At 44.3% G+C, this 107,892-nt stretch overlaps 3 protein-coding genes across 17 annotated transcripts; all 3 read right to left on the minus strand.

The window, feature by feature from the left end:
• Nucleotides 1-10,660: 10,660 nt before the first annotated feature.
• TMEM267 (transmembrane protein 267) lies at nucleotides 10,661-19,997 on the minus strand. Of its 4 annotated transcripts, XM_053295855.1 has the most exons (4): nucleotides 19,159-19,392; nucleotides 17,829-18,000; nucleotides 15,948-16,335; nucleotides 10,661-12,171 (listed from the first exon to the last, which is right to left on the minus strand). In XM_053295855.1, exons 3-4 carry the CDS (start codon nucleotides 16,269-16,271, stop codon nucleotides 11,836-11,838), a joined length of 660 nt encoding a protein of 219 aa, XP_053151830.1. In that variant the 5' UTR covers nucleotides 16,272-16,335; nucleotides 17,829-18,000; nucleotides 19,159-19,392; the 3' UTR covers nucleotides 10,661-11,835. The 4 variants fall into 4 exon arrangements, with proteins under 4 accessions (XP_053151830.1, XP_053151827.1, XP_053151828.1 ...); XM_053295852.1 differs by lacking the exons at nucleotides 17,829-18,000; nucleotides 19,159-19,392 and adding an exon at nucleotides 19,750-19,997; XM_053295853.1 differs by lacking the exons at nucleotides 17,829-18,000; nucleotides 19,159-19,392 and adding an exon at nucleotides 19,417-19,549.
• A 12,420-nt stretch (nucleotides 19,998-32,417) lies between these two features.
• On the minus strand, nucleotides 32,418-58,432 carry C2H5orf34 (chromosome 2 C5orf34 homolog). Of its 5 annotated transcripts, none has more exons than XM_053295835.1 (13): nucleotides 58,321-58,431; nucleotides 53,470-53,688; nucleotides 50,084-50,173; nucleotides 48,006-48,664; nucleotides 45,236-45,337; nucleotides 42,993-43,113; nucleotides 41,330-41,421; nucleotides 40,039-40,108; nucleotides 37,328-37,498; nucleotides 36,013-36,107; nucleotides 34,897-34,989; nucleotides 34,020-34,060; nucleotides 32,420-33,614 (listed from the first exon to the last, which is right to left on the minus strand). In XM_053295835.1, exons 1-13 carry the CDS (start codon nucleotides 58,423-58,425, stop codon nucleotides 33,415-33,417), a joined length of 2,058 nt encoding a protein of 685 aa, XP_053151810.1. In that variant the 5' UTR covers nucleotides 58,426-58,431; the 3' UTR covers nucleotides 32,420-33,414. The 5 variants fall into 5 exon arrangements, with proteins under 5 accessions (XP_053151812.1, XP_053151810.1, XP_053151811.1 ...); XM_053295836.1 differs by lacking the exon at nucleotides 58,321-58,431 and adding an exon at nucleotides 57,917-57,979; XM_053295839.1 differs by lacking the exon at nucleotides 58,321-58,431 and adding an exon at nucleotides 57,401-57,452 and having other exon boundaries at nucleotides 32,421-33,614.
• Nucleotides 58,433-63,830: 5,398 nt separating this feature from the next.
• Nucleotides 63,831-105,370, minus strand: PAIP1 (poly(A) binding protein interacting protein 1). 8 transcript variants are annotated; one of them, XM_053296410.1, is made up of 12 exons: nucleotides 105,321-105,370; nucleotides 104,185-104,412; nucleotides 99,709-99,857; nucleotides 97,200-97,388; nucleotides 91,908-92,020; nucleotides 90,021-90,132; nucleotides 88,115-88,240; nucleotides 86,004-86,110; nucleotides 84,149-84,266; nucleotides 83,976-84,030; nucleotides 67,693-67,786; nucleotides 63,831-65,329 (listed from the first exon to the last, which is right to left on the minus strand). In XM_053296410.1, exons 3-12 carry the CDS (start codon nucleotides 99,805-99,807, stop codon nucleotides 65,221-65,223), a joined length of 1,122 nt encoding a protein of 373 aa, XP_053152385.1. In that variant the 5' UTR covers nucleotides 99,808-99,857; nucleotides 104,185-104,412; nucleotides 105,321-105,370; the 3' UTR covers nucleotides 63,831-65,220. The 8 variants fall into 8 exon arrangements, with proteins under 8 accessions (XP_053152385.1, XP_053152387.1, XP_053152382.1 ...); XM_053296412.1 differs by lacking the exons at nucleotides 104,185-104,412; nucleotides 105,321-105,370 and adding an exon at nucleotides 104,502-104,694; XM_053296407.1 differs by lacking the exons at nucleotides 104,185-104,412; nucleotides 105,321-105,370 and adding an exon at nucleotides 103,349-103,880.
• Nucleotides 105,371-107,892: the final 2,522 nt, after the last annotated feature.

Genomic DNA, 107,892 nt, shown 5'->3' on the forward strand with positions numbered 1-107,892 from the left:
TCCTATTTGTCCTGTCCCCCACCCAATTAACTTCACAACAACTGGACTAATATGAACCAACTCGGGTACAGTTGAAGGGACACATTTGTGATGTCATCCACTCAAACTCAAGATGGTGGACACATGAATGTTTGAGGCGCAACTGGGCTAACTTGTGGCCTGCCTAACCTATTTAGAAAAAATTTACTCCAGTTGTAGGGATAGTGAAAGGAAAATAGGCAGATTAGTTCTTGCTAGAACTTGTTTTATCTTCAAATAATAATTAATTTATAAGAGATTAAGCATATGCATACAGCGATGACAGGTGTTCTTCCCTCTTGCAATATTTGCAATACCCACCCTTTAAGGGGAAAAAAAGGTAATCCTTTTCTTGTGAATCTGGTTTATCCATCAGCTTTTAAGTATCCATTTATTTTCTTCAGCAATAAGGAGTAAGACAACTATCAATCCACTAAATAGAATTACAACTAATCATCTGATTACTATTTCAAAGATAATTAAAGCATAACCAGGTTTTATTTTACAATTCTACTGTCCCCATAATCGTGCATATGTTCAGATTTCCTCTGAAATTTTGATAGTTGGAACTTGGGAGCTGGCAACATCAGGTCAACTTCTTCTTACATTTTAAAGGCCTACAAGCTGCAGTTATTCGGATAGTAAATCTGGTAAAGAATAGCATGCACATTTGTACAGTAATTTTTCTGGTTAGTACAACTGTGCATTTAGCAAGCTACCCAAAAGGAGCAGTCCCTGGATTTTATGATTATGCAAGACTTTTGGCACATGTCAGGGAAGTACAGTCCAAGTAAACAAAAGGCAAACTCTTGGCCAAATACCAACATGCATTCTGCTCATATGCAATTCAGGTAGCACAAGATTCTTTTCCTGTGTCCTAAGGTGATTCAATATCTTAAAAACAACCAACTTTGTCTCACGACAAAGGCCTTTGGGGAAATCTATTGTGTGTGTATGTGTGTATATATATATTAGAATAGAATACACTAAGGCCGTATGTGGCAAGCCCCGCCCCCATCACGACCAATGAGAACACGTACCTGGAGGCGGAAGAAACACAGATAGGAAGCGGCCATGGTGGGCAGGCAGGGAGTTCTGATGTGCCCACGCGAAAACCCGGGCAAGCGGAAAAGGCTTTGCCAGTGGAGGGGGAAACCAGGCGGGGGAAGGCCGAGGGCTCTCCATTGTCCCACCAAGTCTCAGACATTTGGGAGGCAAGAGGAAGGCACAAGTAAGGAGGTGCCTGGATGGCAGGAGGCGGTTTAAGGAGGGAGGGAGTTGGGGAAGGGTCAGAGACAGGGAGAACTAGGGCACAGATGTTCTGCGCCAGGTTCAGCTAGTTTATATGTAAATGTTCACCCTCATCTGTGAGAAGAACTTAAGATAATACTTCAAAAGTCTTTGGTAGAAAAAGGGATTTAGGCTTCGTTTTTTAGTCCTTTTCCCCTTGATACTTTAGTAGGTGCTTTATGTTGGGAATTCTCTCTGGTAGGAGAAACCCTTTCTCATTATAGCAGAGTGCACAGAGGCACAACACAGTGGAATTTAGTTAGGCATGCGTGTATGGTGAGAGTAAAGTAACTTGGAGCTAGTTCATAGTTTCAAATCAATATAAATGGTATTTATTAGAGAACTCCATTCTAGATAGGAAAGTGAGGAGATGGGATCTCTAATCTAGCTAGCTAGCTGGATGCAGATGGGTTCTGCATCTCTGCACACATGGTGCAGGGGAGAGGAGCTTGCATGTTGCAAGGTAGAGGGAAGGGAAGAAAAAGGGAGAGAGGAAGGAAGTGGCTGGAAGTAAGTAAGTCCCGAAGATCAGCAATCTACATATCAAAGGGATCACCCTTGTAAATATTTCTGCAAGCCAGACAAGTTTTTGTTAAACAAAAGCTTACATTTTTTGGCTTTGGGAATACAACAGATCAGACCTGTGCATTAGCAAGGAATTCCATCCCCTAGTGGTTTGAATATTGAACTAGGACAGAGGATACCTGAGTTCAAATCCCAGTTCACAGCCATGAAACTCACTGGGTGACTCTAAACCAGTCACTTATCACAGTCTAGCCTACTTCACAGAGTAGTGAGGATATAGCTAAACATGAACACCACTCCAGGCTCAGTGCAGGAAGAGCAAGATATAAATGTAAAGAAAACAAACAGGGGATCGCTATCTCCATCAGATTTTCCAAGACTTTCCTGTGACTACTAGCTTGTCATTGTTGGAAACAAGTTCTTGACCTGATTGATTATTGGTCTAAATTAGCAAAGTGATTAAATAAGTTCTTAAAAATTATGTTCCACAGCCACTTTAAAAAAATGTTTTGAATTACTGTACACTTCTCGGTCTGATGGACCATCTGGCAGGTTGAACTGAAGAAAGGTGCCAGGTGTCTTCATGAAGTAATATCATTTATCTGATATTGCCAGCTTTGTTGCATGAAACTTTTAACTGATGAAGCAATGAGGAAAAGGCAAAGCTATTTTGATTTAAAAATATGAGTGAATTATAATTGCACAGTGCAAATCATGTTTATCAAACATTTTTAATGCCACTTTAGTGCTAACCAGGAAAACAAGACCATCAGACAGACCAGTATTCACAGTTGTGGTCCAGGAACACCACAAAATATGACGATTTAACAAATATCAGTGTATTAAAAAGAAAACATCTCTTATTTCTTTTCTCTTTAAGACATGAAAACCATCTAGGTAGTAATTCTGTAGATGCCAGAAAACTGAAGAGTGGAGAAGGATGTGTGGTACATTTAAAGAGCAAATTCAACACATTTAAACCAGCTAAAACATCTTAAGATTTGCATTGATTTTAATGCAAATGTTGAGCCAGTTACACAGGGCGGAGATCTAAAGTTCCAGATCTGTCCACTAGAATATTCAGTGTTCATGCAAGGAGTCAACCCATTTTTGGAAATGGAACGTTATGTACTTTGGGGAAGTTCACGCAGCCACTTCACAGGGTGATTACATTACATGCTTATTGTGTGCAATTTGCTTTCTAGCTCTGTTCGATTCCATGTTCATATAATGTGTTGATTATCTGCTTGCAACAAGCCAGGACATAGGATCAAGTCACACGGCAACTTTCAAGTGATACTTAATCTCAAACTTGCCTATCCATCTACTTTTATCCTCAATAGTTAGCTATGGCTATCACATGAGAGATTGGCTGTGATAGGTTACGTGAGAAGCATTATTCTATAAATTGACCCTTCCTCCAGGGACCAGGAGAGATTGCCAAACACATACCCATTGATCCCTAATCTTATATTGCATCCCTGATCCCTCGGAATTAGGTAATTACAGGCCTGCTTCTAATTGTCCATGGTTGGGCAAGGAGCGGGGTGGTGGCCTCTCAGCTCCAGGCAAGTTTTGGATTATGCAGATTATCTAGATCCATTTCAAACTGGCTTTCGTGTGGGCTATGGGATTGAGACTGCTTTGGTTGGCCTGATGGATGATCTCCCACTGGCTATCAACAGAGGAAATGCGACTCTGCTGATCCCTTTGGATCACTCTATGGCTTTAGAAAGAATCAGCCATGGTATCCTTTTGGACTGCCTCAGGGAGGTGGGATTGGGTGGCACCGTTTTACAGGGGTTCCGTTCCTACCTCTCTGGTAGATTCCAGATGGTGTTGTTCAGACTGTTCTGCTAAGTAAGAACTGAAGTGTGGAGTTCTGCAAGCCTCAATACTGTCTCCAATGTTCTTTAACATCTACATGAAACCACTGGTAGAGATCATCAGGAGGTTTGGCGCAGAGTGTTATCAATATGCTGATGACACCCCAGATTTCCATGTTGACCTCATCAGGAAATGGCATATCTTCCCTAAATACTGCATGGAGGCAGTAATGTGCTGGATGAGGGATAACAAACTGAAGTTGAATCCAAATGAGACAGAAGTACTGACTGTTGGGGACAAGGACCTGAGAGATGGTTTAGATCTGCCTGTTCTGGATGGGGTTACACTCCCCTGAAATATCAGGCACATAGCTTGGGGGTGCTCTTGGACCCAAAGCACTCCCTGGTTTCTCAGGTTGAGGCAGTGGCCAAGAGTGCTTTTTATCAGCTTTGGCTGATACGTCAGCTATGTCCATTTCTAGAGGTGAATGACCTTAAAACAGTGGTACATATGTTGGTAACCTCCAGACTTGACTACTGTAATGCACACTATGTGGGACTGCCTTTGTAGTCAGGAAACTACATTTGGTACAGAATGCAGCAGCCAGATTGGTCTCTGCTACAACACAAAAGGACCACATAACACCGGTTTTAAAAGAACTGCACTGGCTGCCAATATGTTTCCAGATGAAATACAAAGTGCTGGTAAGTAATAAATATAATACACATACAATATTAAAAATAGCATGGTTATGCAAACGTATGAGATGGTTATATTAGGTGCTGCACCAGAAAACCAAGGTCAATAATGAATGTTAATTAAGTGCTTTGATGGGTACTCCACACCAATGCACTTGGTTTTTTTTAGCTGTTAACCACAGAACAACATGCCTGAATCCATCCTAAACGTTTGCCAGTTTTTGTTAGGTTGGAAAAAACAAGCAATTTAAAAGATGTGCAACTGAAAATTTCACATTGCTTTATTCATGAACCTCCTTTAATATATTCCATTTCAGAGGAAGAAAGTTCTAGAATGCCAGGTTATTTTATCTGTTCGCAGCTCAACTGTTCAGGCTGGGTCACCAAGGTTGACTTTCCCCCAAGATGCATGTGGGCTTCATTTTCTTATCTACTTCATATGGGCCTTTCATCATTTGTAATGAAAGGCATGTATGTAAGAATTTTTCATACCATAGCTCTTTTTTTTGGTGAGGACATTCTATGCGGTTTTTAAAAATGGATTTTCTCCCCATGGTTGCTCATACATTTGGAATATATTCATTCTTTCTTTCAGCAGAACTGAAATTGTTTGCCCCACTTTATTATAGATGATGGTGGAAGGAACAGGGTGTTTTGCAGGCAAAATCAATATATTCTATAAGGGCTATTGCCTGTGTTGCCATAATACAGCCATTACATAGTGATAGAATACCAAGCACATGGTGGGTGGAATCACACATGTATTCCCATTCAGAAAATAACAGCATCCACAGATGCCCAACCTCAAATCCTAGAAACTAACCACAGATATACAACTATACATCTTGATTGCATAAAAACTCACCCTAAAGCTGCAATAATGCTCTTGACCACAGATAAGTCCTTCTAAAAATGATTTGTCACTGTTGGCATGATTAAGTGCTATCACAATTTTTGTCCTAAGTAAATGAATAAAAAGCTTTGAATAAGCATCAATAAGCAGTGTACTACAAAATGTTAAGGCACCCAAGCGTGAGCACATAATAGGTTTTTAAAAATGAGAACTGCAACAGTCCTCTAAGTATCAACTAGATTTAAACAAAACACAAAAAAATATAAACCACACACAAAAATGTGTTGTATGGTTTTTCCATGGGGCTGATGCTCACAATCTTATTAAGGCCACCAGATAACAGTTTGCACATTGTACTTTATGCTTTGCAGCAAATTTGTCTCTGAAGTTTCAGTCATAAGACTGAACACTGCTCTTTTCAAGATTGCATTCACTAATAAGCCAAACTGGGAAAAGGAGAACATTCCCAAAACATTTTACTTCGGAAAAATATATCCCTCTCTCTATTTAAAAAAAAGAAAAGAAGTATTTTTGGCATTGTATTATGCAAATTCAAAACAAAACTCTTGCTTAACACAGAAAACATGGCTTAAAGTGTAATAGTAAGTCCCCTTCCATCTGCAACCAAGTATTACATTGCATTGGCTGTACTATTATCAATATGATCAACATTCAGATGCAGGGAACTCCGAGTTCCAGTCCAGGTTTGATTGTCTGTGTGCATTAGCTAGCATTACCAGTGACAAATGAGGCAATGACACCCCATAGCAATTGCTTTAACTTTCATCCCATCATACGAACCATCAGAGGACACCTGTACAGAGCTTGCCACAAGCAATGGGGTACTGGAATAGCAGGAAGAAGAGTAGCAAGGAAACAAGACTCCTGAAACACTCACTGCTGTACAATGAATGAAACAGTCTATAAGTTCTTGGGGAAGGAAAGGGCTTCAAATACAAGGCATATGAGAAAAAGCAATCCATTCACAGCACTCTGAAACCAGCTATATCAAAATGGCACATGACAATAGATAAAAACACAAATCTTCCCCCCCCACAAATACACTAGGACAATTAAGTTTAATGAATACAGGTGAAAGGGTCCTTTGTACTATACATCTATTATTTATTTCAACTCTCATTTACTATGCCATTTAAAGTTCAAACTACAAAAGTAGTGGCTTTCATTTATTCTACTTTCAGGGAACCTTCTCCATGTTGTACATTGTAGAAGATGCTGGTACATGTTCTGGAGTGCATAATCAATTCCCATGGAGTACTGGCCAGGCTTATGAGGCCTCATAGCTGCCTTGCAGGAACTGACAGTGAACCCTAGAGCATATGTGCTCCTGTGGCTGCCCCCTGCAGGGAAATCAAGGTTGGTAATCGGTGGGCAAGCTGCCTTTCAGAGTTTGTACACTGTTAATCTTCCCACTGAGGAATCTCTGGATTTCTTGGAACTCAATGTAAACTCTGTGTGGATTAAAAACTAATGCACACAGGTGTAACATGTACTCTTAATGCTGCCTTAAAAAGGCTCTAAGTTTTCCATTTTAATGCAGTACAATCATTCTGGCCTTGAACAAATCATTTGAGACCCTATTCCATTCATGTTTGCTGTAATTTTCCTCAGGAAAAAGAACCCAATTATGACTCATTAACATAAATTACAGAGTACATTTAAAATTAATACCTAGGACCTGTCTTCAACAACTTGCGCAACATAATGAGGTTTCATGAAGAGTTCTGCGGGTTCCCTGGCAGAACTGAACTCTGAAGATAGCTTTCACTGAGAGCCAGAAGCTATAGTTACCAAGATGAGGAAACTTTGATGGTGTCAAGGTCTGGCCGACTGCCAGGGAAGATCTCGAGACAAAGTGAAGCTGCTGAAACTGGATATGGCTCAGGAAGTTTGTCTCAACCGGACTTGGCTGCACACTGTCGGCACAAGGGATGACGAATGTTGTTTTTCAGCAGTGAGTAGAAGACTGGTGACATGATTTATAGTGCAAGCCAAGAGCTTCCAGCTGGCAGGCATTCAAGGCTTATCAGCCCTCTGCAATAGGCTAATAATCAGGATATTTCAAGTGCCTGAATTTAACATGACAGGTGTCATTACCAGGCATGGGAATGTGCTGGCTAGTCCTATTTCACACACTGACACACTCCTGTAGTGACCAGCGACACCTCCCGCTAAAGAGTTAACTGGAAGTGAACCCTGTCTTGACTGACAGGCTGGTGAACTCCAGGGCTTGGCCAATCAGTACACCAGGTGGGTGGAACCTAGAGAGCTGTTGCCAGGAAGAAGGGAGTTCTTTGTTAGAAGAAGCTAAGCTGGAGGTGCTCAGGAGGACATGTGGCCATGGAAGATGGCTGCACAAGAATGACTCTGAAGATCCTTGAAAAGACAGGCAGGCAGGAAGCTTGAATTCTCATCCAGAGTTTGGTGAGTTCAAGGCAAGGAGCATTGGTTTGGCTTCGGAAAGATTAATTTAGGAAAAAGTTTGTTTAGTCAGAATTTGCATTAGTTCTTTGGCGTGTGTGCTTTTGCACATTCCTGATACCGTTCTGTTATTATTTAACATAATCAAAATAAGAAACACTAGCCTATGCCCATCCTACCTAGGGTATTACAAAAGACTCTATAAACATTTAAGCATGCATTAAGGCAACCTATTTTTGTAACCCTACTAAGTATTCTTAACTGTACCTAGAAGCTGAGAAAGCCTCAGAAGGAAGCAGTCTGTAGTAAATGAATAAAACTGTACTTTAGTTCTTTTTTTATAAGCCTCTCTGAATTGGTTTTTAACTCAGGAAAAGGGCAGGCTGAAGGGGGATTCCTCTGGTGCAAACACATCCTCAGATGTTCAGCTGCTATCTGTTTTCTCACCACATGTAGGCTTGCATGTGGAAGATTTTTGTACTTGTACAATAACAAAAAAGATTCTCCTGGGATTCCACCCCAAGCCCAGGGAGGTTCAAGCTCTATTGATAAGAGGGGTGGTGGAAGCCTTTTAAACCTACCGATAATACAGAAGAGTTTTAGGAGAAGCCAAGCCAGGAGGTTTTACAGACAGGGCTCCCCCCCCCCCCATCCAATCCTGATTGGAGTGTGCCAGTCCACATATATGCTGGATTTAATCCGACCTCCCTGTGGGCTATCAGGGAGCAGGACAGACAGGATTTGATTCTCTCCAAATGGAGGCTGCAGATTCTGGCTCAGCCCGAGTTATGTCCGGGGTAAAAAAATCCTCTATTTCCAGCAGCTTTTGAAAAACACTCTGGGGCTTCTGCTTTCTCTGAAGGTGTTGATGGAGGTGCTGATGGCTATGCGAATTTTCCATCTAACTCCTTGAATTAAAGTGCCTCACAGATTCACTCTTCAGATACCCTGAGGCATAGAGCCATGTGTGAAAAACCTCCAGGCAGCTCCACAGGGATGATTCAGCATTGCTTTCTCTTACACAAGCTTGCTCCGAGACAAAGGTTTTAATCCGCTACAACTCCTCAGCCACAGAGGAAATATTCCTGTGCCAGCACTGTCCTCCTCATATAAATGCTGAACCCAGGGAGAGCAGGGGGTATGGCTAAGAAGGGCATGGGGACAGTGCTAACCAGAACATTCTTATTTTCTCTCTACCAGAGTACAGCCTATCCAGCTTAACAGCAACAGAATAGGGCTAACACAAGAAAATATACTATACTGTAGTACTAAACAAGTTAGCAGAAGTGATCATGCACATTTTCAAACAATGAAAAGGATTCAGAAATGATTAAGTGTTGAGAAACCAGCTGAAGTAAATCTTTTTCTGAAGCTTAACGAGGAATAATAGGAACCTAGAGCATTGCACTACACTTCAGGATTTCAACTGGTAACATTTGACACCCTATGTTTTAAAGACAAACATATAGGAATATAAAGTTTAACTCTTCAAACGCACTGCAAGGATATAAAATAAAGGCAAACACCACTCCATTTTTCACTGGACAGCACTAACTAAAGAGAAATTGCCTGAGAGCACCTGCAAAACCATACGGCTCTCTCCAATTTTTATAGCATGCAATTTACATTAAGGCATTAAAAAAACTGTGCTGGCAGATTTGGGGAATCAAGATTTTCCCCCCACAAGCCCATCCGGCCCAGTCAACACTTCTGTTTAAGAGACAATTCAAACGTTACATATTTAGGTGCAACATTTAAAAAGTGTATAGAAAATACTTTTTAAAGCATACTCCTAAAATGTAATATGTGAACAACATACATTTAGAAACACATATTCTCATATAGGTATATTCAACAGAGAGCTAGGATTTTGTGTAGCCGTCAAGTGGGTACACCCCTAAAGCATACCCCTAAAATGTAATATGTGAACAACATACATTTAGAAACACATATTCTCAAATAGGTATATTCAACAAAGAGCCAGAATTTTGTGTTGCCGTAAAGTGGGGATTTGCTGCCACGTCACACATGGAAAGGTCCAGGGGTGGGGGAAGAATTGGATGAGAAGCACCGTATCAGAATACACAGCAGGCTTCATGCCTGTTATGAAGCAGGCTCCGTGCGTTATTTCTGAATGCTTTTTCTTGCAGACCTAAGCCACGGACAAGATGCAACTGAATTCAATGATAGGTGGCTGCTATGTTCTGTAGACCCCAACCACATCTTCTGGACTAGCATTTGTTGTGCACACACACAGCCTGCAAACCACACAAACATTCTGTAACTGTATTTTAAAGTTCTCCCCATCTGAGAATACAGCTACTGCTTTTCGGGCAGCAAAAATATAGGAAGATACTGAAAGGCATCATCTCATATTGCGCAGGAGAAGGCAACGGTAAACCCCTCCTGTATGCTACCAAAGACAACCACAGGGCCCTGTGGTTGCCAGGAGTCGACACTGACTCGATGGCACACTTTACCTTTAATGCTGTTGAAGGCAGCCATGAACTGTGCAAAGTCATCACTTTACTATTATCCTCACTCATTTTTATAAGAGTGTCCACCTCTACAGAAGCTGGTTCATAAAAGCACCAACAACTGCCATTTGTTTGAAAAATCACTTTTAAAAGAAAAAGCAGCAAGATGTTTACAGTAGTTTTTACTCAAAAGTGATCTTGTGGGAAACATAGAGGGACACAAAAATCTCCAATTAATGCCATATTCTTGAATTTACCAATATATTTTTCAAGCTCTTGTTTTCAATCAGTTAAAAAGTAACGTGGAAAACAGGGATGTACAGCAGGAATGTTCAATAGGATCTCTAGCCAGTTCCCTCCCCAATAAAACTGCACACAGATTTTCTTCTGTAAGTCAGAACGAATATGAAATTCACTAAAAACTACTAAATAAAAGTAGCCTTTACAGCAAGCTGAAGATATAGTAGGAAATCTTTTCAAAATGCAGTTACCTTTCTAGCACTGTTTTCATTGTTATATTCCAGTGAAAATCTTTAAAGCAAATGTTTTTATTTTTGTACCACAAACAAGATTCTGACACAACAGGTTCTTATGTTCCATCCCTTTCATTGGGTGCAAGATGAAGTCCCTTAATTTTAAAAATCAGATAACCTTTCACATGTTCTAAATACTAAAAATGTGAGATCTTTAACTGACAAATAAAACACTGATATCATGTTCTATTTTCAAAGATATTTTCTCATCATCTCTTTTGCTTCTAGATTGGCAAATGAGGCACCAAGAATCACTTCTTATGGCAGTAGCTTTGGCTATGGGGCCTCCAGTCGCCAATTCTTAATCTATATAAAGTGCAAGAACAAAGTTGGGTTTCTCACAGCAATATGCAGCATTGTTTTTGTTTTTTTACTGATCTGAAGCCCCAACATGGTACTTCACATCTTCAAAGTGCTGTACACATGACAACAGGAGGAGGACTAGGCTCAGAAGATACACGTATTCATAGCGGAAAGGAACTATGATCAAGGCTCTACTGCAGAGGAGACAGAAGCAAGAAGAAAACTCTGATTCACTAATAAATATCTAGCAGTTTCACTGGCACACAAGGCTGCCTTCCACACTGCACTTTACCCCCAGTGTATATTCATCTTGCAAAGGTGGATAAAATTGCCCATGCCGTTCCTTCTGCTTCCCAGGAGGAGAAATTGTGGCCCTCCCCTCCTGTAGCCCCATCTGTCCCTGATGCTATGATTATTTCTTTGCAGAGATTATGCAGTGGCTGGAAAGGAAACAAAATAAAATATTGTTCTCCCTTCGCAGCCTCAGAATAATGCTGAATCCATAGAAAGGCTCATAGTGCTGGGGAAAGAAGCAGCTGAAGGTCTCCTGAAACCTAAATTGAAGCGCATGGGGTTGATGCAGCCACATGGACTGGCAGAGGGAGGAACATGGATGGAAACAGCAGCTGCTAACAGGTTCTTACAATACATGTAACCAGTATTGGAATGCACCAAAAAACCCTACAGGAGATGCTAAAGATGCCACAAACGATAGCTTGAATATTACCCATTCACATTACTTTGTGCAGCAGTGGCTTCAGAGAATCAATATTGCAGCTATAATAAGCTGTGTGGTTTCACGTTAGACGTAACTCAGAAACCATGAGGGAATTATTTCAGTGATGCAAATACAGCTATCTAAAATACCCTTAGACATCAATATGAATCCCATGTTTTCTAGACATCAGTTCTCTGGTTCCTGTTAAATACATAATAAAGGAACAGAGATGAGGTAAAGATGCTGTGATTGCCACATACAGCCAGTAAGGCAGGGGAGCAGTCTTTCCAAAGGGGCAGATCCACAGGCCATGACGAACCCCATCTCGAATGTGATGTGACGCCCAGGAGATAAACAGCATCCAGGGAAGAAAGCACCAGGAATCCTTCAGCTTGAAAAGGTGCATAATAAACTTTAGTGTCAGGCACACAACAGGGATCACAGTAGAACAGTGAAGAAATGGTCTTCGTGGAAGTGTCAGGGCTGCCTGAAGGGAAAAAAATACAGTATACAATGACTGCACAGCAAGGAAGAACCATGTTTTTGGCATCTTACAGCTAGAACCTAATTTATTTACCTGCATTTTAACATAAATCAGGTAATAGTCCCGAAAGACTGCTTTGGCTATGGTCAGATTTCTGTATATCTCATGTCATGCTGTGTGTGCTATCTTCTTAGGGCTGTCCTTAGAGAGTCCTGGCAGGGTGTGGGGCCTTGGGCAAATCAGCAAGTGCGGGGGCCCCTTCCAATTCATTCTAATGGGGGTTAAAAGAGCGGGGCCCAGGGTGGTTGGCCTGCTTGCCATGCCCCAAGGACAGCCCTGCACCTTCTATTACTCTACACTTTGATATCATATATTCCTCTCTGCTAGTGCCTCGGTTGGGCCACATGCTGTAGGTACTGGGATATTTTCTTTGCTTCTTTGAGATTTCTTCGTCTTACTTGACTGCTAAGATGCAAGGTCTAGAAAAATATCTGCCATCAATTGGGTAAGCACATTTTAACATGGAGTTCAACATGCTATAGGCAAGGTTTCTGCCAGACTTGGGACCTACTAAAGGAAACATGCTAATGAACATTTTCAACCTATGAATGGCTGGAAAATTTATTCAAACATCATGGCTCCTAGATCCAAATTACAAACAAACAAAAAGAGATTGGGGTGTGTGAACTTATAGATCTTCCAAAGCAAAATACTTCTAATTATACACCCACAAACAATTAGTTACACTTAACTAGGCCTAAGAACATGTAAATGAAATAACTGTATATTTTTCCCCAAGTTTATCCCTGCCTCCATTTCCTCCCCATTTCTCAGTTTCCCTTGTGTTAATGTTAGATAGTGAACCCTTTGGCACATGGACTTGTCTTAATTCTTTCATGAAGTACCATGTATACAGATGAACACTAACTTGCCATGCCTGTGAGAGTCTTGTGGTTGCCTGACTGGACAAAGAGTTCTAAACTAGAACTCTTCACCTGACAGCAACCAATAATGTCATGTAGTATACTGTTCCAAATCAGTAGAAAGTTATTTACTTCCAGAGTTTATTTTTCAGTGATTTAATTTATCTATCCAAATGCCACTTAACCTTTTCGATATCACCTTAGAAGTCTTGGGGCTGCTCCATTAAACCATCACTTACAGTTTTGAAAAATGCACTATTACCTCAAAGAAAAATTAAACTCAACAAGACAATAATTGTGGCATGATAGTTCAGGGTTGCACAAGCTATTTATGTTTTCAAAACAATCCTGCCAAGCCGCATTTTACTGCTGAACAGTGCGTAACCTAGAAAGCACCCATGCAAAGTTGTTTGTAATTAAGATTCCTTGTGAAGTGTGCCATCTACTGGAAACAAGCAAGAAGAAACAATTTCAATGTCATTTGTTTTAAAACCAAACAGGATGGATCTTCAAAATATGTCATTCCAATAGTAAGAGAGCTAGCTCATTCTGCTGCTTTATATTTTAAATGTGCTCTAGGGGAATAAGCCATAATGGGGAAACACAAGTCTTTTAAAAATATATAAATTGTTAGAAGAGGGAGAGATCCGCCCTGAAGTTAGTTTTCTTGGTTAGGTAGTTTTCCCACCGGACACCAGAAATCAGTGTTTCAACAAAGCTTTTATTTATGCTAGCAACAAGCTCTGATGGCAGCCACTGACTTCTCTGGCAGCCCAGCAATCTTATATAGTCAGTGGTAAATGGCTTTAGCACGTGAGCATTGTATACAAGTGAACGTGTTACTTTAACCCTACAGGTTCCCATTTGTTTTCAAGTGCTACACTTCACATTTACATCTGGCTTGTGGCCTTGGTTTTCTCCCTCCTCCATTTTGAGGCATTCTTCTGGCCATTGCCATCATAAACATACCTTTGAAGCATAGGAGTATCTATTAACAACAACAATCGCCATTTTATAGGGTGTGTGACCTAATTAGCGAAGTACTATTCAAACTAGGCTTGTGCCCGAAACGTTTCGGAGGCCATTATGAAGGTCTCCGAAACGTTTCGGTGCTGGGGGCGGTTTCGGCGCCGAAACTCCGACGGGGGTGGCACTAAGGGCGGGGGAGGGTGTACTCACCCCTCCCGCCACATTTCCCCCACCGGCGTGCTGTTGTTTTTAAGCCCCTCGGGGCGGCAGCATTCCTCCCTGCCGCCCCGTTTCCCCCATCGGCCGGAAGTCGTGAGCACACATGGCAGAAGGGCACGGGCGCTCGTGACTTCCAGCCACTTCCAGCCGACGGGGAAAACGGGGCGGCAGGGAGGAACGCTGTCGCCCCAAGGGGCTTAAAAACAACAGCACGCCGGCGGGGGAAATGCGGTGGGACGGGTGAGTACACCCTCCCCCGCCCTTAGAGTGCTACCCCTGTCGGCGCCGAAGATTTTCATGCACATCCCTAATTCAAACAATAGTGCTTTTTGGCTGCTAAAGCAAATTGCAAATAATTATTTAGGGATGTGCAAACAGGTTCGACCCTGAACCTGTTTGAGGTTGAATGTGTTTGGTTTGACTGTTCGGGGTCGAACTGAAACACCCCCCACCCCCCGCCGTTCGGTCCAACTTCAGACCGAACCCCCCCCAACGGTTTGCGATTTTTAAAAAATGTCCGTTGCACATGTGCAAATGGCCTCTGCAAGGCCCGGGGCCATGCCAAGCCTCACAGAGGCTATTTGCACATGCGCAGCAGCGGGCAAAATGGCCACCATGCAAACTCACAAAGGCCTGGGCCAAAAAAGGGGCTAAAATTGGCAGCGGTGGTGATGGCCAAGGCTGGTGGCGGAAGGGGAACCTTGGCAGACACCCCCCCCCGCCGTGGGCTAGAGGAAGCCCCACAAAGAAGCTAAAGGTAAAATAAATAAATTTAATTTTTAAAAAACAGTTTGTGGGGGGAAACCCGACTGAACTGGGGGGTGTGTGTGTGTGCGGTTTCTAAGGGGTGCTGGACTGAACTGGTCCAGTCAGGTTTGAGTCCGATTCGGACTTCAACTGAACCAGGCCAGCCAGTTCTGTGCACATCCCTATAATTCTATATCTATATCTATAAATATTTCAAGGGTATGCTGTACTGACTTTATTTTCTTTTTAAATTCCTATCATATATTGATCTATAATAAAACACTGAGAATCAACTACGACGACAATATACCTTTACATATATAAACTACTCTTGGAAGGGCATTCTATATGTTCTCTCAATATTAATTTAGCATATTTTAAAGTTTTATTTATGGTAATTTTAATCTGTTAATATGATTTTTTAGGTTTTGACGTGGCTTGTACAAATATTTCTGTTCACACACCAGGGTGATGGAATTGGAAACTCTCGTATGTTGCAAATCACACATGAAAGCTTTCCATCTCCTCAGCTCATGTGCAAAGGGAAAGAAGGGATGACATGCACAGGCTAGAGCAGGGCTCTATAACTTTGGCCCTCTAGTTGTTTTACTGGAACAAGCCTGAACAAGTCAACATAATAACTGGTGAAACACCAGTGCAAGAGGGGGAAATGGCTGGATGGGGGCCTGGTGGGGAGGGTTGGCCAATGTAGTCAAAAGCACATGCTCTTTCAAGGGTTGCTCCTGCTTCCTCCAACTGATGCAGTTATGCCTGCAACAACAGGCATCAGTAGTTAAAAATAAAAATGCATGCCTCATAGTGGCCACAAATGAGGTTGTACCAGATGTGCCATAATAAAATAAATAAATATGATGCCTGATGATTCAAGAACATGCAGATCACTGTTGTGATTTTGCTTACCTTTAATGAAAATGAGCCAGCTAGAACAAAGTGGTCCACATCAATGACAGATGAGAGGAAACCAGCTAAAATGATTTCGGAAAAGTCACTTTTCTTCTTGAGTCCAATCACTATTGCCCAAGACCACAATCCTATAACACCATGTACAGTGTTATCAGAGAGTACCCGCAGCCAGTCATTTTGTTGAATAAGAGAAAACTGTAGAAGTCTATCTGCCACAAAGCAGAAAATTCCCAATCCTAGGCTTGAAATAATGGAAGCTGTGCTGAAAGATTGGAGAAGAGCATGGGCCTTTTCGGTTTCGGATGCCATAGCAGGCAACATCTCTCCATGGACAAAATGCCATCAGGGTACAAATGGCCCATTGTCTGTTAGATCTTCAGTCATTCTGTAATTATCACAGAGAAAACTTAATAAGAGGGCTTGTCAGGACTAAAAATCTGTCTCTTTAAATGAACCAAGAGATGACAGAACAGCACAGAAGTTTGAGAGCTTTTAAATCAGTTTCCCTGTGAACACATATTTTCTGACGCCATCTCCTGCTGTCCTGTACAAAGCAAAAATCTGTGCATGTTGTGTCAAACTGTGTTCTAGATGCATCCTGAGTTTCTTATAGCACTCAGCATTTTAATCATTTTTTAATTCAGCTTAGTTATTCAAAATTTCACAGCAGCTACTCTTTTCTAGTTATTATTCCATCTCTGATCTGTCATGCCAGCTTTTAGAGGCTTTCTTCTTCCTTGATTTTCTCCCATCCTGTCCTGTCCCTAGAAGAAACACTCAAGACTGTGGCAGTATGTTCTTTTCTGTATATCATAAATACATCTTTATAAAGAGAAAATATGGGTTTGCTGTTCTTGCTGTTCTAAAGATGAGATCAGCAGGTGCTATTCAGTTAATGAAACTGGCCAATTCTACAATACAAGCAACATAATACATCACAGCTCACTAAGATAAACATGTGAGCCATATTTATTCTTGCTTGTTAATTAGTGAGCAACCTCTAATTGGTTTACCCTTTCTCAAGGGTATTTGTCACAAATGGGGAGGATGCTTTGAATATTATGTTCAGAGCTGTACTATAATGCAGAACAGTAGTTCAGAAACTGGGTACAGAAGCTGTTGATGAACCCTGGCTGGAAAAATGGACAAATTCCATAATCACAGCCATGTGGTGGAGAATCTTCTGGCCCAAGATTTTATAGGGTACATTATCTCTTTGATTCACTCAGTCAAATTGGAAGAGTGAAGATGGCAGCAGATAGAAAGAGGTAAAGCTAGAGAATATGAAGGAAGAAGCAGTAAGGAGCTAGCTTTCCATCAGTCCAACAATTATAGTCTTAGTGGGAAGGAAGTTTGAAGGCAGAATCAGGAAAAAGGCACAGGGTGAAGTCTTTTTAGACAAATATATTCGAGATTGGGACATGCTAGCTCAGAAACCCAAGTGCTAGATGAACCCCTGTTCATCTAAAGCAGTTAAATTTGTGAAGAATCTTTGCCGAGAGCAGAAAGAAAGTAGGACTATGTAGGGGCCAGCATCACAGAGCTGCATACATTTTCTACCACTTCCTAGACCCTGGGATGAAATAAGACCCATAAAGAGTGAGTTTTTCTAGGGGCTAAAACCAAGGTTTGCCAAAAAGTACAACTCAATAGTGGGCTACAGCCCAGCATTATGCTGCCAAGTCTATCTTATAATGCATGAATTGTCCAACACATTTTTCATCACATCTTATGTTAGTGCTTCTGAGAACATAATGTGCAAAGTGGTCCTTGATGTACATGTTAACAGAAGTTGATGAGATCTTATTTATCACATACACACAGGTCTAATGATCTGCAGTCCAATACTGAACTATATGTATAAACATGAAAACTTACTACAGCCCATATCTCTAGCTATCTTTACGTTATCACACTTTTTTCAACAGGATGTGCCAGTTGCATGAGTCATCCGATGGCTTGAATTTGAGCCTTGTCATTTAAGATCTCCTTGATCAAGCACCAAATCGCAGTTCTTGTTTCTCACTCAGACTTGTAAATATCTATTTGCCTGAGATGAGTAAGAATAATAATCAGGGAACCAGATAGGGAAGCATTACAAAAGGTGGCCGTTTGTTTTCTTATTAGGTCAGAAATTATTAACTTCAGTGTGTGCAAGAAGATGTCACCAATCGTGTTCCAGAATTATATGCAAGAGTATTCTGGCTCTTACTCCTACTGCCCACCTCTCCATCCCTGGACGGACAGATCCGACTTCTTGTTTTATGGAAATTAATTTTAGGGAAATTAATTAAATATAATTTCTGCCTCATCTTAGTCCTACACAGGGAAACTTAGCCCTGCCACTGCTCCACTTCAACAACCTACTTCAAGACTCACACACCAATTTCCTCCTGCACTTCTATGGTTCAACCCAGCTCATATCAGCACTGCCCTTCATCCAAAACTGAATGTTAAGCCTGAACTTCCCCCTCCTCTAACATGAATGGTATAAACAACACCTCCTCCTACCCAGTGTTCCCTCTAGTTTTTTTCATCTGTGTGTGGAATGAGTTTTGTTCTGGGTGGGAGTATCAAAGCAGTGTGTGTGCACATGCATTGAGAATGGGACCTTCCTGATTCAACCTGAGCGAGATCTAAAATTAACAGAGCAGTCATTAAAAAAAAACAACTTGTGGACAAAGGCATGTGTGCATGCCTTAGAGGGAACACTGCTCCTATCCTTCACCATGATCGTTAAGCCTAACCTCTACACACCATGCTTTCCCCAGATCTCTACTCCCAACCCTCTTCCTCAGCCCGATTTTAACCTTTCTCGGGTCTTCACTCTGGCTGTCAATGCCGTTTTTATCTATTTCATTACTTTATCAACATCCCTCCACAATAAACGAGCACCACTCCTCTAACACAGGGCTCCTGTATCTTCACACAGGCTGAGGTAAAGCACTTTTGAGTGTCTGCTTGCCATTCCGTGCCATGGCTGAACCAGCACATCTTTCCCCCTTCCATGTCACGAAACAGACACTGGAGGAAATGATACTATTCCCCAGTCCATGGGGGGGGGGCACTAGGGATTCAACCTAGAAGCTGCTTCTGCATGCAAAGCGGATGCTCTGCTAGTACTGGGCTGCACAGCCGCCCTCTACAATGCCGAGGAGAAGAATAACAAAAGCTTCCCTGTTGAATTTCTGCCTTACAGCAGACTCACCCCTGCTTAAGAACACAGGAGCAGCCGCGTGCGGGTGGGGAGGAGCCAGCCAACAAGCCGCAGCCGCGTCCAGCCGTCCTTCCTCCCACCTGCAAGGCGAGTCCACTCCTGGCCCCTCCTCCACCCGGCGCCGCTTCTAATTCTGCCCAGTCCCTCCCGCGACTGCACCGCCGCGCGCTCGGTCACCTCCCCCCACCTGCGGGTGCCGCATCCTCCCCTCGCGGGTCGCGCCACCCACCTCCCCTCAACCCCGCTCACCTCCGCGGCGAAGACACCAGGCATAGGAGCCGTCACGCCCCGCCCACCAGCAGTGCGCGCGCAGCATGCTGGGATGGCGGAAAGGTCTCGGGGGCCGCGCGCGAGCTCTGCTCCTGGAACGCGGGCGACTCCTCCTCGCCCTTTCGCCCCGCCCCACCCCCGGTCGCGAGGGGCGCCCGGCAACGCCGTCGCCGTAGCAACGGCCTTCTCCCCCTCCCCCACCTCCGCCCGGCCCTAATAAATAATGTAGAACCATCATAATATGCTTACATCTAAGGATATAAGACCTAAAGTCGTGGGTTCGTATAGTTTTATGTGGATAAAACAACTTACCACTCAAGGCGATGTATAATTTTTTTTAAAAGAGAGTGTAATTCATCGACGACAGTCAAGGCCTCGATAAACCTCCCCCCTCCGCCGCCACCACCACGACGTTTGAAATTACAGTAATATATTCAGCGTCATACTGTGGGTGGGTGGCGGGGAAGACGCAGTAGCGAGCCTTCTAAAATAAAGAGGAGCTAAGAAAAGAAGACGTTCGGTTGAAGAGAAACTGCAGGATAACCTTGCTTGGAGACTCCGCCCCCTGCAAAAAGCAAACCTAAGAACTGCCCTGCCCAGTGCAAGGCCCATCTGGTCCAGCAGCCTGCCCTACACAGTGGCCCACCAGATGCCTCGGGGGAGCCCGCAAGCATGCCTTCTCTCCTGCTGTTGCTGCCCTGCAACTGGCATTGCAGAGTGGTCTGGTCATGCCTCTGAGGCGGGAGATGGCCACCAGACTAGTAGCCACTGATAGACATAAGAACAGCCCTGTTGGATCAGGCCCAAGGCCCATCTAGTCCGGCATCCTGTTTCGCACAGTGGCCCACCAGATGCCGCTGGAAGCCACAGGCAGGAGTTGCGGGTGTGCCCTCCTGCCTTTACTCCCCTGCAACTGGTACTCAGAGGCATCCTGCCTTTGAGGCTGGAGGTGGCCCACAGCCCTCTGACTAGTAGCCGTCCATAGACCTCTCCTCCATGAAGCCATCCAGGTTGTTGGCTGTCACCACATCCTGTGGCAGAGAGTTCCACAAGTGGATCATGCGTTGTGTGAAAAAGTACTTCCGTTTGTTGGTCCTAGACCTCCTGGCAATCAATTTCATGGAGTGACCCCTGGTTCTAGTGTTGTGTGACAGGGAAAAGAATCTATCTCTCTCCACTTTCTCCACACCATGCATGACCTTATAGACCTCTATCATGTCTCCCTGCAGTCATCTTTTTTCTAAACTAAAAAGCCCCAGGTGTTGAGGTCTTGCCTCATAAGAAAGGTGCTCTAGGCCCCTGATCATCTTGGTTGCCCTCTTCTGTACCTTCTCCAGTTTAACAATGTCCTTTTTAAGATGTGGTGACCAGAATTGTACGCAGTACTCCAAGTGTGGTCGCACTATAGTTTCGTATAAGGGCATTATAATGTTAGCCGTTTTATTTTCAATCCCCTTTCTAATGATCCCTAGCATGGAATTGGCCTTTTTCACAGCTGCTGCACATTGGGTCGACACTTTCAACGAGCTGTCCACCACAACCTCAAGATCCCTCTCCTGGTCCGTCACCGACAGCTCGGATCCCAACAGCATATACTTGAAGTTGGGGTTTTTCATCCCAATGTGCATCACTTTACACTTGCTAATATTGAACCGTATTTGCCATTTTGTCGCCCACTCCCCCAGTTTGGAGAGATCCTTTTGGAGCTGCTCACAATGCGTTTTGGATTTCACTACCCGGAAGAGTTTGGTATCATCTGCAAATTTGGCCACATCACTGCTTACCCCTGCTTCTAGATCATTTATGAATAAATTAAAAAGCACCGGTCCCAGTACAGATCCCTGGGGGACCCCACTTCTTACTTCCCTCCATTGTGAAAACTCTCCATTTATACCTACCCTCTGTTTCCTGTCTTTCAACCAGTTAGCAATCCACACATGTACTTGTCCCTTTATCCCATGACAGCTAAGTTTCCTCCTGAATCTTTGATGAGGAACTTTGTCAAAAGCTTTTTGGAAGTCCAGGTAGACTATGTCAACTGGATCACCTTGATCCACACACTCTTTGACACTCTCAAAGAAGTCCAAAAGGTTGGTGAGGCAAGATTTACCTTTGCAGAAGCCATGCTGGCTCACTCCCAGCAGGGCCTGTTCTTCTAGGTGCTTTACAATTTTATCCTTGAGGATGCTTTCCATCAATTTGCCTGGAACAGACCTGTCTTCCATGAATCTAAGCTGCACTTAAAGCCATCCAAGCTGGTGGCCATTACCACATCCCACGGCAAGGAATTCCATAGATTAATTATGCCCTGGGGGAAAAGTACTTCCTCTTGTCCATCCTAAATTTCCCAACCTTCAGTTTCATGGGGTGACCCCTGGTTCTAGTGTTGTGAGAGAGGGAGAAAGATTTCTCTGTCCACCCTCTCCACGCATAATTTTATACACCTTGATCACATCTCCCCTTAGTCGCCTTTTTTCCAAACTAGAGAGTCCCAGATGCTGTAGCCTAGCCTCACATGCTGGATGAATCAAAACAGAACACTCTTTGGTTGTGTGAGTCAGTGGTGGTTAGAGTGTTGGGCTACAACCCAGAAGACCCCCATTCAAATCAGCCATGATACTCATTGTGTGGCTCTGAGCCAGTCGCTTCTCTCCTAGCCTAACCTACTTCACAGGGTTGTTGTGAGGATAAGTAAAACCATCCATGTACACCATTCTGGGGGCTCCTTCGAAGAACAGGATATAAATGTAGCAAGCGAATACATACACGATAACAAGGGATTGCTGCCCGAGCCTCTTCAGTCTCAAGTGCACTCTACAACAGGCACTAATAAAAAAGAAACAAGGATAGCATAGCAGGCAGCTTTAGTCTGTACTCTCAGCTTTGGGAGAGGGCCATTTCTCCTCTGACCCTGGCACAAGTCCATCTTAGGAAAAACATTAGTGTTAAGCATTTTAGTTAGTTTAAAAATACTAAATTAGCCCAATGCACAGTCCCAGCTTCCAAAATTCTCTTGGAAGGAGCAGATTAGACAGAGGACAGGACTGTGTGCTGCCAAGGCAGCCACTCATGCTACATCACTACAAATATTATGAAACCATCATGGGAAACAGCACACATGTCTTGTTGGAGGCCACAGATATTATTCCTCGGAGTGTGCTCTGTACCTGCTGGGATATGCAAGTTAAAATGGGAGACAGAGTGAACTCATCAGTCAGTTGTTACAAGGCAGATCTTTTATTGAGGATGACAGTAGATGATGATAGGGGATATTCAATAATTTAATTTGTCAAGGTTCTGTTGGCAATATTTGGGGGGAGACTTTTACAACTGCAGCAATAAGGTCAAGTGATGAATAAAGATAGACTTCGATTTTTAAGCAGTGATTATTCTATAGGTGCACAGAAACAAAGAAAAAAATAAAATTTCATTGCAAGGATAGCTTAAATAAAAATGACAGTGGAACTTTACTGTAAGCTTATTTTACATATAAATAGAAAACAGAAAGTTTAGTAAAATATTAGGACCTAGTCAGCAATCTATGTTTAGCCTTCTTTTGTGAAGGAAAGTAAGCTTATGAGATCACTTGGCTTTGCGTGTGTGTCCATATGTGTCCCCTTATCAAATTCACAATGCCTGGACCAATTTGGACCAAATCTAATACAGTTGTAGGGACACCTCAATGGCATAGTTTGTGATGATGTCTTCTACCCCAGTTCAAGATGGCAGACACGTGAACTTTTGAGGTGTAAGTGAGCTAACTTGTGAACCACCTAACCAATTTGAACCAAATTTGGTACAGTTGTAGACACACATAGGAACTCTTGTATGGCATAGTTTGTGATGCCATTCACCCCAATTCAAGATGGTGGATGCATGAACATTTGAGCTGGAAGTCAGTGGGCTAACTTGTGGACTGCCTAACTGATTTGAACCAATTGTAGTTTTAGGGACAGATAAGGACACCTCAGCAGTATAGTTTGTCATGGCGCCATCCACCCCAATTCAAGATGGCAGACGCATGAATGTTTGAGGATGCAGATTAATTCTGGTCAGAACTCTTTTCCTTCTCTCTCTTCCTTTCCATCTTCTTTATCCCTCTTCTTCTAAGCAACTGTGGGTCTCTCAACTGCTGTTTGCTTACCCGCCCCTCTCTTGCTCTCTTAAGCACACAAAATATTTATTTGTTCAGTTATAGTCTTCCTTCTGCCCACTCCCTTGTTTTAAAAACCAGGTGCACTGGCTAAAGCCAAACACCATGGTTACATAAATATGATACAGTAATGGTGGAATATGTTTGAAAAAATCTAAGCCAGGGCAATTTGTTTCATATTTGAGTAGACATCCAGAATGAAAGTATTCAAATATTTCAAATGAAATTCTTTCAGTATTAAAGGGGCAAAATTCTGACAAATACTATACAATCATCAGGGACTGTACACCAGACATTAGTGACACAAAAAAGCTTAGTATTCTGCCAAGAGCTGTAGACATATCTTCCAATGAAACTAAAGTTGGAGAGTATTTTCTTAGATTTCCCCCCCACCATTTCAGACCCTACAGGCAAAGGCCTGACAAAATTATTACTTGAATATTGGCTAACCTTGACATAACCTTGATTGCCATGGGCAATCATATGACAATAATAGCAACATGAAAGGAAAAAAATAGAACACAAATTCAAATTATACAAGTCCATCTGCACAATATATTCCTTGCTATGCTCACAGCCTTAACTTAGTTGTCAGTGATTGTGCTAAATCATCACCTATTGCATTGATTTTTTTACTGTTTACAAAGGATCTATGCTCTTTTTGCTGCTTCAGTGAAGAGTTGAGAGGTGCTAACAAACAATGTCAGCATATCTTTAAACCCTGAGTGAGACCCATTGGGAAGCTAGACTTGAAAGTGTTAACACTGTATGATTTCAAGCAGCCACCCCTCAGTGGGCTGGTGGGCACTGTGGGGGCAGGGTGGGGAGGAGAGCCCAGTTGCTAAAGTTGAAGCCTCACCCACCATGCTTTCCTTAACATTGGTGGGCATGGGTACTTATTACCCAAGGCTGCCAACACAGAGAAAAGCAGGGGCAAAGGCAGAAAGTGGTTGAGAAGGTGGGGGCAGAAGGGGGGAGAAAGAATGCAAGGGCAAAAGGCAGAAAGCAGAGGCAGGAGGGGGGAAACAGCAGAAAAAGAGGGGCGGGGAGAAAAGGAGGCAGAAAGAAGAATCCAAAGGGGGGCATCCCACCCCAAAAAAGCTGGTCAAGGGAATTAAAAATGGGTTAAAAATACTTCAGCTGTATTTTCTACCTATTTTTAGCCAACTTTCCAGTAGACTTATGAGAGCAACCAGCATTCTGTCCATATGTGTGTGTTTCCCCCATTCAACTTTGCAACTAGGGTTGCCAACTGTTCCTCATTATGCGTGATGTCCCTCATTTCAGTGATGAAATGTTGGTCCCTTTAGGGACAGCATCTGTCCCTCATTTTGGTAGAGGAGAGCAGCTTATTTTGAAAGTTTTTGGTTGAAAAGTGGCATAACTTGCATATGTTCTAAATAATAACAATGCTGGCATTATTCAATAGCATATAATTCAGTTACATATACATAAATGATATTCAGGCTCTTGATTACCACTGCATACATCTCCCACCCTCTCCAGTCTTTTGTCCCTCATTCTGGCAATGAAATGTTGGTAACCCTATTCACAACACCTGGACCAATACAAACCAAATCAGGTACCATTGTAGGGACATCTCCGTGGCATAGTTTGTGATGTCATGCACCACAATTCAAGATGGCAGATATGTAAACTTTTGAGGCACAAGTGGGTTAACTTATGAACCGCCTGATTTGAACCAAATTTACTACAGCTGTAGGGACACTACAATGGCATCGTTTGTGATGTCATCTACCCCAATCCAAGATGGCAGACATGTGAACTTTTGAGGCACAAGTGGGCTAACTTGAGGACTAACTGATATGGACCAAATTTGATATAGCTGTAGTGAGTGACCTCAGTGGTGTAGTTTGTAATGATGTCATCCACCCCCATCCAAGATGGAGGGTGTGTGAACGTTTGAGGTACAAGAAGTCTAACTTGTGGACCACCTAACCAATTTGAACCAAACGTAGTACAGTTGTAGGGATAGTGAAAAGAAAGAGGCAGATTAGTTCTTACTAGAACAACATGTTTAATTCCTGGAATAGTCAATGCCAGGCTTGCGCCCTCTAAGAATTAGATTGGCTGGAACGGCTTGATTAGCAGACTGTTCCAGTCAATAAAACCAAGGAGGAGGGGCAGGAGGATGCTCTGTGGTTTAGAAGATTTGCTGGCTGCTTGTAAGTTTGAGTTTCTCTAGTAGCTTGTTTGTTTTTATTGTTTGGTATGGGTGGGGGCACAGCTTGTCCTACTGATAAGCAACCTCCGCCTGCCCTTGAAGAACTTCAAGAAAACAGAATTAGAGATCCAGTATGTACCGTATTTACCCAAATCAAAGATGCCTCTGAATTTAAGATGACCCCCTTAAAAAGTAGAGGCTGAATACAGGTTATACTTGCATTTACTTAAAAGGAACAGGATTCTGAATTTAAAACGACCTCCTGATTTCTAATATCAAAAAACCTAGTCTTGGATTCAGATAAATACAGTAGCAGCGAGGACTCGACTTTAAATAAGGAACTGAGTCAGTACAGATTTCTGTTGTGTTGTATAATCTGGCATGACTTGCTGAAAGAAATAAACAAAGTCAGTGAAGCAGTACAGCAGGAAGTGATAAAACAGGTTGCTTACCTGTAACAGGTGATCTGGTAGTGATCCGTTGAGTCCATAAGTGAATGGGTTCTGCGCCTGCGCAGGCACCTCTCGGGCCGACTAGGTAGCTCCTCGCGACGCCCAACCGCCTTTCTGCACGTGCTCCTGCATTCCATCTATATAGTGCGGTTGGGCGTCTTCCGTTAGTTTTCTGTGCAGACCGCCTTGTATGCGCAATCTGCCAATTGATGAATCTACTTCTGCAGTGGGGATGGCTTCTGGGCGGGTCTTATGGACTCAACGGATCACTACCAGATCACCTGTTACAGGTAAGCAACCTGTTTATCTGGATCGTGATCCGTTGAGCCCATAAGTGAATGGGTGATTAGTTAGCTGACCCTCCGTGGTGGTGGGTGCAGAAGAATGCCCTCTAAGGCAACACCCTTTTTAACACACTTCGCCCATATTCCGCCTGTCGCGCCATGCGCAGGTCCACTGCATAATGTTTTATAAACGGCTGTTGCGATGACCATGTTGCAGCAATACAGATGTCATCCATCTTAATCCCTGACAGATGAGCTGCCGAGGTTGAGTAGGCTCTAGTAGAATGAGCCCTTATAGTTTTTGGCGGCGTTACATTCTGCAGTCTATAAGCCAACAAGATTAGCTCCACTAGCCAATGGGCAATACGTTGCCGAGACACCGGCCTCCCCTTGTTCCTGCCTTTATAGGCCACAAACAGTTTATTTGACTTTCTGTGCTCCTTAGTCCCCTTCAAATAATATAGCAGTGTACGACGCACGTCCAGAGCATGCAGTGCCTTCTCCAAAGGAGACTGAGGATCTTTAAAAAAGGTTGGCAAGACTATTTCTTGATTCAGATGGAACCCTGTTATCACCTTTGGACGAAAGTTAGGGTCCAGCCTCATCACCACCTTATGTGGGTAGAATTGTGTGTAAGGTTTGTCCGCCCTTAGCGCTGACAATTCCCCCACTCTTTTCGCTGTAGTTATTGCGATCAAAAATGCAGTTTTTAGCGTTAATAACCGCAAACTAGCCTCATGTAATGGTTCAAAGGGTTTCTCCGTTAATGCAGAAAGCACCAAAGACAGACTCCATTGCTCCAAAGGTCTCTTAAGTGGAGGATAGAGATTATTCAGCCCTTTCATGAACCTTTTACACTCGGGGTGAGTAAATACTGTCTTTCCATCCCACCCCGGAAGTCTCGAGGATAGAGCAGCCAGATGCAGTTTCAATGATACATTTGCTAGGCCCTTCACTTTCAGGCTAGTTAAATAAAGCAGCACCTGGCGCACAGACGCCGTCCGTGCTTTGAATCCACTCGCCTTAGCATATGCTTTAAATCGTTTCCACTTACAGAAGTAGCTACGCCTAGTAGACCTGCGTCTGCTATTTAACAGAATTTTGTTTAAAAGTTTATTCTCCACACTGTTAGTTTTAGGGTCTCTATCTCTGGGTGCAGTACCCTGCCCCCTGCCATCTGCAGGAGATCTGACATTGGTGGTAGACGGTAATGCTGCCCTCTGCACAGGCGAAGCAGCAGGGCAAACCACGGCTGACGTGGCCACCACGGGGCCACCAGTATGCAGTCTGCCTTGTCCCTTAGGATCTGTGCCAACACCCGATTTAGGAGAGGCAACGGCGGGAACAGGTAAAGGAGCCCTTTGCTCCACTCGTACTGAAATGCATCTCCCAGAGACCCCACACCTATTCCCGCACGAGAACAGTATCTCTTGCACTTTTTGTTCCCCTCCGTGGCAAATACATCCACCGCAGGGGTGCCCCAACGATCGAAAATCTGTCTGATACAATCTCCCTTGACCTCCCACTCGTGTCTCTGGTTGTTCAGAGTGCTCCGACTGAGAGCATCCGCCAGGTGGTTGTCCACCCCTCTGATGTGAATCGCCACTGGATATATGGCATGGGCGATGCACCAGTCCCACAACTTCATCGACAAGGTGCAGAGTCTTGGAGAAACTGTCCCTCCCTGTCTGTTTAGATAAGCTATAGCTGTAGTATTGTCCATCTGGATCTGTACCACAGATCCCCTTAGTTGTGGTTCGAAAGCTCTTAACGCCAAAAATGCAGCCATTAGCTCCAGATAATTGATATGGTATTCTGCCTGATGAGGCGTCCATTGACCCTGAATGCAATCTCGGGCGCAATGCGCACCCCACCCTTGTAGGGATGCGTCCGTTGTGATCCACACTTTCGGAAGCAGAGGTCTGAACGGTACTCCTTGTAAGAGATTTACTCCCTTCATCCACCACTGCAAGGAAGCTTGTACACCCCTGGGAAGGTGCAACAGCATGTTCTGGCTGTCCACATTGAGACGGAAGTGGTTCAAGAACCACCGTTGAAGGGGTCTCATCCGTAGTCTCGTGTAACGAACCGTTGTGTTGCACGAAGCCATCATGCCTAAAAGCCTCTGGATCACCCTTGCTCTCTGGTCCGGTTGGTTGTGGAATCGAGTTGCCAACGCGATGATCTGAATGCATCTCTCCATCGGCAAGAATGCCCTTCGTTGCTCTAAATCGAGGATGGCACCTATGAAACTGAGTTTCTTTCTTGGGGTCAAGTTGGACTTTTTCCAGTTCACATTTACCCCCAATTCCTGGAGAAGATGTAGCATCGTTTGAATTTGAGTCTCCAACAGTTTTCTGTCCTTGCTCACCAGGAGCCAGTCGTCCAAATACGGGTAGACCACTAGGCCCTGAGTGCGAAGGAATGCAACTATCACTGCCACCACCTTGGTAAAGACTCTTGGAGCTGTTGATAGTCCGAAAGGGAGGACAGTATATTGGTAAATCGTAGTCCCCACCGTAAAGCGTAGATACTTTCGGTGATTTTCCTGGATGCCCACATGGAAGTAAGCGTCTTTCAGGTCTAACGTTGCCGCCCACTCTTCCTGCTCCAGAAAGGGTAGAATCTCCTGCAACGTCGTCATTCTGAACTTCCGGGCCCAGACAAAATCGTTGAGGTCTCTCAAATCCATGATTGCCCGTATCCCCCCATCCCGCTTGGGTATCTGAAAATAGCGGGAGTAGAATCCGGACAACCTCTTCGCCCACTGCACTGTCACAATTGCCCTCTTTTCCAATAACACCTTTATCTCTTCTTCCAACACTAGTGTTGATCTCGTGAAACGGAGCCCTGAGAACGGGGGTAGAGCTGTGAACTCTATTGCATAACCCGTCTCCACAATCCTCAGAACCCACTGATCTGATGTTATGTTGTGCCATGCCATAGCATGGCTTGCCAGTCTGATGTCTGAGCTGACAACTACAGGGCCGATGGTAGTGGTCCTGGCAATTGTGTCTAAGTGTAGTGGGCTGACATTGCAATCAAAACGACTGCTTTGCAGCCTCCTTGTTGTTATGACGATTATTTTGGCTTTTGTTTCTATTGCTGCCGTTGTTGTTGTTGTTCCGGAAGCCTCTAGATCTCTGGTAGGGCTTGTTCTGTCTCCTGAAGCCTCCCCTATCTGGGTAACGATATGGCCTTTGTCTATTGGGATTGTATGCTCTGGAGCCAGTTGTTGAAGTGGATACCATGAAAGTTTTTGCTGTAAATTTAGATTTTTTTAGTGTTTCCATGGTAGCGTCTGTACTCTCATGGAAAAGACCCTTTCCATCAAAAGCCAGATTCTCAACCCTGTCTTTCATGTCTGGCTGGAGAGATGTTGCCCGTAGCCAGGCATAGCGACGCATGGTGACTGCTGTCACCATGGCTCTGGATTCAGTTTCAGCTAAGTGTTTGAAAGTACTAAGCTGCTGTTTTGTTACTGCGGTCGTCCTTTCGTATACCTCATGGAGTCTAGTTTGCAGCTCCTCCGCGGACATGGAGGTCGAATCATGGAGTAAATTGTCCCATAGGAGGTGAGTGTACCTCGCCATACACGCTGCGTAATTTGCAATTCTGATAGCTAGACTTGAAGTAGCATACAGCCTGCGGCCTAACACATCAATTTTCCTGCCCTCTTTATCCCCAGGAGTCGTGTGTCGACGGCCGCCCTTGGATGAAGATGCACAATCCACCACAATGGAGTTAGGATCCGGGTGTTCCAGCAGGTAAGTGTCCTCTCCACCACATATCCGATACAAATTTTCAATGCGCTTCGAAGTTGGATTCACTGAATGCACTGTCTCCCACGCTGATTTTGCTGCCTTTGATATAGTCGGTATCATAGGTAAAGATACTGGATGCGAAGCCTTTGACTGGAAAATCATGTTGTAAACAGGGTCGGTAGACTCAGTATCTGGCAGCTGCAGATTTAACCCCAAAGCCTCTGCCATCTCTCTAATCATTACATGGTACGCTTTGAGTTCTTCAGTTGGGGATTTCGAAAGGCGAGGTGGCACTTCAGGTGGAAGCTCTGTCTGTCCACTGCCTCGATCAGAATCCGTATCCTCAGTACCATAGTCCTGATGCACTGACCCAGGAGAAGATTCTCTGGACGATGGGCTCTGTGGTGGCGGAGTGCTCTTTCTCTTCCGCTTCCCACTTGGTTTCTCCCTGTGGGCAGTGGCTGCAGGTGGATGACTCTCTACCCGAGGTTGTGGGTCGGGTTGTTGCGCCTTCCACCTTAAATATTCCGCGTAATCATGCGGGAGTGTGTGTCTGAACCCACACGTATGCGAGGGTTGAGTTGTTGGATGGCGTATGCTGTCATCCAAATACCCAGGCAACGGTGGTACCACAGCCAAGGGTGACTGGATCAAAGGTTCTGCTGCCACTCTTGGGGAAAGCGATGGAGTCCTTGGATGGGGGAGCGCCGGCTCCAACTCCACTTCCTCTTCCCCTTCCTCCTCCTCCTCATCCAACCCTGCACTCACAAACCCTTGGAATGTGGATTCTGCAGGGGTGTTTGGATCCGATGCCATCAGGCTCCTGAGTGCCGAAGTCGCACTTCTATCAGAGCGGTGGCTTCCCTGGTTCCGTGGAGTCGAGGGAGACTGTTGAGGAGTGTGTGCAGGGGAGAGGGAGACGCGGTGTACAGTCTCTCTCGGCACCGAAGAGTCACGGTTGCTCTTCGCCTTCGATGTCGATGTCGAGCTCGATGTCGAAATGACCCCGGTGTGCTCACTCCTCGATGTCGAGGGCTTCGGCGCCGAGGGTGATGGTACCGATGATTTGTCTTTTCGTTCCTTTCTCGATGTCGAGGTCGACGTCGAGGCTCTCGGTGTCGAGACCGGGCTTGAAGTTCGATGCTCTGTATTCCACTCGCCCTCCGATCCCTGCACCGAGGAAGGTGATGGGGTTTTCAGCCTACGTCCAGTCTTCTCACCTTCATGCCCGACGCTTTCCTCTCGTCGATGCCTTTTTTCCTTCCGCTTGTGCTCCTTCGAGGAGACTTCTAAAGGTCTCTTGAAAGCTTTATCAGACACGGTTTTAGACTGTACTGCGACAGCTCCGTGACTCCCCGCACCCGATACCGCAGCCGATGTCGATGCCATAGTCGATGTCGACGGATCCACAGGGCGCGGGGTCGGCGGGCGGAGTGCGTCTTCATAAAGCGCGGCTCTAAGGCGCAACGCCCGATTTGTTCTCGTTTGTTTCGAGAATGCACAGCAAATTTTACAAGCTGCCGTGTTGTGCTCCTCACCGAGACACAACAAGCAGGCATCATGATGGTCGGTGGATGGCAACTTTGCCCGACACCTCCCACAACGCTTAAACGTTGTTTTATTCTCCATTTTTTGTAAGCAGTTCGTCTGTAAGCAATCCGAACGGTAGTTCGTCAACACCGTCCGTGAAGCAATTTGCAAAATTCAACAACAATCCAAGTAAAGCCAAAGAATCAGTCCGATCTGTCGTCTAAATTAGTCCGTTAAACAAGTTTCCAATTCCGTTTAGCAGTCCAGGTAAAGCCAGATAAATCAGTCCAATCTGTCTTCTAACTTAGTCCGACAAGCCAAATATCCAATTCCGTTTATCCTGTCCAATATTCAAAACCAATTTTCAAGCCGTATAAGTAAAGTTTGTTATTTCTGTCTACCGAGAAGCCCACACGAGGTCTGAACGCTGTGGCGGTCAAACAGAAACTAACGGAAGACGCCCAACCGCACTATATAGATGGAATGCAGGAGCACGTGCAGAAAGGCGGTTGGGCGTCGCGAGGAGCTACCTAGTCGGCCCGAGAGGTGCCTGCGCAGGCGCAGAACCCATTCACTTATGGGCTCAACGGATCACGATCCAGATCAGTTGGATGTGATGGTAGTGCTTATAAAAATTGCAGCAGCTATCATAAAAATATATCAAGTTGATGGCTTTGTGAAAGCAGATAAATTAATAACCAATTTGGGCAGTGAAGTGAATTTTGGTGAACAAAGCTGGCAGCAGCTAGTTTTCTTATGAGTGCAAGGATGAACCCACACTTATCTCAGGGGAACATTTCAGGATCAATTTTTTTCAAGAAAATTGTGGATGCAGCCCTAGTTTCACTGCATGAAAGATCCAAACAATTGTATGAATGTTCTAATTATTTCAGTGACATCAGGAATGTGAAAGAATATATTGTAAAACATTAGGCAAGCAGAAACTGAATGGCTGCAAAAAGCTTGCATGTGTACTTACAAACACAAATGCAACCCCTTCTCTGATGTGGATGCCACAGAACTGGCAGAAGAATTCAAATTTTTGTCAGGCATGGTACCTGAAGATGTGACTAATTGTTGGTGTTGAAGTCTATTTCTGCAGGAGCATGTCATTTTCTTTTACATACCACAGACTTCTGACGATCAAGGACTGACTGTACATGGGAGCCCCCAAGCCTGATTTTGCAGTAGGCCTCCAAATTTCTAGAATTAAAAATTTTCTGCACATGGCTGATTCAGACTTTGACGACTTAACATTTTCTGTTCTAGAACAGTTTTATGGATCTCTTTTCTTCTCCACTAAAATCAGAAAACCATGTTATCAAATAGCCCTAAAATTCAAGATGAGTGAAATAATCTTTTCATGCATGTTGCAGCCCTAAATTCTATACAGAGACATTTAGTGACTCTTAACATAAGAATAGAAACAATTTCATCTTCTATCCTTTATATAAACTATGGCTTGTTATAATTATTCCTTTGATTATCTATAACTTAGAGTCAGTGACTCAGAACAGACAGCTACCTCTTTGACTTGGATCTCCTCCTCCAAAAACAAACCAAAGAATTCTGTTACTGAGGGGCAACATTTGAAAATTTTCAGACTGTTTCAGTTTGCAGAGAGAGCTAAAATTGAATCAATATCATTGATAATTTTAGATGTTTTTTCCAAAGTCTCAGCTATGTTCTTTTTACTAATATCTCCAGCTAAAAATATTTCTTCTAGACTCCTTTCATTATCTATGTTGGAGGATGGATTTGTCTTCACAGGAGAAACCATACGTGGAATATTGCTGTTCTCCACTAAAACTGTAGTTGCATTGTTAAGGGAAAAAAAGTTTTTGCACTAGCAACCAGAGAAATTTGTAGAGCTATTTGGAATCACAGAATCCAATACGAATACCTCAAAGATTTAAAGAAGTGTACAATATTAAGATTTAAAGACAGCCTATTTCAAGATCACTACTTGTGCAAATATTGCAAAGTCAGGAAGAAAAAAGTCTTAATAGGGCATAAAAAGAGGGCACGCAGAGTGGCTCTAACATTTTAACGTTCTTCACAAATACCTTATTGCTATTTTGAATGACAAGCTGAACCAAAATATTTAAAAGGCATATTACTGATTGGCTTCCTGTGCCTTAAGGAAGGGTTCAACTAATCATTTTAAGAAATGTTTTATGGATTCAAAACATGTTGGGGGTGAAAAAAGGATACAGTTGAATCGTTTTATTTTTTCAAGTTCATCAGCAACTGACCTGTGGAAATAAAAAGTAAAAATGAAGTACATGTTTTTCAAACACTTCATTCCAGTTATCACAATTCTAAAGTGTATTTGAGAGGGGGGAAAGGGGTTTAAATTCACACTTCACATCCTATTTTTGTGTTTTAGGCACTAAAGAGTGCAATACAAAATATTCCTAGCTTCAGTAATAATGCTTTTTTTTTTTTTTCAACAGCAGCAGCAATGTGTCAGAAAGACATTCTGCAAACTGCACAATACTTATTTTTTGTCATCATAACTCTCACAGTCTCTGGATTTTTAGAATCAACAGGACAAACACAACTTCAGAAAAAGGAAGGAAAATGGTTTTCAATTTGACATTATGACATGTAGCCTTCAGCCCTATCTACTTTAAGGGTCGTGTAGCCTGCTCCTGTCCACTCTGAAGTAAATCCCACTGAGTTCAAGATAACTTACTCTCAATTGTATCGTTATTGCATCAGTGGGACTTATTTCTGAACAAACATGCTTAGAATTGCACTGTTCGAATGTCCTGAAGTGCCACTCTCATACAACACACACCTATCTCTGCAATGTAAACATATTGGGAAAACTCTTAAGTCCAATGTTAGCATGTTTAAAATTCTATTACTTTGCTTCTGATTCCTACACTATTGTAGACAGAAATATCAGAAAAATGTACATTGCATCTGTTTGCCAGAATATGCTGTGGCTTTAAAACAAATGTACTACCAAGGACCTTTGAGATTATGAATCTAATTGAAGGTTTGGCTCCTCCAAAATGCCTCTGCAGACTTCAAAGGAGTCATTGTATGTTATATAATCAAGAAAGATATTTAAGATGAATACCAGTTTCCTTCAGGAATAGATTGTGGTATATCTGTACATCTCTCCCTGCCCCTGTTCAAGCTTCTGCACCATTCAACTACAGTTTCAATGTATCTGCAAATAGCGAAGAAGAGCTTTTGTTAGAACTGCCATGAGTGAGTAGCATCCACTAAGTTTATTTTGTCAGTTTGTTAAGAACTTGACATCCCAAATCTTCTTCAAAGAAACCTGAGTGGCTTACAAATAAAATGCAAACAACAAAATAAAACTGATAGCAATGTAAAACAATAATTGAAACCATAAACCAAAAGGAGGAAAAGAGAAAACCCTCATATAGCAACAACAAGGGGGGAAAGACACCCACCATGTGAAATAGGACACTCTAAAGAGCCAAGTTTCCACTTGGCATCTAAAAACATCCAGACATGGGTGCCAGGTGGGTCTCCTAAGGGAAGGCATTCCATAAAGTAGGTGTCACAACCTATCAAGCTCTGCTGCCCATGGCAGCTCATCTCTGGCAGGAAGGCAGACCCATCTCTCCGTGAGAGGATCTGGTAGGGGGCACATTCCATTCTTGTGGGGTCCTTCCAGAAAACAGCTCCCTCTATACTTGGTTGGTCAGGGAAACATGCAACTTGAAGTAAGCCAAGCCAAGCACCATTTTCCTCAGGATACTCTGACAAGTGATGGTGGCGGCCCAGGAGTCTACTGTGCAGGCTGAAGAGTCTGTGTGGTTCCTATCAGTCATGTGGCCTGGCAGGAACTAGTGGGGACCAATGTGCTTTGCAAGTCTGGACTAAGAGGATCTGAGGCACTATCAGGATTTCAGGCTCTACTTTAGAGCTGCACAGCTTTGGCCCTCCAGCAGTTGTTGGACCAACTCCCATCATCCCCAGTCACAGTAGCCAATAGTCAGGGATGATGGGAACTGTAGTCCAACAACAGCTGAAGTTGTGCAATCCTGCTCTCAAATGAGGACTCTCGCTGAAGGATTGTCGGCTGAGACTGGCCCCTTTGGATTCAACTCTATAATACCAGAGAAGGATTTAGAAAAAGAATTTCCCTGTATTTAGTTTACACAGATTTCAACATTCCCTCAATGGCACACATTAAGTCACTCTGAAGATCTAGAAATACCTTTCATAAAGCCCAGGATGATCTATCTGGAGAAGATGCTGTGTTCCTTCAGGAGCAATAAGCTTACACCATCCTATGTTACCATCTTGAGGTCTCTTAGAAGAAGAAGAAAACCAAGAAAAAGCACTGTATTTTATTTAGTGAACTTCTAGTTGTCCATCCTTACTTGTTTTAGCAAGGGTTTGATTTTCTAGTCCCTCCTCTTGGATTGGTGCACACTCCTGTGTTTAAGTACTCCTCAGTACTTAAGTACTCCACGCAGGTCAGTGCTGCTCTGGATAATCTTTTTTCTAGCTATTATTTTTTATATATTTATTTATATATTTTTAAAATTTACATACCGCCCGACTCCAAAGGCTCCAGGTGCAAGCCCAGGAAGGAAGCCCTTCTCCCCTCTTTCTGCTGCATTTTTAAAGGCCTAAAAGAGCCTAAGTAGGCTATGTGGTTGTCATCTGTTGGATAATCACACCACCAGGAACGCACGCGTGCGCGCACACACACACACACACACACACACACACACACACACACACACCCAACACAGGAAGCCACCTTAAACTGAGTATGACTATTGATCCATCTATCTCAGTACTGTCTAAACTGACTGGCAGTGGCTCTCCAAGGTTTCAGGCAGGAGTCTTTCCCAACCCTACCTGGAGATGCCAGGGAATGAACCCGGGACCTTGATGCTCTTCCTCTGATCTACAGCCCCATCCCCACCAGGAATTATATATTCCCACACAATCCAGTAGTCCTCAGAAGTTCTTCTACAATATCTAATGTAACCCTGCCCCCTTATACCCTATCCCACAAGGCACTCTGCAGGAAAAAAACCCAAACATGAAATATAGTCTCCTTTTATAACACTGCCTTCACTCCTCCAGAGTAAACAGCGGTTCAGCCAAATACTCATGTTACATTAATCAATCTACATATTACATTAAGCTTGCTATTAGGACTGATGAACTTGTTTTTTACTCAGTGAAAAGCAGACCTGGGAGGAGAGAGAGATCCAGATCAAGACCACAGAATGGGGGAAAGGCTTCCCTCCAAGAGCCAGATCCAGCCCACACCTTATTGCCCCATGAGGAAAGCTCCCATGGAATTCATGCACCCATTTTTTAAATGGGCAATAATCGATTCCCCCTTTAATTTTGAAGGATGTTGCGAGAGCATGCCCACATAGTGAAGCTAAAAAGGCAAAGCAGGCAATGGTCAATATGCAATATACACTTTTATCATACATTCCGCACATACAGAATTGAGACACTGGAAGGAACTGCCCATAATAAGACTCCGCTCCCTAAAAACTCACCTGTGAGATTCCAGAAAGAGAACTGAAATCCCATAACATGTTCAGGATCATTCCATCATAAAAAGCAGCGTGTACTTTATTATCTGAATAAGCAAGGAGTCTCCCTACATTAGGAATAACCTTTTCAGCTACAAGGACTGGTAGCATTTCTCCTCCACCTGTCTTAGGGGACTGTTACAAAGCAAAACACACAAGAAAAAGTCAAGTTCAGTTTAGCCATGCATTTTAGAACTAATAATAAGAGCAATTTCAGCTCTTAAAGCAACTTCCTTTTTCACCAGGCTTCACCTGGCCCTGTTCAACACCAGGAATTTTGGAAAACTCAGGATTCTAAGGGTGGCTTCACATGATTGCCAAGAAGTCTGGAAACCTCCAGTTCCTGGAGTATGTGTGCTCCTGGCAGGCATGTTTTCTGAAGCCACCAAAGTCTGGCTCCCAAGCCTCTGCTCAACTTCAAATGTAGATTACAAATGGGTAGAAAATTTCAGGCAAATGTCAAGCAGAAGGCTCAACAGGCCTGTAACCAGCCACAAATTTATTCATTCATCCATTCATCCATTCATTTGTTTGTGGCGGGGATTGCAGAAGTCAGGGGAGGCAGGTTATAAAATGTTCAGTGAAAACAGTCAGTCAGTGACACTAGGGAGGAAAGAGAATTTTTTAGTGTGGCAGGTACACACCATGCCATCAGCTGGCTATGGGCCTGAGGCTCAGGAAATGGACTTTGGTGGGTGCAGACACATGATGAAGCTCACTCCCCAAGAACCGGTTTTCCTGGCAATTGTGCAAGTCTTCCTTAACAGTGCTGCAAGTTACAGAAGACAGCTCCTAAAGACAAATAGTAACTGCTTGTGCCAAGTCCTAAGACCCTCACATTGGTTTTTTTTATAAAAAGTTCATTTCTGGAGCTTCTTGGTAATCCAAAAGGGACATATGCATGCAGGAAAGGACATCATGTGCAGACACTGCTGAAGAGATAAGTTATTGTTCAGTTCAAAGTGGCCAGCTTCTTCAGCAGCAGGAAATGCTTTCAAGAACAGTAACAAAGAAAACTCTGATTAATTTTCTTTATATATCACCCTTCATTCTAAGATCCCAGGGCATTTAACAAGATAAAACAATAAAATTCAATAAACCCAGTTTATTAACAAGATAAAACAATAAAATTCAATAAACCCAGTTAAGGCCATTGTTCCCTCTTACAATATGCATGGCCTTCTTTAGTTTCAAGCCTATGTTTTTAGTGCTCACCTTACAGCCATATGTTAACAACCTCTCTCTCTAGTGTTATATCACAGAAATGTGATATAAATGGGATAATCAATCATAATTTAACTGCTGTTACAGAATCTCAACATGACAACCATAAAATAGTCCCTTGTCCACAAAGGGCTCACAATCCAAGTAGTAACACAAGAAAACACCAGCAAATGTCACTGAAAGAAACACTATGCTAGGCATAGCAGCTGTTCTCCCCCTGCTAAATATAAAGGAAGATACCACTTTTAAGGTTCCTCCTTGCCTAGCTAGCAGCAGTTATCTAGTTAGTAGGGTTTAGCACAGGAGTGGGCAGACTTAGCCTTCCATCTGTTGTTGAACAACAAACCCCATAATCCCCAGCCACAATAAATTGTGGCTGGGAATGGGAATTGTAGTTCAGTAGCTGGAGGGTTGAGTTTCTTCACCCCAGGTGAGCAGTTGTCAGAGGATGAGACTAGCACAGCTATCAACGTCTCCCTTAATCTACACATCGTGGATCCAGAGCTCCACAAATGCTTGATGAAGAGGAATGTCCAGGTAGCTGTCTCTCCCATTGAAATGAATGGCAAAGTTGCACACTTTCAAAGCCTGTGTATACATACTGCTATGACGACGTATCCAGGAAGCCACCAGATCGGGGAGCATGTTTCTCTGGCCTTACAAATGGATTCAAAGGAGAGCTGGTGCGGCATGCTAGCTACAGCCTTAACGTCATTACCTGCTTTGAACCTTCAGACTTGGTCAGGATACAAATCTAAATAAATTAACATGCCTGGCTTCTTCTAGAGCAGGGTAGGGATGTGCACGGAACTGGGTGGGAGATGTTCAAAGGCGGGGTGCGTGTGCACTTACCCTTCCCTCCACTTTTACCCCGCTGGCACTCAGTTTTTTTGAGTCTGTCAGGACGGCAGTGTACCTTCCTGCTGCCCTGTTTCCCCCTTGACTGGAAGTACCCAACAACACGCCCAACGCATGCAGACGTGTTGGGTACTTCCAGTCAAGGGGGCAACAGGGCAGCAGGGAGGTATGCTGTCACCCTGATGTTGTTGTTTTTTAAACTGGGTACCGGCGGGGGGGAAATGGAGGGAGAAGTAAGTGCACCCTTCCCCACCCTTAAAGACACCCCCCACCCGCCTTCGAACCACCGGAACCGCCGGTTGTTCGAACTGGTTTGGAGGCCCATAAAAGGCCCCCAAACTGGTTCCATGCACATCCCTAGCACAGGGGTGGGCAAGTTTGGCCCTCCAGCTGTTGTTGAATTACAACTCCCACCTTATCCAGCCACAAAGTTATGGAGGCTGATGGGGTTGTAGTTCAACAACAGCCAGAGGGCCAGGTTTGTCCAAACCTGTTCTAGTGTGAAAAATAAGGAGGTTCCCACAAGTAAGAACACTCTGCATGATGCTTTACAAAGAAGTCAACAATTTCACGAGCAACTCACACGTACATACCAAGTTCCAGCAGCAGTCGCTGCCATGATGGGTGAATGAAAGCATGGTCTCAAGACTGTGTTGGAGAATTCTAGGCAGGAAAAGGAGAGGAAAAAGAATCCAGTACTTCATAATTACTTACAGACTTCAATCACAGTTAGCACTGCCACCTTAAAGTATCTCCACTCCGATGCCAATCCATAAGTGTCTGATTACCCTACCAATATGGCCGTGTTCCCCAAACGTCCAATAGCTGAGTTGCATTTATTCTCTAAATAAAAACTGGAGCCATATTTCGGCCTTACATCCCTGATAGGTTTAGTTTTGGGGTCAAACTAGAGGCTTCTTTAAGCACAGCCTTTGCAACGGTACACTTTATTTTTAATGCTCAACAGCAGCAGGATCAGCCCTTGTGGATCGGGACAGTGGTAGGGGAATGGAGTGCTGCCCTGTCTCCTACCACAGTCCCACTCCAGATCAGGGTCCCTTCAGGCTTATTTGCCAAGGGTTGGGGGAATCGTTCAACTGGGACCAATGGGTGCTTTTCCCCCTTGGCAAAGAGTAGCTGTGGTGGGGAAGGAAAATTTGGAATGAGATCACAGCAAGAGGTAAGGTTAAAGTCCCTCTGTGAGGGCTCCAATGGAGGGCCATCCAGTTGCTATTTAACATTAAAAGCAAATAGTATGACTTTACATAAAGCATTTGCTTAAAGAAGGCCTAAACTGAACCCTAGAACATGGGTGGCTTCACCCAACATCTGTAAACTACATTTGAAGTTGGGCCACAGATGACAGAGGGATGTGCTACTTTAGAACTGGACATGACATTGGTGTGTTTGCACGTTGCTGGAATGAGTGGAAGAAGTTGCTGCCTGTGCCGGGAGTGTGCACTTGCCAGCAACAGGCGATTCCAAGAAACTTACTTTCCACCAATTATGTGAAGCCACCCCACATAAGAGGAAGATTTGTTCAACTTCAGGAGGAAGACACCCTCCTGTGCTTCTACACAAGAACCCCCACCCACTGCAGATGAGTTGAACTCCAAACTGGAGACCTACCTATTTTGGTGATCTTTGGAGCTCAGGGTTAAGTCAGGAAAGGTTAGAGACATTTCACGGGATGTTAGAGACAGGTTTATTCCTTGTTACAGGTTTTTTTTTTTTTGTTTCAGGGTGGGAAAAGTTATCCCTATAATCCCCGTATTATTTGGTTACACACATACAAAAGAAGTGGCGAGCACACATGTAGTAAATGCTTTCCCCGCCAAAAGGGATAGAACAGCTAATAAAAATATAGAGTCAAAAATACTTCACCTCATAGCTTGTGTAATAGTTGCTGATACAGAATAGAGACTTCCAGGCGTATCAGGTGGCAAACTGCTTACAGAGTACATAGTTTCTTCTCTCTAGAAGATACAAAGAAAGAAAAGGGTTTTTACAGAGATGCTCAATGTCCCAGACTAGTAGACTATTTAGCTATTGTGCCTTATGTCTCCAATATTGTCAGATCGCCTCTGGTAGATGACCCACCACACCCCAGTATTTGGATTAGCTGTAACCTACATCAGGAAACTGTACTGTGTACAAGGTCCAATCCAGAAATTACACTATGTTGTGGATTCGTGCTTAATTATTGTCATATTCTAATAACAATAATTAAAGTTAAGTACTCAAGAGAAAAAGCTCCCAGAAAAATTATTGTCTATTATATATTTTGAAGAACGTATTTATCGGAAATAAAGTCATACTTCCTGATGACCTATGGATACAACAACAAATATTTATATACCATTTTTCAACAGAAGTTTCCAAAGCAGTTTACATAGAGAAATAATAAATAAATAAGATGGATCCCTGTTCCTGGAGGGGACAAAAAGAAACAGAAGACAGACACCAGCAACCGTCACTGGAGGGATGTGTGCTGGGGGTGGATAGGGCCAGTTACTCTCCCCCTGCTGAATAAAGAATCACCACATTAAAAATGAGCCTCTTTGCCTAGTTACCAGAGGTAAATTTGCAAATACCAAATTTTGCATACACAATACTGCCACTGAAATTAGTGGAATGCCCTATTTATTTTTTACACCAGAATATGCCCGCTGGATGGTTTAAATCACATTTTTGTATTTTTAAATGAAGAAATTCTGAATATAAAAACTGTTATTGTTCTCAACAGATTTTTGACATGCAACAATCAGATCAGTAATTTAAAAACAGCACCATGCCCAAGAGAAGAGGAAGATATTTCTCAAATTCACCATATATGGTCATTATTCAATTAAATAAATAACATTTGAAGTTGAAATCTTCCAAATGTCAAACTGTTCTTTTACTTCCCTTTTGCAAGCCCATTAACAAAAATATATATATTAATGTAATCTACGCAAAATTACATTGCCCAGTCAATGAAGGGCCTCTTCTACTAGTTTACTTGTGTTGCTTCTAGTACAGCATATATAGGCATTATAGCATTGACAAAGCTTGTCATCAGCATAGCACTGATTATACAGGAGACTTCATTAAAAGAGTTTCAAGAAGCATTGTACTTACAAACCATAAAGTACGAAAAGAATCAGTGAGGAAGTGAAAGGCAACCTAAATCAGGATTTCTTCTTTTTTTATCCTAAAATGTATCATGATTATACAAAACCATAACTTGGAGAAAACACATCAGTATTCATGTCCTCTCTTAATAGGAAACTTGTTGTCAGGTACAAATTTGTTTGCTGCTGCTTATTTGATCTATTATTACTCCAACTCAGATATATGATTAACCTCTTCTCTAATTCTTATGTTTGAAAATTGAGAGCAAGTTTAGATAGGTCCTAAAAACACATCCTGAAAAATCAAGTTCATGTGCATCTTTGAAAAACATGGGTTTCAGGAACAAAGGTTGTAGGTAAGATGGTCATCCTCTCTAGGCCTAGTTGAATCAAATAAAACAAGGTTTAAAAAGATCAACTTGTGACATGTTTACCTGTTTTGTTCCTTCCTGAATAGAATAACGAGTAAAATATTTTCCCAAAAACAATCCTTCTGATCTAAAGACTGATCCATCTCCAGGGTAAATTTCTATGCTTCTAGATCCAGTAAGGAACCTAAGGGAAAGCAATGATCATTTGTCCTATTAAGTGTTTCACTAACTTGAATGAGATTTTTTGGAATTACAGATAATATGCTGGTATGAACTGAAGTCTAATAAATACAGTTGAATGCATAACTGCAGCCAGTGTTAATGCTCAGGTTCTACTGAGGTCAACAGGATTTAAGTAGATGTAATTGTCCTACATCATGGCCACCGTTTGAAATTTCATTGTGCTTTAGAATATTTAAAATATATATTGATACTGATAAGCACAAGAGACTGAATCATAAACAAACCAAATGCGTACATAAGTGTCACTAAAGTATAATCATTATTCTTCTAACAGTTAGTAAAAATTAAACTGGTTGTCTTCAAATCTGTTAGTTTTCTATCTGCTTTCCCCCCACCTCCCAACATGATTTGTTAATATAGGTATAATGGCATGATCGTGTTTTCAGTTGTTTTGCTCATTTATTTGGCTACAAAATGTTTACCTAGAAGTTATTATTATCTCCTAATGCAGCTGAATTTGTATAGCTCAGTGATAGGGCCTATTTGGTTTGCTTGCAGTATTTTCAAGTTCAGCCCTGGCATCTCACAGAGATCTCAGAGCAAAACAACATATGACCTCAGCAAACCCATGGTCAGTTTTCCCTCTCACAGGGATTCCTAGATGTTGCTGACTACAACTCCCAGAATTCCGAGCAGCAATGGCTTTTGCTTGGGGACTATGGGAGATGTAGTCAACAACATCTGGGAATCCCTGTGAGAGGGAACAATGCCTATGACCCCAAGCTTATGTATGCAGAAATAATGCAAATACTGAATCTCACAAAGATCCAGTTGTGCTCTCTGCCCAGAGCTGCATTTTCCTTTTTAAAGAAATCATGGGAGAGTCAATCTTACCTCCCTTAGAAGTGGGAATGAGATCACAAGGTACTGTTCACCTTGAACTTTCACATGGTAAAATAGCCTTATAAATGCACCATCCTCACATCTGAAGAGTGGATTGCAAAAACAGCCAAGTACCAAACATGTCCTTTTTGAACATCAGAGTTTTAAAGGTGATAAAGCAATACAATATAAGAAGATGCTGAAAGGCATCATCTCATACTGCATGGGAGATGGCAATGGTAAACCCTTCCTGTATTCTACTAAAGACAACCACAGGGCTCTGTGGTCGCCGGGGGTTAACACCGACTCGATGGCACACTTTACCTTTTAAGCAATGGATACAAGAAATTGATATGGGGATGGGGCTGTAGCTCAGTGGTAGAGTATCTTTGCATGCAGAAGTTCAAGGTTCAGTCCCTTGACATCTCCAGGTAGGACTGGGAGAAACTCCTGCCTGGAATCTTGGATTGCTGCTGCCAGTCAGTACTGTATAGACCAGGCCTGCTCAACTTAGGCCCTCCAGCTGTTTTTGGACTACAATTCCCATAATCCCCAGTGACAGTGGCCAATAGCCAAGGATTATGGGAGTTGTAGGCCAACATCTGTAGAAGGGCTGAAGTTGAGCAGCCCTGGTATAGACAATGCTGAGCTAGATTGACCAATGATCTGACTCCCCATAAGACAGCTTCCCATTTTCCTAAAAGCCAGACTAGACATGATAGCAGCATGTGTATATAAATCCAGATCGAACCCAGTCACATAGAAAGTGAGGGTGGAAATCCAACGTAAACATCAAAAGGATTAGGCACTGAATCCTCTTCCTCCCAAGGCTGACCCCACAACAGTGTGTCATTCAGACTCCATTTTTCTCTAGCTTTACTTTTATACTGGAAATGAACCCAGCTGGGAGAAAAGTGTCTGGGGCAACTTTGTAGGGAGATAAACTGGATCCTCTCCCAGCTTCTCTCACTGTATCCCTTTGGCAATCTAAATCAGCATCCTCACTTTCTGCCTGATGAAGAAATCCATGTTCAAACACATAAGTCTGCCACCACCATATTTAGCTTAGCTGTAACTAATTACTACCACGATGAATATTTATATGCTGCTCAATTAACTGTAAGGCTTATCTAAAGTTAAATAAGGAAACTAATTTAAACGCTAGCCTTTAAAAACCCCTTTTGTAAACACATACAAATGCTTACACCTTTTTTAAAAAAAGAGACTCTATTTCTTTTAACCTGTATATTACACCCTTGCTCCAAACAACTTTGATTGGTTGAGAGTGTGAATAGCAGCCAATATCCTCTTTTCTTGGTTGGACGAGATCACAAAAGGTCCACCTGTGGAGAAAAGAACAGAATATTGACTGGAATCCTCACTGCTAAACTAAGACCAAAGAAGAATCCAGGAAACGTGCTTCAAATATTGCTTTTAAGGCTATGCACAGCCCAATCCTATACTGATTTTTTCAGAAGGAAGTTCCACCATGTTCAGTGGGATTTACTCTCAGGTAAAGGTATAAAGGAATACAACCTAAGACAATGGCCAGAAGCTTAGGGACTGACAGAAGATCAAGGTATCTATTTGCGTAGAAACCAGTAAGCTTTCTGACTCTATAAAATATTTTTTCCCCACTAAAGCTTCCTGCAATTCAGACTGTCCACCCAAACTCAGATCAGCTGTTCTACTGACCATAAACAATTCTGATTTGTCTGAATTAAGTCTGAACTTTTAAATAGACTGTTAGCTGCTTGCAGGTAGGGGTGTGTGTTCTTTTTTAAGACTGAAAGGCAGAGTATATTTTAGTCAATACATACATGCACACTGTTACAGAAACAGCTTGTCTTGGGGCTGCAGAAAGCACCCCTCTATGTGATTTGGAATTGCAGGCTTGTAACCTCCATCTTGGACCCTTGAGGTCATGGGATCATGAACTCTGCATATGCCTATAGTGGTCAAATATAAAGTTTGGTTGCTTGGCACAAGCAAACATGGCTAAGGTCAGGATGACAAACCACCGCAGGGAGACTCCCATGGTCTTTCTTGCAAAAAAGGGAGGAAGCTAGCAAACAAACTCAAGTCAAAAAGACCTTCACAAGCAAGATCACTCACTTCACAATGTGATTAGCTTTGCTAATCGCTTTCACAGCTACTCCGATAAGCCTGGCACACTCCTAGCCTCCTATCGCCATATTAATGAGCTGGCAAGGACCCAAAGGGAGGATCCTTAACAGAAAAGGAAGCACCTCCCTCTTTCTTAGATGCCCCGGACTCTGTTAAAGCTTTTGAGTTCACCCATACAGTCCCCTATACACATCTCTCCACCAGTCATTCCAGCTTCTGTTTCTTAAAGAGCACGCTGACTTAATTGGTTCATGAAAACATGCACTTCTTTGTTACACTCGAGTTTCAGCCCCTGCAGTCAGGGCGCTTGACTTATGCATTGCCTCAGGATATGTTCCCGAGTACAAATACCCCTGGCCCAGACACATGGCCTAAGGACCAGACTTTGGATCAGATCTGGGATCAGACTCCACATGGATCTTTGTCCAAATGATTCTCAAGGGTCTGAGTTGTAGCCCTTTGCTCCTCACCCCCTCTTCTTCCCACTTTTCTGCTGCCTTTGCTCTGCAAGGAAATCTACCTGCCTACCCCAACCTGCAAGTATACCCAACACATCAACGGATTGGGACTGGTAATACTAACTTCCTATCCTGTTAAGCCTCCTTGCTCCCTTCTCTCTCCTCTTAAAGCCTACATCTTGGTCCTTTCTTAAGCAAAAGCCTTAAACTGATTTAATTGACAATTTAGACCTTAAGCTAAAACACCTCCACGTGAGACTCTAGTTAAAACTATTAGTTAAGATTTTATTGCCTCCTCTCCTTACCTAATTAATCTTTTTATTTTCCTGTACCCCAATTATCCCTAAATAAATCAGAATCATATTTGTGTCTTCTCCTCACTTTCCAGACCAAAACTTTGCACACATTTATTCTGTAATGAACTGTTCCATACAGTCACGCTGATTCCACACTGTAAGGAATTAAGCCTTAGAGCCAGCTCATGTGAGGGGGAAAGTGCTGAGTCATCCCTGCTGAGCTGCTTGAGTGAGATTCCCTTTTAAAACTTTTTATTTTAGACCTTAGGTAGAGTAAAATGCTGCCACCAGACACTCTTTTATCAGAGACTGGACAGCCTGGGCTGGAGTGCTACAACCTAGACTTCTCTCTTTATCTTGCTATTGGGCAAATATAAAAACCTTCCACATGCATGCTTACACGTGAGAAAACAAAGTAGCTGAGCTGAACTCTCAGAGACGCTGTGCCCTAGTGGGCTGCCCCGCCCCCGCACTTCTGAGTTAATATCCAACTCTGAGAGGCTTGTAAAATGAAAAGAACAAAAAACCAGTTTATTCAGTTGCTATAGACTGGTCCGTCTGAGGCTTTAGCTTTTTAGATGCACTTAAAAATGCTTAGGTCGGTTACAAGAATGTTTCAAAGCACCCAGATCTTTCTTGGGTGGTGCATATTGGAACTTAGTTACTCGGTTACAAAGAACAGATATTTAGGACTATGAAAAGCACACACAGAAAGCAAAATAAATTCCTAATGAAAAGTCTGACTAAACAAACTTTCCCCTATGCTAGAGTCCTGAAGCCATAAAGCCCTGGCTTCATTTCCCTTGAAAACTCACCAAAATTCCTGGCAAGATCAAGTCTCCTGCAAATCTCTCACCCTGAGAGAGTGCCCTGCAGCATTCACTCCATGCTGCCCTGCACTCTCCCACTTCCTCTTTTTCCTTCCCAGCATTCCCTCAGCAGCTCTCCTCATGTCCCATCCACCTGGTGGATTTATTGGTCAAGACCTGGGATCGCCAGCCTGTCAGTCAAACACAGGGGTTCACATCCTGTTAACTCTAGTGGGGGTGGGGAGGCTGGTTACTACACCCACATTAGCCCAAAATCCTGATTTGAGTGTTTAGCCAGCACTCCAGTCTCATTAACAATACCTGTGTAGGTATGAAGCATGACAGCTGAGCGGCAAAGCCAAAGGCAAGCAAGTGACTGTCCTAGATTTTTCAGGTTCGTTGAAAACATCACCGACTCCTGCATTTCCACTGCCTTTGTTTCCTTCATCAGATTCGGCCACATGCCCAATATGGGATCGATAAAATGTAAATGCCAATGACAAAGGGTACTTCCACTGTTCTGGGCAGGAGGATACAGATATATGCTGTGTCACTCTAGAATATTCAGATGAACAGCTCTGGAAAGACCAAGGGATCTCGTTTTCTTTTTGTGTTTGACTTGAACTGCTTCCAGATTTGCTCACATGCGTACAAGAGTCTGCATTCCCACAAAGACTGCTGTTCTTTTTAATTTTCAGATGCTCAGATGATGGCTTTAAGGTAGAATCTTGGCTGGATCTTCCACACCTATCCTGTGTCGATTCACTGTAGTGGTTCTCCAAAAGAGACAATGGTGCAGATAACTTCTGGCTAACTTTGCATAAAAACTCCACCGTAAATTCTTGCTGGAGCTCTGGCAGGCAGAGGCAAGCATGACCATCTAAAGAAGTGATTTTCACATTACCATTATGCATATTTATTACCTCGCTAGCAGTTTCGGGGCCAGGCCACTGGGCTTCACAGATATCTGTAAAAAGAACCTATAAAAGAAGCAGTGGAAATACAGCAAATTGATTCTAGACACAGTGTTGCCATTATATGCTAGGACTTTTGCCAATTTAAGTCAGGGATTCTTAGCTTGGGGTCTGTGGACCTACTGGAGGTCCATGGAGTAGGTTATGCAATCCATGGGAAACCTGCACTACATTGAGTTTAATCTGCTTCCTGATAAGCCAGAATAAAGTTTCTGAAAATAACTATTCTGAGTGCTTATTTTGGTATGAGTGGTATCTATATATTTAATTCTCTTTGGCACACCCGTCGATAATCCCAATAACCCGATAAATCCCAGTTAGTGACAGGGGCCCGCAGGGAGGCGGGGAGAAGTGGCGGCCCGGCGAATGGCCTGCCGCAGGGGGTGGGGACAAGACAGCTGACGGGCGGCTGTGAATGGCAGGTGGGCCCGGCAAGTGGGCGGCTGTGACCAGCCAGCCGTAGCGGCTGCGATTGGTGGGCCCAGCGGGCGGCCGTAGTGGCTGCAACAGGGCCCAGCAGAGGGGTAGCTGCAAACAGCAAGCCCCCGCCGTGTCTGGAGCAGCAATGGTGAGCGGCCGAAGCCGGGGGTGGTGGTGGGGAGAAGCGGTGGCCCAGTGAATGGCCGGCTGCCAGGGAGCAGGGAGAAGACAGCTGTCGGGAGGCTGCGAATGGCAGGTGGGCCCGGTAGGCAGGTGGCCGTGACTGGCGGGCGGCCAGCAGGAGTGGCTACAGTGGCCGCAACCGAGCCCAGCAGACAGGCGGCCATGAACAGCAGGCGGCCAAAGCAGCCGCAAATGGCAGGTGAGCCCAACAGGTGGGCAGACACAGAGGCTGCGGTTGTGGGCAGAAGAAATGGGACAGCTGGGAAGAATGCCTTGGGGGGGGGGCGGCAAACAGAAAAGCAGTGGGGATGGGGGGAATAAGGGCGCAGATGCTAGATCACCTAGTATTAAATAAAAAAGGTCCATGAGTACAAAAGGGTTAAGAAACCCTGATCTAATAAACACTAATAAAAACACCTTACGTTTGGGAAGCATAGATGCCTTCCTGGCTGCCACTGGGAATTCCTGCTTCTGCGAAACTGTGACTGGTTTGAAATCCCCACAGCATCCTGTCCTAACTGCATTTGCTTTGCGCTCAAATGCTGATTGTAATGAGGCAGGTTTAATATCCTGAGTTTAGAGTGTATGTGTCCTGAATCAGGACTAGACTACTTTTGATGGGTTGAATTACGCTAATTATTTTCGTATCCATCAGTGTGCACAGAGTCTGACTGTGTCTATGTGTACATGCATAATAAACATCCAAATTGCAGCTTCAATCTATTAATTAGTACAAATCATATTGCATAGTTATCTTTGATAAAACCAGTGTGTGAGAGGGTGGGGATCAGTTTAATCAACCAACTAAAATTTAAAACTTACATTTTTCCTGTTAGGAGGCATGATACCTGAAGGTAAATAAGGGCGATTCGCATATTGGTTCCGGAAATCTACCGCCCGCAGAAGCTGTTCCTGAGGAGGTGGAGAAAACAAAACAAAAACATATTACTGAATTTGTAAAGAAGCAAAGGCATTCTGTGAATTTCCCCGTTTTCCTTAACAGAACAGCAGTTAAGAATCTATGACTAGTTGCCAGAGGCGTAACTATAGGGGGGGCAGGGGGGGCACATGCCCCGGGCGCCATCTTTTCTGGTCACGTGGGGGGCGCCGCCATGACAATTTAAAAAAAAATTTTTTTTGTTAATACAAATGTTTCCTGCTCAGTGCAGCAGCGCTGCAGCAGTCAAGGGAGCACGTCAGCGCCCCCTCCCCCACGAGCGGTCCCTTCCGCGCTGCCCGGCCCCCCCCCATTGCTTTGCTGGCGCCTGGCGGCCAGTCAGTGGCCTGGCATGGCGGCGGGCGCTTGTGAGGAAAAACCTAAGTATAATGTAGTATGTTGGGGGGGGCGCAGGGGGGCGCCATTTCAGTGCTTGCCCCGGGTGCCGTTTTCCCTAGTTATGCCTCTGCTAGTTGCATTACTTTAACAGTTGCATTGGGCCTCATTGCTGCCTCACAAAAATGCAAGGGTGCATTCTGGGAAATACCCAACATTCTCCTGAAACTCTGCACAGCAAAAGAAAATGGCCAATGGTGGCGGGCGGTGGGGCTGTTGTTCCGGGCAGCTTTTCCATCTTGACTGGTTTTCTTATTGAGGAACTTCCGAGGAGTTTCCAAGGAATCTCAAGGTACCCCAACACATCATTTGAGAACTTATGGAGTAGACAGAACTGGGTTAGATGCTTCGTCTCCATGGTATAAAGCCACCACTAATGTCTGTACAGACTTTTCAAATATAAACTGCCCTGTTCTGTTGGAGTCTTCAGGATTGCCATACCTGGCCATTTGTTCAGTACTTGAAGTTACCCATTGGGTGAATAATGCTGTGCTTGTGCAAGGCTGTCGTTTTATTTATTTATTTATTTATTCATTCATTCATTCCATTTATAAACTGCCCCATCCAGAGGCTCTGGGCGGTGTACAACAACTTTTTAAAAAGACATAAAACCCACAATTCAAACACAATGCTAAAAACAATTCAAAAATGATTAAAACCATTTCAAACCAATTAAAATACTTTTTAAAAAAACAACACTTTACAAGCCTTGGAAGGCCAGGCCAAACAAATAGGTTTTTAGGGCTCTCTTAAAGGCCGACAGCGAGCCTAAACTGCGGATGTCTGCCGGGAGTACATTCCATAGACCAGGAGCAGCTACAGAAAAGGCCCAGTTTCGAGTCGCCACCAGACATACCGGTGGTAACTGGAGACGGACCTCTCCAGATGACCTCAATGAGCGATGGAGATCATACCAAAGAAGGCACTCTCTAAGGTAACCTGAACCCCAGTCGTTCAGAGCTTTAAAGGTAATAACCAGCACTTTGTATTTCGCCCGGAAACATATCAGCAGCCAGTGCAGCTGTTTTAAGACAGGCATAATATGGTCTCTCCGGGTTACCCCAAAGACCAATCTGGCTGCCGCATTTTGGACTAACTGAAGTTCCCAAACTACGTACAAAGGCAGCCCCACATAGAGCGCATTGTAGTAGTTGAGCCTGGACTCGACTAGTTAGCTAGTTGTGCGAAGCAGGGGGAATCCAAGCAGTGTTCCCTCTAACAGGGATTCCCAGATGTTGACTACAACTCCCAGAATCTAGGGATGTGCATGAAGTTGCTTCGGCACCGGCGGGGGTAGTCCTTTAAGGGCGGGGGAGGGTGCACTCACCCCTCCCGCCACATTTCCCCCGCTGGTGCTCTGTTATTTCTAAGCCCCTCGGGGCGGCAGTGTTCCTCCCTGCTGCCCCGTTGTCGTCATCAGCCAGAAGTGGCCAGAAGTAGCAAGCACGTGTGCGCCCGTTGCATGCGCACGCGCAACCGTCCACCATGCACGCGCGCTAGCTACTTCTGGCCGATGATGACAACAGGGCAGCAGGGAGGAACACTGCCGCCCCGAGGGGCTTAGAAATAACAGAACGCCGGCGGGGGAAATGCAGTGGGAGGGGTGAGTGCACCCTTCCCCAACCTTAAGGGACTACCCCCGCCGGTGCCGAAACGGCCCCTGGAGCCGAAACATTTCGGAGGCCTTCATAATGGCCTACAAAACGTTTCGAGCACAAGCCTACCAGAATCCCCAGCTTCAATGGCTTTTGCTTGGGGATTCTGGGAGTTGTAGTCAACAGCATATGGGAATCCCTGTTAGAGGGAACACTGAGTCGAAGGTATTGCAGTGCCTGAGGCAAGGCACTAAATGCTGCCTTGTCCCATGCCCCTGGTGGGGACCAGCCCTTTAACACTAACCTTTGCAAGTGGCGTGGGCAGGGAGAGGAAAGGTTGCCCACAGCCGCCTCTTCTCTCCTTGTGCTTCTTGCAAGCTTTGCAAGGTATGTGAGGAGAAGTGCCAGATCAGTCCCAGTGGTGGTAGCGGGGGACATCTGGAAACTTGGGATAGAGTGAGCTAGTTCAGATGTTAGTTCCCCTGCTAACCAAGCAGAGGCACCTTTTAAAAGTAGCGATTCTCTTTAGTTAGCAGGGGGAGAGCAACTAGCCTTATCCGTCCCCAGCACAGCATCCCTTCACTGGCTGTTGCTGGTGTCTATCATATGTTTCTTTTTTAGTCTGTGAGCCCTTTGGGGACAGGGAGCCATTTTATTTATTTATATCTATGTAAACTGCTTCGGGAACATTTGTCAAAAAGCAGTAGATAAATATTTGTCGTGTCTATATTTTGCTGCCTATCCCCCGAGGTCAACAATCTCACCTCGCTGCATGAAAGGTCTCCCCTGATGCTAAGCCTGGAGCTTGTGTTCCAGACGAGGGCTGCACTAGTGCAAATGTGTCTGTGCTTGCATGACAAGGTGTTTAACTTGTCACATGCCTGTGTTTTGCAGGGAACTTTTGTGCAACAGCACAGTTCTGAAAAACCCCATGATTTAGCACAGCTACATGATAGCCTTGAACTAGCAAAACTTTGCTCATTGCACAAAGTCTTGCAATCCAACCTCGCAATCCCAGGTTTGCTCATCATCATGGAGAATTTTCCTCTTCAGACAAGCCCTGTCAGACGCATGAGCGATGGGGCGCGGGGATGGGTGATGCTGTGGAGGTGGGATTATCTCCCCCTTCACCCTGCTGCTCACAGATATGGCAAGCCTTCTCTCTCTCTGGCATTTGTTTCAACGCTGATGAAAACTTCCTATAACACCACCTCATTATCCCCCAATTCCCCCATTCAGCTCCCGAGACTCTGCTTAGAAAAATGCATTTTCTCATGTACCCGGTAGATGCTAATAGCAAACTCTGTCCTCTGGCGAACCCTCTCTGGCGGTTGCAATGGGTGGGCAGAAATAGGAGCTGCCTGCTCGTACAAGAACTCAGACCCGCAAGGGGCAAGCAGCAGTCTGGATCCATCCACATAGTACACTTCTACAGAATTATCCTCATGAAGGATCATGCAGGTCTCCAACTCCATTGCAACATGTAAAAAGTTCAGAACCTACGGAGAAGAGAATCACAGCTGAAGGAGTCTTTTTAATGGATCTCGATAAATAACACACCATGTACAAAGATGACAGAATATAAATAACAAATAAATAATAATTGTATTTAGAATGCTCAACAGTGCAAGAAACTGCAAAAAAGAAAAAAGAAAAATAAATAGGCTTGCTGGAGGAGTGGGAGACATGGATGGTTATACACACATCATCATCATCTATTAACATATTAAATTTCTGTCTCACCCCTCTTCCAAAGGACTCAGGGCAGCACACATGGTCCATGTCATTTTATCCTCACAATCTTGAAGGGTAGGAGAGGAGAGCTGGTCTTGTGGTAGCAAGCATGACTTGTCCCCTTAGCTAAGCAGGGTCTGCCCTGGTTGCATATGAAAGGGAGACTTGATGTGTGAGCACTGTAAAATATTCCCCTTAGGGGATGGAGCCGCTCTGGGAAGAGCAGAAGGTTCCAAGTTCCCTCCCTGGCATCTCCAAGATAGGGCTGAGAGAGACTCCTGCCTGCAACCTTAGAGAAGCCGCTGCCAATCTGTGAAGTCAGTACTGAGCTAGGTAGGCAGCTTCCTATGATAAGATAAAAGAGTATGACCGGCCACTCAATGAGATCTTAGCAAAAAATATGCCCTCTTCTTGGAGGTAGCGGCCAACAACTAGACTAAATGTGTACATGCATAATATACATCCAAACTGCAGCTTCAATTACTCCCGAGTAGTCCTATTGAAGTTAGTCATAACTAACTAGCCCCATTAATTTCAACGGGACTGGCACAGCAGGGAAATGACTTGACCAGCAAGCCAGAAGTTGCCAGTTCGAATCCCCCCTGGGATGTTTCCCAGACTATGGGAAACTCTTATATCAGGAAGCAGCAATATAGCAAGATGCTGAAAGGCATCATCTCATACTGCACGGGAGATGGCAATGGTAAACCCCTCCTGTATTCTAACAAAGAAAACCACAGGGCTCTGTGGTCGCCGGGGGTCAACACCGACTCAAGGCACACTTTACTTTACTGAGGTGTTGTTTAGTCTGGCTATTGGCCTGTGTTTTTAGGAAAAATATCCAAGGGGTCAAGAGACTCCCTCTGCCCCACTGTAATTTTAACACGGATTATCATGCCATAATATCTCATAATATGCTCCCCAATGAGCCAGCCCATTTCTTGAAATCTGCCCTTCTCCAGGTGCCCCACACCTGTGGAGGTCAGGCAAGGGCTGAGAGAGCTTTTTCAACTGGGGTGCTCCCAGCTCCAGCGACTAGAACTGTTGCCTGGCACCTTCTCTCACGCGTTTTAGGAGCCAGGTGAAAAGGCTTTATTTGTCAATGCCTTTCAAAGTCAGCAGCTGACAAACAGGACCTGCATGAGCTACAGGAGAGAGACAATTTTGGTCAATGACTCCTTCCCTGTGTAGCCCACTGTGCCTCCTGAAACTATGTCCCTGCTTTGCAACCACGGTGGCTAGAATAGTATATGCACAGAAATGGAAAGACAATAAAATGCCCTCAAAAGAGGACTGGTTGATAAAAATCTTGGGATATGCTGAGATGGAAAAACTTACAAGCACTTATAAGGGATGAAAATTTGGAATATTTCAAAGAAGATTGGGAACCATCTTTACTTTACATAAAGAACTATTTTCCTAATATGGACCTTTCAGCAGGGTTTGAAATATAGTAACAGCAGCAGGTTGGGTTGGGTAAAATCGAGTAATAATGGAGAGTATATATGTTTTGAATTATTATAGCAACTAGCTGACCCCCACACAGAGCATCTATGCGCTCTTTGGGGCCGGCTACCTCTCACCCACCACCTGCCCCAGTCTCCGGTTGGGCCCAGGCTGCCAGATATGAGTGCCACCGTGACGGCCGAGGTGCCGCCGTTGCAGCCGGGCCCGCCGCCGCCTCGCCTCTGTGGCCGGGCCTGCCGCAACCACCGCGGCCGGGCCGCCTTACCTCCGTGGTCACCAGCAGACCAATTCTCCTGGGTGCACCTCAACCAATCAGGTGCCTCCACGGCCCAGCCAATCAGCACATTCCAAGGCACACCCAGGAGAATTAATATAATAGATGGTTTATATGTATAGTTAACGTGAACCGCACAGACAGGTAAGCGGAAAGTCAATATTTACTTAATCAAATAAATGAATGTAGTTGGATTGTAAAGCTATTGTAAAAGCCAATAAAATTTTAAAATGCCAAAAAGCAAGTATGTGCCTGCAGATCATCCATCCTCAAAGACGTATTTTTCAGAAGGCACTGGGGGTTGCAGAAGGGAGGGGAGACTGGCAAGAGTGGTCCTCTCCTATAGCACATACACAGCATTAGTCTGCACATCACCCAATACATTTGCATTTACTTTGGCTGGCTGTTATTTTTTTAACTGTTAATTTAAAACAGTAATTTATTCTTCTGTTATTATAGACAACATCTAACAATGGCTGAGCCACCTAATGGCGCAGCAAGGAAATGACTTGATTAGCAAGCCAGAGGTTGCTGGTTTGAATCCCCGCTGGCAAGTTTTCCCAGACTATGGGAAACACCTATATTGGGCAGCAACAATATAGGAAGATGCTGAAAGACATCATCTCTACTGCGTGGGAGGAGGCAATGGTAAACCCCTCCTGTATGCTACCACCAAAGACAACCACAGGGCTCTGTGGTCACCAGGAGTCGACACTAACTTGACAGCACACTTTACCTTACCTTTATCAAAGGCTACTAGTTTGGTGGCTATGGGCCACTTCCAGCCTCAGAGGCAAGATGCCTCTAAATACCAGTTGCAGGGGAGCAACAGCAGGAGAGAGGGCATGCCCTCACCTCTTGCTTGTTGTGGGCTTCTCAGAGGCATCTGGTGGGCCACTGTGTGAAACAGGATACTGGATGGAACTTGGGCCTGATCCAGCAGGGCTGTTCTTATGTTCTTAATTCGTTTCTTGTTATTGTATGCCATATAAACAGTTACATAATGAGCATAAGGCATTTATAAACAATACAATCAAAACATCTTCAAAGGAAACTCATTAGACACAACCATTAGTAACAATCAGTACAGAGGAATGTGTGCTGAATGCATATCATTACATTCATATCTTCCATTTTATGCTATTTACCATTTTAATTCTATAGGGTAATTGGTATGTTTAACTTGTAACATTTCCTGTGTTGTTTGGTAAACCGCCCTGAAAACATGTGAAATAGAAGGAGGAGATAAAAATGCCTCGGATACATCAATTAAAATAATGAGAACCAAATACTTGCCTGTCTAAGGGTTTGCAACATGCAAAGCAACAGCTAATTCTTGTCTCATTTGTAGTGAACCCTAAAATGGGTTCCAAAAAGCGAACTGAGGCGGAAAAATATTGGAACTGAAAACGGACCCAAAGCACAGAAACAGATAGATCTAATCCAGGGGTTCTCAACCTTGGGGTCCCCAGAGGTTGTTGGACTGCAACTCCCATCATCGCCAGCTACAGCGACTGTGGAAAATGGGAGTTGTAGTCCAACAACCTCTGGGGACCCCAAGGTTGAGAACCCCAGATAACTTGAGAGCCCCTCCCGCTCCAAAGCCATTGTTGGTCGACCCACAGAAGAAATCACTCCCACCTCCTACGCTGGGAACTAAATCTCATGTTATTATAACTACTCTCTCGCAACTGGTGGGGCTGACAAGCCCCCACTCCTCTTGTGTTATTGCGCACCCACAATCCAGGCACCTCGCCGCCTACAAATCCTGCTCCAAAGCAACAAGAGAGCCTGGCCGAAAGAGAGGCAGCGGAAACTTACTTCGGACTCGGAGCCGCTTCCCGACACCTTTTTCCAATTCCAACCGGCGCGCCCAGACGCGGCAAACCAACCAGAGCGCGCCAGACCAAGCCCAGCAGGGCGGGCCGACTCGAGAAAGGCGGGCGGACGTTCACTTCACGTACACTTCTCGAATCTCGAAGAGCACGCGGGGGTGCAGCGATCAGAGGCTAGCGGGGGGCAAAACTGGCTTGCAGGAAAGCATTTAAGCTAGCAGGCTACATACTGCTAGATCGTCCAAGAACTGGCCCTTTGGCGCAGGGCTTTTCGGCAGCTTTTTACGTCTGCTAGCTTTTGGTGTTTTTTAAAGACCATCTCGCCTGGATGATTCTCGACCACAGAAAAGCCGGATCCCGTCAAATATATACAAACCCTCTCCTGAATGATCATGTGGGCAGAGCACAGAAACCCACCATCAGCTCGGTGCCCGTCGCAGCCCCTCTTCTCACGGCCTGCTGCTGCGCAAACATCCTGGGTCGAAAGTTTTGCCGCACAAAACCCCTACCTCTGAGGTATTGCGCCCCCTAGTGTTTTGACAAAAAGGGGGAAATCAGCACAGGCCCCCCAAATGAATGGCTCATTTCAATGAACCATCATGCCTTTTTCTTGTGCCCGTTTCAGACGACGACGACGACCTTGAGTACCAGCAGCCACATACTCGTTGCTTCAGTAGGCTGCTGTTTCTATTCTAGCGAGCCATTACTTGGCTCCCTGCCTGGAATGCTACATTATCCCTAACTTGGAGGCCGCTCTTTCTGTAGGGACGGCGGACGAATACAATTAAGTTAACCCGCCGGCAACCAATTCGATACCATACCTTGCTGGAGCCGACTATCTCATTCACCATCTCCATCCACCCAGATGTTCCGGGAACCAAAGCAGGGGCACAGAGGTGTACTGGGTTCAAACCCCTTTCAGCCATGACACTCACTGGGCGATTCTGGGGCAGTCACTTCTCTCTCAGCCTAACCTACCTCACAGGGTTGATGTGAGGATAAGCATCACCATGTACGTCCTTCTGGGATCCTTGGAGGAAGAACAGCATAGAAATGTACAAACGTTAAAATAAATTTTGAAATCAAGCATCTTTGAGAGTCTAATAAAATTAAGTCTGCATAACTTGTGCCTGTTATGTTACCTGCTCTAAGCTCAGTAGATGTTGGGGCTCGTACAACATGCCCAGCAAACCCCCCCACCCCCACCCCCCCACACTTGTATGCTTTGCTTAGCCTCTGGCCTGAGGAGTTCTGGAGAACTGAAAAGCTCGTTTTGGGAAGATCGTGGGGGGCTAGCGGAGAGGCCGGGGACTCTTTTCTCCACCTGAATCTCCCCGGCCTGAGCAGGGAGTTTTGCTGAGCATGCCTTACATCCTCCCTTCGGCCTTGACCAGCCAAAAAGATCCACTGCTGGACATCCCTTCTGCTGGCCTAAGCTGCTGTCCTGATTGCCCTGACAAGCTGCAGCTGTAGGGACCAGTTTCATAGCCGACCTCCAGCATCCACGTGAGAGGTGGGGTGCTGGGGAATTTGGCATAAAAGGGCAGAGGCAAGGCAGAAGTATAGGTGCTGGCATGGACACCGGTAGGTGGGCCAACTGCAGGAAGCCACCAAAGCCGCATGGACGGTCTTTGGTGCTAGGCCTACGGTGTGGGAGACTGAGGTCTGAGGAGAAGTTATGCCCAAGATCCTCCAGTTTTAGTTTTGTTGTTTTAGTGGTTTGTGCCAGGCTGCTCACAAGGATGTGTCTGAGTTCTCTGGTTAAGGATGGAGCAGTTCAGTGATTGCTGTGGCTATGTCAGTAGTGGTAGGGAATAAAGGGCATTGGCAAGCCATCATGTGTTACAGGGGAAGGGAGTCCAGTAATGCAATTACTGTTTCCCCTTCTGGCTGCCCTGTCAGTTCCCAGGCCTCGGGGAGTAGTTCCGACTCCCCACTGAACCTGACCATGCTCCTCTGTAACCCCAGGTCAGTACAAAAAAGATTGAAATCATCCATGATTTGATCGTCGATGAAGGAGCTGACCTGGTTGGGGGAGGCTAGTGGTCCTGCTTGGGCCCAACATCTTCCCCCAGGGTACTCTGTTGCTAAGCAAGTTAGGAGGGGTGGGGTGTGTGTGTGTGTGAAGTGGCTCTGGTCCATAAGAACATCATCTCCTTTACCAGGATCCTTGCGAGAGAATGGACTTATATTGAGTGTGTGTACCACCTTAAGTGGTGCAGCAGGGAAATGCTTGACTAACAAGCAGAAAGTTGCTGGTTCGAATGCCCGCTGAAACACCTATATCGGGCAGCAGTGATATAGGAAGATGCTGAAAGGCATCATCTCATACTGCACAGGAGGAGGCAATGGTAAACCCCTCCTGTATTCTACCAAAAGACAACCACAGGGCTCTGTGGGTGCCAGGAGTCGAAATCGACTTGACAGAACCCTTTACCTTTACCTTCAGTTGGGGACTCGGGATTGATTGGGGATTCTGTTGGTGTACCGTCCACCCTGCTGCTTAACAGACTCCCTGACTGAGCTGATCACTGAGTTGGACACGATCACTCCTAAGCTTACTCTCTGAACCTGTGGAGGAATAGCTGTCTATCCCACCACTTGCCACCACATGCAGAGGATCCACCCTTTTACTAACACTAGACACAGATCTTCCTGACAATTTACCCGTTTCACCGCTGCCACCAAGTAGACTTTTGTGCTTTAGGCAGACTCTACCACAATAGCCTTTCAAACTTCTGCTGCAAAAACAAACCTTGGTAGAGTGGTAAGGCCTATAGGTGTGTGGGTGGGGGGAGTAAACAGTGCAGTTTTTTCTTTGAAAGATAAACAAGTAATGTTACTTTGCAAATAGTTCAATGGTAAGTTTATTTATCTCTCTCATAAATTTCTCTACCTCCCACTACTGAAGTCTCTAGGTGGTTAAATCAAATTTTGCTTCACAAGTTTAGTACTAAAAAAAACCCCATTAACCAAAAGAGCATAAGGAATAGACAAAATGTGGTAAACAAAAATGCATCCACTAACCTGACTCTTACTGAGCCCTAACTTAGAGCCCTTGATGAACACATTTAGCAGCTCTGCCAAGACACAGCATGGAGCCCATTTGAAGGCCTATGCTGTGGCAATACATGCAGCAAGGAAGCAATTTTATTCTGCACATGTTGTGTCTGCAAGTTCTCATCCAGCAGAGCTGTTCCAGATTGTTAGTTCAAGCCCCTTTTCTTTCAAATCTGTTTCTGGAAACAATGTCTCACTGCGATACATTGAATTAGTTATTTGCAGATAAAATATCTTGCATTTGGGCTGACTTGGACTCCAATATTTTTGCAGGGCCAGTTAGGTGGTGTTTGGTAATTCCTCTTGCAAGATCAGATTGGATCAGTTTCAATTTGTGACTCCTGAGGATGTGGACAAGCTGTTTGGAGCAGTACAGCCTACCACCTATTCTTTGGATCTTTGCCCAATATGGCTGATTTTATCTTGCAGGGAGGTTGTTGGAACTGGCATAGTTGATATCATTAATACCTGAGGGAGGGCAGGATGCCACCTTGTTTGAAGGAGGCAGTGGTTCAACCACTTCTTAAGAAGCCCACTCTGGATCCCCTGGTGACGGATAATTATAAGCCATACTCCAGCCTCTCATGGTTGGGTAAGATGATTGAGAGGGTGGTGGCTGACCAGCTCCAAGCGATCTTGGAGAAAACTAATTAGACCAATTTCAAACTGGCTTTAGGGCAGGCTATGGGGTTGAGACGGGCTTGGTCGGCCTTAACTCCTGCTAACTTAACCCCTGCTAACTGAGCAAAGAGGCACCTTTTCAAAGTGGTGATTCTATTTAGCAGGGGGAAAGTAACTGGCCCTGTGCAGCTCCAGCACAATACCTTCAGTGACTATTGCTGATGTCTACTTATGTTTCTTTTAGATTGTGAGCCCTTTGGGGACAGGGAACCATCTTATTTATTTGTTATTTCTCTATGTAAACCACCCTAAGCCATTTTTGGAAGGGCGGAATAGAAATTGAATGAATGAATGAATAAATAAATGACAGAGGGAGTGTGACTGCTGGTTCTTTTGGGCCTCTCAGTGGTTTTCAATACCACTTACCATGGTATACTTCTGGATCGCCTGAGGAATTTGGAGATTGGAGGCACTGTTTTACAGTGGTTCAGCTCCTATGTCTTGGGTACATTTCAGGTGATGGATTGCCTTAAAACCCATCTTTTTAGCCTGGCTTTTAATGTCAAGTTAATTTTAATGAGTTTTAATTTAGTTTTAATTTTTTAAAACTGTTTTATGATGTTTTTGATGAATGTAAACTGCCCTGATCTACTTTAGGAAGCGTCATCTCTCTCTCTCTATATATATATTTCTCCTGGGCGTGCCTTCAAATGTACGTCCCAGCACCCAGCCTGATTAGCTGGGTGGCGGAGGCACCTGATTGGCTGGCGCACCTAGGAGAATTAGCTGGCGGCGGGCCTGGCCTGGTGATGGCGGCCGCAGGCCCGGCTGCGGAGGCGAGGCAGTGGGCCTGGGTGAAGCGGTGGTGGGCCCGGGTGAGGCGGCACTTGGCCCGGCAGCCTGGACCTGTGCCCACCCGGAGACTGGGGCAGGTGGGGGTAGGGGGAAAGGTAGCTGGCCCCAAAGAGGCCGGCCGCAGAGGCTGACAAGCGGCGGCAGCGGGACCGGCGGGCCGTGGAGGTGCTCACTTGGTGCAGCGGGTGCAGCCGCAAAGGCGGCACTCAGCCAGGCAGCGGCGGGACCAGCTACCAAGGCCAGGCACCCGTGGGAGGCTGGGGTGGGAGGGAACTAGATGGCGGGACTTCCCTGTTTGCCGCCCAGGAAGAGGAGCGGTGGCGGCAGGGCCCTTTTTGGCCGCCCGCCACCCAGTAAGTAGAGTAAAATAAAATGCAGGGGGAGGAGGGAAGGGGGAGGGGCAAGAGGGAGTGGGGCAAGGGGAAGGGCAAGAGAGAATGGGGCAGGATGGAGAGCGAGAGTGGGGAAGGGCAGGAGAGAGGAGCAGGGGGGAGGGGAAGAGGGGCAAGAGTGTGGGGCAGGGGGGAGGGGGAAACAGCTAGCCCCAAAGAGCGCACAGATGCTCTGTGCAGGTTGGCTAGTATAATTGAAATATATAAATGAATGAATGAATGAATAGGTCATCATAATGGTATTTCCAGAGCAGCTTTGAAATTCTTTTCCATTGTAATTAACAACCATTTGAGACCCATCCACCATGATTTTGTCTTTTTTACAAATTTCTCTGGCATGAGCTTCACAAAATCGTGTACCAATTCATTCAGTAACTTAATGATACATTGCATTAAACCGTAGTTCCTTGTGCATGTTCTGAAGTGATTGGCAATACTTATGTTTGCAGCATCCCATATTCCAGTGATTTGAATGTATTTCTCTGTTCCCTACCCCATATTTCTAAAACTCCTCTCAAGAACAATAGCAGATAATAGAGATCCTTTCTCCTTTGTACATTTTCCCATTCAAAATCCTTGCTCTTTTTAACTGCTTCTTGCGCTGCAAGAGAAAACCACTGTGCTATGTGCAGATACAGGTATTGTCACATGTATAATTCTACAGTGCAAAATGCAAGTAATTAAGAGTTTGGAATTCTGTTGATAGGTTGTAAACAGGCTCCATTTAATGGGAAACCAATAGATTTTTTCTAACAATCAGTTAGTATGCATGTTAGTTTCATATCCTGAATAGAGTTCAGGATATGAAACTTTGATTCAAATCAATGATTTGATAGGTTTTGGGGGAAGGGGTGTGACTTAAACCCACCCACCCTGCTTGCTAGTCTCATCTTCATGAAATTGCTTAATTTTAATTTTATCCAGGTTTCTTAGGGGTGTGCTCAACTGCAAGCACGCAAAGCTGACAGCACAGAAGGCCAATATTCAGAGTCTACAAAATAAGCAAAGGGGATTTGACGATGGTGGAAGAAAGAGGTGATCGTCAGTTGTAGAATCTGGAGGGCCATTTAGATACCATCTGTTAGTTTACATGATAGTCCAAAATATTAAGAGGAGATTTGCCGTATTCCTTTTATGGAATTTAATTTCAAATGGGATTACAGAATATTTTATTTATTTAAAATATTTCTATACTACCCAAAACTTGCATCTCTGGGCGGTTTACAATTAAAACATTTAATGAAGTATGATACCAGCTTTAAAAAGTGATAAACATGCTGATAAGTGTTTACTTGCCAGAGGTAGCAAATGCTGTTGTTCAGCACAGAAGAAAAGGCAAGGAAGATCTAGTAAGATGCCCATGTTATGAAGATAAAGCCAGACAAAAGGAAGACAAAAAAATATACCCAACAAAACAAAGCAGTTTATTTTCCAAAACCTGGAGTTAACTAAAACTAAACAAATGATCAGCCAAAAAATGTAAGTGGATACTAATTGCATTAACAGACACAAATTGTACCAAGTTATAACAGTGCAATATTAAACAGCACTATTTACATGCATATTTACAACCTGTGTTGTCTTTACATAAGTTATTTTATCTACTTCTTGGGGAATTCAATACATACATTTGGTGTTAGGAAAAGCTCTAAACTATTTAATATAAAATGAGAAAAAAATTATAAGTCTCCTGGGCAAAATTTACAGAGACAAAATAGATGATTAAAGGGAACAGACAATACCCACTGGAAATATGTAGAATTGGTTAAATTTTTTTGCAATATAAGAACAGCTTCACTCTAGGTACAATATACAATCGCTTGTATAAATTACCAACTGAAGGACAAAAACAGCTAATTCTTAGTATTGCATTTCAAAGCTACATATACTATTGTGTAACTAGTGGAACTAAAAGTAGTTTATTTCTTTGAAGAATACAAAAGAGAGAGAAAGGAGTGGCTCAGCAAAGGAAGCATATTCCCTGTCCTCCAAACTATGGCCGCCGTGGGCTTGCATTCTCCCCGACTCTCCAGTAAAGTGAGTTTGCAACTATGGATTTGGAAGAAATCCTCTTTAGTGCTAACCATAGCTCCTCAATTTGGACATCATGGCAAACTGGCTATGAAATCAAGAAACAAGTGTGTGATTCGGGAGGCGAGCACATGGGTCCATCGCATATTTCCAATCACTAAACTGACAAGTGAATTGAATCAGTTTGTTCAAGCTGAAGAGAACCTCCATGAAATCTAAAATGTCCAACAGTTTTATCTAGCTATTTGAAAAACAGTTCTTGTTTGTAGTTTTTAAAAAAATTTCTTGGGCAGGGCAGGGCAGAGTGCACATGATTGTGATACATTAAAAGGATCAACTGCCTGTTTTGTTAACCTAAAAATATGGAACAGCAGCTATGTCCTATACAAAAAGAGGCAAAATACAAGTCAAAATGTATTATATGATTCAAGGGACTTTTACTTTCAAAAGCAATGTAGCTTTTTAATTTGTCAACTCTCAAATTTGTAGACTAATGTTGACATGTTTCAAATAAAGCCCGTTCCAGTCAAAACTGTACATAAAATAAACTATGATATATACACATTGTTTAAGTTACAGGGTTTAAGTTTACAATTTTTTGGCAGATTGTTTAACAAAATGGAAATTGCATAACTTGCATACTTGGAGAAACTTCATTTCCTTTGTTTGGTATGGACAGTAAAGATTTTCCATTCCTTCTACTTGCTATTCATACCTATGGTTTTTTTGTTTTCGTTTTAAATAATATTATTGTGCAGCACCTCACTGTTTCCTCTTGCGTTCTGATTCTAAGCAAAATTTTTCATAAGCTTCTTCAATTTCTGGATCCATTTCATCATCATCATCATCATCATCATCATCATCCAAATACCTACGAAAATAATTCAGTTGTCAGACGCATATTATTTCCCTCTTGCAGATATCAGGACATCAATCTTGGATAGAGCAAGACAATAAAAACCAGGACAGACATCTCAATCCTATACATATACGTGTGGGTTATGTTCTGCCTATAGACGCAAATACGGAAACCCTGAGACAATGGGAATTGGACGTTTAGGTTCCTTAAGCTTACAAAAGGTTAAAAAAAAAGCAGAAATAAAGGGAATAATGCATAGCACCTTGCTCTCCAGACCTCCAGCAGACCCCAAACCCACAAAGCCTCCGACTATTTTTTCAAAAATTGAGAATTTTAAAAAGCCTCAAAATGGCCCCGTGGATAAAGGAACTGGGTCCCTATGACCCAGCCATGGATATGCAAAGCTGTGGGTGTGGGGACTGCGAATAAGGACCACCTGCATGTCATTTTCAGGGAGAAAGTCTTCCATTTAATCTGAACTATTTTTCTTTTTTTTAAAAACCCTCTCATTTTAATATATCACCACAAAGATGATTCACTAGCTGCTAACTCTGGTGTGACACTAAATTAAAGCATTAAGGTGAAACTGGAAATGGAGAGGCATATTAAATATAACAACATTTAAAAGTTAAGAACCAGAATCTATTATGATTGTTTGTTTGAAATAAAGTCATACTTCTTAATGACCTACAGATACCCAATTTTGCATACACAATCCTGCCAATAAAATTAACTGAATGCACTACTACTTACACCAGAATATGCTTGGGGAAAGGTTTCAACAATTGTTTTTGTTTAGAAGAAATTCTGAATAACTAGTGGGCCCGGACGCAGAGCATCTGCGCCTCTAGTTGGGCCCAGCCATCCTCCCCATGCTGGCATGCCCGGCTTTCTGGCTGGCCAACCGGCCGTTCCCCACCCCACCCCACCCGGCCAGGCCATCCCGCTGCCACTGGCCAGGCTAGGCTGGCCCACTGCCACTTCCTCCATGCGGCTGGACGAGGGTGCGCTGCTGCTGCCGCCTCACCCCAGTGGGCAGGCCAGGGCCAGGCCACCCCCCCGTGTTAGTACTTGATTGCTCCCCTCACACCTCAGAGATCTCCCCACCCTCACCTGAGCTGCACTCCTGCTCCTCCTCCATCTCGTTGCTTCCATCCCCCTCACCCTTCTTGGTTGTGGCTGCAGCATTGCTGCCGCCTATTGGCCAAGCTGCAGCCCCCTATCCCCAGAGATCTCCCCACCCTCACCCAAGCCCCACTCCTGCTCCTCCCGCCAGGAGCAGCAGCAATGGTTGACTGGGCCGTTCCTCACTGCTGCCAACACCATGGCTGCTCGTTCCCCTCAGGCCACTGACAGGCCTGAGTTAACAGATTTTGTTCATCTTGTTTCCTCATCTAATTCACACAACAGCAGCCTCCTTCACCTGAAGGGGCTCTTTCCTCCCTCACAACCCATCTTTTTGCAGACCCCTGCCTGCTATCCTTTTATATATAGAGAGAGATTCCTCTCCTCTACGATCAAGAATATCTTCCGACCAGTAACAGTTGCATTACAACTGACTTTAACTATCACAGGCTCCTCCTCCTTATCTGCATATGGAATCCCCACTGCCCAATCAGGTGCTTCTGCTTGCAAACTCTGTCAGTCAATCACCTCCACCCCCTCTGTCAGCCAATCGCCTCCTTTCTGCCACGTCCCCAAGCATGGCCCGTCTTAGAGAATTAATAATATAGATTTAACTGTTATTGTTGAACAGCTTTTTAACATTCAACCATCATATCAATAATTCCAAAATGACACCATGCCCCAGAAAAGCAAGTTTTTCTCAGATTCAAATTTACCACATATGGTCATTATTCAATAAAATGAATAATGTTCAAAGTTGATATCCTACAAATTACAAACTATTCTTTTATTTCCCTTTTGTAAGCACATTAAATCTCTCTCTCTCTCTCTCTAAACGTATAAAAATTGCTTGAACTTTCCTGTAAGTGTAATCTATTCAAAATGATTTTGCCCAGTCAACACCACGCTTCACCTACTAGTATTTAATATGACAAATATCTATATAATACTTTGCAACAAAAGTTTCCAAAGTGGTTTACATAGATATAATAAATAAAATGGCTCCCTGTCCCCAAAAGGCTCACAATCTAAAAAAACCAACCAATATAAAATGGACACCAGCAGCAGCCACTGGAGGAATGCTATGCTGGGGATGGATTTTGTCCATAACGCTAACAAAAAACAAGTCGTAACAAAAGCACTCTTTAAAAGTGGGGCCCTAGATTCACCTCTGCATGAGGTATCTCTAAATTAGTTAAGATAAAGCGATAAGTCTGCACAAATAAATTTGACTGAAACAAGGAACTTACGGATCTTCAGCTCCTGATAAGTCTGTTCCATTTTCTTCATGGTCTTGGAACAAATCTTGTCTTTCAAGGAGTTCTTGATACTTCTCTTGATAGTCTAAAATACAAGGTTGGTTTTTTTGTTTTTTGTTTTAATTAAAATAATTAAACTGTACTTCAGGTGTAGCCACCTAATGGAGCAGTGGGGAAGCAACTTGCTTAGCGAGTAAGAGGTTACTGGTTCGAATCCCCACTAGTATGTTTCCCAGACTATGGGAAACAGCTATATCGGGCAGCAGCAATAGAGGAATATGCTGAATGGCAACACCTCAGACTGCGCGGGAGATGGCAATGGTAAGGTAAAAGCAAACCCTTCCTGTATTCTACCAAAGAAAATTACATGGCTCTGTGGTCACCAGGAGTCAACACTGACTCGACAGCACAATTTTACTTTTACTTTACTTCAGTTGTAGCCATAACTGTACCATAAACAAAACATACATAAATCCTGGGATTCATTTAATAACTTGAGATGTGCAAGCATGATCAGTGCAAGTAGAGGCCTGCAAATATCAGCATGGCTTACTTACTCCATGAGCCAGGCCCACAACATTTGGTCATTAGAACCATCTCAAGGGATGAATGCTCACAGTAATTTTCTGACAACGTCTGCTCGCTATTGGTGGAAAATTGGTGATAGTATTGTTGCACTTACAGTTTTCTGTGCATTATCACCATTTATCTCCAGCCACAAATGATACGAGTTAAACTGCAGTTATTTTTACCCACAAAGGAAAGGGAGTAGAGTAAGGTTAGGGTAACAATGGTTGTACTGTCTCCATGGAGTAAACTTTAAAGGACATCCCAGCTAATTTCAATTTCCATTCCTCTGACAACTTTACTATAAATTTTTTAATGTTTTAAACACTTTTAAAGGCTTTTAAAAGACCATTGCAAATTTGGCCACTGCAGGCCCAATGGCCAGGACAATAAAAGCATAGTAACACAGCGAAAGCTGAAAATATTCCAATGCTATCACCTATTTTCCATCTCTAGGGTTGTAGACCCTGTCAAAAATCAAAATGAGCATTTGTCCCCTGCAGACGGTACTGACCACTTTAGCTGGCTCATGTACTAACTAGACAAGCCTCTGCTTGCTACTAATTGCCTCCCTCCTGGCAAGAACAGCATTATGTTGTGTGTATTGCAGTATGAAGGCAGCAAGAAACAAAATAAATCAGCATCGACTGGTAAGGAAAGACCTACTGAAGAACCTGTATGTCGCCCTCTCTAAACTGCATCACAAATTAAAAGGAAAAGGAGCATTGGTTACTCGCCATAAAGGCGGCTTCTTGCTGCTGGATTTGAGGACATCTCATGTGGGTTATCCTTCCCATATGGTCCAGAAGGCAGGACTATAATTAGAAATAGCTTAAATAGTCTGGGAAGCAGAACCCACCCAGTTCGTAACGGCCAAGTCCAAGAAACAGAACACATTCCAAGAAGAAAAAAGGAAAAAACATACACCAGTGGCCAAAGACGCCCAGATGGGTGGGTCGAGATGTCCTCCAATTTAGCAGCAAGAAGCAGCCTTCGTGTTGAGTAACCAATGCTCCTTTCTCTGCTGCTGGATGAGGACATGCCACAGCTAAGAACTGCAGGTGAGAGCATCAGCATCTACTGGCAAGGAAGGACCTGCTGAAGAACCTGTCTGCAAAGGCTGCTGCAATTGCAAAGAGCAATGAGAGTCAACTTTGTAGAGTTGTGTAAATGTTGACAGAGCTGTCCAGCCCAGTGTTTCTCAAACTTTTTGGAGTCAAGGACCGCTAAATTCTTCGTGCAGCGTTTCAAGGACCGCTACATTCTTCATGCACAGTTTCCCGACCAGGAGTTAGTAAAGGGGTTTCAAGTCTGTCTGTCTGTCTGTCTGTCTGTCTGTCTATCTATCTATCAGACTTCTATACTGCCCAAAACTTGCATCTCTGGGCAGTTTAGAATGAAAATAATATAAGCATTAAAATAATAAAATTTGGAATCTTTTGCAAACATTGAATATTAGGGGTTCTTAACCTTGGGTCCCTCAGTTAAACTCCCATAACCCCCAACAACAATGGCATTTGGCCATTATGGCTGGGGATTATGGGAGTAGAAGTCCACCAACGTCTGGGTACCCAAGGTTGAGAACCCCTTAATCTAAAAGCCTGGGTGAACAAATTTGTCTCCAGTATGTCTGGAGTGGAGGTGCTTGTGATTACTCAATGGAGAGGGGATGTTGGGCCATTAGAAAAATTCAAAAGCTACATGGGGCCAATGAAAACAATATACAAGCAAGCCCCACTGATGCAAGAGGGAAACAGTGTTCCCTCTCAAGGCGCCTCGACCACAACAGGCAGCTGGGTTTCAATCAACCAACCTTTGGCTGCAAACAATGAGCATGCAAGAACCAGCAGCCCTTCAAGTGGCGCCCACTGCCATACTTTTTCCTCCATGCCCCCGCATCGCATACAGTTTGAAGCTGTAAAGATAGGGAATAAGATAGCTGTAGGAAGATCTCAGCAGCACGTGGAGGCAAGGCACAAGAAGGGTCCCATGCCTCCGTGATACTCTTCCTCTTCCGTGCCATGTGCAAAATTGAGGAAGTGAGTGCCTTGATTTCAGTTGGGGGTGGGTTGACTCCCAGTCAGGGACCGGCACTCAACCCTTCGGGGACCGGCAGCGGTCCAGGGACCGGTGGTTGAGAAACACTGGTCCAGCCGATGGCCTTAGAGATTTCCTCCAGTGGAGCGTTAGCAGAGAAGGCAGCCGATATCGCCACTGACCTTGTAGAGTGCACAGTGATATTAAGGGGCAGTCACAGGTTCTGTACATTATAGGCCAGGGTGATACACGCCTTGATCCATCTAGTGATGGCATAAGGAGAAACTTTCTGACCCACAGTCGAAGGAAGAAAGGAAACGAATAAGGCATCTGTGGATCAAAGGAAGCTGTGCGGGAGAGGTATATCTTCAGACAGTGCTGGATATCAAGCTCATGCTACTTTTTTTTCCATTCCCCAAATGGGTGAACTGGCCTGAGACAGAATGAGAGGAGGACTAAGTCTTGAGAACAGTGAAATACTGAGGACACTTTAGGCAGAAAAGAAGGATCTAGTATCATGCCGACGGAGTACAGGTGAAACTCGGAAAATTAGAATATCGTGCAAAAGTCCATTAATTTCAGTAATGCAAATTAAAAGGTGAAACTGATATATGAGACAGACGCATTACATGCAAAGCAAGATAAGTCAAGCCTTAATTTGTTATAATTGTGATGATCATGGCGTACAGCTCATGAAAACCCCAAATCCACAATCTCAGAAAATTAGAATATTACATGGAACCAAGAAGACAAGGACTGAAGAATAGAACAATATTGGACCTCTGAAAAGTATACAATGTACTGTGCTTGATTGGCCAGCAAACTCGCCTGACCTGACCCCATAGAGAATCTATGGGGCATTGCCAAGAGAAGGATGAGAGACATGAGACCAAACAATGCAGAATTGCTGAAGGCCGCTAATGAAGCATCCTGGTCTTCCATAATACCTCATCAGTGCCACAGGCTGATAGCATCCATGCCACGCCGCATTGAGGCAGTAATTGCTGCAAAAGGGGCCCAAACCAAGTACTGAATACATATGCATGCTTATACTGCTGCTCTAGGCTCCTGATCATCTTCGTTGCTATCTTCTTCACCTTTTTCAGTTCTTCAATGTCCTTCTTTAGAAATGGTAAACAGAATTGTATGCAGTACTCCAAGTGTGGCAGCACCATAGTTTTGTATAAGGCCATTAGAATATTAGCATTTTTATTTTCAATCCCCTTCCTAATGATCACTAGCATGGAATTGGCCTTTACCACAGCTGCTGCGCATTGAGTTGGCACTTTCAACAAACTGTCCATCACAACCCCAAGAACCCTCTCCTGGTCAGTCATCGACAGCTCAGATCCCATCAGCATATACGTGAAGTTGGGGTTTTTTGTTCCAATGTGCATCACTTTACACTTACCAACACTGAACCACATTTGCCTTTTTGTCGCCTGCTCACACAGTTTGGAGAGATCCTTTTGGAGCTCCTCACAAACCGTTTTGGATTTCACTACTCTAAATAGTTTGGTGACATCTGCAAACCTGGCCACCTTGCTGCTTACCCCAACTTCTAGATAATTTATGAATAAATTAAAAAGCACCAGTATGAGTACAGATTCCCGGGGGACCCCACTTCTTACTTCCCTCCATTGTGAAAATTCTCCCTTTATACCTGCCCTCTGTTACCTGTCCTTCAACCAGTTACCAACCCACACATGTACTTTCCCCCTTATCCCATGACTGCTAAGTTTTTTCAAGAGTCTGATAAGGAACTTTGTCAAAAGCTCTTTGGAAGTCCAGGTATACTATGTCAACCGGATCACCTTTATCCACACACTTGTTGATATTCTCAAAGAGCTCCAAAAGGTTCATGAGGCAAGATTTACCTTTGAAGAAGCCATGCTGGTTTTCTCCTAGCAGGGCCTGTTCTTCTATATGCTTTACAATTTTATCCTTGAAGATGCTTTCCATCAGTTTGCCTGGAACAGAAGTTAAGCTAACTGGCCTGTAATTTCCCAATCACCCCTGGATCCCTTTTTGAAAATTGGTGTTACACTGGCTACTTTCCAGTCCTTCGGTACAGAGCCTAATTGTAGGGATACTTTCTATATTTTTGCAAGGAGATCAGCAATATCACATTTGAGTTCTTTTGAGGATTCTTGGATGGATTCCATCTGGCCCTGGTGATTTGCTAGTTTTTAATTTTTCCACACAGTTTAGATCATCATCTCTTGTCACTTCTATCTGACTCAGTTCTTTAGCCTCCATCCCCCAAAAGCCTGGTTCAGGAACAGGTATATGCTCAGTATCCTCTGCTGTGAAGACAGATGCAAAGAACTCATTTAGCTTCTCTACTACCTCCATATCCTCCCTTCCACTCCCTCATTGTCTGACGGCCCAACTGTCTCCCTGGCAGGTTTCCTGCTTCTGATGTATTTAAAGAAGTTTTTGTTATTCCCCTTGATGCTTTTAGCTAAATGTTCCTTCAACTCTCTTTTCGCCTCCCTTATTGTCACCTTGCATTTCTTTTGCAAGAGTATGTGTTCTTTTCTGTTCTCTTTATTCGGGCAGGTCTTCCAATTTCTGAAACAAGTCTTCTCCTTTATGGCTTCCTTGACTTTTACCTATTGGAATGGTCTTGGAATGATTGTTGTGTGATGCATATGGCTCTGAGCTCCAGCCAGTTGATACTGTGGGATTGCTCCTGAGGAGTCCATTTCGCCTTGGCTGAGTGTTGTAGACAGTGCACTCCCCAGCCAGTGAGACTGGCGTCCATCATCAGAATGACTCTGGAGTTGTCCAGAAAAGTCTTTTCTCGGGATAGCTGATTCTGCTAGGCCTACCAACAAAGAGAATGAATGACCTGAGGTGGAAGCTTGACTCTGGTGGGTTGCCGACATGCAATGTCATTCTGATTGGCAGGAGGAATCACGGCAATGTACGTAAGTGGAAGTAGACCCAAGGTCCTCCATAGGTCCAGGAGTTTGGCCAGTGTGAGGATTGGCACTGTGGGGGCTGGTGGATCAACTGGAGAATATCCCAAATGCACTCTGGAGGTAGGATGACTATTTCTCAAGAGGTGTCTAGTACCCCTAAATGATGAATAGGGTTAGAGTGAAGGAGGTGACTCTTGGCCTGGTTGACCAGGAATCTGTGTTCTGACAGAATCTTAAGAGTGTTGCTTACGTCTGTACATGCCATCACAAGGAACAGGGACTAGACCAGGAGATTGTCTAAGGAGGCAAAGATCCAGATCCCCATCAGCCGTAGGTGAGCTACCAGTGGAGCCAGAATCTTTGTGAAGATCCTGGATGCTGAGGAGAGTCTGAAGGGCAGTGCTTTGTACTAGCAGTGAAGGCCTGCATATTTGAAGCAGAGGAAGGAGCAGCTCACTGGATGGACAGGAATATGAAGGTATGCCTCTGCCAGGTCTACAGAAGCCATGAGGTCAGAATCGTGTAGGGATTCCACAATGGATTTTAGGGTCTCCATTCTGAAATTTATACAGTGGATGAATTTGCTCAAAAATTTAAAGCCCAGTATGGCCCTGAGAGCGCTGTCTTTTTTTTGGGCACAGTGAATCACCGTCATTTTTGGGCACAGAGAACAAACTAAGAGTAAATTCCCCTGCCCCTCTGATGAAGTGGTACACTTTCTACTGCACTGAGGGATACTGGGCGTTGAATTGCTCACTGTAGACTGGTGTGTTTAGTAGAAGAGCAGGTCCGAAGTGATTGAAGGAAGCAGTCCCGGGTGGGGGGCAGGGCGGTTAACTCTAACTTGTATCCGTGCAAGATGATGTTGAGAACCCATTGGTCTGATATGTCTGTTGTCTGTTGGCACCGGCACACTGTCTGTTCTGAATGAGATATTGAGGTCTGGAATCCCTATTCTGAGGGCAAAAATGAGAACGAAAGGGCTGGAAAGGCCTTTGCGGCTGCCGTCTATCATCCTTACAATGAACTGAAGAGAGTGCCTTCCTCTTCTCTTTGGTTTCTACTAGAACTTCTTTAAGATCATTATTGCCAAAGAGTTTTGTTGCAGTATAGGGAACCACAACTTGATTTGTGCAGGAGGCAGAGTCCACCTGCCAGTATTTGAGCCATAAGTTTCTCCTTGCTATCACCATAGAGCGTGAGGCAAAATAGATGGAGTCCAAGGTAACATCTGCTATGAATGCTCGAGCTTCTTGGACCTTGAGGAGTGTTTGTTTTTGGCAGCCAAGGTCTGTGGGGGGAGTTTTGAGTAGCTCATCCACCCAGAGGAGGGAAGCCTGTGCAATAACAGAGGCAGAAGTAGAGGTGCAGATAGTGAGGCTGCCTTATGTCCTTTCTTTAGAGACAACTCAAATTGGTTTTTCATTGGAGTTTCTGAGTGCGGTGCCCCCATCCTGAGGGAGAATGGCATCTGAAAACAGGGCTGCTATGGGGGCATCAGTGTGGGGAACCTGAAACCTATCAGTTGCCTTTTCTGTAAGGCTATAAAAACTTATTAACTAGAGGAAAAACAGGTTGCTTACCTGTAACTTATGATCTGGATGTGATCTGTTGTATTCATAAGAACTGGGTTTCTGCGCCTGCGCAGGGACCTCCCGGGCTGACTAGCTAGCTCCTCTTCGCGCCCCGCCCGTCTGCACGTGCCTTGCAGCTTCCGTTGGAATCGACGGTTGGGGCGCCTCTCCTTCAGATTTCTCGCAGACCGCCATATAAGTGACGATCCGTACACCAGCATCCACTAGTCCAGGCATTCTGCAGCGGGGCCGGCTGGGAGGGACTTATGAATACAACGGATCACATCCAGATCATAAGTTACAGGTAAGCAACCTGTTTATCTGGATTGTGATCCATTGTATCCATAAGAACTGGGTGTTTAGCAAGCTACCCCATAAGGAGGCGGATGCAGATGACCCCCAGCTATGCCAACACACGTTTCAACACCGATCTTCCAAAATTCGCCTCCCTAGCCATCCACAGATCCAGAGCATAATGCTTTACGAATGGTAGATGCGATGACCATGTCGCCGCCAGGCAGACATCTGCCATTTTAATGCCTGACAGATGTGCCGCAGACGTTGCGTAGGCCCTAGTAGAGTGAGCCCGAACCGTCTTTGGCGGTGTTATCTTCTGGCTTTTATAGGCGAGGAAAATCAGTTCCACTAGCCAGTGAGCAAGTCTCTGGCGAGAGATTGGACGGCCCTTGCTACGCCCCCGGAAGGAGAGAAAAAGTTTTTTACTCTTCCTAAAGTCATGAGTTCTCTCCAAATAGTATAGGAGTGATCTACGTACGTCCAACGTGTGGAGGGCCTTCTCTAAGTCCGTCTCCGGACTACTGAAAAAAGTTGGTAGCACTATGTCTTGATTTAAGTGGAAATCTGTTACCACCTTCGGCAGGAATCTCGGATCGAGACGCATCACAACCTTGTGTGGATAGAATTGAGTGTAGGGTCTATCCATCCGCAGGGCCGTCATCTCGCTCACTCTCTTAGCCGATGTAATGGCTACCAAGAATGCCACCTTCAAGGTCAGAAACTTCAGTGGAACAGTCGCCAGTGGCTCAAAAGGTGCCTCCGTTAGGGCAGAGAGTACTAAAGACAGACTCCATTGCTCCATTGGGCTGCGCACAGGCGGGTAAAGGTTATTAACACCCTTCAGGAAACGTTTACATTCCGGGTGGGAGAAAACCGTGGACCCATCCCATCCCCTGTGCTTTGACGAGATTGCAGCCAAATGCAGCTTAATGGAGACATTCGCCAATCCACTCAGTTTGAGCGATGCCAGGTAACATAGCACATCCCGAGGGGTCGCACGCAATGGCGTGACACTCTTCCCCCTCATATAACTCTTGAAGCGGTTCCACTTGCAGGCATAACTGTGTCTTGTCGACGCACGCCTACTGTTTAGTAAGATGTTGTTTAATAGTTGATTCTCCAAGCGGTCAGCTTGAGAGAGTGCACATCGGGGTGTAACACCTTTCCGTGTTCTCTTTGTAACAGGTTTGGAGCCTTGGGGAACTTGTGGAACACTGAATGAGACATTCCCAGAAGTGAGGCAAACCACGGCTGGCGCGGCCACCATGGAGCCAGAAGTATGCATTTCGTTTGGTCCCGCAATATCTGCGCAACCACACGGCCCATTAACGGCAGCGGGGGGAAAAGATATAACAGTCCCGTCTTCCAGGCCCGTTGAAAAGCATCCCCCAGGGATCCTTGGCCTATGCCCGCACGCGAACAATAATTGACACACTTTTTGTTGGCAACCATGGCAAATAAGTCTATCAATGGGACCCCCCAGATCTCGAACACCCTGTCGAGATACATCGGGTTGATTTCCCACTCGTGTCTTTGGTTGAAACTGATGTCCCTGCTGAGCCTGTCGGCCAAGCAGTTGTCTACACCCTTTATGTGTATTGCCACCGGGTGAATTGAATGTTGAATGCACCAGTCCCATATTTTTCTCGCAAGTAGGCAAAGAGACAGTGACACTGTCCCCCCTTGATGGTTGAGGTAGGCAATCGCCGTCGTGTTGTCTAACTCCAGCTGTACTGCTCGTCCCCTTATCATAGGTTCGAATGCCCTTAGGCCCTGGAACACAGCCAATAGCTCCAAGTAATTTATATGCTGAAGTCTCTGCAACTGGGTCCATGTCCCCTGCACGCATACGCTGGCGCAATGCGCACCCCAGCCCGCCATCGAGGCATCTGTCGTTATCCGGGAGGTGGGCTCCTTGGACACAAACTCGACTCCTTTGCCCAAATTGCCCATGTCTAGCCACCACCCCAGGCTGGCGAGGACATGTTGTGGTAATGTCAAGTGCATATTCTGGCCATCCACATTGGGTCGGAAGTTGTGGAGAAACCAATGCTGCAATGTGCGCATGCGGAGGCGCGTGTGTGACACCGTTGCGGTGCATGATGCCATCAAACCCAACATCCGCTGGATTTGAACCGCTGGCTGCCGTGGAGTCCTCTGAAAGTGACGTATGAGTTCGTGCATTTGGGTAATTCTTTCCGCAGATAAGAACGCCCTGGCCTATTCCAAGTCCAGCACCGCTCCGATGAAGTTCACTCGAGTCATGGGTTCGAGTCTCGACTTCTTCCAATTCACATTGATGCCGAGGCACTCCAATAAGGCTAGCAGCATCTGCACTTGGCGGGTAAGTAAACTCCTGTCGTGGCTCACCACGAGCCAATCGTCTAAATACGGATACAGCCTCAAGCCCTGAGTTCGTAGGTGGGCTACAACCACCGCCATCACCTTTGTGAACACTCTGGGCGCAGTAGAAAGTCCAAATGGAAGCACCACATATTGATAGATCTGTGCCCCTACTGTAAACCGGAGGAACTTGCGGTGACTCTCCTGTATCCCGATATGAAAATAAACGTCCTTGAGATCCAGAGTAACTGCCCACTGTCCGTTCACCAGCAGAGGCAGAATTCCCTGCAGCATCACCATTCTGAATTTCCTGGTCCGAATGAAGAGGTTGAGCCCCCTCAGGTCCATTATGGCTCTTATTCCACCGTCTCTCTTTGGTATCTGAAAATACCGGGAATAGTAGCCAGTCAGTCTGTTCGCCCATTGCACCCGCATGATCGCCTGTTTCTCCAGCAGCACCTTGACCTCCTCCCGCAACACCTCTGTGGCCGGCGTATAGACCAGTCCAGAGAAGGGAGGCCTTGTCTCGAACTCCAACGCATATCCAGTCTGCACTATTCTTAGTACCCACCGGTCGGATGTTATGTTGTGCCATGCTGGCGCATGGCTTGCCAGTTTGATGTTGATCCTGGCAACTACAGGGCCGATGTAGTGGGTCCTGGATTGTAGCGTTGGACTTAATTGGCTGCTGCAAAACTGATGCAGTGGACGAACAGTCCCGTCAAAAGCTCTTGCTGGAAGTGTCCTTGTCGCCTTGACGAGCTATTTTTCCTTTTTGTTTTTGGTTAAAGCCCTTACTGCGTTGGTAAGGTCTGAATTGCTTTCGGTATTCTTTGCGGTCCCGATACCGATCACTCTTTCTCTGATAATAAGTGCGGCTCCTTGCAGTTGAGCTGGAACCGCTCAAAGGCACCATAAAGGTGCGGGCAGTGAATTTAGATTTTTTCAACGTCTCCATTGACGTGTCCGTGTCCTCATGGAATAAGCCTTTGCCGTCAAATGGCAAGGACTCGACTTTCTCCTTCATGTCTGTCTGCAGGGTTGCTGAGCGAAGCCACGCATGCCTGCGCAAGCTCACTGCCGTCACCATTGCTCTCGATTCCGTCTCCGACAAGTGTTTGAATGCGCTCAGTTGTTGGCGCGTTATTGCCGTTGTTCTTTCGTACACATCATTAAATCTCCACTGGAAGTCCTCCGGAGATAAAGAGGATGAATCCTGTAAGAGCGCATCCCAAAGTAAATGGTTATAGCGTGCCATACACGCCGCATAATTAGCAATACGAATTGCTAAACTGGAGGTGCTATAGATCTTTCGACCCATAACGTCCATTTTCCTCCCCTCTTTGTCAGCAGGCGTGGAATGACGGTGTCCACTCTTGGTGGATGAAGCGCAACTGACAACCAAGGAGTTCGGTATAGGATGACGTAACAGGTAAGAGTTCTCTCCTTCAGTCACTCTATACAAATTCTCAATGCGCTTGGAAGTCGGAGCCCCGACCCCCACTGAGTCCCATGCCACCTTCGCAGCCTTGTCTATCCCAGGAATCATGGTGAGGGCAACAGGATGCGAAGTCTTAGACCGCTTCATCATATTATAGACCGGGTCAGCAACGTCCGCATCCGGAGAGCTTACGTCCATGCCCAGGGCTTCAGCGATGTCCCTTATGAGGACATGGTAAGCTTTCAATTCCTCAGTTGGCGAGGTGGATAGTTTTGGTGGCACATCCGAAGGGGGGTCCGACCTACGACTGATATCATCTCTGTCAGAGGCCGGTCCCGACTCATCGTCCTCACTGTCATCAGAGGGTGAAGATGATGGTTCAGAAGGAGGAGGTGTTGCTTTCCTCTTTCTTTTCCCAGCAGGTTTTTCTGGCATCCTCGTCTGGACCACAGGTAACTGTGAATTCTCTGGAAGGTAAGTTTGAACTTGCACCAATGGTGTTTGTATAGGCAAGTTCACAGACGGCCCCTGATGGTCTGCATGCTCTGACTGCAGCAGCGGCTGAGCAAGTTGTCCAGCCTGCACAAAATTCCGCAGCCCTTGCACTGGTTGCATTTCTACCTGTGCCGCTTTCCAACGCAAGAACTCTGCATAATCATCCGGCACACCATGGCGGAAACCGCAGGAATGAGTTGGCTGCAGCATCGTAGAGCATCCGACATCGGTTCTCGGATCCTGGACCACTGCTGGTGTCAGTGAGGCAACATGAGGCAGATCAGCCAGCTCACCACCTCCAGGACCCTCGTCTAAGCCTGTCGACAGGAAGCCGCGAAACGTCGCACCCGAGGGGGTACTCGAACTCGACTCCAGCAGTTCTCTAAGTCCGTCCCCGTGTGTAGCCAGACTCGGAGTCCTCGGCGTCGAGGGGGACTGTGCCGGCATCAATGCCGGTGACAAAAGATGAGGAATCCTCCTCAATGTCGAAGCCGTCAACACCGACGAAGGAGCAGTGCTCACATTCAATATCTGCTCCGGCACCGTGGACGCCGACGGAGGAATGGCATACACCGCCTGGGCAGTTATGGGAGGCTCCGATGCCGAGACTTGCAAATGCCTCGATGCCGATGTCGATGTCGACATCGACGTCGATTCCAATGTCGATGCCTGTCCCAGACTGCCTTGGTCCAATCTCGATGTCGACGCTGGTGTCGATGTCGAGACTAAAGTTGATGTCGAAGCTGAAATCATCCTGACCGTCGATACCGAAAGTGTCGACGTCGAGGCTGTAGGGGACTCAGCCGAGTCCACGTCGTAAATCTGTGCTGCCGTAGGTGAGGGAGTTCGATGTCGAGACTCCTCACGATGGCGACCTTCCCTCTCAGAAGCATGACGATCTCTATCCTTATGCTTCCGTTTTTTTGAAACCTCCTTTGGTTTCTTAAACAGAGTGTCAACAGCGGTTTTAGACTGCGTATCAGCAGACCCACTGGAACCCAATCCCGGGGAGCTTGACGCACCGCACTCCTTCGACACCGAAGCTCCCGATGTCGATCCGGAACTCATCGACGCCGACGGACGAGGAGTTGGCGGTCGAAGTGCCTCCTCGTATAACGCAGCTCGAAGCCTGAGAGCTCTATTTTGTCTAGTTTGTTTTGAAAACGAGCAGCATATCTTACACGCTGCCGTGTTATGATTCTCTCCTAGGCACATCAAACAGGCGTTGTGATAATCAGTCGAAGGCAACTTTGCTCGACACTTTTCACACCGTTTGAATGTCTTCTTAGCTTCCATTGTCCAAATGCCGTTCCGAGTCAAATTCAGTAAACAATCTTAGGAACAAACAAAGCAGAGTCTGTAATCAAGTCCGTTTGCCGTTCCGAGTCAAAACCGTCCTGTACAAACTTCGTAGTTAGAATCAGAGTCCCAAAATCAAGTCCGTTGTTCGTTCTGAAGTCAAACCAATTAATCCGCTCAGTAGAGAATAGTCAAACAGTCCGAAGTCAAATTTTTGATAACAATTGAGGAGCAACAGCCAAGAGGTGTAAGCGCTTTGGCGGTCAAGAGAAAACTGAAGGAGAGGCGCCCCAACCATCGATTCCAACGGAAGCTGCAAGGCACGTGCAGACGGGCGGGGCGCGAAGAGGAGCTAGCTAGTCAGCCCGGGAGGTCCCTGCGCAGGCGCAGAAACCCAGTTCTTATGGATACAATGGATCACAATCCAGATTAGGCTTTCTATCTGCTGCTGGCACCTTCCATTCCTGCTTAACTGTGTCAAAGAAACAGTTGGGGAACAGAAAGAGTAGATCATGTTGTTTTGGCATTGGAAACACCAGTCGCCCTAGAGGGTGGTAGTTGCTCTAGTTTATTTGCTTGTTGATGACCAAGAGTGTTGATGGCCTTGTGGAATAAGTGTGTAAAGTCTTCTGGTGGAAGGATCTGGATAGGGGCTCAGTTTTTTGATCATCTGACCACTCTCCCTCTTTCCTGGAGTCCATCTCAATATCTGGGTCCTCTGTCCCTGGAATGGGAGTATTAGGGTAATCCGGGAAACTATCTGGCCCATGAAAATCAATTATGGATCCTGAGTTGGTCAGATTCTAATCAGGCTCATTGGGACGGAGATCTGGGGAGTCATACTTCAAAATTGCAGAGGAGTGTGCTGGAGAGACTTGATCTCTCAGCCGTTTTCCTTCTTTTTAAATCTAAGGGATCTTTTCTGCTTAGATTTTCTTTTTAGGAGTGCTGAAGGAGGACAAAGAAGAGGAATCCATGTTCTTATCTTTTTGCCCAATCTGTCCCTTTTGCATTGTGATAGAGACTTGTCTATTATTCCCGGGAACCAGGCTTGCCCATGCTGTTAGTGGTGCTGGTGGCAGAGGAATGCCGCTTGGAAGGCCATGTTGTGGGTGCAGGAAGGCCCTGAGTCCCCGCTGGAGGGTTCAGAGGCTCTGGCAAGGGCGAGAAGAGGTCCAAGGGCACTCTGGCATCTGCAGGGGCTGGTTGCTTGTGCTTGCTCCTGTTCTTGTGCTGCATCTGATCCGAAGAGCCTTCCATTGGTGTGTGCCGCCTCTCTCTCCCCTTCTATGAGCGCTGATGGTCGTCGTTGTACTTGTAAAGTAGAGCGAGTTGAAGCCACGTGCTGGGATGGCTTTCTTGGCAGAGAAAAAGTCCAAGTCTTCCTTTTGGGGAACAGAACATGCCAGATTCTGCCTGACATCCAGTCCATGGGGAGAAAAGACAGGGAGAAGGGAAAGGAAAACATTTAAGAATAATGAATGTGAGGGGGAAGTGGAGAAAAGTAGGGGGGAAGTGACAAGAACAGGATAGAACAAAGAGAAGGCTTGGCTAGAAAGGAGGAAAAGGCTGTCTCTTGACCAGGATGCAGGACTAGAAGATGGTCTCCTTCCCAAACCATTTAAGCTTTTGCTAATTATCACAGTCTTGCCTACTGGAGCACATGGGAAGGATAATGCTTGTGAGATGTCCTCATCCAACAGCAGAGAATGCCACCTCTCTCCTAAGCCCTCACACAGAGTTTTGTCTCATGCAGCTTTGGATAAACACTCCCATTGGGTTTTGTCCCCCCGCCCCCCATTTTCTTCTAATCTTAGTTTATGAGAAAAGTCTCCACCCCATTTTTATTTATTTAACACATTTTTATACCGCCCCAAAGCAAGTTATCTGGGCAGTTTACAACAAAACAATAAAAACAACCAATAAGATTAAAACATTTCAACAATTAAAATTTAAAACATTAAAACTATTAAAACAAATCTAATTAAAAGCCTTGGTGAACAAATGTGTCTTGATGGCCTTTTTAAAAGTTGTAAGAGATGGGGAGGCTCTTATTTCAGCAGGAAGTGTGTTCCAAAGCCATGGCAGCAATGGAGTAGGCCCGTCCCCAAGTAGCCACCAGACGAGCTGGTAGCAACTATAGACAAACCTCTCCAGATGATCTCAATGGGTGTGTGGTTCATAGCAAAGAAGACGTTCTCTTAAATAGCCAGGGCCCAAGCTGATGTCTCAGTGCTGATGCCATTTGTAAAAAGGGAAACAATGGTCTTCTCCAAACTGCAAAGCGGAAACAGAGAGGCTCATGGGAGACCTCTTTGCTAGAGGCACTCATCCCTGGAAGGGAATTATGGAAGCCTGAATGCAAGTTTTCAGCCTAAAGGCACCATATACTTGGGGGTATAGGGTGCCCAGAAGAGAGCTGGTCTTGTAGTAGCAAGCATGACCGGTCCCCATAGTTAAGCAGGGTCTGCCTTGGTTGCATATGAATGGGAGACTTGATGTGTGAGCACTGCAAGATATTCCCCTCAGGGGATGAAGCCGCTCTGGGAAGAGCAGAAGGTTCCAAGTTCCCTCCCTGGCAGCATCTCCAAGATAGGGCTGAGAGAGATTCTTGCCTGCAACCTTGGAGAAGCCGCTGCCAGTCTGTGAGGACAATACTGAGCTAGATAGACCAATGGTCTGACTCAGTATATGGCACCTTCCTATGTACCCATATGCTTGGTTGTATTCTTTTTCACTCCCGGTACTTAAAGTTTCCCCATTATGCTGTCTTCTCCTGAAATTTCTCCTAAAAAGTTGGATTTACACACTGCTCCTATGTACTGTCCCCCGACCCACCAAATTAAATGCAGTGTACTAAAATGTGCTCCTTCTCCACAAAAAAAGTGGATAAAAGGATTGTAATACAAGATTGTGAAGTGGAGAAGTGTAAGCTTCTGCTAGAAAATATCATATGAAATTAACCAAGTGTCTAACACATGGATGCAATGGTACAAATTCACATTTGCACAAAAAGGTGTTCAGGTAATGAAAAGGGGTGAGTAGGACAATAGCAGGTCAGGGAGACACTATGGGACTTCCATTCATGGTTATCATGGAAAGAGTGCACCTTAGTCCTTTTAATTTTTGCTAGTTTCTGTCAATTTGCTGACAAATGAGAAAAAGAGAGGTTGCTTACCTGTAACCAGTGAACCAGTTCATATTCATAACAGAGTTAAAATCTGACTTCATTAACTGATCAAGCTACAACTATTTTTGGTATAGGGGAAAAAAAAATTAAAATGGATGTCATACCGGGGTCCGCTGCAGTGAAAGGCACACCTTCAGATGTGTAAAATGTTGGCTCGTTCTGCAATTAAAATACAGCGATTTATCAGTCAGCACTTCCACTAACCTATCATGGTCAGCATTTCCATGTATACTTTGATAAACCTATCTGAAACAAGAAAAATGTAACTATTCATTACCATAAAGTAGTTAGGATCATTTTCTGGAGTTGCTTCCCTATATGTTGAAGTTATATGTACTCTTCCCCAGTTACTTGACCGCAGTTCTACTAGTTTCAGAAGCATCTGCTTAACATCTCTGTAAAACAAAATGTACAAAATAAAAGTTACTACATTCCTAACCTTAGTGGGAGGTTTGCTCACATTGCTTGCAATCAGAAGCCCGCATTTGGGAATTTATTCATAGTTGCTCAAAAACCTAATCTGGAAGTCAATCTTAACTGATCACCAAAGGCAATCTAATAAGGCAGGTCAACTAGTTCAGATTAAAATATTTTAAACAAAAGTCTCATGAAATCGTTAACACTCTAATGTAATCACTGATACAAAATGAGGCATTAGTAATCAGTGGCAAATATTAAATAAAGATTTTTTAAAATGATGGCACACATGGACCTAAAAATCCCTGTGGTAGTCAAGAACAGTTACCTAAATGTATATCCTGTACTTGGCCAGAAATGGATAGGCAAGATTATTTCTTCAGAGCCAAATTACAACACTAAAGATGGAACTGCCTTTGAAAGGTCTTGGGAAACTTCAGCAGGTTCAACTGAGACTCGCCATAACAAGCATATTTTATCTGTCAACGATTTATATCAGCTCCCAATTTGTTTCTGGGCCAAATTCAAAGTGCTGTAATTGACCTTTGAAACCTTATATGGTCTGAGAAACCAGAGTACCTGAAGGACTACCCTGTGCCATATCAACTTATTCAGCAGCCCAAATCATAGTTTAGGAGCTCTTTTCCAGACACCCTTTGAAGTTAGGTTACTGAAAATAAGGCCTTCTCCAATACTATGAATATTTATATAACCACTTTTCAACCAAAGTTCTCAAAGTGGCTTCCATAGAAAAAATAATAATATATAAATAAAAATAGTTCCCTGTCCCAAAAGGGCTCACAATCTTAAAGCAACATAAGGTAGGCAGCAGCAGCAACCACTGGAAGAATGCTGTGCTGGGGCTGAATAGGGCCAGTTGCCCTCCCCTTGCTAAATATAAAGAAGATCACCACTTTTTAAAGGTGCCTCTTTGCTCAATTAACAGGGGTCCTCTATGGTTGTGCCCTGCTTGCTGAACTCCCTTTGCATTGATTCTGCCATCTTTCAGGCACCAGAGGAAATCTGTCCACCCAAATCTTTTGGTGGTTAATTAATCTTGTTGGCCTTGGTGTTGGTTATTATGGTTGGTTTTATTGACTAGCTTCTCTGTGGCTGCATGCTTGTGTTTTTTAGAATTATTTTGGTTCTCTTGATTGCACTTTAAAGTTTTCTGATGATAGGATTTAACTCCACGATATCAAAAGTTAAGACTTTAATGATATCCCTCCCCCTTCCTGCACACCAAGCCTAAGTGCTGCAGTTTAATTCAAATCAAACCCAGCCTGAATGTTGCTCAACAGATGGTGGATAAGTAACTAATGAATACAGAGTGCTCCAGGAAACCTATCACATCCTGGGCAACTATAAGGATAGTGCAAGGAGAAAAGAGAAACCATCTACCTATAACAGATCCCAAAAGACACTTGCATTGAGGTTTTGCAATACACACATTTATTTTAGTGTTAACTCAATCAATTATGAGCCTGGTAGTTAATGATTACAAAAGGATGAATTGGTCAAGAAAGGAGCTGTACAGTATTACTTATAGAGGATATTTTAGCATAAATTGGTGCTATAGATCCCAAAATATTTCAAGTACAGAAGTGAGCAGAAAGCTTTTAACGTCCTGCTTTATTTGACCATGTAACCTTAAAAATTGCAAGGAACAACTTGTGCCTAAATAAAAGAAAGCTAGGAAACCGTTATCTTACTACCTGCTGCAACTTGCATCCAAGACAACATTTTCAATGTTCTGTATTATGTCATCCATGTAAGTCTTTCCTTTTTCTTTCCATGCATCTTCCAGCACCGACCCTGTCAACTAGGGAAGGCAAGCAAGGATGTTTTGAAAGTGTCTTTAGTCAGAAAATTTTCTGCGATTGCTGGTTGCACTACGAACCAATTTCAAAAGCATTTTGACATCCCTAAAGAAGATGCCAATATAGCAAACGTAAGTGCCATGGAAATGAGTGGCCTGGATCGCATGCTGTTAATGTTTACTGGACTGAGGTGGCACTTACATTAGGACTTACTCTTGTTTGTCCATGAAGTCTAAAATATTCTAATATTTATGCCATCTACTAGGATGGGTAATCGCTTCCTGTTATCTCTCTCTTTTTGCAGAATTTGAAGTAATGTAAACTCTCTATTCTGTATGTCTTTCAAAAGGGACCTACAATAGTCAAAGGGCTGTAATGCCACTGATAATGTATAGTCTTCAAACTTTTAAAAAATTATTAATACATTTTGAATAACTTTAGTGGCAACATGTATTAGTCAAGTAACAAGCTAAGACTTAATTTCATAGAAGACTGGAATAAACTCAAACAAGGTTCAATTTGGCCCTTCTGCTTCAAACATATAAATCATGTTGTACTTTTATGAAGAAACAATAAAACTAAACTCTGCTTTGAAAGAACTTAGTTGAAGTTCATTCCTGTTTATGCATTCTGGTCATGATATAGGGAGCAACCCTAACGTCTGCTACAAATTTTGTTTTGGTTTTTTTGGTAGTAAGAATAGCAGTTATACTCAGAGAACTAGAGTAATTTATGCTGTTCACTGGACAAACTACTTAAACATAATGTAATTTCACAGAAATTGTTATGTAGCATATCCTGCCCTTCCTCCAAGAAGGTCAAGGTGGCATACTTTAGGACTGTTCTTATTAAGTAGGTATGTGCATGAACCACGGTCCATGCACTGGTTCAAATACAATTGATCTATGGTTTGGCAAACCAGTTTTTTGGTTCAGCCGACACATGATTAAGCAATTCAAATAGGGCACTGGGGGAGAGGGACTGGCAAGTGGCACCTTTAAGAGGTGCCTCCCCATCTCTGGCAACTGTTTTAAAAGGCACTGAAGACACATTTATTCACCCAGCCTTTTAATTAGATTAATATTGGGTTTAAATGATTTAAATTGTTAACTGATTTGATGTTTTAAATGATTTTAATTGTAAACTGCCCAGAGACACAAGTTGTGGGCGCTATAGAAATATTTTAAATGAATAAATAAAAGCGAGTAGTGCAGGTCCTTACCTGTGTTTCCACTGCTCCATGTAGCTTCCTGCTGCAACAGCGATCACCCAGCAACTTGCACGCACTGGTCTCTGCACATGTGCAGCAGTCATGTGCTGCAGCCGGTCCCCTTGGTGCCCCACTTGAACGAGTTTGTGCAACGGCCAAACTGATTCAGTGAACCACAAACCGGTTCGTATTCAAACCAGTGCATGAACAGCAGTTTGTGTACATTCCAGTTATGAAGATCTGAAGCCAAACAACGTGCCCCAGCCCTTTGGAACCATATGGAGGCGGCCATTCCCAGTGCTCAGTACTTTGCACTTCTGGTGCGGAGAGGGTTCTTTTATGGAAAACAGAGGATGGTACTGCCACAGCAATGGCTGAGAAGGCATGCAGAGAGTGCTGGGAGGTGTAGTCCACTTCCTGTAAAGAAGATTCCCCCCTGCACTGGAAGCATGTAGCAGCACAAAGACAGCCAAACTGGGAGTGCCTGCTTCCATATGGTTCCAAAGGGTTGGTGCATGCTATTTGGCTTCAGATGCTTGGAAGTGCATCAGCATACATGCTGCTATCAGATTTTATATTCATAGCTATGCCTCTGGGGTAGGTTAATCAGAGATTCTAATGTGCCCAGTCAGCTTCCTGGATAAGCAAACATTTGAACCCATTTCACTGGTCCAAATCTGCCACTCTATCCACTATGATAAAAAGTCTAAAAACAACATCCAAACAAATGTCGTGGCATAAAAGCAACAGAGCAAGCAGATTTAGAATAAAACCTAAAATAACAAAAATATCATACTTTCAGTAGCTTTACTGCACAGATCAAATTGCTGTCCAGAGGATTGGCAAACAGTGTGTTTAATAACTCATGCAGTCCAGTCTGAAGAATCTCTGCTCGGGTTACTTGACCTTTAGTTCCTTTAATCTATAAATATAAAAAATCTGTATGTGAACAAGTACATAAATATAAATTCTAATGATCTATTCAAAGTATAATTTTCATAACAAAAACCACTTGTTTATGGACTTTAGAAAATGGAAGTTATTAAAACACAAATGTTTAAAGTATTGTTTTTCTATGCAAAACAAGCCATACACAGAGAATAAATTGGACCATCATCTGATGGAGTGAAACCATGGCAATTTTGAGGAGTTGCATTTCAGACAGAACTCTCAACACAGTATGTCAAATACCCCTTCTCCTCACTGCTGAAAAATTAGCTATGCTATACCACATTTGCTTTTGGCATTTTCTTGACCATTTGATCCAGCCATGGAAACAATGGAGATCTAAAACCCAGGGAAACACCTCATTCATACCAATATAGTACAACCCAATTCATTTGAGCCCAAGACAATGCCAGGGTTGAGAGTACTTGGCAAAAAGCAAGGTCTTAACAGGGCTTTCCCGTTCTCAGTTTTGGACCAGGAAGCTTCTACAGCACTTCGTAGTTTCACAGTCAGAAACCTGTGCACTTGCAACTGCTCGACTTCCAATTAAAAGCCCAAACCCAGATAAATTCTTCCCATGAACAGAAAAACATGTATGTGCATAGAAAGGCCTACACTGTATATTTCATCTGTGTGCTAGAATATAAGCGTTTCTCAAAGTAGTATGTATGAGGGGCTGGACTGCTTTCAAAAATTTCAGGAGTGATTACTATTTCAAAACAGGGGCACATGATTCTAACATTTTGACATGTAATCCCTTTCTGTTCTGGCTTCACTTGGAAGGTCATCCTTCCAGCTGCATGGTTTGCAACGCTTTCTACCTGCCATCAGTAAGCCAGCAAAATACATGTTCCCCTTTAACCTTGTCTTTAATTTAAAAATAATAATACCACAATACATTATTCTGCACAGACACTCCCAATTGAACAAAATAGGCATTTCCTCTTGGGAGTTACTTGAATGAGAGATCACTCTAGGCAAGTACTATTTTATAGTAGCCTGTTGAAACCAATGCAATGGAAATGAAACAATTTGGTTCATGACCCAACTGTGCTGAAATACAGTACTTGTGTTTAAGCGACCCAATCCTGGACCTAGTCTGCTGGCAAATAAAACATTTAGGACGGTACAACCATTGCTACATCCGTGCAAATCACAACCTGCAGATTCATGCCAGCATTCCTAACCACCCTAGAATGCTGAACTAACTCTGTTATCTGGGTAACCACACACACACACCCTGAGATACCCAGGTTAGGCTCTTTCCTCTTGTCAGCTTTGATTTGGTTTTGGGGTTGCAGGGGAGAAGAATGAGAAGAAGAAAAAGTCTAGCTTTTCTACTTATGGCAACAAAATGGAGAGGTGCAGGCCCTTGGTTGCTCAGTAAAGTTTGCCAAAGGCACCACCATGTCTTGACAAGGGCTGAGGTATTTGGTAGTATTTTAATTCAAATTATACACTGATTTAGTAAAGCCATGTAAATAAATAAGAGTAGACCTAAACCAAAGATGTAGAATATTTGTATTCTAATACAAATACAGCGTATTAGACAGGCTGTCATTTTCCACTGATTTATAGTGCTCCATTACAATATCCTTAGGTCCTTCCCAGCTCAATACCACATTTCTGTATTTCTGGCATCTAATGTGCATATATGCATGCAAGCATGAGAGGAAAAGAGAAAGAAATCAAATTCAAACACACACAGTCAGTCTTAGGGATAACAGGAGGACCACGGCAGAAAGATACATTACCTCCAGATTTAGATAAAGTTCAGCTAAAAATAGCACAAATGCATGAAATCTTTTCCGGGCAGCATCATCTCCTTTAGCTGCTTCTTCTCTATTTTCGAACTCTGTTCGACACCTAAAAGAGACACCTTTGAATCAAAATTTCATTTTCAGTCGTATTTGCAATATTCACCAATTCTAGCTATACACAAGACAATATTAAAATAAAACTTAAGGGAAAATAACTAAAAGATTATTAAAATAGAATGATGTATAAAGGAAACAATTATATATCACAGATTTCAAGTAATGAGCTTCTCATTCAAATAGATCAGTGCAATCAGTACAACCTATTAATGTGTACCCTTTCTTAGTATGTTTTGCCAGTACCTGGGTTCCGTCACACTCTACTGCAGCCAAAAATGGGAACCCAAGGCAGAGTTATGCATATAGGGGCTTGCTCTACTCATCTTCAAAAGCTTCCATTGGGTTTTATGAGATAAAAGTAAAGTGGGATACCACATGGAACATAGTGTTAAGGAGGGAAAAACCTGCCCTCCCTCTTCAGATACTGGAGTCACCAGGATTGCGAGGGAGGGAGTTTAGTTCCCATCTCAAGTGTTCCTGAATACATCCCTTTACTTTCTCCTCCCACATAAATGAATAGCTGCTGTTCATTCCTATGGGGAAAAAATAAAGTGAGGGTAGAATCTGCCCTCCATGTCCAAAAGCAGATGGCCCAGCACCCATACCGACAAGGATTCAGACATACATGCATCTGAATCGATATCTGCAACATACAGGTCCTCTCTCTCCCTGTGTCTCTCCCCTCTATAATGAATGCCAGTGTACAAGTGTGGCATAGTGGAGAGAGTGTTGGCTTGCAAACACAAAGATCTGGATTGAAGTCTTAGTTGTGAAATTCACAAAATGATCTTGACCAATCACCATTTCTCCTGTTAACCAACCTCACAGTTATCATGAAAATGGGGGTAAACTCCATTTGTGCTGTACTGAGCTCCCTGGAGAAAAGGCAGGATTTTAATGAAAAAATAAAGATTAGAAGCATTTTAATTTAAATCAACGTGCACACAAAAAAGTGCACAATGATTTCTCTATATAAGCACACAAAAATCTGTTCCTTTTAGCAGCAACACAGATTCATACCAAAGTCTCTAGTGTATGAGAATGCACTATATTTTCCAGCACTAAAGTATGTTGAAGCACATTAAATTAAATGTTGCTAAATCTAGAAAAATGTGAAAAGCATGACACATTATGAATATGATATAGTAAGCATATTAAGTGCTGCTAAATCTAGAAAAGTGTGAAAGACACAGTGCATTATGAATAATACAGATATAGTGTACTGAAGTATGTCTAGGTATATTCTATAACAAAAATCTATAAAAATGCTGAACTTCTGTACGAACTACAGAATTCAAAATTCTTTACTCATTAAGATATTCATATCGTGAAAAGTATACATTTTCACATTGCAAGATTTGTTTCTCTCTATGTGGGGATTAATAGTAAAAAACAACCACCAAGGTCAGCTATTTTCTAAAAGCATGCCATTTCTAAATGCAGCTATTTTCTAGAAGCCACAGTGGGAGGTGGTGGAGGAGCGGCAGAGGGGCAGGTCAGACCTGCCTTCTTCCTTTTAAAGCACACACACACACACACACACCCCGGATATACACAAAAGATTTTTTTTTAAACCTAACAGGCAAAGAGGGCAACAATGTCTGAAATATTAACTTCTTGCAAAAAAAAAAAAAATTATTCTGAAAGCCTGTTGGGCAATCTCCCCTGAACTACATGTTTAAGAACAGAACAAAACAAAACAAGAAAGCAAGCTAATTTGGGGCACAACAGTTTCTTATTATAAAAACACAAAGATATACTAACCTGCGCAGCAGTAATTGTCTAAAGTTGCCACTTTGTGGAGTAATGGTGAGATGATGAGAAAGATAATTGCACAACCTTGCCCCCATGTAGGAAAAATTTGGGACAGATGTAGCCTTCCAAACAAAGGAAAAATTGGAATTAAAAGATACAAAACTTCATGGGCTAGCAACTTTTTAATACTTGTCTGAAAAGCTTTTCTGGATATCCCACCACAAAATTTTTACCAGAAATCTCCAACTCACCTAGAATCACTAATCAACGGCTGTTTTTAAGGGCCCCAGTACTCCCATGAGCTGTCTCCCCTCTAAGGAGACCCAGCTCTTGCAGAAGAGTTATGCACTGAAAGAGTGAACTCTAGAGAGGAGACTAGCAGCCGAACAAGGAATTGTTCCAATTCCAGCCAAAAAGGAATTGGTTCATACCTGGATCATTACTGTTAACAGACAGAATATTCAGGTAATACTTTTCCTCCACAAGATGGAGGGTCACTGGCAGGGGCGTAACAAGGCTGGAGTGGTGGGCCCAGAGACAAAATTCAAAATGGGCCCCTGGCTGATACACACACACACACACACTTCACAATATATAGTCATGTGACTTGCCTCTGGGGGGCCCCTCGAGGCATGGGGGCCCCTAGGCAGCCGCCTCCCCTTGCCTAATTGTAGTTACGCCCCGGTCACTGGGAGTAGGCCTCAGATTTGCAAACTCTTATCTCCTTTTGTGGGGAGAAAAGGAGCCAAGAGTTTTATTTCACAGGATCATTAAAAGTCTGCATATAAACTCAGGATCCTTGCTCCTTGTCTGTATCTCTCTATGGTGTGGCGTACAGATAGAGCATACAAGTCCAAGGCCTGCTTCCAATCTTTCTGTAGGTATAATTCTGGAGAGAAAACATAATCTAAGACACTCCCCTCCCCCAATAAAACAGCACAGAGGTTCACAAGCACTGCAGCCCTGGTCTTTGTCCAGAACAGTGTTGTAATTAAGGATTCATAGCAAATGCTCTGAATTTTGTTCAGCAGCAATAGTTCCCTTATGTTAGCAAACACCTTAATGCTGTGATATTACCTTTCATGTCCTCTAGGCTCTTAGAAGACTTTGGAGATCTGGAACACTCCTAGCTCACTATTTGTGCCCAATTTATCTCTCAAAATCTTCCCAAAATGGGAATAAATGGATGGCTATTGATTCCAACATTTAGAAAGCTATGGTGAGGGAGTAAAGTAGGAACTGAAAGTGCCATGTCCTAGGGATTGCCCATGGAAGAATACTGACGTGCTATTTTTCTCACTGCAGGTTGCTTGTGGTTTGCCACCCCACAGTGGCCCTTCTTTTACTATTTATATACTGCTTTTCAACAAAAACAAATATTCTCAAAGTGGTTTACATAGAAATGAGAAGACAGATTGTAAGCCCTTTGGGGAGAGGAAGCTAAAAAGAAACACAAGGTAGATACCAGCAACTGAAGGGATGCTGTGCTGGGGTTGTATAGGGCCAGTGGCTCTGCTTCTGCTTAATACAAAGAGTATCACCATTTTGAAAGGTACCTCTTTCTAGTTCTCCAGAATGAATGAATTTAGTACTCTAACTAGGGATGTGCACAAATCGCATTTTGAGATGCAGTTTGGAACACATCCCCTGCCCCTTTAAACTTGCTTGCCACCACTTCTTGAATAAGCAGTGCTCCTCCCAGCTATCCATGTGCTAGTGGCACTCTCCCACAGCTGCCCCGTGCACTGCCAGCATGCATATAGCTGCCACACATGTGTGGGGGCAAAGAGTGTCACTGGCTTGTGAAGATGGCTGGGAGGAGTACTGCCAATTCATGAAGTTGCAGCAAGCAGTGGAGGAGCAGGTATGTACCTGCTCTCCTCCATTTTAGAGGGGCAGGGGATGTGTTCCAAATTGCATCTTGAAACGTGATTCATGCACATCCCTAACTCTAACAGACTTTAAAAGGATGCTACCGAACACAGTAGAGGAACGAATTGCAATATAATCATGATCTTCATATATCCATAAATATAAAGGTGAACTGTTTATAATACAGTTTGAAAGATTTCTATGGCCCAAATAAATACTTTTCAAAACCCAATTGCAATATGGTTTGTGTACACTATTCCTCTAACTTAAGCTACCTCCATCCTTCAGACAGAGACATGAACAGCTGCGCTTGCCCTAGGCAGAAATTCTAACACAGATTTTTTTTAAAAACCCATGAGAAGTGCAATACCACCAGTTATTTTTACTTTCCTTTAACAAGCAGCAATTAAAACCTGAACTGAAGGAACACACAAAACTAAAAGCAATTAACATAAGCACACAACAGGCTATTTACCTTAGGAACATGGATTGCTGATGTCTGTACTGAGTCTCCTAATTGATAGAGTTCAATTCGAGGTCTCTGTCCTCATTTTCAAAAGGCCTCAACTTTGCTATTTGGTAGAAAGGGCTCTTCCCCGACAATTGCAATCCTTTATAGAAAATATTATGCAGTGCATTCATGCAGCACCAGCATCAGAAAAGGTGATTCCCAAATGCAAAGTCTAGTCTATTGAAGGGCATAAAGACAACTACAGGATGCAGCATGATGAGAAATCTTATGTACCTTTGCTCACAAGGTTTGATCATCTTTCAAAATGCATCTTAAATCATTGAGTGGCCTTCTGCTTTGGTCATATAAACTGCCCAGACACAGAGGTTTGGACAAATATAATAAACTAGTGTTCTGAAGCCCGTTATAATAATGGGCGCTAGCCTTTTCCTCTCCCCTTTACTGTTTTTTTTTTTTTAAATGCAGCCTCCGCCGCTGCCTCTGAAGTCCCACCCTCCCTCTCTCCCAGCTTCCGAAACCACCTTACCCTGTCCCGTTACAGTTGAGCAAAGAAAGTCCAAAATTGAGGAGGGAGAAAGGAGCTCTCAAGCAGTGCTCCTCCCTCTGCAAAGGCTCTGCCCGAACTGGCGCTTGGGACTGAAAGGACGCCTCTTGCGTCCTTTCGGCCCCAAGCGCCAGTTCGGGCAGAGCCTTTGAAGAGGGAGGAGCACTGCTTGAGAGCTCCCCTCTCCCTCCTAAATTTAGGACTTTCTTTGCTCAACTGTAACGGGACAGGGTAAGGTGGTTTTGGAAGCTGGGAGAGAGGGAGGGTGGGACTTCAGAGGCAGCGGCGGAGGCTGTATTTTTGCTTTTCTGTTTACTTCGGCCTTCGCTCGGCCCCCGGTCCCGGCCTCCGTCTCCCTGCGGCGGTCTGGGCCTCCGCCGCCATTCCCCCTCCCGCCACCCACCGCGGCCCGTGTCTCCGGCCGGGGCGGCCACCCAGGGCTCCGGCGGGCCCGCCACCCACCGCCGCGGCGGCCCGCGGCTCCAGCGGGCCCGCCACCCGCTGCCGCCCGCAGCTCTGGCCGGGTCCTCTGCTCCCTGGGGCCTCTCCCTTGTCGCCGCGGGTGTCCTCTGGGCAAGGCGGCGGCGGCCAGTGTTCGCCGGCGCCGCTCACCCTGCTTTTTCGGGGCGGCCGCTTCTGGCCGCCCAAGATGGCCACCGGGTGCCGGCCGTCGTGTCTCCCTTGCCCTGTTCTGCGCCTGCGCTTTGCGCAGGCACAGAACAGGGCAGGGAGGCACGGACACACGCTTGGTGTCCGTCCACGGACGGACACCAAGCGTTTTATTAGAGAGGATGAATGAATAACGAGGCCAAAGTGCATAAATGGAATTGCATTTTTCATTACTGAAAGAGATATCAATTCAAAAGTAAAGAAGTGACACTGTTCCAACAGCTACTAGTTCACTGTCTAAATGCCATAAATAGATTAACCCTGAAATTATATGCACATTTACTTGTCAATACACCACTGTGGACTCAGTGGAATTTAATTTTCAGTAAAACAAACTGGTTTGGACATGTCTTATTCTTAAGAGATCAGTGGCTCAACTGAAATGAAGAGATTGCTCTCTCTCAGCTAAGAAGTCCCACTTTAACATACTGATTTATCAGTGATATTCAGCTGCCCAAATCTATCTTCTCTTATGCAAACATCAGAGTTAAACTTTGTGAATAGTCTAGGAATTAACTTCTAAAAATTGTGACTGTACAAAAATGATACAATGCATTTTGGTAATAGAGAATGGATTGGTGATACTGTAGAATATTTTGTTAACTTGTTGCCCAGATACTTAGGGTGGTTTAGCACCTCACTCCCAAGTATAAAGGGTACATAAAACAGAACTCTTGTTGTTGTTCACTGAACACACAGTGAGGAATTTCTGAACAAAGCCAAGGATCATGATGGGCACAATGTAAGGATGTTGTATTACGAAATTCATTACTATCCACAGCAACAATTGCACATTTCAAGGTTTTGCTGACAAGTCCTTACTAATGTTTTTTGTGTGTGTGTGTGTGTGTGTGTGTGTGTGTGTGTGAGAGAGAGAGAGAGAGAGAGAGAGAGAGAGAGAGAGAGAGAGAGTGTGTTGGTAGGGCAAGAGATGCTCAATCTGTCTGGCCACTGTTTGAAAAAAGCTGTTACAATGAGCTGGTTCTTTATTGTGAGGGATATGGTAAAACCTCCATGTACAGAGGCATTTCAGCTGTGACTGGGCACTACCCAGACCTTTAGCAGAGCAGAGCTATGTTGGTGCAAGGACTTCTTATGTAATAATCACTTCTGCTAACAGAGTGTGGATCTATTGAAAGACTGACAGATGTTGCAGATGTATGTAAGATGGTAAGGCTAAGAGACAGTGTGCGAAGTCAAGATTCCCCAGGCTAAGAGACAGCATGTGAAGGCAAGCTTTAATGCTAGTGCCACCATGTGACATACTACTACCACTGTTTATACACCGATTTTCAACATAAGTTCTCAAAGTGGTTTACACAGAAAAAGTAAATAAAATAAGATAGTACTCTGTCCCCCAAACGGTTAACAATCTATAAAGAAATATAAGGTAGACACCAGCAACAGCCACTGGAGGGATGCTGTGCCGAGGATTCATAGGGCCAGTTGCTCTCCCCATGCTAAATAAAATGATCACTTTAAAAAGGTGCCTCTTTGCCCAGTTAGCAGGGGAACTGACATGTGAACAAGCTCACTCTATCCCAAGTTTGCAAATCTTTTGCTCTGTTCAGGGAAGGGAATGACAGAGTTCCAGTCACTGTGTGGACACAATCCACTGGTGCAAGCTTTTTATCACATCAAATGTTTTGATAAATTTCTTGTTACTGTGGCACAAAACAGGCATGTAAATATTTGCTATGAGCCACCTATCCATTACACACACATACACACACACACAAGTTACCTGTTGGTAAATGAGTTTAACAAGCTCTTGTAATGCTTCGTCCGTAGTGACGCAACCATTTAGCGTTTCTGAAAAATGTGCTATTTCAGTTTCAAAACAAGCTGGTTGTTCAGCAAGGTGGTTTAGAAAATCCTGCACGTATTCTGTTAGAGTGGGATATCCATCACACCCATCTTCAAGAGCAGATTCCTAGAAGTAATAAGACAGATTTAGGACCAAACCAAGGACCTTTCTTATTACAATTAATAGATGACTATATATTTTTAATTCCTAGTTTTATTAATGGAATACAAAAAAGAGAAACTGAGGCTTCATTAATGTAGAATATAGGACTATTCCTACACATGGCATAAAGTTTTATGGAAGGAAGGACTAATTGTTAACTCTGTTGTACTGTAAAACCTCCCCCACACCAGTGTTCCCTCTAATTTTTTTCATCTGTTTGTAGAATTAGTTTTGTTCTGGGCAGCAGTATCAAGGCAGTGTGTGCACACATGCAATCAAAGTGGAACCTTCCTGATTCAACTTGAGAGGGATCTAAAATTAACTGAGCGGATATCAAAAAACTTGTGTGCGCACACTACAGAGGGAATCATGCCACCAACCCCAATTTCTAGGGTTATTAAACTGCACAGCAGCCATGCAACAACAGACTAAGGTGCTACAACGAAGTGGCTGGAACAGCCCTACATGAGAGATGTCACAGATCTCAGAAGGCCCTATTCTCTGGCCATGAGCATTTGCAACTTCTCCACCCAGTTGCTGATCGAGGAATGGTGGCAATAAGGTTTTACTCTTCCACTCTAGATATTCCTGAGGCTTGCTTGGCTCAGCTGTCTGCATTGACATGGGGAATATTTAACATGGGGGGGAGAGGGGGCTTTTGTAGAATGCCTAAGCAAATAGACTTGCAGATTTGTTCGTTCTCTCTCTCTGTGTGTGTGTGTGTGTGTGTGTGTACACTAACACTCCTGTCCACATATACCTATTAGTTATTTGTAGCCTATAAAGGGGAGGAAGAGACAGAAAACTGAAGTCAATTTCTGCAAAGAGCTCCTGCATGGTCACCTGGAAGAAATCCTAATTTGTCACAGGCAACCAGAAAGTGGCTGCTTACAAGCCTAAAATAAAATCCCTATTCTGAAGCAGAGAATATTTGATACAACTCTACTTCCTTAAACTAAGAGCAACCTTCAAGCATTACACTTTTGCAGTAGTGTCTGGAAAGAAAGGTATGGAGCTTAGTAGGTTGCCAACACAATCCTATACACATTTCCGCAGAAATAAGTTGCAGTGAGACTTACTCTCAGGTAAGTGTACACAGGATAGCAGCCTGCATCTATTTGGACTCTTCTTCAATACTATTCCATTACTGAAGTAATGAAGGCTATTCTTCATTTGCAATTTTGGTGCTAACTTAAATTTCAAAAATAGGAATTTAAAACAGTAACACATTAGAAAATATTACTGTATTCCTAAATTGAGATCTTCTACACAAATTAGTTCTGCACATTCTGATGATGCACCCTTATAAAAATCAAAACGTAAGTACAGTTCACAACAAAAATAGGCTTACACACTTTGGGACTCATACAGAACAAAAAGAGCACATAAATAGACTCTGTGCCTCCCAGCCCTGGAACAAAGTGTTAAAGAATGCAGAATTTGGAGCAAGTTAACATTTAAAAAGAAAATTTAGTTCCTAATATGCATGCCAATGAACATAAACTAAAAAGTAACTCAACTAACAGTAGCTTCTGTAATATCAGAGGTTTGTCCTGATACTTGAGGAAAAGCCAGTACAAGCTAAAATTTTCTCCTAAACAGTTCTTGTAAGTGGAAAACTAAATCTAAAGCCAATTGGTTAAGAAGGTTTTTAAATACAAGAAGTTTATCGTCATCTTGCTTCTCATTACATATAGCACTTAATAGCACAATACACATTTATAACAGCAAGAGGCATATATTTGAAAGTAACTAATGCAGCACTGTAGTCTAATTATAAACATCAATATGCACTCAAGAATGTACTGAGTACTATACAAACAAGTCTCTGGTTATGAACCCAACAAGAGAGAGAGAAAGAAAGAAAAGACTGTTCTCCCAGGAAAGAGCTAGATCAATGTAAATAGAAACAATTATTTATTTGAGAAACCCTATGTAATTCAGCAGTGAATGTTTTCAAGCTGCCGCCAAAGGATTTTCTTAGTTCACCCAATAACTCAGCATTCTGAAAATGCTGCTTAGATGTTGCAAGCTGAATTAACATGAAACAAATAAGTTTCAGGAGTGTGACATTGCTGGGGGAAGTTTTTCCACATTTTAAACTCGGTTGGTGTTTAAACTTCTAAAGAAGTTGTAGCTATAGCACCTATGGAAATCTTGGGACGGAGGGCTGAGGCTTTCAGGATCAAAGCCATTTCTTCCAAAGAAGGCTAACAAGTCTTTAAGAACATACATGTTCGCTGCACTTGGTTGGAAAAGGAAGAGAGAGAATGTGAAGACTTACAGTAAGATTAGGAGTATATCCTGAGGGATAAAATTCAGGTGCATTCACTGACAGCTTTGACATTACCACTGGAGCCACAACCACCTGAGGTTTAGCCATTGCTGATCCTGAACAATTTTTTTCTGGTAAAGATGTAGTTCTTGCCTGTTCTGAAAAATTATTTAAAAATTAGTTAAATACTAAATATTTTAATATAGCATGCCTCAACTAATAATTAAAAGCCATTCATCTTATCTTATATTAGAATGTATTTGTGACAAAGAATATGTAATCCTGATAATTTATTCCGGCCTTTTAAAAATTACCAACTAAGTAGATAATTGTAATAGTTTAATAGCAGAGATGCTATTAGAGAGAGAGAGAGAGAGAGAGAGAGAGAGAAAGATGAGGAGCGAGAGAGAAAATAAACCAAAATAGTTACATAGCTTTATTTTCAATTGCAAGTGAACTCAGCATCCACAACACCTTTGACAAAGGTGATTATTTTTATATATAATTTACACCTTTAGATAAAGATCATTTCTAAATGACATGTAAAGAGGTTCAGTTTTTCTTGAGAAATTTTTCAGATCTGTTTTGCAGTAATTGTATACTTTCTTATCAATTACATTTATAGCTCACCTTTCTTTTATCATGTAACTCAAGATGGTGTACATGGGATTCTTATGCAATCCCCCATCTAGGCACTGACCAGACCAAGATCTGCTTAGTTTCAGCAAAGTGGTCATATGCCCTTTGAGGATCTTTGAGCGCCCCCCAATTTTAAAAGATATTTACTTTTCTTCACTCAGGGACCTCAATCAAGTTGCCTTGGTTCCTCCAGCTAACTGAACCACCTTGCAAAACTGCAAATGATCAAAGCTTATATTTTTCATGATATTATAATCCAGTACAAATATCTAGAAATGAATAGGGTAGGATTAGATACCCCTTACATCTTCACTTCTATGACACTATGAATTTAATGTTGTTTTAAGATAGGCTTGCATATATTTACACTTCCTGCATCCTCACCCCCCCTTGCTGCTGTTGCCTCTACCAGTAAGTTAGTTGTCCTGACTGGGACCAGCACTGGAGACACAATCACAATCTTCATTGTACAGCCCTATTTTTAAGCCTACAGAGGCTGTGTATAGTGATTTCTTCACTTGCTTAAGAAGACTTAAGAGTTACCAGTTTTTAAGATACAGGAAAAAGTGAGTCAGCCACATGTGCAGTTTTCATAGCCCTGTTCCCACTCCAGACAGCCCCCTTTGATACTAGCTTCCCCACCACCATCACCCACACCTAGAAGATCAGAGGAAGCCAAGAGTTCAATTTTACTGTACCAGGAAATATATTAACTGCCCCTCCCATGAATATATTAAGAATAAGGACAACTGAGTGGATCAACAGCGCATTTTAGGTATCTATAATACATCCCCCCGGGGTTTTGGTTTTTTTATACACCTAACTTGTTTTAACATTTCCTTATTAAACAACTTATATAATTGTTATTTGTACAGCAACAGTGTCTATGATACTTCACAAATTTACATAAGAAAGAAGCTAATTTGTAACCTCCTTGGGGTGGGAACTTATGTTTATAAATAAAGATGTCTGCCACAAGCTTTTGAGATGTAGGCATTTATGTAAAAATGTAGTAAGATGTTTTCCTCATATATAGTGTGATTGCTTCCACAATGGGCAACAATTCTTAAATGCAATACAGATGGACCTCGTTAATTGCAGTACTGCTATTTACAGTTCTGCATATCTGTGGTCGGAGAACAGGCAACCAATCTCAATATCTGTAGATACAAAAGGGTTAAAATCTGCATATCTGCGGTTCCTAGGTGGCTGGAAATGACCTCCAAGATCATTTCTGGCCACCATTTTGATTAGGAGAACCATTTTGTGGCTCATTTGTTAAACAAAAGAAGAATAAGTCTCCCCCACCTCCAGATTTTTCACAGAAAAATGGCAGAATTAGCATTTTACTCAACAGCATTCTGCTGTTGTAGCGAAGAATGGAACCTCAGTGGATAACAAGGTCCACCTGTATGTAAGATACAGAAACATGTAGTCTTTCTCTGTTCTACAGTAGCAGATTCCAATTCTGAACAATTTAAAATGTGCCTTTCCAAATGTGCATAAACAGTGTATAAGAAGTTCAAACTTATTTATACTAAAGGTAAAGTATGCCATCGAGTCAGCCCTGTGGTTGTCTTTGGTAGAATACAGGAGGCATTTACCATTGCCATCTCCTGCACAGTATGAGATGGTGCCTTTCAGCATCTTTCCTACCACATCATAAACACATTTCCTTGGAGTTAATTTCCAACGATGTCAATGTGATTTACAGCAAGTAGCTACTTTATGCACACCTAGTAAGCTCACTAGGACTTACTTCAGAATAACTGTACATAGAATGAATTTATTTTCTGATTTGTCTGGCTAGGATTTCCAGCCTTACACCCCAATTATAAAGCTCTTTACTTTAAAGTAGCTCCTATTGATTCAGTGGAACTTCATTCCAAGTAAGACTGTATAGGATTCCACTCTCTGAGTGTGAAAAAAACTCTTAACAAAAAGCACAATAGTTTCTTCAGTTGAATTATCCCCCACTAAACTATAGCAGTTTCTCCATACCTGATATATGGAAAGGATTCACGAGTTTGGAAACAACAAATTATATAGGCTTCACTGTGCAATATCAAAAGTTACACAGATATAATATGACAACCGTCATACCTATTTATTGAAGAACATTTTTAAAGGGCATGAAAAAGTATGCAGGGAGCCGATACGTTATACAAAACGAGGGCTACGTAAACCTTGGTCTGGATGGCACTTAGGCTATTCGGTTTCCATTCCTGCCCCTCCAAAGAGAACTTAGGACAGGACGGCAAGAAAGCCATATCACTGGGGAGTATGTAGAGAGTTCAGGAGGGGGATCAAGCTTCTCGTCGAGATCTGAAGGCCCATTCTTGAATCAATTCAAAATAAAGTTGCAAAAAAAGACACACAGAGACACAGCCCCAAACGTACCGCATTTAACGGTATGCGATACCGTTACACCCACCCGCGTATATAGTTACATGGCGAGCAAAGATACCGACGCAGATCAGACACACGCACTTCCCCCAAACACTCACTTAAGTGCTTCTAAAGCCTGCAGTAGGCAGAACCAGCTAGCTGACTAGCAATAACGTGCGCTTCAAAAGGAATTAACAGCAAATCTGTGCAACACAAAGGGGACACCCCCCGCCCCCGTAAGGCTGCCCACTCCGACTAAAGCGAAATCCTCCACCGTCACTCCTCCTTCCCTCGGCGGCGGCACCCCTGCACGACCCCGATTCAGCTGGGGAGGAGACGGGGGTGTGTGGGGTGCGGGGAATGGGGAGCCGCCCTCTCTCACCGAGTTTGCGTCCCCCTCTTGGCTACACACAAGCGGGGTGAAGGGAAAGAAGGTTCCCGACGGCGGCCCAGCAGCCAGCCCCGTAGTGGCCCCGCCGCTTGACCCCGACGGGCGAAGGAAGCGGGGAGGGGAGAAGCGAAGGCGGCCACCTCGTTTCCGCTACCATCAAGAAGGACGCCGAGAGGGGAGGGGGGAAGGGTGAGGGGAGACACCGGGCCGGGCGGCGGCGGCCGGCAGTACCTGAGGCGACGTTGGCTCCCGGAGGCGCCGTCTTGGGCGGCCGAAGCGGCTCTTGATGGCAGGCGAAGGAGCCCTGCTTGAGGAGCTGCTCCGGAGCCGCGAGGCCCCCGCCGCTTCCACCGCCCATCCCCGAGCGGGCCCCGCTCTCAGGAGCCAAAGCGCCGCCGCCTCCTCGGCCCCGGCCCGCGCCGGGAGCCCGATCGAAGCCGTTGTCGGACATGTCGGCCTCAAGCCTTCCTGTTCCTCATGAGGGGGACGGAGTCGCCGCCCTGGGCCCGGCGGCGGGTTCCCCAGCCGCTGCTTGACCCGGCGCCGGCGGCCACCCCGAATCCGCTGCGCTTTCAGTGCCGCTCCCACCACTGCTCGCTCTTTCTCATAATAATAATTTAAATATTTTTTTTTAAAGCCTGCAGAAAAGCAAGCCGTGCACACACGCTTAACCTTTGTGGCGTCCCTCGGCTTTGCTCACAGCGCCCCACAACGCCGCGGAGGCCTTTCCTCGCTGCTGCGCCACCATAGCAACCCGGGGGATAAACTGCTGCCCCACTGCTGGTGGTGGCGAGAGAGGGAAGGCGGCGTCTTGATGAAACGGGCAAGGCACTTTTCTTTAAAGAACTAAAACCAAAACCACGCTCCCCAGGACGGAGGAGCCGCGCAGTAACCCCTAGTGTGGGGGGTGGTGTTGCCAATTGCCCCATCCCGATCAATGCAACACGGCCCCCTAAGAATAAAGCCCACCCAACGATTTGTGGGGCCCGTATGTGTGGGGTCCGCTGAAGGCGCTTTCACACATTGCGCCAACAACACGCACGCCCCTCTAGACATCCTACACGTACCTTATAAAATCCCATACATTGCCGTGGAACTGGCTGGCTGAGGAGGAGGGCTGCTGCGCCTGAAAGCGCTTTTTGCACGGCTTGGGGCTCCTGCCGACATAAAACCTACCACGTCGGGTTCGTTGACCCCGTTTACCAGGAGGGTGCTGCACCACCCAAAGGCCCCGGTGGTAGGCCAGAACAAACCATTACGACTTCTTGTGCAGGGCAGAGGTCAGTCTTCAGCACCTTAATTATGATATTAAAATTAATTGACAATATTAACAAAAACGATTCTTAGCTACTGGTGAGATCTTTCTCCCTGTCAGAGGACTCACAATTTTAACCAAGGATAGTGGCCAGAGATAATAGGCCCCATTCCTGCTTCGTCAGTAGGGCACCTGGAGTGCCTCAAACAAATGCCAAGTCCTCTCCTCTCTCTAAATTGCTGTTGCTTTCAGGCTGCAATCCTGGCCATCTTGACTTGGCAGTGAGCCTTCCTGACTCAGTCTGCCTGTAGAAGAGGGCACTGACTGAGGATCACCGCTGCCCAGGGTTGGAGCCACCATGGGACCAACAGGTTCAAAGAACCCGGGCCGTGCCCAATCAGGGGCCGCAAGCATGGTCCCAGACACGCCTCCCATGTCTGATGTCAGACACGGGGATGTTATTTCGGTCCCAAACAGGGCCACGGGGCCCTGTTTGGAGCCAAAATCGGCCTGCGCTGCATTGGCAGCCTGGGCCAGAGCAACTCACCCTGCCTTAAAGGCAGGGAGAACAGCTCCTGGTCCTGCTGCCAACACTGTGGGGCTGATCGATCTCCCTACCAAACGGGGCCGTGCGGCTCCGTTTAGGAGAGAGATCGGCCTGTGCTGCATTGGCAGCATGGCCGGAACAGCTCTACCTGCCTTTAAGCCAGGAAGAGTTGTTCCGGCCCACGCTGCTCAAAGCAGCACGGGCCAATCTCCTTTCCAAACGGCTGCACGGCCCCGTTTGGAAGGGAGACCACACCCTGCGTCTGATGTCAGACATGAGGGCATGGCTAGCCGGGCGCGTGTGACACCAGATGCGGGGGGTGGGGCCAGGGGGCCGCACATGGGCCACTGCCAGCCTGGCTCTGCTCCTGCCTCTGCCTTTCTGGCATGCACTCTGCCCACCTGATGCTGCCACTGTTACAACCTACTCCATCCATCACCAGTGCTGCCTCCCTTGCTTGCCAGTCCATCAACTGCCATAAACAGTTGACTGTTTGTCTCAAACAGCCAACTGCATTGCGTTGCTGCTGCTTGCCATTGGGACAAGCCAAGAGCTCTTCATGGCTCCTGATGTTGCTGCAGGATGTTCCTATCTGGGGCCCAGCAAAAAAGGGCCTGTGGGCCGGATCCGGCCCCTGGGCCCAGAGGTGCACTCAGGTAATTTTGGAGCCTGGACTTGAGGCTTTTGGAGCCTCCCCCCTTTGCTGGACACCCCCTTCTGCAAGTTAAGCATCACCCCCCTACACACAAATGTGCCAGACACAGTATTTTAATGCATGGGTTCTTGAGGGCATAAACAGCAACTGAACTCACAAGAATGTAAGAACATAAAACAGGTATGTTTATGCAAATATGCATTTGCAGAAACATTTCAACACACAACTTAACATATTCCCATCCCACATATTTCTTTCCCCACTCCCCACTCTGTCTCTAAAGCTCAGTACAGGCCATAATCACACTCTGCAGTCTGGCACAGTGTGGGCCAGCAGCAACCACACCACCTGAGACAGTCTAAAGGGGATTTGGAGGCCCCCAGGGCTGTGGAGCCCTGGACTTGAGCCCCAAAGTCCAGGGATAAGAGTGCCACTGCCTGGGCCTTATGTTGTTCAGACCTGTGGCTATACTTATCCCATCCAAAAGTGCTCAGGGGCTGTGATAACGAAATATTTAATCCAAGCCTAAAAATAAATGTATACAAGTTTGGTTCAAGCTTCTAAACAGAATGTCGGGTTAGTAGGCCTGAACAAGATTGTTTATGAATGTGAGGCCCCTCAGCCAAGAGGTAGCAAATACCAGAGCCTGACAAGAGATACTGTATGTAGCCAAGGTCCTGAGACAAATTCCCCACTAAGCAGAAAAAGAAACATAGCTGGCACTAGAAGATACTGATAAAGCAGGGGCGGGGGGAATAGGCCAAACAGTAGCTCATGTCCAAGGCCACCACATGAAAACATCTGTTTAATTACAAAGACATGTAATGTAGGATTTACTGATTTGCTTACTTTTTAAAATCTATATAGATTTATAGAGAGAGCCAGCGTGGTGTAGTGGTTAGAGTGCTGGACTAGGATCGGGGAGACCCGAGTTCAAATTCCAATTCAGCCATGAAACTAGCTGGGTGACTCTGGGCCAGTCACTTCTCTCTCAGCCCAACCTACTTCACAGGGTTGTTGTGAAAGAGAAACTCAAGTAAGTAGTACACCGCTCTGGGCTCCTTGGAGGAAGAGTGGAATATAAATGTAATAATAATAATAATAAATATATAAACTAGCAACTGTGTACCTTCGGGGTGCAGTGCTTGTCAGACGTTGACTTGTACTGTGCCTTCATGATCATGAATAAAAAGCTTATTTGAGCACACACAAAAAGGAACATAGCTGCCATATACTGAGTCAAACCATAGGTCCATCTAGCTCAGTATTGTCTTCACAGACTGGCAGCAGCTTCTCCAAGGTTGCAGGCAGGAATCTCTCTCAGCCCTATCTTGGAGAAGCCAAGGAGGGAACTTGGAACCACAGTGCTTACACTTCTAGTCTACCATTCACAATGCAACCAGGGTGGACCTGCTTAGCTAAGGGGACACATCATGCTTGCTACCACAAGACCAGCTCTCCTTGTTGAATATGACTCAGTTCTGTCAGGCAGTGAGTTCTATTGTGGGAACCATGTCACTCCTCTTTAGTTCAGTAAGACGCCCCATTCTCTGTCAAATCTTGATGGAAGGATGAATGCATGGAACTGAAACAGGAGGGCAAGGTTCAAGCGGATTTTTCTGCAACAGCTGAAGCTGCTTAACTTCATCTATAGAACAGTCCTATGCTTTTGGATATTTTCCTGGGTTCTGTACTATTCTAGACCTTTCTATATGCACCTACAGATACCAGAAAGAGTCAAAGAAACATCCATATGTCATGCGTGAGAATCTCTTTATATTTATTTTATGCAAATTTCTTCAAATTGCCTTCTAACTTGTGTTAACCTTTAGTTTGAGGTAGAGCTTAGCCCCGAAAATATGTGAAATAATGACTTTAAAAGAATGCTTCCAGTCATGTGCTGAGCATGCAGAACTTAGACAGGAGAATACCACAGAGAATCCAGTAGGAACATCTAACTGCAAACTGGGCAAAGAGGCACCTTCAAAAGTGGTGACTTGTCTTACATTTCATGGGGGAGAGCTGTTGCCAGTGTAGCCTTTGTGTATCTGCATGTGTGTTTTTAGGTTGTAAGCCCTTTGGGGATAGGGAGCCATTTTCTTATATATTTTGCTATGTAAACTGCTTTGATAACTTTTTCTTGAAAACCAATATATTCTTAATAAAATAATAAAAATAAAACAATAATAATCATCACCACCATAATCTATGCATTAATTTCAGTAGGTTTGGGGGTATATGTAACTCTGAATAGGATCAGGCTGAACACAGGGCCCAAAACACTGAAATGCCAAGGCTAAAGTACCCTGAAACTCATA

Source organism: Hemicordylus capensis, chromosome 2, assembly GCF_027244095.1.
Source record: "Hemicordylus capensis ecotype Gifberg chromosome 2, rHemCap1.1.pri, whole genome shotgun sequence".
Classification (NCBI taxonomy): Eukaryota; Metazoa; Chordata; class Lepidosauria; order Squamata; family Cordylidae; genus Hemicordylus; species Hemicordylus capensis.

Excerpts from the sequence above, each read along its gene's own strand:
- TMEM267 (XM_053295852.1), bottom strand. The coding sequence starts at position 16,271 with ATGTTGCCTGCTATGGCATCCGAAACCGAAAAGGCCCATGCTCTTCTC. Across the intron at positions 12,172-15,947 it reads CTGGCTCATTTTCATTAAAG|GCAGCCCTGACACTTCCACG; the intron begins GTAAGCAAAATC and ends TTTTCCCTTCAG.
- C2H5orf34 (XM_053295835.1), bottom strand. The coding sequence starts at position 58,425 with ATGGCTGAAAGGGGTTTGAACCCAGTACACCTCTGTGCCCCTGCTTTG. Across the intron at positions 40,109-41,329 it reads ACTATTACACAAGCTATGAG|AATTCTCCAACACAGTCTTG; the intron begins GTGAAGTATTTT and ends TTTCCTGCCTAG. Across the intron at positions 34,990-36,012 it reads CATCCTGGGCTTTATGAAAG|ATACATTGAAACTGTAGTTG; the intron begins GTATTTCTAGAT and ends CGCTATTTGCAG.
- PAIP1 (XM_053296407.1), bottom strand. The coding sequence starts at position 103,568 with ATGTCCGACAACGGCTTCGATCGGGCTCCCGGCGCGGGCCGGGGCCGA. Across the intron at positions 84,267-86,003 it reads TTGGATGCAAGTTGCAGCAG|AGATGTTAAGCAGATGCTTC; the intron begins GTAGTAAGATAA and ends TTTGTTTTACAG. Across the intron at positions 65,330-67,692 it reads TTATCAGGAGCTGAAGATCC|GTATTTGGATGATGATGATG; the intron begins GTAAGTTCCTTG and ends TTATTTTCGTAG.